At 40.8% G+C, this 106580-nt stretch overlaps 1 protein-coding gene and 1 non-coding gene across 2 annotated transcripts; both read left to right on the top strand.

The window, feature by feature from the left end:
• The first annotated feature begins 28985 nt into the window (after positions 1 to 28985).
• On the top strand, positions 28986 to 89794 carry STX7 (syntaxin 7). The gene is made up of 10 exons (XM_069598443.1): positions 28986 to 29140; positions 39255 to 39405; positions 72502 to 72571; positions 75278 to 75371; positions 76056 to 76193; positions 77179 to 77231; positions 77773 to 77869; positions 79253 to 79325; positions 83111 to 83193; positions 88450 to 89794. The coding sequence occupies exons 2-10, from the start codon at positions 39321 to 39323 to the stop codon at positions 88540 to 88542; spliced, it is 786 nt and encodes a 261-aa protein (XP_069454544.1). The 5' UTR covers positions 28986 to 29140; positions 39255 to 39320; the 3' UTR covers positions 88543 to 89794.
• On the top strand, positions 53255 to 53364 carry LOC138445481 (U6 spliceosomal RNA). Its single transcript, XR_011258911.1, has one exon. It is a non-coding gene; the product is annotated as a U6 spliceosomal RNA (small nuclear RNA).
• Positions 89795 to 106580: the final 16786 nt, after the last annotated feature.

Below are 106580 nucleotides of genomic sequence, written 5' to 3'. Positions count from 1 at the left end.
CACCATCTGCACTGATTTTGGAGCACAAAAAAATAAAGTCAGCCACTATTTCCACTGTTTCCCCATCTATTTCCCATGAAGTGATGGGACCAGATGCCATGATCTTCGTTTTCTGAATGTTAAGCTTAAGCCAACTTTATCACTCTCCTCTTTCACTTTCATCAAGAGGCTCTTTAGTTCTTCTTCACTTTCTGCCATAACGGTAGTGTCATCTGCATATCTGAGGTTATTGATATTTCTCCCGGCAATCTTGATTCCAGCTTGTGCTTCCTCTAGCCCAGCGTTTCTCATGATGTACTCTGCAGAGAAGTTAAATAAGCAAGGTGACAATATACAGCCTTGATGTACTCCTTTCCTGATTTGGAACCAGTCTGTTGTTCCATGTCCAGTTCTAACTGTTGCTTCCTGACCTGCATATAGGTTTCTCAAGAGGCAGGTCAGGTGTTCTGGTATGCCCATCTCTTTCAGTCTAAAATCAGTAAGATTGACTAAAATACACAATAACTCACCTAGCCCTTCACCTTTCATCCTTAAAACAGAGGCCTATGTAACTCCTGGAATGGTCTGGGCTAGGGTGGGGAGGTGGTTAGATTAGCTACCTCTCTGGTGGGAATGGATTCATTCAAAGGCATCCAAAAGTCAAGGAGATACAAAGTTTGTTTCTCCCAGTGTTTGTTTTTATTTGATTGTTTCTATGCTGAAGAATACACTCTTCAGACACTTTACAGAAGTCACCAAACAATTTAATTCAGTTCATTCTTTAAGTCATGTCCAACTCTTTGCAACCCCATGGACTGCAGCATGCCAAGCTTCCCTGTCCATCACCAACTCCCAGAGCTTGCTCAAACTCATGTCCATTGAGTTGGTGATGCCATCCAGCCATGTCATCTTTTGTTGTCCCCTCCTCCTCTTGCCTTCAATCTTTCCCAGAATCAGGGTCTTTTCCAACGAGTCAGTTCTTTGCATCAGGTGGTCAAAGTTTTGGCGCTTTAGCTTCAGCATCAGTCCTTCCCAAGAAGATTCCTTGGACTGATTTCCTTTAGGAGGAACTGGTTGGATCTCCTTGCAGTCCAAGGGACTCTCAAGAGTCTTCTCCAACACCACAGTTCAAAAGCATCAATTCTTCGGTGCTCAGCCTTCTTTATGGTCCAACTCTCATATCTATATGTGACTACTGGAAAAACCGTAGCCTTAACTAGATGGATATTTGTCCATAATGTCTCTGCTTTTTTAATATGCTATCTAGGTTTGTCATAGTTTTTCTTCCAAGAAGCAAGTGTCTTTTAATTTCATAGCTGCAGTCACCATCTGCAGTGATTTAGGAGCCCAAGAAAATACAGTCTGTCCCTGCTTCCATTGTCTCCCCATCTATTTGCCAGGATTGGTGGGACCATGATCTTCATTTTTCTAATGTTGAGTTTAAACCAGTTTTTCACTCTCCTCTTTCACACTCATCGAGGCTCTTTAGTTCCTCTTTGCTTTTTGCCATAAGGAAGGTGGCATCTGCATATCTGAGGTTATTGATATTTCTCCCAGCAATCTTGATTCCAGCTCACACTTCATCCAGTCCAGCATTTTGCAGGATGTACTCTGGATATAAGTTAAATAAGCAGGGTGATAATATACAGCCTTGGTGTATCCTTTCTCAGTTTGGAACCACTCCATTTTTCCATATCTGGTTCTAACTGTTACTCCTTCACCTACATGCAGATTTATCATGAGGCAGGTCAGGTGGTCTGGCATTCCCATCTCTTGAAAAATTTTCTACAGTTTGTTGTGATCCACACAGTCAAATGCTTCAGCGTACTCAATGAAGTAGAAGTAGATGTTTTTCTGGAATTCTGATGCTTTTTTATTACCCAATGGATGATGGCAATTTGATCTCTAGTTCCTCTGCATTTTTGAAATCCAGCTTGAACATCTGGAAGTTCACGGGTCATGAACTGTTGAAGCCCAGCTTGGAGAATTTTGTGCATTACTTTGCTAGTGTGTGAGATCAGTGCAATTGTGTGGTAGCTTGACCATTCTTTAACATTGCCTTTTTGGGGGATTGGAATGAAAACTGACCTTTTCCAGTCCTGTGGCCACTGCTGAGTTTTCCAAATTTGCTGGCCTATTGAGTGCAGCACTTTCACAGCATCATCTTTCAGGATTTGATATAGCTCAGCTGGAATTCCATCACCTCTACTAGCCTTGTTCGTAGTGATGCTTCCTAAGGCCCACTTTACCTCACATTCCAGGATGTCTGGCTCTAGGTGAGTGATCACACCATCATGGTTATCTGGGTTATGAAGATCTTTTTTGTATAGTTCTTCTGTGTATTCTTGCCCTCTCTTCTTCATATCGTCTGCTTCTGTTAGGTCCATACAGTTTCTGTCCTTTATTGTGCCTATCTTTGCATGAAATATTCCCTTGGTAGCTCTAATTTTCTTGAGAGCTCTAGTCGTTCCCCTTCTATTGTTTTCCTCTATTTCTTTGCATTGATCACTTTAGAAGGCTTTCTTATCTCTCCTTGCTATTCTTGGATATTCTTGGATATCCATTCAAATGGATATATCTTTCCTTTTCCCCTTTGCCTTTCGCTTCTCTTCTTTTCTCAACTATTTGTAAGGCCTCCTCAGACAACCATTTTGCCTTGTTTGTACTTCTTCTTCATAGGGATGGTTGTGATCACCATGTCCTGTACAATGTTATGAACCTCCATCCATAGTTCATCAAGCACTCTATCAGATCTAATCCTTTGAATCTATTTATCACTTCCACTGTGTAATCATAAGGGATTTGATTTAGGTCATACCTGAATGGTCTAGTGGTTTTTCCTACTTTCTTCAATTTCAGTCTGAATTTGGCAATAAGGAATTCATGATCTGAGCCACAGTCAGCTCCTGGTCTTGCTTTTGCTGACGGTGTAGAGCTTCTCCTTCTTCAGCTGTAAAGGATATAATCAATCTGATTTCGGTATTGACCATCTGGTGATGTCCATGTGTAGAGTCATCTCTTATGTTGTTGAAAGAGGGTATTCGCTATGACCAGTGCATTCTCTTGGCAAAACTCTGTTATCCTTTGCTGTGCTTCATTTTGTACTCCAAGGCCAAACTTGCCTGTTACTCCAGCTATCTCTTGACTTCCTACTTCTGCATTCTAGTCTCCTATGATGAAAAGGACATCTTTTTTTTTTTTTTTTGGGTGTTAGTTTTAGAAGGTCTCGTATGTTTTCTTAGAACCATTCAACTTCAGCTTCTTCTGCATTAGTGGTTGGGACATAGACTTGAATTACTACCTTGAGAATCCCATGAAGAACACCAAACAATAGTAACTATTTTTAACTTCATTTAACCATGAAAAGTTACAACCTTGAACCTGAATCTTAATTGAACTAGAGTCTAGATTACTTACTTTATTGCCATCATACCATGGGCTTTCCAGATGGCTCAGTGGTAAAGAATCTGCCTGCCAGTGCAGGAGACACAGGAGATGTGGGTTCGATCCCTGAGTTTGGAAGATTCCCTCAGGAAGAAAATGGCAACCCACTCCAGTATTCTTCCCTGGAAAACTCCATGGACAGAGGAGCCTGGCGTGATACAGTCCAAGGGACCACAAAGAGTTGGACACAACTGAGTGAATGAGCACACACAGCACACATATCTCATACCATAGATTTGGCCTCTGTTGAAAGTGCAGGTTCTTAAAAACAGCTGGGTGAACACACTTGTGTATATGTGTATCTTTTATCTACATGTCTATACTCTGTAGTTAGTAAGCTTTGCTAATCTATGAATTATAAACATATGTGTGGTGCTGCTGCTAAGTCACTTCAGTCGAGTCTGACTCTGTGAGACCCCATAGACGGCAGCCCACCAGGCTCCCCCATCCCTGGGATTCTCCAGGCAAGAACACTGCAGTGGGTTGCCATTTCCTTCTCCAATGCATGAAAGTGAAAAGTGAAAGTGAAGTTGCTCAGTTGTGTCCAACCCTCAGCCACCCCATGGACTGCAGCCTTCCAGGCTCCTCCATCCATGGGATTTTCCAGGCAAGAGTACTGGAGTGGGGTGCCATTGCCTTCTCCATATATGTGTGGTATGTGTGTATGTATGTCTGTGGCATTTTCAGGCCTTACTAGTCCTTGAGTTTTAAATCAATTCATTTTTACTTTGATTTCTCAAGTTTATACTTATTTAAGTTCTGGCTTATTGGCATAAATCTAAGTCTCCTCCTTAGAACAGATCTCATAGTTACTGCTCGGACTCCCAAGGTAGGTGCATGCATGTACTCATAAGCCAGTTTACCCAATAAAATGACCATTTCACACTTCCATGTTTCCATCTTCTGCCACATAATCGAGAAATCGTTTATTTAACAAAAGTATAAATTATGATGTTTGAAATCTAAATCCCTGAAATAGTAAAGGCATAAGGGATTGAGGCATCTTAACTCCGTATTTCTTGGCAGGTCTTTCTTACTGATCTATTTCGAGGGTAACGGCTCCCGTCTTTGACACTTTCATTTTTCCCTGTACTCTGCTGCCCCTTAGTGGTCACTGTCGGCAATACTGGGCTGACCAAACAAGATTAAGTTAAAGCCCAGAAAGTAAGTTTGTTCAAAAACGTCATCACCCAAACCCCTCCCCAAAATAAGCTCCACGTCAAACACTTTGAAAAGAGTCTCTGCCCTGACTCAGATGGTAAAGAATCCACCTGCAGTGCAGGAGACCCAGATTTGATCCCTGGGTTGGGAAGATCCCCTGGAGAAGGGAATGGCAACCTACACCAGTATTCTTGCCTGCAGAATTCCAGGTTCCAGAGGAACCTGGCTGACTGCAGTCCATGGTGCTGCAAAGAATCAGACACGATATAGCAACTGAACGACAAACACTTTGAAAGCATGACAGCTAGAGACTACCCATTTTCTCCCTTCCAAGCTACCCCTCAATACAAACAAGTCAAAGAAAGATTTTTGAACTTGTCTTCATGCTCAAAATCACATGAGGTGCTTAAGATTTCAGGCCTTGTACCTAGAAGTTCTAGGACTGTGGTGTAGTGTGTTTTTTTAAGTCATGCACCACAAATGATTCCGGCATTCCACAGAACATTTCTTGAGAAACTCTGCCCAAGGGGAAAGTAGCCCTAGTAGAATGGAAAATGCTCTCAACTCAATCAGAAAAATCAGGTCCATTCTTTCCACTCACACTTGCTAAGCACTTTCTAGAGCCAGGCATCCATGTTTGGTGCTAAGAATGCAGATAAAAGTCACAACCCCTAACCTGCTCATGGTCTAGCTGGGGAGAGGCCAAGCAAACAATTACAGAGCTCTGAGATAAGAACTCTGGAGAGAGGGAGGAGGAGCATTCCAGGAAACAAGGAAGGGGTAAGGGGAGGTCCCTGGGAGAGCCAGGCTGATGTTTTTATTGTAGAATGTTCTCCAGTCAGAGACTCTGAAATGAGTAAGGACAGATTGTATTCAAGTTCCTAATTTCTCTCACCCTGAACCCATCTTCAAACTCTCTGGGTTTCAATTTGTTATAAGAAAAAGACAGATTATACACATGTCGATTTATACATGTGGTTTTACATACATGTTTAGCTGTTCCTGGCACTTTTCACTTTTACTTGACAGTGTGCTTACAGTTTACACTAGTGACGGCGTTTCTAATAGGTACAGTGACCTCAAGATGTTATTCACTGTCTCCAAATACCTCCCACCCAATGTTTTACGATCCTATATATGTATGTGATCCAGATGCCTTAGGAAGAACAGTCGGCTGTTCTTTCGAATAAACCAAGGTCCTAACTGTTTTGTTGTTAAATTGTGTCTGACTCTTTTGCGACCCCATGGACTGTAGCCCACCAGGCTCCTCTGTCCAAGGGGTTTCGAGGGCAAGAATACTGGAGTGAGTTGCCATTTCCTTCTCCAGGGGATCCTCCTGACCCAGGGACTGAACCTGCACCTCTTGCATACATCTTGTGCACTGAAGGCAGATTCTTTACTACTGAGCCCCCAGGGAAGCCCAAGGTCCTAATGGCTCATTGTATTTCATTATTAATTCATAATAATCTACCAAATAGAAAGCTATAATGCATTTTTGTTTGATCTGATCATTGATCATGGCACTTCAGTGAATCCCAAGGAAGGTCCAAATGGAAAATAAAATGAGATAACGTGAGATGAGGGGAGATGAGATGAACAGAGAGCAAGAGGCAAATGATAGATAAACAAAGGAAAAGATGAAGGAAACAGAAAGAGAAGTGATTCCCTGTCCCCACTGTACATTTCAGTATCTCTTCCTCTTTCACATCCCAGTATCACAAAAACCTCCTCCTCCTGAGATCTTTCCTGAAGCAAGGTCAACATCTATGCACACTGTTTTAATCTTGGCCGTGACTCTTACAGTAGCAAGAACTAACATGTACAGAGTACATCCCTGTGCTAGGTGCTCTCACAAATGTTTTACATTGTTAACTCATTTAATCATTAAAACAACTGTATGAGGCAATATGATTTCTACTTGACATGTGAAAATAGAAGTACACAAACTTTGAGCAACTTATGCAAACTTAGGGAAAATGGGTGGCAAAACTAGAATTTCAACAAACCTGTGTCTTTGTCTTCAACTCTTTCTGTGACTGTCTGAAGACAGCTTTTTAGTCCCTTTCTCTACCTCTTTAATTCAGAGGCTAGTGAAAAAATGAGGCATCGAAATTATATTGATGACTTCAACAAGGAAAAAAGAACTTGGAGGGGAAATACGTTAGCAAGTTTTGAGGAGAATATCCATTGAAGGTCATAACTAACAATATTCAAAGCCACGGCTCAGCTGGATTATTTCCTAAACTGTAGACTGAGTAACTGTTATAAGAATTTCTTCAATGTTTTTAACATGTACACTTTTTCCTTTAACAGTCTTCAATAATCTTCCATTCTAATTAACACGAGATTTTTTAAATTGAGATATAATTGGTGTAATGGTATAACTGACGTATACCATTTTATTCGTTTTAAGCGTGCAACATAATGATTTGAGATAAGTACATACTGTGAGGTAACTACTAGAATAAGTTTAGTTAACAACCATCACCACACTTACTGAATAGTTACAATTATTTTACTGTGATGGGAACTTTTAAGATCTATTCCCTTAGGAACTTCCAAATATACATTACACTATTTTCAACTATAGTCACCATATTGTACATTATATTTCCAGGACTTTATTTTGTAGTTGGAAGTTTGTACCATTTGACAGGTAAGAAAACTGAGGCACAGAGAAGGTAAGTGAGTTGTCCAAGACTACACACATTTAAGTGCTAGAGCTGGGGCTTGAGCCCAGGCAGCCTGATTCCAAAGAGCATACTCTTAACCACCACATGATGGTCTTCCTTTCCCTTGCCTTTATTAAAGCTGCACTGTTGTCTGTGTGCAAACATCCTTAGGGAATTCCATTGACAGATATTTATTTTGTTCCCAAATGCTTGACACTTAAAATCATATTGTGATATGTTGTTTCAACACACTTGTCCAGGCATTTCCTCAGGATAGACTTCTAAAGGCGGTGTTGATGGGCTGAAGAGTTAGTACATTGCATTTAAAAGTTTGCAGAAAGGGTGTGTTGATTTATAAAGCTGCCGCACTGTAAGAGTGTCCATTTCCCCATATATCTACCTGTTTGCACTATGTAGTATCATTCCTATATGCCCAGTCTCTCATGTGTGACAGTGTAGAGCCCTTTTTTACACAGGTAAGACTCATAGATGCCCTCCTTGTTTATTTATGACAAGGTGGGACAGACTAGATCAAATTCCCATTCTTAGCCTCATAAATGATTGGCTGAACTTCTAGTCTCTACAAATCAGTCAGAACAAAATGCTTATTGAGTTCAAACATCGGTTAAGATTCCATCTTTCCCCCAGGTGCCTGAACTTTGGTCTATCCTCAGCCTTCCAACAAATGGCCAGCCCCTCCCTAACAGCCTCTCCTGAGAAAGGACAGGCTTCAGGAGAAAACACTTTCTAATCTTGTCACTCCCTTTCATTCCAAGTCCTGACACCTAGTTCTTCTTAGCCTGGTTTCCTCCTCTCTAGTAAAGAAACGGAGAAGGCAATGGCACCCCACTCTAGTACTCCTGCCTAGAAAATCCCATGGACAGAGGAGCCTGGTAGGCTGCAGTCCATGGGGTCACTACTAGTTGGACACTACTGAGCGACTTCACTTTCACTTTTCACTTTCATGCATTGGCGAAGGAAATGGCAACCCACTCCAGTGTTCTTGTCTGGAGAATCCCAGGGACGGGGGAGCCTGGTGGGCTGCCGTCTGTGGGGTCGCACAGAGTTGGACACGACTGAAGCAACTTAGCAGCAGTAGCAGCAGGAAAGAAACGGCCTATTACCTAACACCCGAGACCTTAGCGATCTTGTAATCTAAAGGCTCTCCTCACTGCAACAGCTCCTTTCTCTCCACTGCAATAACTTTCAAGGAAATTTCCTTTTCACTAAGTCCAGATTTGTTTTTTAACAGGTCAAAACAACAACCACAAAACTGCTTGATTCATTTTGCTTTTCCTTTTGTACTTTTGTTGGCTTTTCAAGTATGATTATTGGCTATTTTGATTTCTTCTCCTGCAGTTTAAAAACTTTTCCAGATTTGCTCAGTCCCAGGTAATTTCAGCCATTTGTTTCTAGGAGATCCAACCACCAGGAATAGTCCAACACAGCTGTGTCTCTTTGCCTTCCAACCATGAGTCTAGGTTTCTGCAGAGCTTCTAGTCTCTACATGCAAAGTTACTGAAATTTTGATTTGCTGATGTGGCTTCCTGGGCAGGAATGTCTCTATCTTGGCCTTAGAAATGCATCTCAACACTGCTAAGAGACTGGACCTCAATTATTCCCACCATAAAAAGAAATGGTGATCACATGACTTGACGGAGGTCTTAGCTAATGTCACAATGGCAATCATAGTGCCATACAAAAATGTATCAAGTCAACATGTTGTACACCTTAAACTTACACATTATGTGTCAAACATATTTTAATTATCAAAAAAAGCTTTAGTATATAAAATTTTGCCTTAGGCTCTCCTTTTTGGGAAGCTTGGACTAAGACTCTTCTGTGAGTTTTCTATTCTGAGCTTTTGCTACTTTTTCTAATGTGATGTCTTAGGTTGGGGTCTCTAGATGCAGAAACTGAACTGGGGTACAAGAGAAGGTGAGAAGAAAGTGTAGAAGAGAAAGGGAATAAGGAAAGGAGGATGAGCCAGGGGCAAAGCTAGGAATGTGGTCTCTGCTATAGACTAGCTTCAGTCCATCCCATAGGAGCACAGGTTGCATCAGAGAATCAGTTCTACCACAGCTCCAGGAGTTCAGTTCAGTCCGTCATTGACTGAGTCTATGGGATCAGGGCATGCGAGCTTCTGAATGGAGCAGCTCATCTTGAGTCAAGGGTAGCTCTCCAGAGAAGGCAGTCGTGATTTGTTCTAAGCCAATACAACCACTGTGGTTTGGTTCCAGTAGCAGTTAAAGGGAATTTGATTGGAGAATCAATAGCCTCCTCCATATGAGGTTTGTCTTTCTTATAAGTGATGAGGCTGTGAACCATTTGTGCTAGAATTTGCACATATTTTCTGTTCATTTGTCATTCTCTTTAATTGTGTTCATGATTTTAACAAAGAACTTATAAAATTTTCTGTGAAGATAATCAGCACCCCAAAATAGAGACTACTTTGGTGCAAAGAATATTTTAAGCTGAAAGCATTTGAGATTCAACAGATGCAAAGAAAGAAGAGGAAAAAGAAAGTTTTCTCAAAGCTTCTCTTATCTGTTTAAAAGTAGTAAATTCTGGGAAATTGGGCTGCTGTAAAATTCCTCTTCGGGGCATATCTACTCCAAGAATGGGGAACTCAACTACGTGCATGCATGCCGTGCGTGCTGAGTCACTTCAGTAGTGTCCCACTCTGTGCAACCTTACAGACTATATTGTTATTGTTCAATCATTAGGTCATGTCTGAGTCTTCTGTGACCCATGGACTGTAACCTGCCAGTCCTCTGCCATGGGATTTCCCAAGCAAAAATACTGGAGTTGCCATACCCTTCCCCAGGGGATCTTCCCAACCCAGGGATTGAACCCGCATCTCTCATATCTCCTGCATTGGCAGGTGAGTTCTTTTTCCACTGAGCCAATTGGGAAGCTTTATGGGCTGCAAACCTACCCCAAGTCCCTTCCTCAAAGGAGTTTTAGTTTTAAGACCATTTATGCCTATGTAGCGGCTTCCCTTGTGGCTCAGAGTTTAAAGCACATGCCTGCAATGAGGGAGACCCGGATTCCATCCTTGGGTCGGGAAGATCCCCTGGAGAAGGAAATGGCAACCCACTCCAGTATTCTTGCTTGAAGAAGCCCATGGAGGGAGGAGCCTGGTAGGCTACAGTCCACAGAGTTGCAAAGAGTCAGACAAGACTGAGCTACTTCACTTTCACTTTCATGCCTATGTAGACAAATATTAACCCAAACTTTTCTACCGCCAGTCTGTTCTCCTAAAAACCTATTTGTCTTTCCTAAAGAAATCTGGAAAAAGTCAGTTTTCATTCCAATCCCAAAGAAAGGCAATGAAAAGAATGCTCAAGTGAAGTAAAGTCGCTCAGTCATGTCCGACTCTTAGCAACCCCATGGACTGCAGCCTACCAGGCTCCTCCATCCATGGGATTTTCCAGGCAAGAGTACTGGAGTGGGGTGCCATTGCCTTCTCCAAAGATGGTTTCTTTCCTAAAGAAACCTGGAAAAGGTCAGTTTTCATTCCAATCTCAACGAAAGGCAATGAAAAGAATGCTCAAACTACTGCACAATTGTACTCATCTCACTTGCTGGGAGGGATTGGGGGCAGGAGGAGAAGGGGATAACAGAGGATGAGATGGCTGGATGACATCACTGACTCAATGGATGTGAGTCTGAGTGAACTCCGGGTGTTGGTGGTGGACAGGGAGGCCTGGCGTGCTGCGATTCATGGGGTCGCAGAGTTGGACACGACTGAGTGACTGAACTGAACTGAACTGACATATGTCATAAATACAGATCATCCCATACTGCTTTCCTTGCCTTTTTCACCCCAAGATAAAAGCAGTCATCAAGGTATATGGAATATAACATAAACCATAAACTTAGATCTACTCAAAGAAATGAAGAGATTCAGGAATGGAATATATGAAGGTAAAATAAATGTTTTTCTCATTTTAAATTGCTCTAAAATATGGATGACCATATTAAAACTGTAAAATACATTATGTTTTTATAGCATATGTAAAAGTGAAATGCGTGACAATAACAACACAAGGAAAGAGAGGGAGGATTTAGGAAAACACTACTATAATGTCCTTAGAAATATTACTTGAAGGTAGGCTCAAATTAATTTTTTTCTCTCTCTTTTTTTTAATTATGAAAGTATGACAACACATTTACAGGAGATTTGGAAAATACAGAAGAAAGTTACATATAGTTTCATTACATATTATAATTTTTTAAGTAGATAAATTAATATTTTTAGTTGGAGTTTCAATATCAAACTCTCAAAAATTAATAGAATGAATAGGCAGAAAAGTAGAAGGATATTACTAGACCTGAAAAGCACTATGAACCAATTCAATGTAAATAAGATTTATATAATTTTCACACAAAAGTAGGATATAAATTCTTTTCAATTTCCCATAGACTATAATCTAGGAGACACTGGAACATATCCAGGGACATAAAATAAGGTGCAAAAATTTCATGGTCTAAAGGTATTGAAATCATGCAGAATCTGTTCTCTTATCACTGTGGAATTATGTTAGAAATCAACATAAAAAGATATCTGAAAATAACCCACATATTTTCAAGTACAATGTGACATTTACCAAGGCTCAAATTAATTTTAAAAATGGAAAGAAATATATGTCAATAAAGGAAATAAAATTATTAAAAATTCTTAATTAAACCCAGGGAAGAAAGAAAAAGGTGAACAAAAAAGAATAAAAGGAACAAATAAGCAATTAACAGGATGGTAGACTTTAATTGAAACATCATAGATTTAACTCAAACATAGTTTAAATGTTAATGACCCATACATGTTGGTTTAAGATTAAGAGGAATTTGAAATAAAAAATACATTTATAACAGCATCCAAACAAATGAATACATTACATATGACTTACAAAATATGTTGAAGATTTGTATACTAAAAATGATAAAACACTTATTAAAAATAAATTTTAAAAAAAGCTATATAAATGTAGAGATACACTGTGTTCATGAATTGAAGAGTTTTGGTTTTGTTAAGGTGTTAATTCTCTTTAACTAAGAAAGCTTCCCTGGTGACTCAGATGGTAAAGAAACTGCTCGCAATACAGAAAACCAGGGTTCGATCCCTGGATCAGGAATATCTCCTGGAGTAGGAGATGGCAACTGACTCCAGTGTTCTTGCCTGGAGAATCCCATGGACAGAGGAGCCTGGCAGGCTACAGTCCACGGAATTGCAAAGAGTTGAACACGACTGAGCAACTAATTCTTTACTTTCACTTTCCTCTTCAATTGACTTTTGACTAGAGTGCTGTCTACTTAAGATTCACAACATGAGAGTTGCAAATTGAGTTTTACATGGGGCAAAATGAGGCCTGCTGCCCGGGAGACAGCACATCAGATAACTCTGAGAAACTGCTCCAAAGAGGCAGCAGGGGAGGACAGTATGTATGTGATTTTGTTAAAAGGAGAGTACATGCAATCAGGCCCATATTCTTCCAGAAGGCTTTTGCTGGTCTTATGAAACTTTCTGCTAGTCATGAGAAAGTCATCACCATGAAGGATTTTAATGCTTTTCTAGATATGAGGAGCTACAAGAATTGGGCTCATAAAATCACCTCCTGAGAATATCTATCTGAAAACCCGTCCTGCCAGTTTTTCCCGAAGCACAGAGTGCCTCATTTCTCCATTACCCTGAACTCCTTTCAGAGGGATGTTGAAGGTCAGCAGCTACAGCAGGACATGATTTAGTCTTCGTAGAGGTAGACAAGTACCCATAGCACATGCCAATTTCTAGCTGACAGTGCAAAGGCAACTCAATGGAGAAAAAAGTCTTCTACAACTGATCCTGAAACAATTAGACATCCATATTTTAAAAAAAAGAAACCGAAACTTTGATATACATCTCATACAAAAATAAAAATTAATATGTATTGTAGATCTAAATGTAAAAGGTAAAACTATAAAACTTTAAGAAAACAATTTAGAAGAAAATCTGTGTAGTTCTCGATTTGGTAATGAAAAGATTCAACAACAGTAGCATAATTTATAAAAAGAAAAATTTGGCAAATTGGATTTTACAGAAAATAAAATTTTTTGCTCTGTGAAAGACACCGGAAAGAAAATAAAAAAGACAATAGGAGGAATATTTGCAAATGACACATTTGTTACAGTCCCCCAAAATATAAAGAACTCTCAAAACCCTACAACAGGGAGACAATCTAACAAAAAAAAAAAAAAAAAATGGGCAAATGATTTGAACAGATACGTCAGTAAAGAAGACATATGGATTTTAAATAAGCATATAAAAATGTTCAATATCATTAAGAAAATGAAATTAAAGCCACAGTGAGATGCCACTACACACCTATTGGTTTGGCAGTTTAGTCGCTAAGTCGTGTCTAACTCTTGTGATCCCATGGGCTGTAGCTTGCCAGACTCCTCTGTCCATGGGATTTCCCAGGCAAGAATACTGGAGTGGGTTGCCATTTCCTTCTCCAGGGGATTTTCTTGACCTAGGAATCAAACCTGTATTTCCTATATTGAGGGTAGATTCTTCACTGCTGAGCAACCAGGGAAGCCTATACATCTATTAGAATAGACACAATTAAAAAAGAAAATCTAACAATATCAAAGGTTGACAAAGAATTAGAGCAAAAGAAATTCTCATTCATTGCTGGTGGGAATGCAAAATTATATGACCACTTTAGAAAACAATTCGGCAGTTTCTTATAAAATTAAACATATACAACGCAACAATACCACTTCTAGATATTTACCTAAGTGAACTGAGAACAAGTACTTTTATCTAAACCTGCACACATATATGAGTTTTATTTGTAATTGCCCCAAATTGGAAACAACCAATAGGTGACAGATAGTGTTACATAATGACAACAGAATGCTACTTAGCCATAGGAAAGACCAAACTATTGATTCATACAATAGTGTGCATGTATCTTAAAGGCATGCTGCTAAATGCAAGAAGGCAGACCCCTTCTATGATTCCTTCTCCCAACCTTACACAATCCCTCACCGCTGCCCATTCCAGGCACTTTTATTTCTAAGAAGCACATTTGAGGGCATGTGGCAATCATGGTGATGACATGAAGCCTGAAGTAATGTTTTCAGATTTGTGCTTCAAATATTCAGCGCTGGCTTTGAGAATAATGTCGTTGAGTGGAGTGGAGGGACAGATGCCGGTGGATTGGGACACAGACCATGAGAGACAGAGATAAGAGGCCACCTATTGACAATATCTAGGAGGTAAAATTAGAAGTGAACATACCACTTGTCATGCTGTCATGCTGTAATTGTCCGTGTAAGATTTCTCTGGGATGCCTATTAGCTCTATGTTGAAAAGTGAGAGCAAAATCTGCTCTGTCCTTGGCATTTAAGTAGGCACAGGGTGGTCTTAGAAAACAAAGAGACTGCAAAGGAAGGTGCTGCTAAGCTGCTAAGTCACTTCAGTCGTGTCCAACTCTGCGCAACCCCATAGACGGCAGCCCACCAGGCTCCCCCGTCCCTGGGATTCTCCAGGCAAGAACACTGGTGTGGGTTGCCATTTCCTTCTCCAATGCAGGAAAGTGAAAAGTGGAAGTGAAGTCGTTCAGTCATATCCGACCCTCAGCAACCCCATGGACTGCAGCCCTCCAGGCCCTGTCGTCCATGGGATTTCCAGGCAAAATTACTGGAGTGGGGTGCCATTGCCTTCTCCGGCCGAGGAAGGTGAGGGGTGCCTAAAAGCAAAGCACAATGAAGCAAACTTGTTTATTAGATATTAATTTCAGCTGCCTCTTAGTCTAGGACAGATTTCTTAAAACAGCGGTGGTTTTCCCACTAATAATCAAAACCAAACTTTCACAAGCACTCTTGTTCTCATTTATCAATAAATTCCTTGCCTTGCAGTATTTTTCTTTTTGTGTCTTTTATTTCTCTAGCTGTCCCACAAGATCACATGGTGGTCCTTCAAAAAATTTTTTAGTTCAGGGGCTGTCACATCAATAGGCAATTATCTCCTTCTGTTCACTAGAATTACTATTCTAAACACTGGAGATATAGCAGTGAAGAGTTCCCTAGCCTACATGGCAAAGGTTATTGAGGTAGTATTTATATTAATAAGGACACTAGTATGCAGATAGCAATTCCCACTCAAAAACTTATTTCTGATTGCCCTTCAAAATCTTTCCAAGAAGACCCAAATCCCAAAAATTGCCAACCCTGAAAAATCTAAGTTACAAGTCTTCAAACACAGGTTCAGTTCAGTTCAGTCGCTCAGTCGTGTCCGACTGTTTGTGACCCCATGAATCACAGCACGCCAGGCCCCTCTGTCCATCAAAACTCCCAGAATTCACTCAAACTCCTGTCTATCAAGTCGGTGATGCCATCCAGCCATCTCATTCTCTGTCGTCCCCTTATCCTCCTGCCCCTAATCCCTCCCAGCATCAGGGTCTTTTCTAATGAGTCAACTCTTTGCATGAGGCAGCCAAAATATTGGAATTTCAGCAGCAGCATCAGTCCTTCCAATGAACACCCAGGACTGATCTCCTTTAGGGTGGACTGGTTGGATCTCTCTGCAATCCAAGGGACTCTCAAGAGTCTTCTTCAACACCACAGTTCAAAAGCATCAATTCTTTGGCACTCAGCTTTCTTCACACTCCAACTCTCACATCCATACATGACCACAGGAAAAACCATAGCCTTGACTAAACAGACCTTTGTTGGCAAAGTAATGTCTCTGCTTTTCAATATGCTATCTAGGTTGGTCATAATTTTCCTTTCAAGGAGTAAGCGTCTATTAGTTTCATGGCTGCAATCACCATCTGCACTGATTTTGGAGCCCAAAAAAATAAAGTCTGACACTGTTTCCACTGTTTCCCCATCTATTTCCCATGAAGTGATGGGACCAGATGCCATGATCTTTGTGTTCTGAATGTTGAGCTTTAAGCCAGCTTTTTCACTCTCCTCTTTCACTTTCATCAAGAGGCTTTTTAGTTCCTCTTCACTTCCTGCCATAAGGGTGGTGCCATATGCATATCTGAAGTGATTGATATTTCTCCTGGCAATCTTGATTCCAGCTTGTGCTTCTTCTAGTCCAGCGTTTCTCATGATGTACTCTGCATGTAAGTTAAATAAGCAGGGTGACAATATACAGCCTTGATGTACTCCTTTTCCTATCTGGAACCAGTCTGTTGTTTCATGTCCAGTTCTAGCTGTTGCTTCCTGACCTGCATATAGGTTTCTCAAGAGGCAGGTCAGGTGATCTGGTATTCCCACGTCTTTCAGAATTTTCCACAGTTTATTGTGATCCGCACAGTCAAAGGCTTTGGCATAGTCAATAAAGCAGAAACAGATGTTTTTCGGGAACTCTTTTGCTTTTTTGATGATCCAGCAGATGTTGACAATTTGATCTCTGGTTCCTCTGCCTTTTCTAAAACCAGCTTGAACATATGGAAGTTCACGGTTCATGTACTGCTGAAGCCTGGCTTGGAGAATTTTGAGCATTACTTTACCAGCATGTGAGATGAGTGCAATTATGCAGTAGTTTGAGCATTCTTTGGCATTGCCTTTCTTTGGGATTGGAATGAAAACTGACCTTTTCCAGTCCTGTGGCCACTGCTGAGTTTTCCAAATTTACTGGCATATTGAGTACAGTACTTTCACAGCATCATCTGGTAATTTCTGCAAATATAAAGGATTTGTTTTGCGAGAAGTGAAATGATAACCTGTAAAATCGACAGAATTTTTGAGCACTACTGGATTCGAGGTACCTGGCTGAATTTTACTAGGGCCTTCCTTGGTGGCTCAGCAGGTAAAGAATCCACTAAGAAGCAGGCTGATGTTCAGATTTGCTGTTGTTGTTGTTTAGTCACTAAGTTGTGCTCAGATGGGATACCATAAATATCGGGAAGTCTTTTATTTATCTTTTGTATCTCTAAATTTTGCAAGGCTACCTAAACTATATCTATTTTTTCACTTGAATGCAAAAGATATACAAAGGTGTGAAATCTTATTCTTAGTTTTCAAAAGAGCTGGAAGAAATCCATTTATAATATGTTTTAAAATATGGGAAGTTGGAAGGAGCCCAGGAATCAGACAGTTGAGCTTTGGTTCCGACTCAGTCAGTAACTAACATGGGACCTGAAGAGACCACCAAACCTCCGCTTCCTCTGCAGTACTGTGTGCTTGCCCCTCCCATAGCCCAGGATTCTATCAAACATGATAGGATGTGGAAGGTATAGCAGATGTCACACAGATATAAATTCGCTGCAATGATAGATTCTTGAATTATTGAAATGCCTCTTCCTAAATTCCCAAGTCCAATCACTTCCTAAACCCCAAGTCCAATGCACAACTTTTGGTTCTTAATTTATTTGCACTTCCTATGACATGTGCCATCATTCCCTCTTTTTTAGAAGTGTTTTTCTTCATTCTTTACTACACCTTTTCCTGGTTTACTTCTTATCTCTCTGATTACTCCTTTTCAAGGGTTTTCTTTCTCTTCCCTTCCTTAGACACAGAAAATTCACACCTCATCTTTATAGTTAGTGACTTCATCTCCTCCCAGAGCTCCCGTCTGGAACACCAGCTCACATTCTCAAGTACCTAAAAGACACCACACATCTCAGATCCCCAGAATCTTCAATGTCCCAAGCTAAACATATCATCACTTTGCCCCCTTGTTTCCCCACCTCCCTGCTCAAACTGCAACTGCTTTATCAGCAGTCTTAGATCTCAGCTACATCATGTTCAGCTTAACAGTTACGTGTCTTAAAAAGAGAAGATCTCTTTCATTCTCCATATCTAACTGATTTTCAAGTCCTCTTAAATATTTCTCAAAGCAGTCCTCACCTCCTCTTCTCCAGTGTATTTGCCTTACTACAGTCCTTCAATATCTCTGATACTGGAGAGATCCTTAAATGGGGAGATACTACTATCGCAGCAACCTCCTAAGTAGCCGAACCTCTCTCTCTCTCATTCTTCCATGTGTGCGTGATAAGTCATGTCCCCATGGACAGCAGGCCACCAGGCTCCTCTGTCCATGGGATTTTCCAAGCAAGAATACTGGAGTGGGTTGTGATTTCCTTCTCCAGGGGATCTTCCTGACCCAGGGATCAATGCAAGGTCTCCTGAATCTCCTGCATTGGTTCAGTTCCGTTCAGTCATTCAGTTGTGTACAACACTACCCAACCCCATGGACAGCAGGCCGCCAGGCTCCTCTGTCCATGGGATTTTCCAAGCAAGAATACTGGAGTGGGTTGTGATTTCCTTCTCCAGGGGATCTTCCTGACCCAGGGATCAATGCAAGGTCTCCTGAATCTCCTGCATTGGTTCAGTTCCGTTCAGTCATTCAGTTGTGTACAACACTACCCAACCCCATGGACAGCAGGCCGCCAGGCTCCTCTGTCCATGGGATTTTCCAAGCAAGAATACTGGAGTGGGTTGTGATTTCCTTCTCCAGGGGATCTTCCTGACCCAGGGATCAATGCAAGGTCTCCTGAATCTCCTGCATTGGTTCAGTTCCGTTCAGTCATTCAGTTGTGTACAACACTACCCAACCCCATGGACTGCTGCCAGGGGCCAGCGTGAGGAATTCCGCCCATGGCAAAGGTCATGAGGAACGAGGCTTGGCATACGCAAAGGCGTGATCAAGCCTCAGGAAACCCCCTGTTCCCGAGCATCAACCCCAAAACCAGACTCTGTTTTATGCTCTCACCTACACCTCTGACTTTACGGGGGGCTCTCCCCCATAACCGTTTCTCTTGGAGAAGGAGTAAACACGCAGCTCCAAGGCAATAAAAATTCTTGGGCGTGACAAGAGTGTTTCAGCTTACGGACTCCTCTGAAGGTTATCTAGCCCACCTGTATAGGTTCGTCCGGCCACATGTGATTGTTTACAGCCTCCCAACCTGAGAGGCATGAGATGTTTTAGACTTACTAAAGGCAAATTCTTTTGGGGAGTTAGAAATTATTAGTATAGTGTGTTGGTTAGGAATTATATTGGTGAAGGGTTTTTCATTTGTTGTGTCAATAATTGCTGCTAATTCCCTGCTCTGGGTGGGACAAGGATGTCTCAGGTCAAACCTCTCTGCTGACAGACTAGCTTGTGTGACAGGATTATCCATACTCCTGCCACATGATTGTTTACTACCTCTCAACCATAAACAGCACAGAGTTTTGGAGTATTTTGAGAGTCTTAATTAGCATAGGACTTTTTCTTCTTGTTGAGTCAATGATTGCCGCCAGGCCTCCATATCCTTAGGCACTTGGGAATATATTAATCAATGTATTTGGAGTATAGCAAAGGAAATAGAGTAGTTTTTGATGTTAGCAATACTAGACTTTTTGAGTTAATGGATGTTCTCTTTTGTAATAGATCACTGTACTTTGTTATAAATCACTGTGTCCTTGCTATGTAAAAATGTAACTTTATCATATCTTAAGACTAAATAGATCTTAAGGGGAGCATTGGTGAAAGGATTTTCATTTGTTGGGCTGATGTTTGCTGCTAAATCTCCATGTTCCCTACCCTTATAATGAATATAACTAGCATATAGGAAGAAATAAGTATTAACCTTTAAGCATATAGGAGAAATAAGTATTAACCTTTAAGACTAATCATGTTAACCTTGGGTTAAATAAATTCCTTTCTTGATTGTAACTCACTACACCCTCACCCTATAGGAATGTAACTTTATTTGGAGGGTGGTGCCTGGTTTAAGAAAAAACACCCTTGGAAGAAATAAGTTTTTTGGTTATCAGAAAGAAAGGATCATAAAATGTCAGCAGGTCTCACTCATGGCCAGAAGATGATGTACCTTTTTTTAATACATTTATGTGAAGCACCTGATTTTGACAAAGGTCAGGACTGCTGACCCCCACGTGACTCTGTATTCATCCCTATGTGTAACAAAAGGTATATAAACAAACCCAAAAATAAAGAAATCGGATCAGTTTCCGGAAAGACTGATTCCCCCATGTCGCTTCTCTCTTGCTCCCGGTTTTTCTGGCTGAATTCCCATCTGGAGCATGGATGCTATTCCACGTAATTCAAGTTATTCAGCCTCCTTTTCTCCACTAATCTTCCTACTACACTATCCATTTCTAATCTCTCTATATCTGTGATTAAATATGTATTTTTCCAAAGACACCGACTCCGTCCCCCCACCTTCGAATCACCCTGGATCCACCGGGCTGGACCCCGGCAGACTGCAGCAGGCCAGGCCTCCCTGTCCATTACCAGCTCCCGGAGTTTACTCAAACTCATGTCCGTTGAGTTGGTGATGCCATCCAACCATCTCATCCTCTGTCATCCCCTTCTCCTTCCACCTTCAATCTTTCCCAGCATCAGAGTCTTTTCAAATGAGTCAGTTCTTTGCATGAGGTGGCCAAAGTACTGGAGTTTCAGCTTCAACATCAGTCCTTCCAATGAATATTCAAGAATGATTTCCTTTAGGATGGACTGGTTGGATCTCCTTGCAGTCCAACAGTCTCTCAAGAGTCTTCTCCAACACCACAGTTCAAAAGCATCAATTCTTTGGTGCTCAGCTTTCTTTATAGTCCCAACACTCACATCCATACATGACTACTGGAAAAACCATAGCCTTGAATAGAAAGACCTTTGCTGGCAAAGTAATGTCTTTGACTTTTAATATGCTATCTAGGTTGGTCATAAATTTCCTTCCAAGGAGTAAGTGTCTTTTAATTTCATGGCTGAAATCACCATCTGCACTGATTTTGGAGCCCAAAAAAATAAAGTCTGCTACTGTTTCCCCATCTATTTTCCATGAAGTGATGGGACCAGATGCCATGATCTTCGTTTTCTGAATGTTGAGCTTTAAGCCAACTTTTTCATTCTCATCTTTCACATTCATCAAGAGGCTCTTTAGTTCTTCTTCACTTTCTATCATAAGGGTGGTGTCATCTGCATATTTGAGGTGATTGATATTTCTCCCAGCAATCTTGTTTCCAGCTTATACTTCAGCCAGCCCAGCATTTCTCATGATGTACTCTGCAGAGAAGTTAAATAAGCAAGATAAAAATATACAGCCTTGACATACTCCTTTTCTTACTTGGAACCAGTCTGCTGTTCCATGTCCAGTTCTAACTGTTGCTTCCTGACCTGCATATAGGTTTCTCAAGAGGCAAGTCAGGTGGTCTGGTATGTCCATCTCTTTCAGAATTTTCCACAGTTTATTGTGATCCACACAGTCAAAAGCTTTGGTGTAGTCAATAAAGCAGAAATAGATGTTTTTCTGGAACTCTCTTGCTTTTTTGATGATCCAACAGATGTTGGCACTTTGATCTCTGGTTCCTCTGCCTTTTCTAAACCCAGCCTGAACATCTGGAAGTTCATGGGTCACACACTTTGAAGCCTGTCTTGGAGAATCTTGAGCATTACTTCAGTAGCATGTGAGATGAGTGCAATTGTGTGGTCGTTTGAGCATTCTTTGGCATTGCCTTTTTTGGGATTGGAATGAAAACTGACCTTTTCCAGTCCTGTGGCCACTGTTGAGTTTTACAAATTTGCTGGCATATTGAGTGCAGCACTTTCACAGCATCATCTTTTAGGATTTGCAATAGCTCAACTGGAATTCCATCACATCCAGTAACTTTGTTCATAATGATGCTTCCTAAGGCCCACTTGACTTCTCATTCCAGGATGTCTGGCTCTAGGTGAGTGATCACACCATCATGATTATCTGGGTCATGAAGCTCTTTTTTGTACAGTTCTCCTGTGTGTTCTTGCCACCTGTTCTTAATATCTTCTGCTTCTGTTAGGTCCTTAGCATTTCTGTCAGGTCCACACCATTTCTGTCCTTTATTGAGCCCATCTTTCCATGAAATGTTCCCTTGGTATCTTTCATTTTCTTGAAGAGATCTCTAGTCTTTCCCATTCTATTGTTTTCCTCTATTTCTTTGCACTGATCACTGAGGAAGGCTTTCTTATCTCTCCTTGCTGTTCTTTGGAACTCTGCATTCAAATTGGTATGTCTTTCCTTTTCTCCTTTGCTTTTCGCTTCTCTTCTTTTCACAGCTATTTGTAAGGCCTTCTCAGACAACCATTTTGCTTTTTTGCATTTCCTTTTCTTGGGAATGGTGTTGATCCCTATCTCCTGTACAATGTTGCAAACCTCCATCCATAGTTCATCAGGCACTGTCAATCAGATCTAGTCCCTTAAATCTATTTCTCACTTCCACTGTATGTATAATCATAAGGGATTTGAATTAGGTCATATCTGAATGGTCTAGTGATTTTCCCTGCTGCTGCTGCTGCTAATCCGCTTCAGTCATGTCCGACTCTTAGTGACCCCATGGACTGCAGCCCACCAGGCTCCTCCATCCATGGGATTTTCCAGGCAAGAGTACTGGAGTGGGATGGCATTGCCTTCTCCGAACGGTTTTCCCTTCATGTTCAAGGTCAGGAGGGGCGGCCATGAGGAGATACCCCTCGTCCAAGGCAAGGAGCAGTGGATGCGCTTTGCTGGAGCATCAGTGAAGAGATACCCCACGTCCAAGGTAAGAGAAATCCAAGTAAGACAGTAGATGTTGCAAGAGGGCATCAGAGGGCAGACACACTGAAACCATAATCACAGAAAACTAGTCCATCTGATCACACAGACCACAGCCTTGTCTAACTCAATGAAACTAAGCCATGCCATGTGTGGCCACCCAGGATGGGCGGGTCATGTTGGAGACGTCTGACAGAATGTGGTCCACTGGAGAAGGGAATGGCAAACCACTTCAGTATTCTTGCCTTGAGAACCCCATGAACAGTATGAAAAGGCAAAATGATAGGATACTGAAGGAGGAACTCCCCAGGTCGGTAGGCGCCCAGTATGTTACTGGAGATCAGTGGAGAAATAACTCCAGAAAGAATGAAGGGACGGAGCCAAAGCAAAAACAATACCCAGCTGTGGATGCGACTGATGATAGAAGCAAGGTCCAATGCTGTAAAGAGCAATATTGCATAGGAACCTGGAATGTTAGGTCCAATTGGAAGTGGTCAAACATGAGATGGCAAGAGTGAATGTCAACATTCTAAGAATCAGGGAACTAAAATGGACTGGAATGGGTGAATTTAACTCAGATGACCATTATATCTACTACTGCGGGCAGAAATGGAGTGAATGTAGAAGAAATGGAGTAGCCATCATGGTAAACAAATGAGTCCAAAATGCAGTACTTGGATGCAATCTCAAAAATGACAGAATGATCTCTGTTCATTTCCAAGGCAAGCCATTCAATATCACGGTAATCCAACCCTATGCCCCAGCCAGTAACACTAAAGAAGCTGAAGTTGAACGGTTCTATGAAGACCTACGAGACCTTTTAGAACTAACACCCAAAAAAGATGTCCTTTTCGTTATAGGGGACTGGAATGCAAAAGCAGGAAGTCAAGAAACACCTGGAGTAACAGGCAAATTTGGCCTTGGAGTACGGAATGAAGCAGGGCAAAGGCTAATGGAGTTTTGCCAAGAGAATGCACTGGTCATATCAAATACCCTCTTCCAACAACACAAGAGAAGACTCTACACATGGACATCACCAGATGGTCAACACCAAAATCAGAGTGATTATATTCTTTGCAGACAAAGATGGAGAAGCTCTACACAGTCAGCAAAAACAAGACCGGGAGCTGATGTGGCTCAGGTCATGAACTCCTTATTACCAAATTCAGACTCAAATTGAAGAAACTAGGGAAAACAATTAGACCATTCAGGTATGACCTAAATCAAATCCCTTATGATTATACAGAAGGAGTGAGAAATAGATTTGAGGGCCTAGATCTGATAGACAGAGTGCCTGATGAACTATGGACAGCGGTTCGTGACATTGTACAGGAGACAGGGATCAAGACCATCCCCATGGAAAAGAAATGGAAAAAAGCAAAACGGCTGTCTGAGGAGGCCTTACAAATAGCTGCGAAAAGAAGAGAAGTGAAAAGCAAAGGAGAAAAGGAAAGATATAAATATCTGAATGCAGAGTTCCAAAGAATAGCAAGGAGAGTTAAGAAAGACTTCCTCAGCGATCAATGCAAAGAAATAGAGAAAAACAAGAGAATGGGAAAGACTAGAGATCTCTTCAAGAAAATTAGAGATACCAAGGGAACATTTCATGCAAAGATGAGCTCAATAAAGGACAGAAATGGTAGGGACCTAAAAGAAGCAGAAGATATTAAGAAGAGGTGGCAAGAACACACAGGAGAACTGTACAAAAAAGAGCTTCATGACCCAGATAATCATGATGGTGTGATCACTCACCTAGAGCCAGACATCCTGGAATGTGAAGTCAAGTGGGCCTTAGAAAGTATCACTACGAACAAGCTAGTGGAGATGATGGAATTCCAGTTGAGCTGTTTCAAATCCTGAAAGATGATGCTGTGAAAGTGCTGCACTCAATATGTCAGTAAATTTGTAAAACTTAACAGTGGCCACAGGACTGGAAAAGGTCAGTTTTCATTCCAATCCCAAAGAAAGGCAATGCCAAGAATGCTCAAACTACCACACAATTGCACTCATCTCACATGCAATGGCACCCCACTCCAGTACTCTTGCCTGGAAAATCCCATGGACAGAGGAGCCTGGTAGGCTGCCGTCCATGGGGTCGCTAAGAGTCGGACATGACTGAGCGACTTCACTTTTACTTTTCACTTTCATGCATTGGAGAAGGAAATGGTAACCCACTTCAGTGTTCTTGCCTGGAGAATCCCAGGGACGAGGGAGCCTGGTGGGCTGCTGTCTATGGGGTTGCACATAGTCAGACACGACTGAAGTGACTTAGCAGTAGCAGTAGCACATGCTAGTAAAGTAATGCTCAAAATTCTCCAAGCCAGGCTTCAGCAATACGTGAACTGTGAACTTCCAGATGTTCAGGCTGGTCTTAGAAAAGGCAGAGGAACCAGAGATGAAATTGCCAACGTCCGCTGGATCATGGAAAAACCAAGAGAGTTCCAGAAAAACATCTATTTCTTCTTTATTGACTATGCCAAAGCCTTTGACTGTGTGGATCACAATAGACTGTGGAAAATTCTGAAAGAGATGGGAATACCAGATCACCTGACCTGCCTCTTGAGAAACCTGTATGCAGGTCAGGAAGCAACAATTAGAACTGGACATGGAAAAACAGACTGGTTCCAAATAGGGAAAGGAGTACATCAAGGCTGTATATTGTCACCCTGCTTATTTAACTTCTATGCAGAGTGCATCATGAGAAATGCTGGGCTGGAAGAAGCATAAGCTGGAATCAAGACTGTCGGGAGAAATATCAATCACCTCAGATATGCAGATGACACCACCCTTATGGCAGAAAGTGAAGAGGAGCTAAAAAGCCTCTTAATGGAAGTGAAAGTGGAGAGTGAAAAAGTTGGCTTAAAGCTCAACATTCAGAACACGAAGATCATGGCATCCGGTCTCATCAGTTCATGGGAAATAGATGGTGGAAGCAGTGGAAACAGTGTCAGACTTTATTTTTTGGGGCTCAAAAATCAGTGCAGATGGTGATTGCCCCCATGAAATTAAAAGATGCTTACTCCTTGAAAGAAAAGTTATTACCAACCTAGATAGCATATTAAAAAGCAGAGATATTGCTTTGCCAACAAAGGTCCGTCTAGTCAAGGCTATGGTTTTTCCAGTGGTCATGTATGGATGTGAGAGTTGGACTGTGAAGAAAGCTGAGGACGGAAGAATTGATGCTTTTGAACTGTGTTGTTGGGGAAGACTCTTGAGAGCCCCCTGGACTGCAAGCAGATCCAACCAGTCCATCCTAAAGGAGATCAGTCCTGGGTGTTCTTTGGAAGGAATGATGCTAAAGCTGAAACTCCAGTACTTTGGCCACCTCATGGGAATAGTTGGCTCATTGGAAAAGATACTGTTGCTGGGAGGGATTGGGGGCAGGAGGAGAAGGGGACGACAGAGGATGAGATGGCTGGATAGCATCACCGACTCGATGGACATGAGTTTGAGTGAACTCTGGGTGTTGCTGATGGACGAGCAGGCCTGGCGTGCTGTGATTCATGGGATTGCAAAGAGTCCGACACGACTAAGCTACTGAACTGAACTTCAATATAAGTCTGTATTTGGCAATATTAAATTCATGACCTAAGCCACAGTCAGCTCCCAGTCTTTTTTTGCTGACTTTGTAGAGCTTCTCCATCTTTGGCTGTAAAGAACATAATCAGTCTGATTTCGGTGTTGACCATCTGGTGACGTCCATGTGTAGAGTCCTCTCTTGTGTTGTTGGAAGAGGGTGTTTGATATGACCAGTGCGTTCTCTTGGCAAAACCCTATTAGGTTAGTGGATTCTTTACCACTGTGCCATCTGGGAAGCTCCTCTCACTCTTATTTCTCTTTGTTCTTCCCCATTCTCCAAAGTCTTCTTCATACAATGGAATTATGAGCACATCACACCTTTGCTTTCATCCTGTAACTCCTATTAGGTATTCATGTAACATGATATGCAGGTTTTCAATATGTAAATTCCATTTGACTTTCTAGTCTCATGTCCCTCCATTCCACCCACTTTGCTTTATCTAATGAAAGTCATAAGAGATCCCTGAGAGTTTACATTTGCCTATGTATTTATGTGTTCTTCCTTTCAAGTGGAATGTCCTTTCCCATCTTGTCTCCCCAGTAAACTCTTACACATTTTTCAAGATTCTAGTAACTCTTCCTTTTTTGAAATGGTCCCTGTCCCTGTAAGTGATCCTCATCTCTGGGCTCCCTCAGCGCTGTGTAGAAATCTTTATCATAGCATTTCTTGCAGTGTTCTGGGAGAGATCTCATTCATTAAGGGAAAATACTGTAATCTCATTTTGAGATTTGCATTGCCTCACACAGCACCTAGCACAGGGCAGAGCATCAGTGAGTATTTGCTTAATGAAATAAAGGAAGAAATCAAGATGTTGAATTAGGTCACCTGGACCTGTGCTTCTCATAATTATTTGTGTGATTTTGATGATGTTTCTTTGGGTTTCAGATTTTTTTTCATCTGTCAAATGGGGAAATAGAGCTAGCTTTTCTGTTAGGCTTTCTCCAGCTTTAATACTCGATGGCTGAAATTATCATCTATTACAAAGGCTGAAATACATATTTTATTTGATTACAGAATGTTTTATAAAAAGGTTAAGAATACTGGAAAAATTTCACTTAAAAATCAGAGTTTCCACTATATCTCAACAAAGCCGATAATTTGACTATATTGGGCCAACATTCCTAAAAGTCTACAATCGGCTGTAGCTGAATCATGCTAGCTCTTTAGATGCGAGTGTGTGCGTTTTGTCTGACAATCCTGCCCATCTTTTTCTATTGTCCCCTCTTAACAGAGAGAAAGTATATGTTGCTGCCTATTTTCACACTTATACCACAGTATTCTTCAGGAAAAATGAGAAACAGAAAATATTTCTTGGGGACTTTCCTGGTGGTCCAGTGGCTGAGAATCTGCCTTTCATTGCAGGGGATATGGGCTTGATGACTGGTCAGGGAACTAGGACCCCACATGCCATGGGGCAACGAGAGAAAGCCTGAGTGTTGCAACAAAGATGCAGCATAACCACAAAATTAAAAAAAAAAATTTCTTGTTCTCATTTCTCTGTTTAAAGGAGAAAAATGAAAAATAAATGGAGAGTCTCTTCTATTTCTTATCTTTGGGTGACCTCTCACTTAAGTACATTTGTATGCATAATTACAAACAACCTAAAATTTGCTCCTAAAGTGAAAGTATTAGTCCCTTAGTCATGTCCAGCTCCCTGCATTCCATGGACTGTAGCCTGCCAGGCTCCTCTGTCCTTGGAATTCTCAAGACAAGAATACGGGAGTAGGTTGCCCTTTCCTTCTCCAAAAATTTGCTTGGGTGGTACCAATTCAAAGTATTCTGGCTTTAGATTTGTTTTCCAGCTTAGCTCATCTGGATTTTGATGTCCTGATGATCCTCTCAGAAAATACTGTTGCCTTAATAAAGACAAATATATGCTTTGTGCTCAGTTGGGTCCAACTCTTTGTTGCCCCATGGACTGTAGCCCACCATGCTCCTCTGTTCATGGAATGTTCCAGGCAAGAATACTGGAGTGGGTTGCCACTTTCTATTCCAGGGGATCTTCCCAACGCAGGGATCGAACCTGCCTCTCTTGGGTCTCCCACATTGGCAGGCAGATTTTTTACTACTACAGCACCTGAGAAGCCCCAATAAAGACCTCATTAATTAATCTGGTATTTCTTTCACCTGAAGCAACTGATGCTTTTTATCTAACGATTACTTTATATTTGAATATCATAAGAACATTCTCTGCTCACTTCAAATCCTGGGAAAACTACTTCCTGCCTTTCAAGGATGCTATGAAAACTTGTCTAAGAAAGCACAAGGAAATTACTCTTCGTTTATTCCTTCATTGTTCCTGTTAGAACTGCAAGAACTGCATATTTATACGTTTGCATTTTTTTAATGGACCTGCGAATACTGTCTACTGTAGAGTTAAGTGTTGGGAAACAAGATAAGGCATGCGTTGATGATACGGCCTGAAGTCTAGGGAGGCCGAAATGACCCGATAAAGAAAACAGCAGCTCTCCATTCCCTCTTCTTGTTTTTTACACGCAAACCAGGGCGTTCGCCATCCGCACTTCAGACCTCAAAGAACGCCTCCTATGTACTGTGTAATTTTGCAGGAACCCCTATTCCTTAGCTTAGAACCAGAGGGGGCGGGGAAGGCAGCTGTTATTCAATTCCACTGGCCAATGAGAGGGGAGAAAGCCCCGCCTCCTTCCCTGGGTGCTATTGCGGGCATGCGCAATGAGCGTTCCAGCGCCACCACCCATCAGCTGAGAATCGTAGCTGGGGGCTCAGGGGCCCTTGGGTCCCCGCGGCCAAAGAAGGAGAAGGAAGCCGAGGAGGTCGGGGTAAGAGGAGCCTCGGGAGGGGGTGTCTCTGGCGGGGCGCCCCGAAAGCGCGTGTCCCCGTGGCTGCCGCGCCACCTCGCTTTTTGTGCGCGTTGTCAGGTGGCCGCCGCCCCTGCGCTTTGCTGCAGGCTCCCAGGAGTCGGAGGGCCGGCGCTAACCCTGCCCCGAGATCGCGCTGCTCCCCACGCCCCGCCGGCTGGCGCGGGTGCGCCGCCCGATCAGGCGGGTCCCGCCGGCCCTGCCAGCCCGGCCCGCCCAGCGCCGGCTGCGCTCTAGCCTCGCCTCCGCCCCCGGCCGCCCCGGCCGCGCTCGCTCAGGCGCACCGGCGGGCTACGCGCCCCGGGGCGGGGCTGGTGCCCGAGCCGCTCCGGCCCAGCTCTGGAATCCAGCTTCTGCCTCGGGCTGGACACCAGTTGACCTCTTCCTCTTTTTAACGCACGGATTTAGAAAACGCTCTTTGAAGTTCTCCTCTCGAATACAGATGGAGAAGGAAATGGCAACCCACTCCAGTATTCTTGCTGGAGAATCCCATGGACGGAGGAGCCTGGTGGGCTACAGTCCATGGGGTCGCAAAGAGTCGGACACGACTGAGCTACTTCACTTCACTTTGTAGTAAAGGAGCCGTCTGTTTATTTGAAGGCTCATCGTGGTTGGTTTTCGGTTTGGCAAGGAGAGTTTGACATGCAGCCTTTCTTTGATCTTTTCAGTGCAGGAAAGCGTTAGTCGCTCTTTCGTGTCTGACTCTTGTACGACCCCATGGACTCTAGCCCTCCAGGCTCCTCTGTCCGTGGAATTTTACAGGCAGGAATACTGTAGTGGGTTGCCATTCCCTTCTCCAGGAGATCTTCCCGACCCAGGGATCTAACCGACGTCTCCTGCATTGTAGGCAGATTCTTTACCATCTGAGTACCTGCCCTTAATTGGCTTGCAGAAAGCCCTTTGCAGGTACATAAAATATTCCAGGATACCTCCCGACCCCGCCCCTCTTGTTTTTTAGGTTGTTACTTTCCTTAAATTCAGACAAAAAGAAAAAAATGCCCTTCCAGTCAAATGCTGTATATTTCTTTCCTCTCAAGGTTCTTATATTTGCTTGGCTCTTGTAGACATATGTTAATTTTTGTTTAATTCAGATCAACATATTCTGACCATAATTATATATCATCAGCCCTGGGATTTCTTTGGAAGGAATCATGCTAAAGCTGAAACTCCAGTACTTTGGCCACCTCATGCGAAGAGTTGACTCATTGGAAAAGACTTTGATGTTGGGAGGGATTGGGGGCAGGAGGAGAAGGGGACAACAGAGGATGAGATGGCTGGATGGCATCACCGACTGGATGGACGTGAATCTGAGTGAACTCCGGGAGTTGGTGATGAACAGGGAGGCCTGGCGTGCTCCGATTCATGGGGTCGCAAAGAGTCGGACACGGCTGAGCGACTGAACTGAACTGAAAGCTTGCACAGCATCTGGAAGAAAAGAAAATGGTTAAATGCTGTGCTGTTCAGTGATACTGGAGGTGAACGTTTCTTCTGGGGTTGTCCTGATCACCGCCCCCACGCCCTCAGGGCAGAGACTTATAGCAGTGTTAAACTGTGTGCTGTGATGTGGACAGGGCTCTGCTTGGCAGGCTGCTTTGAGAAGTTTGTCCCAGACTTTTGACTGGTTAAGAATTAAACTCTAGTTCAGATTTTCTGAAGGAGTTAACATGATGATACCATGTTAACTCAGTAACATCTACATTTTTCTTCAGATATCTTACTTCTGCTGTTCCTGATCTTGAAATCAGTCTGAATTTTGATTATGATCTCAAACTTTAGCCAGGGGCTGCTGGTTAAAAAATAAATCGTATAGAACACCTGCAGTAAGTCTGAGTAAAGTTTGCTGTAATTTCATTTAATTTGAAAGCTTAGTGTGTGAAAGGGTAAAAAATAGTTCTTGGTATTGTGGACCAAACCGAGATAGTATGATAATTTAACGGATGGAGGAGGTGAGCTAACAAGTGCAGTTAGTGCAACTGATGTTGACAGTGCTCATGCTTGTAGTAGTGATCACACTGACATCTCTGGATCATCTTCTGTGGCCCCAGCACTTGTGAATTCCACAAGACTGGCAGACTTGTCTCTCTCATCTCTATATTCCGGAGGTAGGAATAGATAATAAATGATGTACTGACTAGATCATTTTAAATGATGATTAGCACTGTGATGCAGTAGGTTAAATCAGCAGAGTGGCAGAATGGTGACTCTGCACTTCAGATCAGAGTGACCATAGAATACTTCTCCAGCCATGTGACGTGACTTTCGGGGGGGAAAAAAGAGCAAGTCACCAAGGGAGGGGGCGGGGGTCATGGGTCGAACTCTCCAGGGAGAGGAAATAGCATGGAGCAGTGGCCCAAGTCAGCGATAAGTCTGGGACATCCTGGATCTGAAAGAAAGACCTCGAGTTCACTGTCTTAGCAGTGGTTATATTAACCCTCAGCCTGGGCGTGTGTTCTTAGGAAATAGGTACATTTGTTTTACAAATATTTATTAAGCACTTATTATATATTCAGATACTGAAAGTAGAGCAGTCTACGCAATAGACCAAAAAAAAAAAAACCACCACCGAAAACGAACAAAATAAACCTGCCCTTCTGGGAGCTCTTTTTTGGAGCACAAGTTGGAGGGAAGTACTGCTGATCCTCACCGTTAAGAAAGTGAAACTGACTATAAACTATTTCTATTGCTTTATCCGCACTGAATTTATAGAGCATGACCTTTATGTTAATTGGAATTTTAAGGATTCTGCACTGTGTCCATTAGTAACTAGGAGTAATGTTTGATGCTCAAGATTCCTTTTTAAAAATCCCCTTTGTTCTTTTATTTATGCTCTTTAGAAACAGTCTTAAGATTCTCAGTACAAGTATTGCACTGTGATCCTCTCTTCCCATCTTTCCCTTTGTAATGTTTATATATCCTCATAGAATGCTATTTTTTGAGATGTTTGGTGAACACTGTTCAATAGAACTTTGCTGAAATGGAAATGTTCCATCCGTGAGCTGTCCAAGCCAGTGGCCACACAGGTATAAACACTTGATAGTGCAAGTTTAGATAATGAGGTATAGTTATTCTGAGTCATAAAACTAGGAATTCTGAATGGCCTTTCAGAAATATACAGCGTGAGTGTTTTGGTGCATTTTAGCTCTAGGCTACGTGCTGGATGGAGAGTGACATGCAAAGCAGACATCAGAATAACTTGGTTGATGTAACCTGTGTGCAAAGATCATACACTTTTAAATCAGTTTATAGTTAGCTGTGTATCTGTTTCTGTGTATTTTACAGTATAATTGGTTGTTTGGATCCTTTATTTCTCATAGCTCATCATCAGGAGAGCCAATCACTGTTGTTTTTTAGATATCACTATGAGCAGAATAAGAGAAGATGAGGAAGCTATGCAGCCGTGTTACCTTGATTCATCATGAAGTCACTCCAGGCCTATTTCCCCATCTTCCTTGAGTTTAGCCAGATTTCATACAGGGTCTGCAGAAAGCTGGTAAATTTGGTGTTTCTGAATTGAGTGGGCTCACCTGTCCTTAATTTTGTTGTACAGGGCAACAACAACATGGTTTTGTGTTTTAAAATATAGCAACAACATGGTTTTGTGTTTTAAAAATATAGTAGGCTTTAAGATTTAGTTTCAATTTTTAGTTCTTTTCTTACATTAAGTGTGTTGCTTATTCTCATTGTACCTCAATTTCTTTGTGTAAAAAAATCATAATTATTATTGTACCTATCTCTGTAGGCTTGGTGGAAGAATCAACTGAGAAAATAAACATGGAAGTTGTAAACACAATGCTTAGGAAATAATGTTAGTGATAATCTTGTTGAGTTTTTCTTTCCCTTCCATCAATCACAGTTTCTTTTCATTCTTAGCTCAGCACTGAGCCAAGAGACTCACCACCGCACCCTTCCTCTAAGGAAATGCCAACCAATCCAACAGTGGCAGCCCTTTTGGGTGAATGACGCTTAGTTGTCTCACCAGCAGGAACTTCCTCAAATGTAGGCTCTTGAGTAAAGGGATGAGGGACAATGGTAGTTTGTAGCTATTTGGTTGATTCTCTGAAGAGCAGAAAAGGAGACCATAAAAGAAAACAGTGGGGAGGCTTATCCTAGGCTTGTTGAGTCTTGAGGGTTAAGGTTAATACTACAATATGAAGCGGCAGTCCATGGGACTCAGTGATCACACTCCCCACTCCGGGGGAGAAAGCAGGCCTCAGCTACTCCTGTGGTCAGGTGGTCCTGAGGCAGGGAAGGTGGTTGATGTTGCTCCTGCAGATGCAAGAGCGGAGCTTTCCTTTCTTCTGTGTAGAGTAGGAAAGCTCTTGGTCCCTGGATATGCATTATCTCATTTGGATCCTGGCTGCAGGCCCAAATGTTAAGTGTCTTCCTCAAAGTAGAGACTTCTCATTTTTGCCAGTTCCACTAGCAGCTGAAAAGGCAGTTGGTGAGTTCCTGCAGCTTCAAAGACATAAAGACACTACAGAGAGTGAAGAGTGTGACTTGGAGATAGGGATGTGAGACTCATTTGTGTGTGTGTGGACGGAAGAGCACCCCCAAGAGAGTACATAAAGAAGAAAGAGGAACACGTCCTCATCTAGTGTGTTTGTGTAGGCAGTGAGCCTTAGTTGATAGAGGGAAAGGAGAAAGAAAGGTATCAGTGAGCCAGGAGGATGTTGCCCCTGTCTGTACAGTAAAATATTATTTGGCAGTGAACAGGAAGGGAGAACGCAATGGCAACCCACTCCAGTGTTCTTGCCTGGAGATTCCCAGGGACAGGGAAGCCTGGTGGGCTGCCGTCTGTGGGGTAGCACAGAATCCAACACAACTGAAGCAACTTAGCAGCAGCAGCAGCAGTGAACAGGAAGGAAGAATCGATACATGCTGCAACATGAATGGGCCTTGAAAACGTGCTGAGAAAAATCAGTCACAAAAAGAACACATTGTATGGTTCCTTTAATATGAAATGTACAGAACTGGCAAGCCTATAAAGACATAAAATAGATGAGTGGTGGCCTGCAGCTTAGGTGCTTATTGAGAAATGGGGAGTCACTGTTAATGGGTATCAGCTTTATTTGGAGAGTAAGGAAACGTTCTAGCAGTGACGTCGTGGTTGCACAACTTTTTATTATGAGTATTTAAAAACACCATTGGATAGTGCACTTTAAATGGGTGAGTGTATGCTGTGTGCATTGTATCTGAGTAAAGCTGTTGTGCTCAATTTCCAGCTCTTTGGACTGCAGCCCACCAGTCTCCTCTGTTCATGGGGTTATTCAGGCAGCAATACTGGAGTGGGTTACCATTTCCTTCTCCAGGTGATCTTCCTGACCCAGGGATTAAACCTGGGTCTCCTGTGTCTCTTGCATTGGCAGGCAGAATCTTTACCCACTGAGCCATCAGGGAAGCCCTTCTCAACCCCCAAGCTCTTACTGGGGGAAAAAAGATGCAAAATTGAGAGATCTAGTTGGTGTTTTGTAGGCAGCTTGGGATAGTATTGATCTCGTTGAATCCCAGGTCCAGTGTAGTTTGGGTCCTCAGCTCTTCAGGTGGCTGCAAGCCCAAGTCCAAGGCTACCTGGGAGTAATCTTATTCCTGCTGCCCTGCTGCAGTGGTTCTACTGTTTGAGTAGAAGTTTGATTCACCCTTTTATGAAATTGGTTTTGGGTCTCTGACAATTACTTAGTGAAGTCCAAAGGGCTCAGAATAGATGAACTGGACCTGCCAATCAGGGAGAGAGAATGGAGAGCATCTAAAACTTCCCAGGGATTCCAGGGTGGCCTCGATACAGCAGAGCACAGGCATGGCCCCAGTACTGTTTTTTTCTGCCTCAGCCATTCCACTGTCGTACTTGTTACCAGCACCAACAATTAGATCAAAGACACATATTTCCTTGTGGTCTCTTCCCCCTGATTACCAGAAATCTCCAGTGGGTTCTTCTTGCAACATATTCAAACCAAACCTAGCATCCAGAGCCCACCCTCTTCTGTGACATCTGTTTTATGGGGCAGCAGGGACTGTTAGAACCAGAACCCTGGAATTGAATTCCACCTCTGCCTAGTGGGTCATTTGGGGTACCTTTCCAGTTACTTAATCTTCATATGCCACAATTTGCTGATTGTGGCACCCCACTCCAGTACTCTTGCCTGGAAAATCCCACGGACGGAGGAGCCTGATAGGCTGCAGTCCACAGGATCGCGAAGAGTCGGACACGACTGAGCGACTTCACTTTCGCTTTTCACTTTCATGCAGTCGAGAAGGAAATGGCAACCCACTCCATTGTTCTTGCCTAGAGAATCCCAGGGATGGGGGAGCCTGGTGGGCTGCCATCTATGGGGTCGCACAGAGTCGGACACAACTGAAGCGACTTAACAGCAGCAGAAAGCCAGGTTTATTTGTCACTACCTACTTTAAAGGGGAGAACTTGAAAATTAAATTAGACTGTCTATGTGAGATGCTTTTCATTTCACAGATGTGCAGTAAATGTTAGGCCATTGCACCTTTTCCTTCTCTGTGTCATCTCCTGCTTACCCAACCGTGAGGCATCGGATCCAGGATTGACCATAGATTTCCCCTTCCTTTGGTAACTGACACACTGCCTTCATACTGTCCACGTGGACTGGGTCTGTCTGCCTCAGCTTCATGTCTTTGCCTTTTTTGTTTTTCATATATTCATACTCAGGTATCCAAGTCTTACACCTGAGTTTCATAAATTCTTTTTAGAGAAGAGTGATAGTCATGTTTCCTTTTCCCCATCCCTATCACTTTTGCCTGGCACATGACTTTCTACTGATCCAACCCACCCACCAGCAGAGATGGGATTCAGTTCCAGGATTCTGGTTCTAAAGCTACCCATCCTTGCTGCCCCCTAAAACTAATGTCACAGAAGAGGGCAGGCTGGTATTGCTTTTATTGTTTTATATTATTACCTTTGTCATTCTCGTAAATGGAAGACTTGATTTGAGCATTCTTTGGCATTGCCTTTCTTTAGGATTGGAATAAAAACTGACTTTTTCCAGTCCTGTGGCCACTGCTGAGTTTTCCCACATTTGCTGGCATATTGAGTGCAGCACTTTCACAGCATCATCTTTTAGGATTTGCAATAGCTCAACTGGAATTCCATCACCTCCACTAGCTTTGTTTGTAGTGATGCTTTCTAAGGCCCACTTGACTTCACATTCCAGGATGTCTGGCTCTAGGTGAGTGATCACACCATCGTGATTATCTGGGTCGTGAAGATCTTTTTGTATAGTTCTTCTGTGTATTCTTACCATCTTCATTCCAATCCCAAAGAAAGGCAATGCCAAAGAATGCTCAAACTACTGCACAATTGCAGTCATCTCACATGCTTGTCCTAGAGAAGGGATAGCCTACTCACTCCAGTATTCTGGTCTGGAGAATTCCATGGACTGTATAGTCTATGGGGTCACAAAGAGTCTGACATGACTGAGTGACTTTCACTTCACTCACACACTAGTAAAGTAATGCTCAAAATTCTCCAAGCCAGGCTTCAACAGTACATGAACCGTGAACTTCCAGATGTTCAAGCTGGTTTTAGAAAAAGCAGAGGAACCAGAGATCAAATTGCCAACATCTGCTGGATCATCGAAAAAGCAAGAGAATTCCAGAAAAACATCTACTTCTGCTTTATTGACTATGCCAAAGCCTTTGACTGTGTGATCACAACAAACTGTGGAAAATTGTGAAAGAGATGGGAATACCAGACCACCTGACCTGCCTCTTGAGAAACCTGTATGCAGGTCAGGAAGCAACAGCTAGAACTGCGCATGGAACAACAGACTGGTTCCAAAACGGAAAAGGAGTACATCAAGGCTGTATATTGTCACCCTGCTTATTTAACTTCTATGCAGAGTACATCATGAGAAATGCTGGGCTGGATGAAGCACAAGCTGGAATCAAGATTGCTGGGAGAAATCTCAATAACCTCAGATATGCAGATGGCACCACCCTTATGGCAGAAAGTGAAGAGGAACTAAAAAGCCTCTTGATGAAAGTGAAAGTGGAGAGTGAAAAAGTTGGCTTAAAGCTCAACATTCAGAAAACAAAGATCATGGCATCCGGTCCCATCAGTTTATGGGAAATAGATGAAGAAACAGTGGAAACAGTGTCAGACCTTAATTTTGGGGGGCTCCAAAATCACTGCAGATGGTGATTGCAGCCATGAAATTAAAAGACGCTTACTCCTTGGAAGGACAGTTATGAGCAACCTAGATAGCGTATTGAAAAGCAGAGACATTACTTTGCTAACAAAGGTCCATCTAGTCAAGGCTTTGGTTTTCCCAGTAGTCATGTATGCATATGAGAGTTGGACTTTAAAGAAAGCTGAGCACTGAAGAATTGATGCTTTTGAACTGTGGTGTTGGAGAAGACTCTTGAGAGTCCCTTGGACTGCAAAGAGATCCAACCAGTCCATTCTAAAGGAAATCAGAAACTCCAATATTTTGGCCACCTGATGTGAAGAACTGACTCATTTGAAAAGACCCTGATGCTGGGAAAGATTGAAGGCGGGAAGAGAAGGGGACGACAGAGGATGAGATGGTTGGATGGCATCACCATCTCAGCAGACATGAGTTTGAGTAAACTCCAGGAGTTGGTGATGGACAGGGAGGCCTGGCCTGCTGCCAACCATGGGGTCCAAAGAGTCGAACACGACTGAGCGACTGAGCTGAACTGATTCAAGCAGATGCTTTCTCGTGATTGTTTTGTTTGCTTGTTCGCAGCTCCCCAGGGCCTAATGGAGTGTCGGGTGTGTAGCAGATTCAGTTGGCGTGCTGACTGCCCAAGCCTTTACAGTGTTCCGAGCACACTCGGTGAAAAGATAGTAGAGGAGTAGCTGAAATTCTTTGCTGTGCGCAGTTCTGTCCACAGGGACACTCCTTTTTATCCTTTTTCCCTAACTATGACTGATGTGTGGTATGAACTGAAGAAGAACAGATCTTCGTTTTACTCTCTTCTCTGTGGTAGCTGCACCACTTAGCTTCCTCTTCTAAGATACTGGCTTCCACAGCAGAATTCTCCTTCCTCTGTCAGGGGAAGTGTGCTTGTGATGGGCCTTTTACTGGGTATTTCCTTTTTTCTTAGCTTGTTGGCTCTGCTCCTTCAAATTGAACCTTTTTTCCCATTAAAATTAGAGACCCATTAGTGAGCTGTTCCTGTGTTAAGTTAAATGAGAGAAAATGAAATTTCTGGGGAAAGTCTGAAATCTCTGTGCCATATAATTCATAATTGAATGCCTTTTCTCTGCCAGGAATTATTTTATATGTTGGAGAAAGAAAGATAGATAGTATGTGGACCCTGGCCTATAGTTGCTCACAGTTTAATTAAGGAGAAAATATACAGATGGTTAAAAGGATACACAGAAAAGGCACTTATGGTTTTTCTGGTGGTCATGTATGGATGTGAGAGTTGGACTGTGAAGAAGGCTGAGTGCCGAAGAATTGATGCTTTTGAACTGTGGTGTTGGAGAAGACTCTTGAGAGTCCCTTGGACTGCAAGGAGATCCAACCAGTCCATTCTGAAGGAGATCAACCCTGGGATTTCTTTGGAAGGAATGATGCTAAAGCTGAAACTCCAGTACTTTGGCCACCTCATGAGAAGAGCTGATTCATTGGAAAAGACTCTGATGCTGGGAGGGATTGGGGGCAGGCGGAGCAGGGGACAACAGAGGATGAGATGGCTGGATGGCATCACTGACTCGATGGACATGAGTCTGAGTGAACTCCAGGAGTTGGTGATGGGCAGGGAGGACTGGCGTGCTGTGATTCATGGGGTCGCAAAGAGTCGGACACTACTGAGCGACTGAACTGAACTGAACTGAATTGAAATCATCCTTTGCGAGATCAAAGATGTTTCCAAAGGGAGTGGATAATTTGAACCTTATTTTCTTTAACATGTTTAATTCAGTTCTACTCTATAAAGTCCATTTTTAAAAATATCAACATGTGAGTTTTACTCTTTGACGGGTTCCTTTGGTAAATTTCAACCCTGTTAGGTTCATCAAATTTGTAAAATCTAAGGAGTAACTTTAAAATAGGTATAATTATGTGACTTTTATATTATTTAGGTAACTGCTGAGAAAACTGCACTGCTCACCAACAGCTGATGAAATTAGTGAACAAGCAAATCAACCATGTCTTACACTCCAGGCGTTGGTGGTGACCCCGCCCAGTTGGCCCAGCGTATCTCTTCCAACATCCAGAAGATCACACAATGCTGTGAGTTGAGTTTTAAATTGACTTTACTGTTTGTTTTCAATTCTTCATGGGAACTTGGTGGAGATTCAGAAATGGACAACCAGTGTTCCTCCAAGAAGATATTTTAAAAGGCTAGACCTCTTTAGAATGAATATAAGAAATAATTATGTTAGATGAGATAACACTTAACTGCATTTTTCTGTAGTGTGTTAGGCAGTTAATAAATGTTCATTAATGAAAGGTTAACAAACGTAGATACCAAGGTTTGCTTTAAAACTATGTGATTCTAGATGCGATCGAATGAAAACTCATAGCTTTGGAACTTGGAAGCACTTTCAAGTTTTAGGAACTTTTGTTTATTAAAAATAAAATCTGACTGGATATGATTTAGGTTAATTTTGTCCGGGTAAATGTGTAGTATATTATTAAAGACAAGGATGAACTAAAGTAGGGGTATTGTTCTCTCCTGAGGCAGATGTAGAAGATAACCATCTCGACTCCCCACAAATTATCCTTTGCTGTACTTGTCAAAGTCAGAATACTAGAAAACTAGTTTAATGTGGCATGTTGTTAGGAATTATTACTCCTCAGAGTATATATAATAATAATTTTTTTTAAAAAATCACAGATCTGAGCTATAGGTTTATTTGACTTTTTGTTTCTGAATCACAGCTAATCCTATACCTGGATTATTCTAGTCATTTTGCTAGCAGTATTTTGGTCGTCCGGACTTACCTAAACTTTTAGGATATGTTAATCTACATAGTTTTATTTTTCAGCCTACTTCATTAAGGCTACTCTGCCAGAGTGCTGACACACTGGAACATCTGAAATGTTTTCAGATGACCAACTGTGTTTCTGTAATCATTAACTTCCCAACAGTTATTACTCTACCTGAAAGATTGAAGTGAGATATCCGTGTGTTTTGGAGTCAAAGGGAGTAAATTAGATTACAGATGATCCTAAAAAAGTGCTGTTACGCTCAGCAGTGTAAGGTAACTCATATTCTGATTTGGGGTAACTCTAGTTTTCTTTGGCTGTTCTTGGAGGAGCAAGGAAGGGAATAGCGTGGAGGTCCCGCCTTATCCCTTGCAGAGTCCATAGGATTGGTGCACTGAGGGTTGTTCCAGTTTGTCTGGAGGCACCAGTGTTGGCTCCACCTTGCTCTTCTGGCTTCAGATCTGTTCTCATAGTTAACTAAAAGGGCCTCTCCTTTCTGTGGCTCCCTCACTGCTGATGAGAAATAACGCTAGTCTGCCTCAGGCTACCTGTGGGAAGATAAAGAGAGTTTATAATTTTAATTTGCCTATGTGGAAAATCAGGACCTGTATCCAAGAAAGGTGGCCAGGAGGTCTTTTTCCATAGGATAGGATTGGTATCTTACGTTGGGAAAGCTAAATGGCATCAGGAATTCTGGGAAGAAGATGGGAATGACTGTAGTGCCCAGAGATTACAGAAGCAGTGTGCACCTAGTGATATGAAGGATGCATGGATTGGAAATGGTGTGTGAGCTTGAACTGCAAGGAAGGTAGAGTTAACTTCAGTTTGGTCACGCTCCCTCAGAAAGAGATCGGTTCACAAGGCCAGCCAGATGATATGAGGTAAATTGGACCAGAGTTGCATACTCATGGCTGGGTTGATAGCTAAATATGTGACTACATTGTGGTTTGGGGCAGTCTTGGAGGATGTGGGAGGGTGAAGAGAAGACCCAAAACTCTTGTTTTTAATAGCCTTGTGAAAGTCAAGTCACTCAGTCGTGTCCAACTCTTTGTGACCCCATGGACTGCAGCTCACCAGGCTCCTCCGTCCATGGGATTTTCCAGGCAAGAGTACTGGAGTGGGTTGCCATTTCCTTTTCCAGGGGATCTTCCTGACCCAGGGATCGAACCCAGGTCTCCTGCATTGTAGGCAGACGCTTTTACCGTCTGAGCCACCAGGAAGTCCCAATAGCCTTGTGAAGAGCCGTTAAAGAGACTGGGACTGTTCAACCCTGGGAAGGTACAGTCACCACCTTCAGATGTTTGAAGCACTGTCTTGTCTGAAACACAAGGAATATACTCTGCTTGATCATAGCATCCTCCACAGATGAACAGAGCCACGGTAGTCAGTCCTCAGTTTACGAAGGAATAAGGGCATTTGAACAATCATAATTGTTTAGAGATAGAATTGTCTACCTCAGAAGCAGTGCAATTCTGAGCAGCATATGGTGGTAAGATATTTCTCAGGTCTGTTACTCAGAGTTTTAGATACCTGAATAATGGTTCAGACTGAGTGACTTTAAAGTTTTGATTTTAAGTATTTATTCATTCAGCAAATAATTTATTGCGCATCATCTGCTTGCTTGTCACTGTTTAAGACCCTGGGTATCCAGCAGTAAACAAGACCCAAAAGGTCCTGTTCTGTAGTTTCCAGTATGAGGAGAAATGAATTTTTTTGTTTTTGTTTTTAATCAATGAGCAACTTAATTTCCCATGAAGAAAAAAAAAAATAATGAGAGTGATGTGAGAGCAGGTGATTAGGGAGAAGCTGCCTTAGGTTAGAGAATCCTCTGAATGCAGAAGAAGAGGGGCTGATAGTGAGAAGATACTGGGGAAGAGCAATTAGTTGGAAGCCACAGCTGGTAGTTTTAAAAAGCAGTCCAGAGCTTGAGGCGTTCAGAAAGCAGGAAAAAAAGAAAAATCCAGTGTGGCTGATGTACAGCACTTGAGGCAAGAGTGGCAAGAGGCAGAACTGGGAGAGGAGGCCAGTCAGGTCACCTAGAGCCTTGGAGGCCATGTGAGGCCTTGTGGAGCTTAGATTTCAGTCCAGGAGGCAGGGAAGAGACACAGTCAGATCTGCACTTTGAAAAGATTACTTTGGCTGCTGCTTAGAAAATAGACTTTGAGGAAATAGAAGGAGGACACCCTGGCTATGGCAGGGTTTTGAAGAGAGAGCTGTTGCCTTGCCCCAGAGTGGTAGCTGGGGAGCTGGCGAGAAGTGCTGGATGTACCCTGGAGGCACCGCCAGCAGGACTTGTAATGCTTGGGGTGGGGCGGGGGCGAGAGGGAGAGAGGACGTCTGGGTGATGCCATGGTTTTTGCATTGAGCAGCCAAGTGGATGGTGGTGAGTACGTACTAAGATGGAAAGAACGACGGTTCAGGAGATGTGGGAGAGTTTTGTTTTGGCCAAGTAAATTTTGAGGCATCTTTTAAGCATCCAAGTGGAGATGTCAAACGTCTAGTTTAGATATATGAGTTTGGAGACCAGAGTGGCATCAGAATACAAATGATATTTAAAACTATAAATCTAAAATAATCACATAGAAGGGAGTAGAATTCAGAGGGCTAGAGCTTAAAAAAAAATGTAGACGTTGGGAAAGCAGGGAGAAAACAGCATAGGCAGGGAAGGAACGACCATTAAGGTAAGAAGAAAATCAGTCTCTGCTGGGGTTCCAGAGATTAAAAAGAGTGTTTTAAGGATGGGTGAGGCATCATGTATCTAATGTTGCCAAGACACTGAATAAGATGAAAACAGAGAATTGAATCTGGCAAACTGGTGACTTTGAAAGAGTGAATCCCTGGATATATTCCAGGGATGAAAAGCTGGTGCAGCCTCCGCAAATCAGACCATGTGATGCATACAATGCATTAACAAAATGAAGGATAAAAATCATATGATCATTTCAGTAAATAGAGAAAAAATGTTTGACAGAATTTAACATCCATTTATGATAAAAACTCTCAACAAAGATGGGTATGGCGGGAACTTACTTCAACATAGTAACATCCATAGTAACAAGCCTGCAGTTAACATCATACTCAGTGGTGAAAAGCTAAAAGCTTTCCCTCCAAGATCAGGAACAAGCATAAGGATACCCATTATTGCCACTTTCATTCAAAAGTATTGGAAGTCCTGGACAGAGCATTAGGCAAGAAAAATAAATAGAAGGGATCCAAATTGGAAAGAAAGAAGTAAAACTCACTATTTGCAGATGACATGATATATATATATAGAAAATCCTGAAGACTCCATCAAAAAACTAGTATAACTAATAAAATATAGAACTAATATAAACAAATTAGTGATGTTGCAGGTTACAAAATCACTACTCAAAATCTGTTGTGTTTCTATACACTAAAAACAAACTATCAGAAAGAGAAATTAAGAAAATCCCATTTACAGTTGTATCAGAAAGGAATAAATTTAACCAGGGATATATATTGAAAAATACCAGACATTAAGAAAAGAAATTGAAGGAGACACATGTAAATGGAGAGCTATTCCATGCTTATGGATAAGAACAATTAATATTATGTCCATATTACCCACTGTAATCTACAAATTCAGTGTAATCCCTATCAAAATTACAATGGTATTTTTCATAAAGTAAACAATCTTAACATTTATATGGAATTGTAAAACATCCTGAATAACCAAAACAATCTTGGGGGAAAAAAAAAAAGCTGGAGTAATCACACTCTCTGATTTCAAACTATTACAGAGCTATAGCAATTAAAACAGTATGGTATTGGCATTGAAAACAGACACATAGGTCAATTAAAAAATATGGAAGGTCCAGAAATAAACCCATGTATATATTATCAATTAATTTACAATAAAGCCAAAAATATACAGTAGAAAAAAAGAGTCTCTTCAATAAATTGTGATGGGAAAACTGGAGAGACACATGGAAAAGAAAGAAACAGGACTGCTATGTTACACTAATACACAAAAATTAACTCAGAATGGTATAGATGTGAACATAAGGCCTGAACTATACAACTCCTAGAAGAAAACATAGGTGGTGAGCTCTTTCATATAGGTCTCAGCAATGATTTTTTAAATTTGACAACAAAAGTGAAACCTACAAAGGCAAACATAAGCGGGACTACGTCAAACTAAACCACATAGCAAAGGAAACCAAAAAGACAAGAAATAACAGGTGTTGGTGAGGATGTGGAGAAAAGGGAACCCTTATTCACTGTCTGTGGGAGTGTAAATTGGTGCAACCACTGTATTGGAGGTTCCTCAAAAAATGAAAAGTAAAATTATCACTGTGCTGTTGTGTTAGTCATTCAGTCATATCCAATTCTTTGTAACCCCATGGGCTCCTGCCAGGCTCCTCTGTCCATGGGATTCTCCAGGCAATAATATCGGAGTTGGTTGCCATTTCCTCCTCCACGAGATCGTCCCAACCCAGAGATCAAACCCCAGCCTCCCGTATTGCAGGCAGATTCTTTACCATTCGATCCACCAGGGATTCCCATATGATCCAGCAGTTCTACATTTGGATTTTTATCCAAAGAAAACAGAAATGCTAGCTTGAAAGTGTATCTCACTCCCATGTTCATTACAGCTTTATTTACAGTAGCCAAGATATGGACGCAACCTGTGTCCATTGATGACTGAATGGATAAAGATGATGTGGTGGATAGATAGATATACACAGTGGAACATTATTCAGCCATTTAAAAACCCTGAAATCTTGCCATTTGTGACTGCATGGATAGACCTCAAGTGCACTGTATTAAGTCAGAGGAGGGGGCAATTACTATATGATCTTTCTTGCATGTGAAATAAAAATAAACAAAAACTCAAACCAAAAAACCCTTAAACTTCTGTATATGGAGAACAGATTGGTGAGATTGGTAGTTGTCAGGGGTGAGGGGTGGGAGAAATGAGTCAAGGGGGTCAAAAGGTATATATATATATATATATATATATATATATATATATATATATATATATATATATTTTAACTAAAAAGAAGACGGTTCACAGATTTGAAAAATTCAAAAAGAAGAAATCTGGTGTCCTATCCATGGTCCTTGTGTAGATGGAGAAAAAGGAGACTGAATGACTGACCTGTTCCACTTAAAGGGACTTCCCAACACCCTCTCACCTCTGCGTATATTACTGACCAGAATTTGGAGTTACATGGCTACTGCCAGGAAGGCTGAAAGCATCTTTTAGCTGGATTTCAGTGTGCTCACTAAAAATGAGGATTGCTCTACTTGAGAGAAAAGGGAGAAATCAATTATTTAGGAGACAACTAGTAGATTCTACCATAGAAATATAAAGATGATCAAAGAAAAGGTACATTTTTTTCCCACTACACAAGGGAAATTCTGGTGAGAGTATACTTGTGAAAGAATTGTCTTTGAAGGTGAGAGGCTATGGAGAATGGACCACTGATAAGTGGTTTGCCTTTTTATCCACTGTACAGATGTGTTGCAAAGTGTGGTGTGGACTCGAAATTTGATGGGTAAAGATGGAAAGTTTCTGAGTTCTGAACAAAATAGGAGACACAGGCATCAGATAGATAGTGGGAGAGAAGGCTGTTAGAAGTTTATGGAAAGAAGAGAAAGTAAACTACTTGAAGTTTTGACAGTTGAGAGAATGGGTGAACCAGGGAAGCAGAGGAAGGTTGTCTTTTTTAAATTCTAAGATTAAATGTTTAAATGTTGGGAAGTTTAGATTTCGGTAGAGCAAATTACTGCTAAAAATCTAACCTACCATCAAGTGTGTGTTACTGATAAGGGCTCTGCAGAAATCACATGGAAGTGAAAGGGAGAAGTGTGAAATTTCACTTCACTTTTTTCCCCATCTGGTAATGCTAATAATATTGAATGTGACTGAATAAGATGATACTTTGCAGCCCATTTAGGTGCTTCTCTTCACACTCCATTTGCATCTTTTGAATTTGTGTCAGTAAAATTATCTAATTTTACAGAAGAAATCAAAAGAGAAGATGCTGTAAGTAAGGAAACATCCTCATATTTAGAATATATACATCTATTCAACTGAAGCTAAAGTCTCCCTGAGTATTGCAGTGGGAAAATTTAATTTCATATTAATTTTGATTAAGATCAATGAAAATGTGTAAAATACTAAATTGTATGCTTTAATTTATACCAAAAAAAATACTGAGTTGTATGGTTTAATTTATACCAAAAATAGCAGTCAAAAGACTTAATTCTTGGAGGAACCCCAAAATAGCATTGAGTAAAGTTGGAATTTTGTGAGTTTTCAAAACATTATTCTGGCAGTTCTGTTTTGCAAAATGTAGGATAGAGGAAACAAAATGTTTTTAAACTTAAGTGGGTTTTTTTTTCCTCCCTATTAAGCTACTTTTTGTTACAAATAATCTCTAGTCTTGTTGATTTGCTTTACTCATGATGTATTTAAACCACATTCAGTTCAGTTCAGTTCAGTTCAGTTGCTGACTCTTTGCGACCCCGTGAATCGCAGCACACTAGGCCTCCCTGTCCATCACCAACTCCCGGAGTTCACTCAGACTCACGTCCATCGAGTCAGTGATGCCATCCAGCCATCTTATCCTCTGTCGTCCCCTTCTCCTCCTGCCCCCAATCCCTCCCAGCACTAAAGTCTTTTCCAATGAGTCAACTCTTCTCATGAGGTAGCCAGAGTACTGGAGTTTCAGCTTTGGCATCATTCCTTCCAAAGAAATCCCAGGGTTGATCTCCTTCAGAATGGACTGGTTGGATCTCCTTGTAGTCCAAGGGACTCTCAAGAGTCTTCTCCAACACCACAGTTCAAAAGCATCAATTCTTCGGCACTCAGCCTTCTTCACACTCCAACTCTCACATCCATACATGACTCCTGGAAAAACCATAGATGGACCTTAGTCGGCAAAGTAATGTCTCTGCTTTTGAATATACTATCTAAGTTGCTCATAACTTTTCTTCCAATGAGTAAGCGTCTTTTAATGTCATGGCTGCAATCACCATCTGCAGTGATTACTATAATATAATTTATATTAAGCATAAAATATTTAAATATTCTAAATATGTAAATGTAAAATATGTTAAAAATAAAATTATGTTAAAATAATATCACTTTCTAAGTATATGCAGTAAATAGATACAATAAACTAAAACTTTATTAGAGATTTCTCTGTGGAGCATTTAAAATGATTAAGAACCTGTTTTTATCCTAAGGGAGAAAGTGTTCTGTTGACAGAAAGTGTTCTGTGAGTCAGCAAGTTGTTTGTGCTCCATTTTGACAGTATTCTCCATCGCTGACCTTAACACGGAATTAAATCTTTCTTAGTGCAGTGTTCTAGGCAACCATTCCCAATAGACTGAAGTTGACGTACAAATAAAACTGATTGTTATCCAAAGACCAGAAGATCATAGTGCTTTAAAGACATGCTTAGATTTAGTTCTCAAACTTTAGATTTAGTTCCCAAGTTATTGTTTTAAACAGTACCGTTTTCATTAACAGTATGAGGAAAGGAGATATACACTCGTTTACCCTTTAACATCTGTATTTTATTTGAGACATCCTACGTGTGACATCCAGGACAAGGATAAGCAAGTCTCTGTGGGTTGAAAAGGCTTGAGCCTACTATATGAGGTGAACCAGAAGAGGGTGTTTCACAGGGCCCCTTCATCCTGGTGCAAACACACACAATTCAGAGAAGGACTCAGGACACATGAACACACACAAAGAATGCATGTTTTTGAAAGAAACAGATAAATATATTGACATCCCATCACATAATTAAAGACTTTTTTTAATTTTAAGAAATAGAAGTATTTTATACACACACACACACACATACACACACACGTATATAGAGAGAGTTGTATAGAAATTATTAACTTATATGCAGAGTACGTCATGAGAAACACTGGGCTGGAAGAAGCACAATCTGGAATTAAGATTGCCAGGAGAAATATCAATAACCTCAGATATGCAGATGACAGCACCCTATGGCAGAAAGTGAAGAGGAACTAAAAAGCCTCTTGATGAAAGTGAAAGAGGAGAGTGAAAATGTTGGCTAGAAGCTCAACATTCAGAAAACGAAGATCATGGCATTTGGTCCCATCTGCTGCTGCTACTGCTGCTAAATCACTTCAGTATGTCCGATTCTGTGCAACCCCATAGACGGCAGCCCGCCAGGCTCCCCCGTCCCTGGGATTCTCCAGGCAAGAATACTGGAGTGGATTGCCATTTCCTTCTCCAATGCATGAAGGTGAAAGGTGAAAGTGAAGTCACTCAGTTGTGTCCGACTCTTAGCAACCCCATGGACTACAGCCCACCAGGCTCCTCCATCCATGGGATTTTCCAGGCAAGAGTACTGGAGTGGGGTGCCATTGCCTTCTCCGCTGGTCCCATCGCCTCATGGCAAATAGATGGGGAAACAGTGGAAACAGTGGCTGACTTAATTTTGGGGGCTCCAAAATCACTGCAGATGGTAATTGCAGCCATGAAATTAAAAGACAGTTACTCCTTGGAAGGAAAGTTATGACTAACCTAGATAGCATATTGAAAAGCAGAGACATTACTTTGCCAACAAAGGTCCGTCTAGTCAAGGCTATGGTTTTTCCTGTGGTCATGTATGGATTTGAGAGTTGGACCGTGAAGAAGGCTGAGCACCGAAGAATTGATGCTTTTGAACTGTGGTGTTGGAGAAGACTCTTGAGAGTCCCTTGGACTGCGAGGAGATCCAACCAGTCCATCCTAAAGGAGACCAGTCCTGGGTGTTCATTGGAAGGACTGATGCTGAGGCTGAAACTCCAATATTTTGGCTGCCTCATGCGAAGAGTTGACTCATTGGAAAAGACTCTGATGCTGGGAGGGATTGGGGGCAGGAGGAGAAGGGGATGACCGAGGATGAGATGGCTGGATGGCATCACTGACTCGATGCACATGAGTTTGGGTGAACTCTGGGAGTTGGTGATGGACAGGGAGGCCTGGCATACTGTGATTCATGGGGTCACAAAGAGTCGGACACGACTGAGGAACTGAGCTGAACTGTATAGAAATTATTAGTGTAGCTCAGTGAATTATGTTACAATACCACACGTCAGGAAGTAGAACATTGCCAGCCTCTTGTAGACCTTCTCATGCTTAGAGCCCATTCATACTGTCCAGAGATCACCAGCGTCCTGACTTCTAATGTCACCGATTAACCTTCCTGTTCTCAACTTTATCTAATGGAATCAGGTAATTTATGTTAAATGTCTTTCTCCCATTAGGTTTGTGCACTTTCTAAGTATTGTTGCATCTGTGTTGTTGCAGGTAGCTGTCAGTCCTAGGTTTTCATTAGTGTGTTCAGACATATCTAGTTTTTCTTTCTACTGTTGCTGGACGTTTGGAGTGTTTCTGTGTTTTTACTTTGTTTGGTTTTGTTTTTTCCTTTTATGAACAATGCTGAGTGAGCACTCTTGTACATTGTTTTGTTTCGTGTGTGTGTCTGGAAATTGGGTTGCAGTGTTGTAGGATAATGTGTATGTTCAACTGTAGTAGATACAGCAAACCAGTTACCCAAGTAATGGCCCCACCAGCCACTGTATCAGTTTATGTTGCTCCAAATTCTTGCCAATATTTGACATCTGCAGTCTTTTAAATTTTACCCATTTTAGCCACGGTTGTGTCCCATTGTGATTTATATTGCAGTTCCCTGATTAGAACCAGACTTTTCAGAATTTTGCTGAGTGGGGAAAATCAGTGAGACAATAGAAAAGTTTCTAATTAGGCAAGCTCTGTGTGCGTGCATGCACATTTCCTGAAATCAGATCCAGAGAGCAGTGTGACCTGAGTAAGCTGTCTAGTCTTCCAGGGCATGATTTTCTTATATATTTTTTCTGTGGGCTGGATTATGGTCTGTTCTAACTTTAACAGGCTATAATTTTAACCAAGAGAAATTGGTTAAACCAAGTAAAAAAATAAAAGTCCTGAGAGCTCTTCTGACATATGTGAGATTATTCTCTTTGGTATTAAGAAACCAGTTGCCATATCTGGACCCTTCATGCATGCTTTTAAATTCCCATAATGGAAACAGTCATCCATAAGTTACAAGTAGAATTCCACTGAGAGCTATGTATTTTTTCTAAATATTAAGAGGTGGGAGAATTGCAGTTACAAGGGATTCTGGGGTGAATCACGTCAGAATTAACTAAGTTATGAGTTGAAGGAAATTGATAGAAATAACCACAGCTGACCACGAAACACATTCATTGAGGTAAAAGTTTACCATACGTATATATTACAGTAAGTCTTACCAGTGCTAATAAGAATTCTGGCATTTGAGTATTGGTTTAAAGGATAATCTAGAAGAGGAAGCTGGAGAGTGGATAAAGCTTGCCTTTGGAAAATGAACAAAAAAAAAGATCCATTGGTATCTTTATAAAATATGAATGTGTACATGTAGAAGTTTTCTTAGCAGAAAAAATATGCGTGGTATGTCATATGTGTTCCAGAAGACTTGAGAAGTCAGGACTTTGTAGGGGGGCCATAAAATGTGTGAACTGAAGCCCAAATTATAAAGGTTAAGGGAAGATGACTGAAAAAAGATTTGTGTTGAATCTTCATTATTTTTTTTTAATTATGTATCTCCTATAGATTAAAGCTGTTGATCCAACACAGGTTTGTTTAGATTTGAAGTAAATATTATTGGTTTCTCTGTTGTGATTTCTTTCCTTGTTTATTGAGAAGGATCAGTGCCTGGCTCTTATTCTCAGAAGGTCCTTAGGACTTTGAGATGAAACATAAAAATCTCTATAATGGTGTAAGCCCTTTTGTTTCTTTTACGAATGAATGCAGTTCTTTTAACTACAGTCTGGTGAAGGACACTCTTTTTGCACCTTAACACATGACTGCAGAAAAGGGAAGCTGGTATCATCAACTTCTCCTTTTTGGTTGCCAAAGCAGACTTTTCTTTAAAAAGGATCACCAGTCCTGAGAAGTTAATAAATTGACTGTAACAGTGTATTTCCCTAGGAAATGGAGCAGTTTCCTTCCTTTTCCTAGGGCGATTGGTTGGTGAGTGTTGGTGGAAGGGAAGGCAGTTTATAGAAGGAAATGAATAGAAAACATGTTCTCTCTCTCTCCCCCTCCCTCCCTCCTTTCCTTAAAATGCAGTATGTCATATCTACTTCTGATGTCACATGTCTGAAAATACCTGGTTGAATTTTTTTCCTCTTGAGGAGAGAAGCTTCAGTAGCTCTGAATTCACTGTTGTGATTTTCTTCGCCTACGGTGTTGACATGGAACAAAGGGAGGGGTAAAAATTCATCTTAATCCAAGGGAGTCTGAACAAATAGCAGCCACCCTTTCTTCTCTCTGATGATTTTGCCTACGTGACTGAACGCGAGTGTGGTTTACAACTGAATGTGAGTGAACGCTTTCTGTTTGTTTTAGGAACTAAAATTTATTTTATGAACTAAAATAAAGATACAGCTCCAGGGAGCTCTGTCCCTCACTGCCCGCGTAGGTAAACCATCTGTCCTGAATGTGAACATTCTTACCCTTGGTCCCAACCTCAGTCCCTAGTTCTGTGTAGTCTTTGCTCCCCGTTTGCAACCTAATGCACATCCTGTTGGTCCCACTTGCCAAATTTGTCCTTTCCCCTCTGCCTCTGCTGTCACCAGGCAGGGCCCAGCTCCTACTCTTTCTTCTCTGGGTGATAGCAGTCTCTGAATTATACCCCCGGCTCCCATTCCTGCTCCCCTGCAGTCTCTTCTCCATACTGTAGCCGAGGTGAAGGATGTCAGACCATGTCAGCCCGCCATGCACCACCATACCCTCCAAGTCTGATCCTGCCCTCACTCTCCAACTCCTGCCACTCTCCCCCTTTGTAGATTTCAACCACGTAGCTGCCTTACCCCTGACTGAACAGTTGAGCTCCTTCTTAACTCAGAGTAATTGCACTTGCTTTTCCTCTGCCTCAAACATTTTCTCAAATCTTCGCACAGTTGGCTCCTCCTTGGCATTCAGGTCTCAGCCCAAAGGTTCTGTCATTAGACACATCTTCCCTGACCTATCGTGAGCTTCCTCCACTCATTCTTTCTCATTAAACAGTTTTGTTTCTGTGATGCCTTTAATCAGTAAGTCTATTGTTCATTCACTCAGTCATGTCTGACTCTCTGCGACCCTGTGGACAGCAGCCTTCCAGGCCTCCCTGTCCATCACCAACTCCTGGAGCTTACTCAGACTCATGTCCATTGAGTCAGTGATGCCATCCAACCATCTCATCCTCTGTCATCCCCTTCTCCTCCTGCCTTCAATCTTTCCCAGCATCAGGGTCTTTTCCAATGAGTCAGCTCTTCGCATCAGGTGGCCAAAGTATTGGAGTTTCAGCTTCAGCATCAGTCCTTCCAATGAATATTCAGGACTGATCTCCTTTAGGATGGACTGGTTGGATCTCCTTGCAGTCCAAGGGACTCTCAAGAGTCTTCTTCAGCACCACAGTCTGAAAGCATCAGTTCTTTAGTGCTCAGCCATCTTTATGGTCCAACTCTCTTCTATTTGATTGGTATATTAAACTACTATAATTGTCCACTTATTTTCTGCATTCCCTACTAGGATGCCAGCTCCTAAAGAGAAAGGACTTCACATGCCCTGTTCATAGCTCTGTCTGTCCTATAAGAACAAATGAATAATCTCAAGTAGGTTACCCTTTAAGTATGCCTGGCATGTACTAGCCATTATAAATGTTTATTTCTTTTCTTACCTTTGACCTTATGGCAGGAATCTCTTCTCACTCATTTGGTAATGAGATGCTGGTTTGTGAATTCTTCTGTATTTCATCTTTATGATTTTTTTCTAGGTGCCAACATTTTTTCCTTTACTACGAGAGTCTCTAATCTCTTCTATGGCAGGGGATCATACTTTAATGCAGAATTATATCCCTCAAGAGCTTTGCATACAGAGGCTATTAAGAATCCATTGGATGACAAAGGATAGAACAGAAAGGCAAGAATAGAATACTTCAAAGAAGAGAATGTTATGATTTCAAGATGTGACCCTGGAGGGAAGGAACAGTTTGATAAGATGGGAAGCGCTGAGCAGTCCTGACTACAGTGCTACAATGTAAAATCAACTGAATGAGAACAAAACAAGGTTTATAAAGAAATCTTAGTGCTCACATTGGCAGCACATATATTAATACTAAAAATGGAATGATACAGAGATTAGCATGGCTCCTGTGCAAGGATGACATGGAAGGGAAAAAGCTATCTTAGAAATCTTAAAGGAAAGGCACAATACCTTTCTATGAGCCTGGTTCTGGGGCAGGGTGGGGGCTGGGGAACCAATGTTGAATGTGAATAGTGGAAAGGGAGAGGGGAATGAGAGGGTACAGAAATCACTCTGTGATGCATGGATTCATGCAGCATTTGGAAATACTAGGAACATTTCATCTAGAGGGGGATTGGATTGTTGCTTCAAATAGTTGAAGGGATGTCAAGAGGAACCAGAGCTCAAATTGCCAACATCCATTGGAAATCATGGAAAACGCAAGAATTCCAGAAAAAAATCTACTTCTGCTTTATTACACCAAAGCCTTTGACTGTGTGGATCACAACAAACTATAGAAAATTCTTCAAGAGATGGGAATACCAGACCACCTGAACTGCCACCTGGGAAATCGATATGCAGGTCAGGAAGCAACGGTTAGAACTGGACATGGAACAACAGACTGGTTCCAAATCGGGAAAGGAGTACATCAAGGCTGTATATTATCACCCTGCTTATTTAACTTCTGTGCAGAGTACATCATGTGAAATGGCAGTCTGGATGAAGCACAAGCTAGAATCAAGATTGCCGGGACAAATATCAATCACCTCAGATATGCAGATGACACCACCCTTACAGCAGAAAGCAAAGAAGAACTAAAAAGCCTCTTTATGAAAGTGAAAGAGGAGAGTGAAAAAGTTGGCTTGAAACTCAATATTTAGAAAACTAAGATCATGGCATCTGGTCCCATCACTTCATGGGAAATAGATGGATAAAGCAATGGGCTTTATCTTTTTGGGCTCCAAAATCAGTGCAGATGGTGACTGCAGCCACGAAATTAAAAGATGCTTACTCCTTGGAAGAAAATCTATGACCAACCTATACAGTATATTAAAAAGTAGAGATGTTACTTTGCCAACAAAGGTCCATCTAGTCAAAGCTGCGGTTTTTCCAGTAGTCATGTATGGATGTGAGAGTTGGAGTATAAAGAAAGCTGAGCACCAAAGAATTGATGCTTTTGAACTGTGGTGTTGGAGAAGACTATTGAGAGTCCCTTGAACAGCACGGAGATCCAACTAGTCAATCCTAAAGGAAATCAATCCTGAATATTCATTGGAAGGACTGATGCTAAAGCTCCAATATTTTGGCCACCTGATGCGAAGAACTGACTCATTAGATGCTGGAAACAATTGAAGGTGGGAGGAGAAGGGGATGACAGAGGATGCGATGGTTGGATGGCATCACTGGACTCGATGGACATGAGTTTGAGCAAGCTCTGGGAGTTGGTGATGAACAGGGAAGCTTGGCATGCTGCCATCCATGGGGTCGCAACGAGTTGGACGAGACTGAGTGACTGAACTGAAGTGTCAAGTGGAAGAGGATCTCCTTTCTTTTTGTATGATATTAAAGAGAGTAATTAAGAGTTGAGTCGAAGGAATTGCAATGATTATGAGTGGTACTTCCAACAAGTTTTCTGAGGTTGCTATGGACTGGTACAGGTTACTCTTTCATCCAGATGTTTGAGCGTACATCAAAGATTCTTGACAAGTATCTTAATTTATTCATTAATATATGTATTTTTTTTTACCTTCCCCTCTCGTAAGCTCTGTCAGGTTCCTTGTTATGGACTGAATTGTGTTCCCTTATTCATTTGTTGAAGTCTTAATCCACAGTGTGACTGAATTTGAAGATAGGGCCTTTGGAAAGGTGATTAAGGTTAAAATAGGTCATAAGGGTGGTGTCCTAATCCAGTGTGACTGGTGTCCATATGAGAAGGGGAGAAACACCAGGGATGCCCAGGCACAGAGAAAAGGCCACATGAGGATATAGCATGAAGAAGGCCATGTGCAAGCCAAGAAGAAGCATCAGGAAAAGCCCGCCCCACTGGCACCTTGACCTTAGGCTTCCAGCCTCCATCCAGAACTGTGAGAAAATAAAATCCTGTTGTTTAAGCCGCCAGTCTATGGTATTTGGTTATGGAAGCCCTCACAAACTAAACACAGCCCTGCATTCCTTGGCGTGTGGCACTGGGGTTTAAAGTGACAGGAAACCCAGATAATGCTGAAGTTGGCTTTTGAATCCCAAGATTCTACACTTTGTTGTAATGTATTGTATTTCAAAAGTAATGTGGGTTCGTGTGGTTTAGGCAGGTATTGATACAGAATGAGAGAAGAGATATTTATATTAGCTTCTTTGATTTTTATGAAAAACTCAAGATTCTGAAAGATGTTTTCATTTACTGAATAGCACATTAGGAAGAGTAATTCATGGATAATATAGAAATACCTTTATTAAATAGTCCTTTGTTATAAGATTTCTTCTGTTTGAAGTGATTACTGATAATGACCATAATGATAAGCCAAGACTGACAGTGTGACATTAGTTGATTTTTCAGCTCTTATCTACCAAAATCCCTAACTCAGGCTTTTACTCTGGGTAGAACTAGACTTTTGAACATGTAAATAAATGGAACTTGGATACACAGATAAGAGAATGTTCTCATCCAGGCATCATTACACTAAGTATTTTCTCTATATAGAACTTGGAAGGATTCATTTGTAAAAACAGCATGAATGGTAAGTTCCCCCCAGTGTTAAACTTATAATCTTAGGATAAAGTCTTCATGAACAGAGGTTTGGTAAGTGCTGTATGGCACAGTCATATACTAGAGGACGCACAGTGTTGGGCTCAACTAGAGTTTTGGATTTGTCGAATAGTTAAGATGAGGGAGGGACTCAAGGACACAAGCAGGGGAGTAGAAGATGATGATGTTTAGGCTGGCTGTGGAGTGCAAGTTGGGTCAGGAGGCCAGTGAACCAAGGGGGAGGGGGAGGTTGTGTGAGGGAAAGTGACAAAGAGGCAGGACCTAAGGGCTCTAGGTCCTGGGAGTTGTCAGAGGCTTGTTGGGATCAGGGTACCAGTCAGAGAGTGCTAGGCATACAGGAGGTGGTAATTTGTAAGTAGTGTCTATCAAACTAAGGTTATGGAACAGTTAACAGGTGTTGGTAATAAGAAGGCATTCGGTTAGCTCTTAGAGTGTGTGATTTTGAGAGGATGGAGGATAAGTTCATTTGGAAAGAAACATACAAAGAACTGGGGCTTCCCTGTGACTCAGCTGGTAAAGAATCTGCCTGCAGTGTGGGAGACCTGGGTTCAATGCCTGGGTTGGAAAGATTCCCTGGAGAAGGGAAAGGCTACCCACTCCAGTATTCTGGCCTAGAGAATTTCATGGACTATACAGTCCATAGGATTGCAAAGAGTCGGACACGACCGAGCAACTTTCATTTTCATAGAAAGAACTGAGGCCAGGATTGTTGTTCAGTCCCTCAGTCATGTCTGACTCTTTGCGACCCCATGGACTGCAGCCTGCCAGACCAGGATGGTGGCAGGGTTGTCAGCATGGGTATTGAGATCACCAGGAGCTGAGAGAGAGGAGTCGAGAGTGACGGTGAACCTGTAGCTAAAACCATCAGAAAGTCGGGAGCGTGACCTGAACAACCCAGAGTGACACCCACTATTCCTGGGGCTCTTGCTTTCTGTGCATCTAACCTGACCTGTCATTTTTTCTTCATTGCAGAAAAGAATTCTAAATTCTTTTTCTTCCCCAAGTTACTCTAGTTTCTGCTTCATTGGTGCTTATTATCTGGCCCTCTTGCCTGGGAGCTCTTTTGTGATCTTGCTTTAAAACTGCAATTGCTTCACTGAGTTAAAAAAAAAAAAAATTCAGTGCTATTTTGGGTTATAATTTTCACCTTATCCACTTCTGTGGTTACATTTTTTTTCCTGCTGCGTTTTCCTCATAGGGAGTTTTGCTGTTCTTTTCCACAGTTTTTTATAGTCTTCCGCATGGTTGCTATATCTGTTCTTTCTGTTGTTATTCAGTGGAGTGAGTGTGCTTTTCCTGGCTGTGAAGGGAGAGGGAGGAGCCAGACTCTACTCTAGGGCCCCTTCCTCTCGGTGCTGCCCTGAGGCACTGTTTCTTTCCCCCTCTGCCTCTCAGAACCTAGCCCGGTGTAGGAGGGCTTTCCCCTCCAGCCATGGTGTCCCCCCATCATGCCATCGACTCCCAGTGTTCAGCTGCTTCTTTCTAAGGTGTCCCTTTCCTCTTAGAGAAAGGTGACAGTTTAAGAGATGGGTAGCCAGAGGCCCGAGGGTGGTCTCAGCCTCCTGATGCCACTGCCCCCAGCAGAGCACCGCCATGTTCCTTCTCAGCGCTGCTCCTGGACCCCTCCTCAGGGTGCAGTCATCGTCTTCTGCTGGTGGATACTTGTGGGTGACATTTTGGAGCTCTGCCTCCCCTGTTCTCATCTGCAACACCTCCTTACTCCCTGTCCGCACACGTGGCTTCTCACCCAGGATCTGCTCTTTTCTGTTCCTTTGCCACATGTACATATTTTTGAGGATTTTTTCGTTGTCTAGGTTTCTCTGAAAATATAACTTCGGTTGGATTTCTCCCCCCACCCCCACTCTGTTCTTTATGGCTTGGGGAGGGAAGAAGAGGCAATAACATGTGAGCAGCAAGGTGTTGCGGCTAAAACTGATCAGGAATTCAGACTGAGGTTAACAGTTGAGAAAGCACTGTCATTTAAGCGGGAGGGGGATTCCTCACGTGGCTAATACTGCTGCTGCTTTTGGAGCAGGGGGAGACCATCAGCAGATGACAGGAAGGAAGCTCGTCCAAGAGGTGAGGTGGGCTGAGGAGGGGTCAGGAAGGCTGGAAAACCAGAAGGAGTAAGGCTTTCCCGCTGGCAAGCCCCCCTGTGTTAGCTGTGTACACAGACCACCCTCTCAAGGAGCCACGTCCTACTCTGGGCCCCTGTTAACTCCTGATTTTAGACTCCCTCCGACTAGGTCGGCTGGGCAGGCCCATGTGACCAGATGTTAGGTCTGAACGTCTTTGCTAAATCAGAGCTTGCAATGTTCTGGCTACCTTCGAATTCCAAAGTACTGTTTAGATACAGTTGGCAAATGACTCACTTTTGTACTTTGTTCATTTTTGAGAACCATGACTTCAGATTTAACGTTTTGTTAGTCTACAGAAGCTTTAAAATGCCCGAAATTGCAACTTTGTTCCACTGTGTGCCTTTCTTGAAATATCTGGGAAGAAAACCAATGAGGAATTTAAAATTAAATGTGTTCTAGATGAGAGACTGCTTCATGGAAGCAGGACTTGCCTGCGGGTGTTGGAGTACCAGGAGGGCAAGTGCAGTAAACCAGAGGGCTTGGCCCCGGCCGCACCAGCTTCACCTTCAGCTTCTCAGCTCAAGACTCATTCTTTAGAAGATCCTTCATCTTCCTCCCCACGATGCACATCAGTTTTTTCACTCTTGAAGAAGATAAGCTCCCTGTTCAGGTCACAAGACAACCTATTGGGAAAACAAGCCCATAATTATTTCAGTAGTTTTCTTTCAGATTTTCTAACGAGTTTTTCTACTTGCCGTGTGCTTTTTAGAATTACAGTATACTTTTCTTGGTTTTTCCTAATATAAGAAAATAAACCTAGGTCACTTGTTTTTGTTTTTTTTTTCTTCAAACCTTTTTGTGTTCAGACTTATTTTTAACCAGCTGATGCAGGTATTTTTTCATGGTGCATTATCTTATGCACCTTGTACTGAGTAATGATTAGCCCAACCTAACGATTCTAACTCTGATTATCGTAAAATTACCAGTAATAGCATCTTGTGTTCTTTCATTAGGTTGGTACAAAAGCAATGCAGTTTCAGACAGTGAATTTTAATCGTTATCTGTTCAGTTCAGTCACTTAGTCATGTCTGACTCTTTGCGACCCCATAGACTACAGCACACCAGGCTTTCCTGGCTATCACCAACTCCCGAAGCTTATTCAGACTCACGTCCATCGAGTCGGTGATGCCATCCAACCATCTCATCCTCTGTTGTCCCCTTCTCCTCCTGCCCTCAATCTTTCCCAGCATCAGGGTCTTTTTCCAGTGAGTCAGCTCTTTGCATCAGGTGGCCAAATGATTGGAGTTTCAGCCTCAGCTTCAGTCCTTCCAATGAATATTCAGGACTGATTTCCTTTAGGATTGACTGGTTGGATCTCCTTGCAGTTATAAATAAGCTCAAACACATCTGTATTAATCAGAATAGGAACCATTACAATCAACCCATTCTTGCTTATTTGAGAAATAAGTTTGTATATTCCTGTAGCATAAAAATTTGTGCTTCAAGTTTCAGCAAACTGTTGGAAAGCGTTTTCTGCTTCCTGCTAGTTGTGAAAGCATTTTCCCTGCAAAAAGTTGTTGAGACGCCTGAAGAATTGGTAGTCAGTTGACAAGAGAGGTCAAGTGAATGTCACGGATGAGGCAAAACCTCGTAGCCCAATTCGTTCAACTTTTGAGATGCTGGTTGTGCAATGTGTGGTCGGACATTGTTGTGGAGAAGAATTGGGACCTTTCTGTGGACCAGTACTGGCTGAAGGCGTTGCACCTTTCAGTGCATCTCATCCATCTGCTGAGAACGCTTCTCAGAGGTAATGGTTTCACTGGGATTCAGAACGCTATAGTGGATCAGCCTGGCAGCAGACCACCAATGACCATGACCTGTTTTTGGTGCAAGTTTGGCTTTGGGAGGTTTTTTTGGAGCTTCTTCTCAGTCCAGCCACTTAGCTGGTCATCGCTGGCTGTTGTGTAAAATCCATTCTTTTGCCACACCTCACAATCAGGTTGAGAAATGGTTCATTGTTGTTGAGTAGAATAAGAGAAGACGACACTTCAAAATGATGATGTCTTTGGTTTGCAGTCAGCTTATGAGGAACCCACTTACAGAGCTTTTTCACCTTTCAATTTGCTTTGAATGCCGAATGACTGGAATGTAGATGCTGAGTTCTTCTGCAGTTTCTCATGGAGTTGTAAGAACATCACCTTTGATGATTGCTCTTAATTGGTCATTGTCAACTTCAGTGGCTGGCCACTGTGCTCATATTCAAGGCTTTCTTGTCTCCTTTGCAAAACTTCCCTAACCACTATTGCACGGTACGTTCATTAGCAGTTCATGGGCCAGACTGTTGATGTCGCAAGTTGTCTCCACTGCTTTACGACCCATTTTGAACTTGAATTAAAAAAAAAATTGCTTGAATTTGCGCTTAGTCTTTGAGATGATTGAATGACATCACCGACTCAATGGACATGAGTTTGAGTAAACTCTTGGAGTTGGTGATGGACAGGGAGGCCTGGCGTGCTGCAGCCCATGGGGTTTCAAAGAGTCGGACGGGACTGAACTGAACTGAAAAATAAATATAAAGTAAACAGCAAGTAATGCATTAGCAAAAAAGCACAAAGCAAGAAATGTCCATTAAAATGATAATATAACATAACCACATTTATTTGAGAATGTATTCCAATATCAAACAGCAAAGTTCAACAGTGCAAAACCACAATTACTTTTGCACCAACCGAATAGAAATCTATGCCATTTTGCAGTGTTTTTATATATACCATCTTCTATAGTACTGATGCTTAAAAGCACCCTTTAAACTAGATGGTTTGATAGATGAGGAAAGCCTGGAGGCTAAAACAGAGTTTGTTTTTACTTAGAGTTTGTTTAATATTTAGTAGGGATTTTCCCCTATTAATAGTTTGGTTTCTCGCTTGTATGTAACTGCTAGACATGGTTGCTGTCAGGTAATAGCTGACTTCCTTCCCAATTGGGGGTTATTACTATCTGGTCTTGATTTGTATTTATCATTATCTCCACAATTCTCATAACTTTATCAGAGTTTATTAGATTTCAATACCTTCCTACAGCATGTTTCACATTAGTTAACATATGTTAATAAAAATATTCTTATTCTTCATTTTGCTGTAAGAACATCACCTTCAATGATTGCTCCTAGTTGGTCATTGTCAACTTCCAATGGCTGGCCACTGTGCTCATCTGTGACTTCCGGAAGAAAAACATTAAGTCTCTTCATGCTGTTCTCTCTCATTTAGTAAGCTCTTTCTGTTTGCAGTACAAAGCCCTGACGTACATTGCCCCGAGTTGGAGTTCCTGATGACTGAGGAAGAGGTGATTTTCCCTCCACTTGACCGTGAGGCAGTTATAGCTTGGAGAGATGAGATCGGTTGCCCAAGGTCAGCAGCCAGGAAGGAGTGAGGTCAGGCTTCCAAATCAAGCTGTCTGGCTCCCAGACTGCTTGCTGGTCAGTGTTAAACTCGACTTCCTCTGTGTGATGTGGGTGAGACTTGAGTCAGAATCTCTAAACCACTTGCCCACGTGTTTTAATAACCGTTATTTTTTTTTCCCATGATTGACAGTTTCAGCTGAGTTATTTTGGATTGAGCAACAGAGCTATTTTGTGCTGAAAGAGCAGGTGGTTGTATTCTGTTCTCCATTATTTGGAGACATTTCTTTGAAGGTGGTCTATGTGCCTTTTAGGGCTAACTCAGGGTGTCCCCAAAGCCTGGCCACTCTCACTGGTCAGACAGTGTCCTCCCTGCTCCCTTGGGAATTCTGACAGGTGGTAACAGTGCACAGCCTCTGATAGCATGCCTATGGTGGTACTGACAGAAAAAAAAACGAAAACAAAAAAAACCCTTTGCTATGAAGCAGTTGTTTCCTTAGGTCATCCGCTAGATGGCAGCAGACTCTCACGGAACACAGTGGGTGTTTGGTACAGAAAAGAATGAAGAGGCAGAAAGGGCATGGTTTGAGTTTTATATAAATAATAATGCACTTTTCCTGGATGTGTAGGAAATGGTGTTCTCCTTATGTTATGAAAAATGTAATATACTTTAATGTTACCTCTCTAGTAGAAATAGTGCAAAGAGTTGTAGATTGTGAATAATGCAAAAATAATTTGTTCGTTGTATTCTTGTAGTAGTGCATCTTGATTTAATCCTATCTCAGTGTATTAGGTGCGTTTTTCTTCAAGTAACTGTTTATGGTTATGGAAAGAATTAATTCCTTAATTTTCATGTTTCACAAGGGTTTTTTTTCTTTCAAATTAGACATTTGCCAGTAAAAATGAATATGACTACTTCAAAAATTCACAATACCCCAGGCAAGGTAATGAGACGAAATCTACTAGACACGACTTGGAAGAAGCTAGGAATGATTATCAGTTATTTTAGATCACTATCCTGTTTGTTACCTACCTAGAAACCTCTTTTTTGTCTGTCTGTCTCTAAACCAGTTTTTTTGTAAACATTTTTGAACATGTCAACATGAGTAAGGCAAAAGATCATACAAGCCACCATCCTAAAACTAGGAGATGGTCAGAAACTGGAGAGTAATAAAATAGATTGGTAATGATACATCAGTTACTCTGCAAAAATGTTCATCCAATGAAATGAAAAAGTAACCATAATTGTTTCTAAATTAATGTGAGAAGAGCAGCAGTTAAAAATAATAACTGACACAAACCAGCACCTTTAATGTACCGGTATCATTTTGTGGTTGTTCAGTCTCTCAGTCATGTCCAACTTTTTGCGACCCCATGGACTGCAGCTCACCAGGTTTCCCCATCCTTCACCATCTCCTGGAGCTTGCTCAAACTCATGTCCATTGAGTCAGTGATGCTGTCCAACCATCTCATCCTCTGCTGTCCCCTTTTTCTCCTGCCTTCAGTCTTTCCCAGCATCAGGGTCTTTTCCAGTGAGTCAGTTCTTCACATCAGGTGGCCAAAGTATTGGAGTTTCAGCGTCAGCATCAGTCCTTCCAGTGAATATTCAGGACTGATTTCCCTTGGGATTGACTGGTTGGATCTCCTTGCTGTCCAAGGGACTCTCAAGAGTCTTCTCCAACACTGCAGTTCAGAAACATCAGTTCTTCAGCATTTAATCTTCTTTATGGTGCAACTCTCACATCACGATTACTGGAAAAACCATAGTTTTGACTATATGGACCTTTGCTGGCAATGTCTCTGCTCTTTAATATGCTGTCCAGGTTTGTCATAGCTTTTCTTCCAAGGACCAAGCGTCTTTTAATTTCCTGGCTGCAGTCACCATCTGCAGTGATTTTGGAGCCCAAGAAGATAAAGTCCGTCACTGTTTCCACATCTGTTTGCATGAAGTGATGGGACCAGATGCCATGATCTTCGTTTTTTGAATGTTGAGTTTTAAGCTGGCTTTTTCACTCTCCTCTTTCACCTTCATCAAGAGGCTCTTTAGTTCCTCTTCACTTTCTGCCATAGGGGTGGCATATTCTTTCTGAAAATTGCAGAAATTCAACTCCTTATATATGCGTGCTCAGTGGAAGACTTGCAGCACTGCTCAAGTGTGAAATAGACTTAGTACCATAGTGTGTACTTAGTACACTCAAGTACCATACTGAACTCAGTTATGGTTACAAAGTTTTAGTAGTTTCTACTAATTTAGGACAAGGATCAGCCTATTTTTACTATAAGTGGCCAAATAATAAACATTTTAGGCTTTGCAACACACATATGGTCTCTTGTGTATTCATCATAGTTGTTTTGGGTTTTGTTAACCTTTTCAAAATGTAACAACCATTTTCACATTGTATACATTTTTACATTGTTTTATACATTGTATAAAATGAGTCTGAAAGCCCCCACAGGCCATATATGGCTGACACTGATGTAAGAGGGTGATGCTGGTCTTATGTAATGTGATGTCTATGGAATCTTGCCCATAGGGCCTGAAGAAAGGACAGGTGTTTATTTCCTCATCAGTTGCAGTAGGGCAGAAGGCTCCTTGTGGTCCATGGTAAGCCTTGAAATGTGCTTTGAACACCACTTGAAACACCAGAGCGTCTCAGCTCAACTCCTTCAATTTTGCACACTTATTTTTCCTTTCTTTGCTTTGGCAGCTATCGTACCTGGATTAGGAAATAATCTTTTTAAAAGTCTTTTACTCTTAGCCCTTTTAGCGCTCTGAAAAATACTGTTTTAGAAACTAAGAAGTCTACATTCTAATCCCAGCTCTTCTACTTAAAAATAGCCATAGTTTCTGGAACAAATCAGTTATTCTGTCTGATATTCAACTTCATGTGTATAATAAAATTGAACTAATACCATACAATATTTCTCCTGAATTTGATTCCGTAATTTCAGATGTGTGTTTCCATAGGCTCTTCATCACCTGATCAGATGATACCTTCACTTGTTCCTCAAGTTTGTGTGCTTAGTCACTCAGTTGTGTCTGACTGTTTGCAACCCCATAGACTATAGCTTGCCAGGCTCCTCTGTCCATGGAATTCTCCAGACAAGAACAGTGGAGCCTGCCTGTTGCTATTTTCTCCTCCAGGGGCTCTTCCCCACCCAGGGATCAAACCCGCATTTCATGCGTCTCCTGCATTGGCAGGTAGATTCTTCACCACTGTAGCACCTAGGAAGCCTGCTGCTCAAGTTTAGAGCCGTACAGATTAAAGAAACAGGAATGATTGTTGATGTCCAGAAATCCTGGTGGATAGTAGGTACCCAGGCCATGTTGAATGAATAAATAATAAAGGAACATACCTACCTGTCTTAACTTTCTTCTTATATATGCCTTGTGTTTGAGAAATACATATGGGGCTTCCCTGGTGGCTCAGAGGTTAAAGCGTCTGCCTGCAATGCGAGAGACCTGGGTTCGATCCCTGGGTCAGGAAGATCCCCTGGAGAAGGAAATGGCTACCCACTCCAGTATTCTTGCCTGGAGAATCCCATGGATGGAGGAGCCTGGTGGCCTACAGTCCACGGGGTTGCAAAGAGTCGGACACAGCTGAGCGAGTTAACTAACTAAGTCTTAATATATAAGATTCAGTCTTTCTGATGCTGTTTCGTGGCTCAGTTTAAAAATATTGATTGAGTGTCAACAATATGGTAGATGCAAAAGATCTGATAATGAACAGTGAATACCTAGTTCTTTCCTTTAGGAGTTTATTTACCCTTGTGGTTGGGGGAACCAGTTGATAATCTGAACATCAAGTTATGTCTTAAGTATGATACCGAGGTTCGAATCTCCAAAGTAAAGTGTCTAGTATCTTGCACTTCAAAAATAATACAAATGCCTCCTCCATTAGGCTCTTTGGATTGTCCTTCAGTAGAACACCTATACATAGGTCCTTGTTTGAAACATTATGAAAGCATTTATACTATGTATTGATACTTTTTCCCCTCCTTTTCTAGATTGCATACTGTTTGAGTGTAGGAGGCCTTGTTTTACATTTGCATTCATGAAAAACATCGAACACTTAGCTAATTAAATGCACTCTATTAGGCAAAGCTGAATGGTTGCCTTTCTAAGAAGCTTCATTTTATGAGGTACTGTGTTATTCAAATTATTGTTTTAGAGTGAAAAGAAAGTTGTCAGCTAAAGCATTTGACTTGTAAGCAACTTTAGTATTTATGGAACCTCAATAGCATTCAGTCAGTCTAGATTTTGATTATAAGTAGCTAAGCTAGTTTTATGAGTCTGGTCTTTCTTTTCTTGTGATTGTTGCTGGGACTCTGTCATTATTAATCACCTGCATTACTCATAATGGAGGCCAGCAAAGCTCAAGGACTCAGAATGGTTTTGTGACCATACTGTCCAGTTTGTTCCCCCTAAGGACTGGTTCTGTAATGATACTTCCCAGTGGTGCTATTATAAACCAGAAAGATCCAATGTCATAAGAATTTTGGGTATCAGATGGCCAAAAATACCCATTATAATTCATCTCTTTTGTTTTCTATAATGAATATATTTCTCCCTTTTTTCATATTTAAGCTTGAAAAAATTAAAAAGCCCCGTTTAGCATGGTGCTGCTATTGCTCATACAACCTGCACTCCTCTCCCATCTCCACTGACAGGTAGAACCAAGACATGTGTATTTCCTGCTTCCAGTGCCAGGTCTGTTTGGTGATTTCCAGTCTATGCCTCCTCTGATTCAGCAAGATGGGGGGTCACAGTATTTCCTTAATCTGTGGACCAGAGTTTAAGTGTAACTGCTAACAACATGCCCCTATAAAACAGTGGAGGATAGAGATAGGGAAGGAAACAAATAGTTAATTTAAGGATCCACATTACAGAGCAAGGAACAGAATATTGACATGTGCTGTAGTCTGCCACTTAATGGCTGGAAACAAGGCTGCAGTTTCTACTAATCCTTTTCTCCTGGATAGCTATTCCATGTTCCTCTTACCTTCTTTTTGTACCTCGACTGTGGAGTAACCCAGACTTTCAAACCCAGATCGTTGTTGCTCCTGCTCACGTGTTAGATCATACTAACTTTTCTGATTGAAGACGGCAGTATTAGCTAGTTCCCTCCCTCTCATTTCCCAAGGTTTGTTTAGACTTCTCCCTCTGACTTTGCCCTGGGCACACTTTTACTTCCCCTTGATAATGACCTCAGTGGACATTGTGCTACCCTGGCCCCAAGTGGCCCCATGTAGTCTCAGCTTCCACTCAGGTGGAGCCACGGTTACACTCCTTACTTGAATATTGTCTCTAAATCATTTCAAGGGATGGAAGAAAAGTTTGTAAATGGGTGAAAGTGAAAGTGAAGTCGCTCAGTTGTGTCCGACTCTTTGCAACCCCATGGACTGTAGCCGACCAGGCTCCTCTGTCCATGGGATTTTCCAAGCAAGAGTACTGGAGTGGGGTGCCATTGCAAATGGGTAGTTAGATGTAAATGTGAACTATTTATCTTCACTTTTCCACTTTAGGTCCTAAATCTGAGTTTTCTTTGTGGATATGGTTGAAGCAGCACCAGAGAGTGGTGGGTCTTTGTGAGCATAAAGGTCCCATGGGATTGCATTTCAGCTTCCCAAGATACTATCTCTCAGGTGACACCGTAATTGGGTCTTCAAAAGGCCATTAGACATTCTAGAAATCCAGCAGCTTCCAGATAAAGGAGTACTGGCAGACCAAGGAATTCTTGGTCTTTGGAAGCTCTGTTTTATATGTATATGTATATATATGTGTGTGTGTGTGTGTGTGTATGTGTGTATTTGTTTTTTCTCTCTGTTACATTGAGTATCTTGATCAGGAGCACTGGTGGGTAGAATGATTGTGATTGATACATGGATTCAGAAGCCGGTGGGATCATGGAGGGAGGGCAGCAGAAGAAGCAGTACAAAATCCATACTGCCGCTATTTCAGTCAATATAAAATTCCACCTTCACCAAGATGGAAGGGCTGTAATCATCTTGCCACTGGGTGACTGGCTCATAACCCCCAAGAATGGTGCCATATTGTATATTTACTTTTGATTGCTGTTGACTTCAAACTGGTACATGGCATTGTCAGTAATCATGTTAATCTGAAGAAGGGGAAGTCTGTGTTGGCAAGCCTGTATGTAGTTTTTAATTCTTAAACCATTCCTGGTTGTTTATTCCATTGAACAAGTACTGCAGAAGTTGGAGTGAGAGGCAGGTTGACTAACACACAAAATCTAGAAAGAGATACATCAACAAGACAGTGGAAATGTTTGTCACTCAGTCGTGCCTGACTCTTTGCAACCCCATAGACCGTAACCCACCAGGCTCCTCTGTCCTTGGAATTCTCTAGGCGAAAATACTGGAGTGGGTAGCCATGTCTTCCTCCAGGGGATCTTCCCTACCCAGGAGTCGAACGCAGGTCTCCTGCATTGCAGGCAGATTCTTTACTGTCTGAGCCACCTAGGAAGAACCTGTCAACAAGATAACATAACACCTAATATGTAGCAGGCAACTCAAGTCACTGGGTCACCCAGTATATCACTGTCTACTTTTTATCCAAGAATCAGTAGTAGGACTAGAACGATTCCTCAAAAGGGTAATATTGGCTTGACAAAGAGCATCATTTTGCTCAATGAATCTAAGGGACTTCTCTTGTTTTTTTTCCTAGTGGACCTTGCCACTAGTTTTATGCAGAACCCTGAAATTCCACAGGTTCTGGAGTTACCATTGGATCAAGCAGGTCATTGAAGCCAAGTTGTAGAACTGCTTATGCCACCGCTTGAACCAGCAGGATAGCATTTTCTGTTGGGGAGTTGAAGCCAAAGCCAGCAGCCTTTTAGGGCATTCAGTAAAATGGATTGGAGCCACATAAAAAGTCTCACTAAGCCGTATTTTCCCATTTGTATTTGAGACTGCAAAGAAAAGCAATTTGTCATTTACTCTGCAGGAGTATATCAATGATCCATACGGATCAATGGGCCAAGATTCTTCACTAAGGAAACAGGTTTCTGCATTAATTTATCTTCTGTCTGCTGGCATACTTCCATCCTTCCAAGGCACCTAAGAGAACATGTGGCTTCTCACTTTGCAGATTTTAAAAGCACATGAAAGCAATGTATTGGACTTGTGTAGTGTCCTGTAGGAGGAAAGGCTGAATAATCTTGACATCTGACTTGTACAGTGATAAAGAGGGTGTATAAACCGAAGATAAGACATTGAAGGCTTGCCTCCCACCCCATCCAGCTGAAAGCATACTCCTCTTGTTTTCTATTTTTTAGGATAGAGCAAAAAGTGTTTACCATATCAGAAGGTTTGTACAGGGTGCCAACAATTTTGACGATGTGTTCTAGCAAAGAGATCACATTTTGAGGAGCGTCGCAATCGGAGTCACCATTTAAAGAAGCCTCTGCTAGCCATCGTTACTACTACTGTTTGCTTTCCTCATCCTCTGCACAGGCCAGTCAGACGGGCATAGGAGAGGCTTCACAGCTCTCAGCTCTCGTCAGGTCTTCCTGACATTTCTGGGCAGTGAACAAGAAGAGGTGTGGCTGATCGTCTTCTATTTTGTTGAAGTGTAGAGCCCTGGGGCTCCCAGTTATGTCCTCCTTTGCATATGAGTCCTTTCTCAGGGAGAAAGGATGAAGACTGGGGTTGCTGAATGTATCTGTTTACAAAAACCAAGGAAATAACCATTTGGTGGACTTAGGCTCCCTCCCACTGGGTCTATCAGAAGCATATCTACTTAATTTCTTTTTAATGGCCAAACAATTTTATATAGCGTCCATGCATTAAAATTATTTATCCTTTCTAGGAATGACACCTTTTAGTCTTTTTTTCTTTTTTTTCTTGCTATTCATGTTTTCAGTGAATATTATTAAAGGTACTGTTCCTGGCCTACTTTTGTCCTGGCTAGTCTGACCTTTCCTTGGTTATTTCTGATTCTTTCTACATGATGAATATTACTCCTCCCTATGTCTTTACCTTTATGAAGACTTTTGCTTATGATTATATTATCATCTGCTTATTTTGCTTGACTTTTTCCAATCTGATATATGAAAAGTTGATTGCCAATGAAATTGAACTTCTCATATGTTTATTTGCTTGTCATTATTTTAAGATGATACCTTTTACCTTTTTTTCATTGGACTATTTTTATATTTCCAACTTATAGGAGTTTTTTTCTATATTAAGAATATTAACCCCTTTACTCATCATATGCTGCAGGCATTTTCTCCCATGTACACACACATATGTTACTTGTATGGATTTGTAATAAAGATACATATTTTTCATATAGCATTTAAACTTTTTGTGTATTTATTGCCAGTTTGATAATGTTTTCCTTCATAGTTCTTAGTTTTGTACTATACTTGGTTAATATTTTGTACCTGTTCAGTTCAGTTCAGTCGCTCAGTCGTGTCCGACTCTTTGCGACCCCATGAATCGCAGCACGCCAGGCCTCCCTGTCCATCACCAACTCCCGGAGTCCACTCAGACTCACATCCATCGAGTCAGTGATGCCATCCAGCCATCTCATCCTCAGTCGTCCCCTTCTCCTCCTGCTCCAATCCCTCCCAGCATCAGAGTCTTTTCCAATGAGTCAACTCTTCACATGAGGTGGCCAAAGTACTGGAGTTTCAGCTTTAGCATCATTCCTTCCAAAGAAATCCCAGGGTTGATCTCCTTTAGAATGGACTGGTTGGATCTCCTTGTAGTCCAAGGAACTCTCAAGAGTCTTCTTCAACACCACAGTTCAAAAGCATCAATTCTTGGGCACTCAGCCTTCTTCACAGTCCAACTCTCACATCCATACATGACCACAGGAAAATGTACCTGTGCCAAAATCGTAAATAAGATTGTGTAATAAGTACATTTTTATAGTTTTATGTAGCAGTTTAATAGTTTCCATTTTTAATGTTTAAATTATTAATTTTTTTACAGATTTATTTTGCTTCATGAGGTAACATTGAGTTCTCTGTTTTAACCCCCAAATGATTGGTCAGTTTCCTCATGTCATTTATTGAGCAGTCTATTTTTCACTTCAGTTCAGTTCAGTTGCTCAGTCGTGTCCGACTCTTTGCGACCCCATGAATTGCAGCACGCCAGGCCTCCCTGTCCATCACCAACTCCCGGAGTTCACTCAAACTCACGTCCATTGAGTCCTTGATGCCATCCAGCCATCTCATCCTCCCTCATCCCCTTCTCCTCCTGCCCCCAATCCCTCCCAGCATCAGGGTCTTTTCCAGTGAGTCAACTCTTCGCATGAGGTGGCCAAAGTACTATGGCCTTTTTAAAAGACAAGAATCCTCTTGAAATAACGATAAATGCCTGGATCAGTTTGTCTTGCCAGCATACTTTTTTTGAAAGTGAAAGCTTTAAACCCCTATAAGGTAGCCTAGGAGAATCTGCTGAGGTTGAGAAGGAAATATATAATTTATTGTACAAAGCAGCCATAAGTTTAAAACGGCAAACAAAGTTTCTCATCTCACAAAAGAAAAGGTCTATTACCAAAAAAAAAGAGCAAAAAAATTCCTTTGTAACTAGCTGAATGGTTAACAGTTGCTATATGTTTCCTCTCCACTATTTATATTTTCCATCTTTGACTTGAAAGCAATATTCATTACATCATCCTGAGTGAACAAAAGTAATCCTGTGTTTTGGAATACAATCATTCCCTTGATCCCATAAATAAACAATGACTTTTTAAAAGCATTTAAGCTATATAAATAAACGACGTCTTTTAAATGAAAAAGAATGGGTGACTTGGATCATTTTTCTCTAGTTCTTGGAAATGTGAAAGTTCTTTACTTTGAGATGGATTTTCAACTTATCTCTGCTTGCCATTTTATTTGTGTACAGAAATGCATAAAACTAGAACCTTCCCCTTTGTAAAGAGCCTTTTTTTTATTACTATTATTACAATGGTAGACTTTTGAATGGTGAACTTAGCATGAAATATTTAAAACCTACAGAAGAGCAGAAGTATAGTACAGTGGTCTTTTTATATACACTTTACCTGGGTTCACCAGTTGTTGACATTTTTCAACATTTGTCTAGTCTTTCTCTCTCCAGATTCAATTCAAGTTTCTCTAGTCGTCTCTACAAATTTTTAAAAATAGTTTTTATAGGTTGTTTCTTTTTTCCTGAATCAGAAGCCAGTCAAAAATTGTATACTGGGTGTCTTAGTATTTTGTGTTTTTGATTTAGAAAGCTTTCCTGCTTTTACATATTTTTTTCTTTTGTGACATTGATATTTTAAGAAGTACAGATCAGTTGTTGTGTAGATTATCACATAATCTAGATTGGTCTGATTTCTTTCTCATGATTGTGTGTGGTGTATGTTCAGTTGCTCATAGATTCCAGTTAAATATTTTGGCAAGAAAAATACATAGGTCATTTTGTGACTTTCTTGTTGCATCATGTCAGGAGGCTCATAATGCTAGTTTGTACAATTGGTGATACTAAATTTGGTCATTTAGGACCAAATTTAAGCAAGTTTTAACAAATTTTAAGCAACAGATTAATCTTCTATAAAGTTAGCCCAAGTTAATAACATGTATGTGATGATAATTTGAGGTCATGTGAGTATTCCCATGGTTTTAGCATCCTTTGATTCTTGCTTGAATTGCTTATTACATAGACAGTTGAAAAGTGGTTATTCTAATTTTGTTATTCCTCCTTCATTTATTAATTGTAATTCATTCACTTTATATCCCAGTGAATCATATTTTCCTCACAGTTTTTGTGCCAGTAGAATTTACATGACAGTCCATGTGCCATTGTACTAAATGTGCTGATGGATTAGGGAAGAAAATAATATTTTGGATCATAGTTACAGTTTCACATGTTAAGGTATCCACACAATACATTGTCACGAATTAGATTTGAATAAGCCATTGATTTTTTTTTCTCAACTAATATTTTCTATATTTATGTCTTTGTTTTTCCTGTCTTTTTCTAACTGTCCTATTGCTTGTGTTAATTTCTAACTTAATTTCTAATGGTCTAACATTTGTAATAATTACTGTACATTTACTTTCTATCATAATAGCCGCGGAAATACAGAGGACTCTGAATCAACTTGGAACACCTCAAGATTCACCTGAATTGAGGCAACAGCTGTAAGTATTTAGTTAAACATCAAAAAGAAAATAAATAAAGAGGGAAAACCACCTATTGTTATGTTTGTTCGCCTGGAAAATCCCATGGACGGAGGAGCCTGGTAGGCTGCAGTCCATGGGGTCGCTAAGAGTCGGACATGACTGAGTGACTTCACTTTCACTTTTCACCTTCATGCATTGGAGAAGGAAATTGCAACCCACTCCAGCATTCTTGCCTGGAGAATCTCAGGGATTGGGGAGCCTGGTGGGCTGCCGTCTATGGGGTTGCACAGAGTCAGACACGACTGAAGTGACTTAGCAGCAGCAGCAGTGTTATATTTATTGGAGAAAACAATGAAAAATTAATAAGGTTTTTCTGGTGCCTCATTTGTACTCAGATTTTGTGTAAGTTTTTCCCTGTCTAAAGTGGGCAGCTCTTTTTCTTTATTTTAAAGATCTGGCCTTCTCTATCAAAGCAGAACTTCTTGGTTACCTAGTACTTTTTAATAGGTTGTTTTTGATGGTTTTAGAAAAACAGTACTCTAAGCTTCCCCTGTGTGAGTCACTTCTCATAGCTAACAATCCCTGTGATGATTTTTATTTATTTCTCTTAGATTTCATTGCATATCCAGTATGAACTATGCCCCCCAAAAGTTTATCGTTACATCCTTGAATTTCAGAAAGCATTAGCCTCTGTTTAAAAAAATAAAAGATATAACCGAGTATGTACTTACCTATTTGAGTAAATTAGTATGTTATAGAACAACAGCAACAGTACTTTGTGGTATTACAGATTTTACAGTGTGTTTTTATACCTTTTCTTATCTGAACCTTACAAAACCGCAGTGAGCTAGATAGATCAAAAGAACTATTTCCATTTTACTTATAAGGAAAACATTTCTGTTTGGGCTTTGATGGTTTGCCCAACATTATTCTAAACCTGAGTAATTTTATATGTTAATTTAGCACTATCGCCAGCTACAAATTTCAAGTAGTATATATGTAATAAATGAAATGCCAGACATTAGCTACAGAGGGAAAAGTTCCAAAAAGAAGAGATTGGAAGATAGGTAATAATAATTCATATTTTTTCTGAAGTACAGTTTGAGGAATTTATAGTTGTCTTATAATTTATATTGCATTTTTCTGCAGTGGATAGATATCAGGGGGATAAACATGTCCCAAATCTAAATAACAAACCATCATTTATTAAAATAAAGTAGAACAGAAGCCATAATTCTTAATAGTTAACAATATTTTGCTAAGCTTAATAGTGGAGATTCTGAATATGTAGACATCATTAAAGTCTTCTTTTTATAATTTTAATTGTATTACTTTTCATAAAGATTTATAAAACATATATAAAGATAAGGCATTTGCTAAACATATATAAGTGTGGTATAATTCCTTGTCAGTCAAATATAGATATCTATATACTGAAAGATATAATCATATGCTGCTGCTGCTAAGTCGCTTCAGTCATGTCCAACTCTGTGTGACCCCCACAGATGGCAGCCCACCAGGCTCCGCCATCCACAGATGGCAGCCCACCAGGTTCTGCCGTCCCTGGGATTCTCCAGGCAAGAACACTGGAGTGGGTTGCCATTTCCCGCTCCAATGCATGAAAGTGAAAAGTGAAAGTGAAGTTGCTCAGTCGTGTCCAACTCTTAGTGAACCCATGGACTGCAGCCCGCCAGGCTCCTCCGTCCATGGGATTTTCCAGGCAAGGGTATTGGAGTGGGGTGCCATTGACTTTTCCGATATTATCATATAGTTTCTCATTATTTTAAAGCACCCAAAGTGTGAGCAATACACAGGAAACTCAAACAGGGGCTCTGTATCAACCTAGAGGGGTGGGATGGGGAGGGAGACAGGAGGGAGTTTCAAAAGGGAGGTGATATATGTATACCTATGGCTGATTCATGTTGAGATTTGACAGAAAACAGCAAAATTCTGTAAAGCAATTATTCTTCAATAAAAAATAAATTAATTTTTTTAAAGCAAAAAAAAAAGAAAAAAGGCAAAAACATAAATAAAATGAGAGATAATATATATGCGAGGTACTGATGTTGTGACCTGTAAAACATCACATGAATACAAGCTTTTTTTAAATGTCAACTTCCTTAGTTATATATCTTACTTTTCACTTTATAAGCTAGTTAGCAAGGTAGAAACAGATAACTATATAATTTACCTCTTTCACCTCTTTCACTGTGTTTGGTTTTTTTTACAGAGAAGTGCTATCATTTTTTTCCTATGGTTAACATGAATAATAGTAAATTTGTACTATTATTCATTTTGACTTCTGATCTTTTTTCTTTTTTTTAAATAAAGTATCTATAGGATATAAATACTCAGGTAGAGAAATAAGAGAGGCTGTCTGTAACCTGAGAACTGGACAGAGTTTTAAGGCTCCCACATCCCCCAGATCTCAAACATCAGACATTTTAGAATCTCGCATTGGCTTTAGTCATCTTTTCTAAATAGCTGCTGATATTTATTTCTCAAAGCTTGGTTATCTCCATATGTGAGTGAAGCACCTTCCACATAGTATTTACTCAATATTTATAGGACCTGATAACTTTGTTTTCATAGAGAAAATTTGAGCCAGTCTCTTAAAAAGTGATTTTTCTAAAACTGTTCATCAGGGTTGAATTGAGTGGCAGAGTTATAGCTTCAAGAAATACCTTAGTTCTTTAACTGTAATACATGTTGTTTTTACTTTAGCCAGCAAAAGCAGCAGTATACGAACCAGCTTGCCAAAGAAACAGATAAGTACATTAAAGAGTTTGGATCTCTGCCCACCACCCCCAGTGACCAGGTATGAAGCTTTAAGACACACTGTTGATGTACTGAATGTGAAAGGAATCAAATGCATTGTAGGATCTTTGAACTGTTGTACTAGAAAGGAAATCAAGGGGGAAAAATCTATTTGAGATTAGTTCAGAGAACACAAGAGTGTATTTAATTGCCCAGGTAGTATCCTGTGGTTCAGTAAAGCAAAAATTATTTCCATGCAGTTGTCCTGACCCATAATTAAGTAAGTGCTCAGAAAATGCTTCCTGGCTAATTGTTTCCTGGCCTTCCAGGACTGACTTCACCAACATGCATGCTCATTCAAGATGTGAGGTTTCCTAGGGGCACACGTTTTTATTACCCTGCTTACTTAGTGGAAGTTACTACTTAGGTGAATCAAAGGTTTTATTTCCATTAAAATAAAGAAGAGGAATTACTTTAAAAGGGTGGCCTAGTTTTTAGGATGAAAACTTGAGGTGAAAATCCAACATTATGGGCCTTTGCCTCAAGATAAATATGCACAGTGTTTGAACACATTATCAAATTGAGCAAAATGTTATTGAGTGTTAATCAGTAAGGGTCTGTAATATAGTGGATAAAATTTTCAAAATTAAATAAAGAGCCAGCTACTAGCAAAACACCTTTTGCAAATTCTATAGAACTTCACAGCTTGATTCTAGCAGGTTTCTTTTCCCCGCCTCTCCTCTAGCGTCAAAGGAAAATACAGAAGGATCGCTTAGTGGCTGAATTCACAGCATCGCTGACAAACTTTCAGAAGGTGCAGAGGCAGGCTGCCGAGAGAGAGAAAGAATTTGTTGCTCGAGTAAGAGCCAGCTCCAGAGTATCTGTAAGTATTTAAAGCAGCATTGTAAAAATGAACACAGTATTTCCCCAGGGATCCTGTGAAAAACTACAAGGCATGTTTTTTGAGCCTTAAAGTCCTGTGAATATCTTGGAAATCGGTGTTGAACATTTATTTTCAGGAGTTTTCTGCTCAGTTTTTAAAAGGATGATAATTGTGTATTATTGGTGGCTCAGATGGTAAGGCGTCTGCCTACAATGCGGGAGACCCGGGTTCAACCCCTGGGTCGGGGAGATCTCCTGGAGAAGGAAGTGGCAACCCACTCTAGTACTCTTGCCTGGGGGAAAATCCCATGGACAGAGGAGCCTGGTAGACTACAGTCCATGGGGTCTCAAAGAGTTGGACACAACTGAGCGATTTCACTTGTCGCTTGTGGTTATTCTGTCCATGTCATGGAACAAAAGATTACAGATTATGTAAAAATACGGAAACGTTCTGTCAGAGAAGATTAGGAATCAAATCCTGATTTGCACCTGAGGCGGTAACTTTGTATTCCTGCTGGAGTAGAAGACTCTTTACTCCTGGGTTATATGAAGATGATTTGAAATGAACAGAGTGAATATATTGTGTGAATAATTGAAAATGAACTTAGACCTGGAGAAGATAAATAGAAGGATAAGTTAGAGTGGAATTTTGATTTAATCTTATTTTAATCTCCCTGGAAACTATCATAAGTGTTTCATGTTCCTTAATGTAGAGGTTCCAAAGCTACATTCTTTTTTAATCAAATAATATTCATTATTTGGCTCTTGAGAATATTTAATGAATTGCTTCCATGTCAGCTTAGGTTATAATTTTATTATTGCTTGAAGTAATTGACTTAAATTAGTAGAACAAGAACTTTTCTCTTTTCTTATACCTATACTCCAGTGTGTACATAAATCAGTTTAAATTATTATAGAGGAAAATATGAGTGCTGTGTGCTTTTCCTTTGTGCCATCTCAATCCATTCTGTTACTAAATTATTCAGGGTGGTTTTCCTGAGGAGAGCTCAAAAGAAAGGAATCTTGTATCCTGGGAAAGGTAAGAAGTATAAAACAATATACAGAGGAAAAGATAATTTTTCATATTTGTTTTTCACATCATGGTCTTGGGCAAAATTAGTTTTCAATATATCATGATTCCTAAGTTATTTATAAATAGAAAACAATACATTTGAAAAAATTTTTTAATAATTATTATGAAATATATAAAAATAGTCCAGTATAGTAATAGTACTCTTTAGTTATTTATCCAGATAAATATTATTGACTTAATTTTTGATTAAGATTGTTTTTGATATAGATTATTCCCATGTGTGAGGTTTAAGTCAACCAAGAAGAAATACTCACTTGCTAGATGTAATAGCTTCCGATAATTAAATAATAACTCTAAAAAAGATCATTGAAATGAAAATGAATAAAATTTGGTTAACATTTCTGTTATACTTTTAGAATTTAAGTGAGCAATTCTGTGACTTTGAAGCAAAAATGTTCTATTTAATAAGTATTTCTGTAATAAGAAGGAAGTCCCCTTGTTTCCATACTGGTTTTTCTTTTTTTACATATTCCTTTCTTTTTAATAGCCAAACTCAGCCTCAAGCTCAGTTGCAGGATGAAGAAATTACAGAGGACGACCTGCGCCTTATTCAGGAGAGAGAGTCTTCTATCAGACAACTCGAAGTAAGCTTTAAATTGTAGAATTGAACTGCCTCACTTAGTGAGCTTGTTCTCAAGATGCTTAGGTGATACTGGGAGAAGGGTCAAGAAAGAAAACTAAATAAATATCAGTTCGGTGGCATTTCTCATATAAGTTAGAATCATTGCTTTTAAAAAGAGTAATCTCTTTAGAAATTGTGCTAGGATGAGAAAATATACTTCCCTCCACTCCAAATTTTCTTTCTTTTTTTTTTTAATTCTGTTAAGTCATCTCAAGGCACCTGAGCATTGAGAAAAATATCAGTCTAGTGATAAAGTTCTGTTCAGTAAGTCTGGATGGCTTCCATGGCACATAATACACATCACACCTGCATGAATAAGATTTCTTCCAGGGGCTTTAAATGTATTTTATTTCCCTTTGGTACATGTAGGATATTGAAAAGGGCTAAAAGGTTTATAGCCTTGGTTTATAGCCTTAGTTTATTGGGAACCTACCTGTTCCCTGGAAAGTGGCCTGATAATAGCTAATAGTAGCTACCATTTATTGATGGATTCCATCCACCAAGCACTATATGATAAATTGTTTCTGTTGTCTCATTTAGTTCTCATAAAAGTAACTTAACTGTGTCACTATCACTCCCCATTTTACAGATGAGAAAACTAAGTTCTAGGATGAATGTATAAATCGCCCCACTCTTCCTGAATAAAGTGTTTACATATTACTCTTTAATCAGGCAAAATAATAGTTATATATTAAAGAAAATTAAATTTATAACTTATTTACCCATCACTATTACATTGCATATTCAAGTTTATTAACTTGAGAATTTGAATTTACACCTCATGTTTTATTCTTTTAAAGTGTCAGATTGAGGGACTTCCCTGGTAGTCCAGTGGTTAAGAATCCACCTTCCAGTGCAGGGAACGTAGATTCAGTCTCTCGTCAGAGAACTAAGATCTCACATACTGTGAGGAAATTAAGCCCACTTGCCGCAACAAAGACCCAGCACAGTCTTAAGTGTCAAATTGACATATAAATTTTTACTGGAATATTTTCAGTGTTTTTGAGGAAATACTGCTTGTGATAACAAGACTAATCAGATTGAATGGTGTAAATTCAATAACGCACCACCCTTCTCTATTACATAGATCGTTCATTTCCATTCCAATGATATTTTTAACATTACAAATGTTTTAGAGAAATGGTTACTGTTATTCAGAGTCTACTTACTTGGGATTGCCTGTAGTCAAATAGTTTTCTCACATGCCCAAAATGCATGTTATTAAGTCCAGAGGCATGCTCACCTAGGTATGAGTAGTGGTTTGGGTTTTTTAAAAAAATTTCCCCCTTTGTGGATTGGGGACTGAATTTCCGATTACAGTAATATGTACTTTTTTTCCTCTTAGGCTGATATTATGGATATTAATGAAATATTTAAAGATTTGGGAATGATGATTCATGAGCAAGGAGATGTAATAGGTAAGCCCTAAGTGTGAAATGTCATGAGGCGGAAGCAGACCTCATGCGTTTCCCTGTGGTAACTTCTCAGCGTAACTGACCTCATTTTCTCGTTGGGTCCTCCTGGAGTCAAAACTACCGTGTCTGCAACAGACAAAGCACCACCCTTGGCATTATCTAAAACAGATCTCATTTTTGGCTCCTACTGGTTGAAATGACCAATTTCATGTATTTAAGAAGTCCCATATTTAATCAGGGTCTGCTGCTACTGAGATCATGGAAGGTTCCATGTAACATCATCCTAGCTCATTCCCAGGACCTCTGGTTTCTGTCTTATCCCAGTTTAATTCTCATCACACCAAGACTTTGGAGAAAATGTCTTTTCATAAAGTGCACACTGTCCTCTCTTCTCAAGTAGAGGGAATAAGTAGCCATTTGCCTAAACATTCATTCTCATAACTTTTTTAGCATATTAATATAGTAGTATTACTTAGTTACTGAGGATTTTTTAATTCTTTTTTAAAAACTCTGTAAGACTTCCTTTAAATTTTAAATGTAATCATAATTCATATTGGATATAATTAGCAGCATTGATCAAGATTCTGATCTTCTTTATCAGTTTTAAGTATGAAGATATTTGTGAGTATACTAAAGGTATATTTAATATGTTTTCTGAATTTGGTGTTTAAATTTAAATACAAGTTTAAATACTTGGACCTATAGTTTAATTTTTATTTTTCTATTCTTACCCTCTTCTGTAGTCCCAGTAGACCACAGGGTAAAACTTAAGAAACCATTCATTCATCCAATAAATATTTACTGAGTGCCAACTACTTTAAGGCATAAATCTAGGCATTGAGGATTCAGCTGAAATTAAACAACAAATTAAAGATATTATAATCTAATTGGAGGAGAGAGACAATTACAACAGAAAGAAAAGTGAGTGGTGATAAGTGTTTATGGGGAAAATAAGGCCAGATTGGGGTGGGACTGCAGGTTCTGGGGAAGGTGCTGCTTTTCAGTGTAGAGTCAGTAAGGGCAGGTGACATTTTAGTGGAGACTTCACAGAAGTAAGGAAGCCAGCGGGAGAAGAGGTTCCAGGCAGAGGGAATAGCAGGTGCCCTGGCCTTTGGGCAGAAGCATGCCTGACATTTTAAGTGAATGGAGTGAGCACAAGGAGGATGGAGACAGTGTCCGAAGTCACAAGGGACCAGATCACATAGGCCGCTGAGCTATCATAAGAACAGTCTTTGTATTAATAGAGGAGAAGCCACAGGAAGATGTGAGCAGAAGGGCATAATCATCTGACTTAGATTTTAAGAGACTCACTTGGACTATTAGGTTAAGAACAGAGGTTGAGAACATGAGGTAAAGGGGAGGTGAGAACAGAGGTTGTGAACGTGAGGTGAAGGAGAAGTGTCTGGACTGGGGTTTTAAATCTGGGTATCATCTGCACGTAGATGATATGTAAAGCCATGAGATTAGGTAAGATCACCTGGGAAATAAGTTTAGATAGAGAAGAGAGGGGCTTCCCTGGTGGTTCAGTAAAGAGTCTTCCTGCAATGTAGGAGACCTGGGTTTGATCCCTGGGTTGGGAAGATCCCCTGGAGAAGGGAATGAAAACCCACTCCAGTATTCTTGCCTAGAGAATTCCATGGACAAAGGAGCCTGGCAGGCTACAGTCCGTGGGGTCACAAAGAGTGTGACATGACTGAGCAAGAGGAGGTTCTAAGGACTTATAAATATTTAGAGCACAGTCAGCAAACTGCATCCATTCTTTTATGTATCTATAGCAGGTTTTGTACAACAGAGGCATAGTTGAGTATTTATGACAGAAACCGTAAGAATGAACTGCAAAGCTTAAAGTATTTATTATCTGGCACAAAGCAAAAGTTTGTCAATCTCTGATTTAGAGGCTAGAGAACCAAGGAGGAACCAACAAAAAATAACCAGTGATGCAGAAGAAAATCACGTGAGTGTACAGTTTTAGGGTGGTGTGGAGGAAGCATTTCAGGGTGATGACCCGTCTGCTCCCTCTGATGCTGCTGTTGGGCTAGGTAAGCTGAGGATTAAGAGTTGACTGCTGAATTCAACAACATGTAGGGCATAGATGACCTCCGATGAGAGCTGTGCTGGTGAAATAGTGCAGGTAGAAGCACGATAAAGTAGGTTCCAGAGAGGCTGGGAGGAGAGTGACCGGAGATAGCAAATGGAGATAGATAGCTTTTTCCATCAGTGAGGTCCTAACTGCCAGAGGATGTGGCATCAGTGAGAGGTTTGAGGGTTGATTTGTGTCTAAGATGGCAGCAATAGGATTGATGAGAAGGAAGCGCTAATAGTGAGAGGGAAGCAGTTGCTGGCCTGAGGTCGTTGAGCTAGGCAGCAGGAATTGGGATAAAATGCACACATGGAGGGGTTAGCTCTCACTGAGCACAGATGGGTCCCCCACAACCATGGGAGAGAAGTCTGAGCACAGAGATGGTTGCATGTGGTAGTGGGTAGGGTCAGAGGAGATTGTGGAAGTGTCTTCTGATTGTTCCTGTTGTCTCGGTGATCTGGAAATAAGGCCCCTGGTGGAGAATGACAGTGAGTGAGGAGGCATGGGAAGTTAGAGGAGAAAGTGTGACTTATCTTCCAGGAACTGGGCAGATGGGGCAAGAGTGCTCTGCGGTCAAGAATTTAAAGTGAAATAAGTCAGCCCCGATGACTTTTTTGTAGCCATATACAACTGCACAGGATAGGTTGGGGGCTATCCTGTCAGCTAAGTGTGACTGCAGTAGGGGGGAAGAGGGCTGACGATGAGTGCAAGAAAGTGGCAAATGACTGTCCGTGGAGTCAAAGGTAAGGAAGAGGGAAGGAAGGACATGAGGTATGCCATGAAGGCCATGACAAGGGGGTAGGATCACTGAAGTTGGGTCTCAGAAGGAGAGAACTCTCACGGTAGCAGGTGATCAGAGAGTGAGACCTGGAACGGAGATGACAGAGAAGCTGCAGTTGCTGGTAATGGCAGGTTTGGAAGGTGACCATGGAAATAGGTGGCTCAGAAAGCATCACAGGCAAAGTTAAGGAAAAAATGTGTGTTCAAAGAATTGAGAGGCCTGGGTATTAGAGGGTCAGCAGTTGGACATTGAGATCACCAATATGGATAATAGTAGAAGCGTTGAAGAGAACATCAGTGGAGCAGGAGCTAAAACATTCAAGGAAAAAGAAGAAAAACCATCTCGGGATGCCTGCTGCACTGCGGAGTGAAAGAGGTAGGCGTGAGCTCTGAAAGTCGGCAGGGAGGAGGAGGAGACAGCACTCATCCATCCTACAGATGTAGGACATTCTACCCCCAGTTCAGAGGAGGGGAGGAAGGAAACCTGTCACCACTTGAGAAGGCTATGGGGACTCTCAGGGAGCCTAGGTTTTCAGCACAGAAGGAGGTTGATGCTGGCCGCAGAGCAGATGACGGTTTTCAGGTCTCCCTGTTTCCCCTGAACCAAAGTTCAGAATGCTTTGCTTGGGTATTGAGTTGGCCATCACAGAATGCAAACTCAGTGACAGCATTTTTGGGGTTTACCAGGTAGAACTGGAGTACGCTGTAATGAAGATAATCAAGTTCATTTTCTTCACATTGTTTCTGTATTGTTTGAGGCACCTGAGAAATACAGTTGCTAAAAGAAAATTCAGCTGTACGCATATAAACCTTTGAATAATCAATGTATTTAATTTTAACCATGAATAAAATTAGGTGATTAGTGCAGCTCTATTACTAGCACATCAGCACCTGTTTAACATTTTTGTGTCTGTGTTTTATTTTAAAGATAGCATAGAAGCCAACGTGGAAAATGCCGAGGTGCACGTCCAGCAAGCAAACCAGCAGCTGTCAAGGGCAGCAGACTATCAGGTAATATCAACTGTGCTAAACTGTCCTATAACTTAGGCTCTTAAGTGTGTGTGTATATGTGTGTGTGTGAGAGAGTGTGAGTGTAATCATGTGGATGGAGATGTTAAAATTTAAAATCCCATGGAAGACAGGCCAGAAATATGCCAGTCCATTAAAAGTGGGTTTAGCCTGTTTGTTCTCAGGATTGAACAAGTGCTGTGCCCACAGGAACAGGCAGTTTAGCATTTAGAGTCTTGAGAGGAGCAGTAGACAACTCTACTCTTTTCTGGCAGCTTCTGGTCTCCAAGGTCATTTTCACATTTCAAACCAGAAACCTGTTTGACAGCGATTTCCCTACCTTTCTTGCAGTTCCTTTCTGCCTTTCTTTTTGGTCTGTGATACTTTGGACTAAAGAGGCTAAGATCCTTGTCCCAGAAAGATGTCTCAGATTCTGTGGAAATTTTATTAGCTTGGACTGTCCTTGACCGGTGGGTATTTGGTCAGCATTCAGCAGACCCTTCACCAGGAATGAAGTGATCCCTAAAGTGAATCAGGTTAGTATAGGAAATCCATACATATGAGTCAAATATAAATACATACAGAAGACTACAAATATTAGTACCATGAACTATATCATTTAGTATATAAATCTTTGATGTTTAACAGAGATAAGTTCTCTTTGCTGCTACTGCTGCTAAGTTCTCTTTCAGTTCAGTTCAGTTCAGTCAGTCAGTCGTGTCCGACTCCTTGCGACCCCGTGAATCCCAGCACGCCAGGCCTCCCTGTCCATCACCATCTCCCGGAGTTCACTCAGACTCAAGTCCATCGAGTCAGTGATACCATCCAGCCATCTCATCCTCTGTCGTCCCCTTCTCCTCCTGCCACCAATCCCTCTCAGCATCAGAGTCTTTTCCAATGAGCCAGCTCTTCTCATGAGGTGGCCAAAGTACTGGAGTTTCAGCTTTAGCATCATTCCTTCCAAAGAAATCCCAGGGTTGATCTCCTTCAGAATGGACTGGTTGGATCTCCTTGCAATCCAAGGGACTCTCAAGAGTCTTCTCCAACACCACAGTGCAAAAGCATCAATTCTTCTTTGGGAACCCCTAAATACCACCCTAGCATTTTATTTCCCTTTTAAAGCTTCATTATTTGTTGATGTAGTTGTTCATAATTATTTTCTCAGAAATTGTCACCTTCCTATAAAATTTCTAAGATATTGTCACTATCCTAGGCCTTTTTAATCACTTTTCACTTTTGTCACTGATCTTAGAAGTTGCCTTTAGTTTTAGTGCAGTTTTCTCACTGGACAAATCAGTACGCATTCAGTAGCATGTCAGGAACAATGAAGTTGGATAGAGCATGCTGAGTTATACAGCCAGTTCTGCTCACCAGCAGAATAACTCATGTTTACTGTCTTTGTGTATGAGATTCAGACATGCAGCTCAGTTCAGCTCAGTCGCCCAGTTGTGTCCGATTCCTTGCGACCCCATGAATTGCAGCACACCAGGCCTCCCTGTCCATCACCAACTCCCAGAGTTTACTCAGACTCACGTCCATCGAGTTGATGATGCCATCCAGCTATCACATCCTCTGTCGTCCCCTTCTCCTCCTGCCCCCAATCCCTCCCAGCATCAGAGTCTTTTCCAATGAGTCAACTCTTTGCATGAGGTGGCCAAAGTATTAGAGTTTCAGCTTCAGCATCATTCCTTCCAAAGAAATCCCAGGGCTGATCTTCAGAATGGACTGGTTGGATCTCCTTGCAGTCCAAGGGACTCTCAAGAGTCTTCTCCAACATCACAGTTCAAAAGCATCAATTCTTCGGTGCTCAGCCTTCTTCACACTCCAACTCTCACATCCATACATGACTACTGCAAAAACCATAGCCTTGACTAGACGGACCTTTGTTGGCAAAGTAATGTCTCTGCTTTTGAATATGCTATCTAGGTTGGTCATAACTTTCCTTCCAAAGAGTAAGCGTCTTTTAATTTCATGGCTGCAGTCACCATCTGCAGTGATTTTGGAGCCCCCCAAAATAAAGTCTGACACTGTTTCCACTGTTTCCCCATCTATTTCCCATGAAGTGATGGGACCAGATGCTATGATCTTCGTTTTCTGAATGTTGAGCTTTAAGCCAACTTTTTCACTCTCCTCTTTCACTTTCATCAAGAGGCTGTTTAGTTCCTCTTCACTTTCTGCCATAAGGGTGGTGTCATCTGCATATCTGAGGTGATTGATATTTCTCCCGACAATCTTGATTCCAGCTTGTGCTTCTTCCAGTCCAGCGTTTCTCATGATGTACTCTGCATATAAGTTAAATAAGCAGGCTGACAATATACAGCCTTGACGGACTCCTTTTCCCATTTGGAACCAGTCTGTTCTTCCATGTCCAGTTCTAACTGTTGCTTCCTAACCTGCATACAGATTTCTCAAGAGGCAGGTCAGGTGGTCTGGTATTCCCATCTCTTTCAGAATTTTCCACAGTTTATTGTGATCCACACAGTCAAAGGCTTTGGCATAGTCAATAAAGCAGAAATAGATGTTTTTCTGGAACTCTCTTACTTTTTCAATGATCCAGCGGATGTTGGCAATTTGATCTCTCGTTCCACTGCCTTTTCTAAATCCAGCTTGAACATCTGGAAGCTCACAGTTCACGTATTGCTGAAGCCTGGCTTGGAGAATTTTGAGCATTTCTTTACTAGCATGTGAGATGAGTGCGATTGTGTGGTAGTTTGAGCACTCTTTGACATTGCCTTTCTTTGTGATTGGAATGAAAACTGACCTTTCCCAGTCCTGTGGCCACTGCTGAGTTTTCCAAATTTACTGGCATATTGAGTGTAGCACTTTCACAGCATCATCTTTTAGGATTTGAAATAGCTCAGCTGGAATTCCATCACCTCCACTAGCTTTGTTGTAGTGATGCTTCCTAAGGCCCAGTTGACTTCACATTCCAGGATGCCTGGCTCTAGGTGAGTGATCACACCATCGTGATTATCTTGGTCGTGAAGATCTCTTTTGTACAGTTCTTCTGTGTATTCTTGCCACCTTTTCTTAATATCTTCTGCTTCTGTTAGGTCCATACCATTTCTGTTCTTTATTGAGCCCATCTTTGCATGAAATGTTCCCTTGGTATCTCTAATTTTCTGGAAGAGATCTCTGGTCTTTCCCATTCTGTTGTTTTCCTCTATTTGTTTGCATTGATCACTGAGGAAGGCTTTCTTATCTCTTCCTGCTATTCTTTGGAACTCTGCATTCAGATGCTTATATCTTTCCTTTTCTCCTTTGCTTTTCTCTTCTCTTCTTTTCACAGCTATTTGTAAGCCCTCCCCAGACCTCCCTAGCAATTTTGCTTTTTTGCATTTCTTTTCCATGGTGATGGTCTTGATCCCTGTCTCCTGTACAATGTCACAAACCTTCGTCCATAGTTCATCAGGCACTCTATCAGATCTAGTCCCTTAAATCTATTTCTCACTTCCACTGTACATGCAGCTCAGCAGTTAATGTCACCGCATCGCAGACTGAAGGTATCATTCCTGAATAGTTGAACACACACACACACACCCCTAGATTAATCTGTGACTGCCAGCTGTTAAATCTGCTCAGATACAGAGTTCAGCAAGATTCATCAGTGACTAGGATCCATGTCATTTCATTTTGCTTTTGAATTTTAGGGAGATGTAGATATATCCCCAGCTTTTACTTTTCCTCTTCCTTGTGGAAGGAAAACCTGCAGCTGCTCTGGGGAAAAAAGCACACATCTTCCCAAGCTAAACCTTCAGAGCTAGAACTGGCCCCCCTCCTTAATCCCATAGGACCTGGTTGTTATTGTTGTTCAGTCGCTCAGTTGTGTCTGACTCTTTGAGACCCCGTGGACTGCACACACCAAGCTTCCCTGTCTTTCACCATCTCCCAGAGTGTGCTTGAATCAATGATGCCATGCATCCATTTCATTCTCTGTCACCCCTTTCTCCTGCCCTCAATCTTTGCCACCATCAGGGTCTTCTGCAGTAAGTTGGTTCTTTGCATCAAGTGGCCAAAGTATTGGAGCTTCAGCATCAGTCCCAGTGAATATTCAGGGTTGATTCCCCTTAGAATTCACTGGTTTGATCTCCTTACTGTCTAAGGGGCTCACACAGGACCTGGAGGGATGAGAACAGAGTCACACAGCACAGGGGCTGGGAAGAGAGCAGTTTCCCAGTCGTCCTACTTGGCAGCCTTGATATTAAATGATGCCTCTGCAAGATACAGTGTGGTGCCTCTAAATAGTTCGGATGGATTAAGAACATAAAACAAGGTGGAAAATGCTTTCATCACCATAGCACCCCAGAGTCTTGCCTCCCCTGGAGATGGTGCCCCAGGGAAAATAAAATTCTCTAGTGGAATAGTTGTCATTGTTGATGAAGGCACATTACACATGAGTCTGCGGTAACCAGGTAGAGTCTGGGGAAAATACATGGGCATGATGAAATTGAAATGAACTGTGTTTAATTAGTATTTTGTTGAAAAATTAGATGGCCACATGGAATACTAATCAGTATTAATAGTTTTTAAGAAAAATTGAGTCAGAAACATATCTTTTTGGTAAATTTTACATTACTTCTGGTTGACCCAAGGCAAATTTACAGACTTTTCTGCTTTGTAAGAAAAAAGATTCCTGGATGTTGTCATGAGATGGACAAGCCATTAGAGAAATACAGAAATCTACAGCTGGGCCAGGAATGAGGAATGGAGCAATGCTCAACCTTTATAATTTAAATGAGTGTTTTTTAATTTTTTTTAGCTTTTTTTAAAAATTTATTTGCATGTTGAAATTCTGAATGCAGTTTCCATTCATATTTAGGGATGAGAACGATTTGGGAAACTTAATTAAACTTTAGGAAACATTATAAATATTTGCTGATATGGTCGGAGAACTCACTTTGAAGAGCAGTTTTTTGATAAAAGTTTAAAAATTGATGTCTTTAAGCTGTTTTTTTGTTTTCACATATAGGTAAACTCTATGTCTTAATTTTTATTCCTCTGTATCTTTCCCAACCACACATCTAGAAAAAGCACCAACAAAAGTTGAATAATTACCCCCTGAATTAATACCGTTAATTCAAGAATATATTTTGAAAGCATACTACTATATGTATTGAAAAGCAAAAAAAATATAGCCCCGAATTTGAGGGCGAGAAAATACCATTGATTTTACTCTAGAAATGAACCAAATGATTTTCACTTGCCATCGAGATGCTCCGCTACATCTGTAAACATGTTTTTTGTTTTTTGCATCTGCAGCGCAAATCCAGAAAAACCCTCTGCATCATCATTTTTATCCTTGTTATTGGAGTTGTAATTATCGGTCTCATCATATGGGGAGTGAAAGGCTAAGATAATAAAGGAGCACACTACTGCACTACATTATGTAAATTATGTAGGAAGATTCCTTTAATCATGGTGGGTTTTTTTTATTATATTCTTTTAAAGCAGTTGCCTAAAGGATGGTTCCCATACTCTGTTATTTTTATTTGGAAGAAAGTTTTCTTTGGATTAAATCTTATATTTTCTAATGCTGAAAGTTTTCCTGTATATCACTGCTGGCATGCTTTTCAATCTAATAACTATTCTGCCCACATTGTATTTGCCTTTCATCTATAATTTATTTATCCTGTTGACTTAGCTTTTGGAAATTAGTAAATTTAAAGGTGTGTGTGTGTGTTTTCTGTGTGCACCTTCCCATTCACAATGTAACATGCACCCGTGCTTGTGTCACTTTGATTACAGATCTTCAATTTAATTTTGATTTGTGCCAGCAGAGGAAACATTGTCAGTAACTTTCAAAAGTAACATATATGTCTGTGTTTGGTATTTTGTTGTTTTCCTGGTTCACAGCAGCATAAGTTGTCTATTTAACTTTTATCTTTGTTTTTCTCTTAAGACCCTTGTTGATTCTCAGTGAAGTCAGTGAATAACTTCCTAGTATATCTTTCACTCCTGATGTATAGATAGTAAGCATTTGTTGTAGATTGCCTAGTAAAATGCTAAGGATAGGTTGTTTTTATATAGGTTCTGTTGAGCCTGACGTTCCTTTACAAGGAACTGTGTTGTCAGTATAAATGTTTAATGTGATCTGGAGGAAGAGTATGACAAATCGGTACCTATTGTGTTAAAATTCTAAAGACCCCAAACTTATTCTGCTGTGTATCTCCACAGCTGTTATGATGGAAAATTAATTACCTTCCCTTTTGTCCTATAGAATAATGATTACATTTGTGTCCTTGGGTCAAGATTACTTTGGGGAAATAACTTTCCCACAGTTATTGTTTTTGGGCACCTGACACTTAAAATTCTGGGTTTCCTTTGCATATAATTTTGTACCATCCTACATTAGCAAATGAATTGGATGTTTGCCAGTTAACTCACTTGCCTTTTTAAATCAATGTTGTTTTAATGCACTAATCTGTATACTATAAAGAAGATCATCTTTATAGTTTGTATTTTATAATGTTCTTACATAGCAGTTTGATAGTGAAGGCAATGTTTTACATGGCAAGCTATGAGACTTCAGATGGGAACAAATAAAATATTAAGTAACTAAGTAAATTGTATCTTTGCAAGCAAAATAAAGATGATTTTAAAAGTGCCTGAAGAGTTTTATTTCAAGAGAATTCCACTTCTGCAGGACTTGATACTTAACTCACACTTTTGCCACTGAACTTACCTGAAATCTCAGCAGAAGAAGTGTAACCACATGGCTACCATTTTTGCATCTTGCTGGAGTACCAACTCACTCAGAGTTTTTATTTTGGCCCTCTTTTGCTGCTAATAGGTAGAAGCTGTTTTGCTTATTACCAAAACACAAGAAGAGCATGTAGAAAACTGTTTTGTGAGTGAATGATTAGGAATATCAAGACTGTGTTCACCTACATGACACTGCTGTATTGAACAGGTTGGGTGATGGAGGCAAGAGAATTCTTACAAATTCTGCCTATTCTGAAGGCAGTGCAAGCCCATCAGGCCTGCTGGAATGTGATCCTTCTCTGTAAGTGCACAGAGAAGTGTAATAGCCAGTCTCTTAGGACTGTTTATGGCTGCCACAAATCAGCTCAATTTTCTGCCGTGATTATACTGGATAAAGTGTTTATTCTCATACAGGCAAATGCATCTACTTCTGTTTATTTCTTGCTGAGTTCCCAATAACAGCAAAAGCACTTACTTTGGGAGACATGAGTTTAAGCACCTTAATTTAAAATATACTATTTTATAAATTATTTTGACTGGGACACAGATCATTGAAAGCAGGAGCCTGGGTGATTTGTACTCTTTTTAAGAAATTTATTAACTTAAGAGAAAATTTTACACAAAATATTTGGAATACAAAGAGAGAAAAAATAAAATAAAAAATGGTACAGTATTCAAATATTTAAAATTCTTAACAAAGTTTTCCTTTAGGTGAATTTTAGAATCTGTTTGAAAGGCAATGCTTACTTTCATGACTGTCAACATATCTGAATCTGTTTGAGTCGAACCAAGTCTCAAGCTGAAGAAGTTTCCTTATCAAATGACACATCATTCCTTTTAGTGTGCTTTGAAGACATACTTGCATGATGCTGACTGTAATTAACCAGCCTCTTTGCTTAAATTGAACGACGGTGTCGCAGGAAGGGTTTGACCACTGTATCAGTCATTAAATATTATGGAAATGTTTTAGTTTTGTACAGTGATTAGTGGTAGAGGACTGTCTGGTGCCATTCCAACACAATGCAGCTTGTTTTTAGTAGGCATGGGATCAGCCCTAAAAAATACAGATGTGGACACAGATGGAGCTTGATCTCAGACAGCAAACGGTAGAGACAGCCTCTGGAGTCAGGCCCCCTGAGCACACTGGGTGCCCAGCAGTTGTGTTTGTCTTGTCCACTGAGAGCACTGCACCTTGAAGAGGCTGAAATGGAGTCTTCTTCGGTGTCATCACTGCTTTTGTTAAAAAAATAGTAAATTCAAGGTGTGTGGGGGGGGATTCTGTGTATACCTATGGCTGATTCATGTTGGATGTTGGTGGAAACCAGCACAATTCTGTAAAGCAATTACATGTTTCAATTAAAAAACTTAAAATTTAAAAAAGTAAAATCTTACACACACAAAAATTTGAGTACTGATTTAGACAGATTTACAATGAAAAAAGACTTTTTTATTTTGAAGGTTTCTCGTTCTGCACTTTGTTCTGGTTAGGAAAATGGACTTGTTTACCAATAGAGAAACAGAACTGCTTTTTTTTCTCCCGCCAACTCTAACAGAAGAGAAGAAAAATCCAAGGCTCTCTCCTTGACATAGTTGACTCTTTCCATCTGTCAGCATTTCACCACTTCGCTGGGTTGTGTCACCACGGTATCACCGTCTCCTCTGTGTAGTGTCCTTTGCAGTGCAGAGAAGCCAGAAGGTACATTTTTCTAGAACCAGAACCCCCTTTGTTTTCTGGTTCTAAGAATGGTCCAGTGAAAGGCATTTCCAGGCAACTGAGGAGGCAGAGAAGGGCAAGTTCACCCGCCCTCAGACATCATCCAGGCAGAAGTGTGTGCAGGCTCTGGACATGGGCGTCACAGCACCTTTGAGATTTCTCACAGGTCATCTGTTCTGGCGCTGTCAACAGCCAAGACAGTCACTGACAGCTCCTTGAGACTCAGCTGGCGTCAGTGGTGCAGGCTGGGGTGACAGGAGTCTCAGGAAGCCTTCCAGATTGACAGGGTCTCAGGGATGAGCTCCTGAGACCCGCCCGGGGCGGAGCCGCAGACACACCTTCCCTATCCTCCCTTCTGATATTTCTAATTCACCACACTGAAACCCTTTGGGCTTACATCATCATGTGATGGTTCTAACTGAACCAAGGTATAGAGGTGGAAATAGCTTAATTCAGCATGAAGGGAAAACAGGTTTTCTACATGTCTTGTCATAGTGAAAGACATGCTGCTTCACTGAGCCTATTGACTTTGTTAAATCCAGCTGAAATGAAGAAAGATGAACCTGCAGGCTTATATGCAGGCAGTTTCTTTATTTCTCATGTGATAGTATTTTTAAAAACACAGATTCCTAAAAGAGGAGAAAATGGTTTTATCTTCACTGATTGTGGGTGCCAATCTTGTTAAGTATAATTTCTCGCTAAGAAATAACAAGCTGCTCAGATCTTATGGTGTTGCTGAAGAGGTCTGGGAGCCAGAGGACTGAGCAGTTTCTTCCCTCCCTTGCTGTCTTGTTGCTCAATAAATATTTGAGTGCTTAATTTGGCATTTATTTTGTGTCAGGCTGCTACATGCCTGAGCACAGAGGCTATTAGAGTGAACCAAAAGAATGTGGCCCCTGCCTTTAAGGAGCTTACGTTTAGCACTTGATGTTAGGGGGAAGACGGTGGGTGGGAGAGGGAAGAGGTAAGGGAATGGGAATGGATTTGTCATTCTTTGGACCACCTATACTCAGGGACCACTCTTTCTTGAGGACTGGCTTCCTGTGTTTTGTGTTCCTTCATTACCAAGTATCTGAATTTCATTCATTTTTCTTAGTTAACAGACTACTAGAAAAGTGTCTGTAGAGTAACTACTAGTTTGAAAATTGATCTGTATGTATTGTGTCTAGTAAAAGAAGCTTCCATCTTTTGATGGCAGCATCTGAATTTAAAGCTAGTGCATCCTGATAGTCAGGACTGACATTTATAGGGGTTCTGCAAAATTATTGCTCCCAATATTGGAAAGGAAGGAAAATAAAAAGGATTTTGGAATCTATATTTCTTCAGAATACATTCAAAGCCAATGCATTATGCATGCTCCTTGTAAAATTTCCCTTAAAATATTTTTAATTTAACCCTGCCATATCCCTTGACATTTTTGGCTGGAGGGAGGGTGGGAGGGGAATGGGAACAAAGAACAGCCTCAGTGGCTCAAGTTTAACCCATTTTCTTCTAAATTAAACACAGTTTCAATTTGTCAGTTTTAATCCTTTGTCTTGGCAATCCTTTGGTTAACAGTAAAATCATGAATGTTGGACAAGACTTGGCAACTGAACAACAAAATTATGAAATTTTATTTTTCTCCAAATCTAATTTTAAATGCAGAAATAGAGCTAAATAACTGACACACTAAATAGATTTTTATAGACCCTGTTGCTTCTGGCAGGTTTTTAAGAGGTTGGTCACTTAATTACTCAGAGTGGGATTCCTGTAGGTTTTGTGTAGTGATGGCATTCCTGCTTAAAATGTGAGTGGTAGAAGGCAAAACCAGATTTCCTGTGCAGTCGTTACATGCACAACACCCTTACTTGTTTTAGAGGGAATCTGCTAGAACTCAACTGAGTCTTTAAATAAACTTGAAAGGGCATTAATTCCCACTTTGGCAAACCCAAAGTACAAATTTTTAAGTGTTTACTGTAAGTACTGTTAGACAGTAGTTACTGACTCCAATATCTCTTAGAATTGGTGGAAACTTAGAAATGCAGTATTTAGCCTCAACAAAGATTTACTGATACTAGTTTCAGTTTCTAGTGCCTTCTGGAAGTTCCGTGTCAATGTTGAATGGTACATCTGAAATACTGAAATCAGACCAGGATAAAAGGAACCAAATTTACATCTTCAGAAACTAGAGATTTAGCCCAAGAGTAAGGGTAACTTGCATAGCTGAAGACCTAATCATGAAAAGCTTTCATGAGTAGCTAACTGAAAAGTAAGGCGTAACTGTAGAAAGGACAGACAAGGAGATAGAAAATATGCATGACAGGTGATGAGACCCGAAGGATTAAAGGAGAAGATCTAATATGTGTCTAATCAGAGTCTGAAAGGTAGAGAATAGAAAAACATGAAAGAGATGATTGCTGAGAAATTGCCAGAATTAGTAAAAAACATGACTCCTCAAATACAAGAAAAAAAAATGTATATCAAACAGGATAAGTAAAAGGAAACCAATGTAGTTTCCTTACAAGGAAGCTTAAGAACAACAAAGACAAAGCGATCGTAAAAGCAGCCAGAATAAATAAATGTCACATACAAAGGAATGATAAATTGACAGCCAACTTTTCAGTGCCAAAAACTGAAGCCAAAAGACAGTAGAATAACATCTTCCAGGTACAAAGTGAAAATAACTGTCAATCTAAAATGAATGCCCAATGAAATTATCTTTCAAGAACAAGGGTAAAACAAAGACAGTTTTGTTTTTTTTTAAAAAGGAGAATTTATGACCAATAAATATTCATTTAAAGAATAAGGATGAATTTAGGGGAAAATGAAGAAAGGTCTGAGATGCAGGAAGGAGTGATGTACTAAGAAGGAAAATATTAAAGAATGTTTCTATGACCTCTAATTAGGGAAATTTTTCTTAGAAACCAATTTTTGTTTGAAACCTCTTTGTAAATAGCACTGTTAACTGTTTAAGAAATCCCCAAGACCAGTCACCTAAACAGTGTCTAGTTAAAAAAATCTCAGTCCTCTACTCAGTGTATGGCATCCCTATCTTAGCATCCCTTCCCTAGGAAAAAGACCATAGTGTCCAATGGAACTAAAAAAATTTTTCCCAACCAATCTAAAGCAGGTTTTCCTTAACTCTTAAGAGAGAAAGAATGATTTCTAACACATATGTTATATTTATCAGTTTTTCATTGAGTCATACTGAAAGTAGAAATTACATTGTTGGTATGCCTTAGTTGCCTACCCAGAATCCATGCAACTCTTGCCCATTCTGAATGGTCTCAGACTTTCCTTTGGAATATTCTTTTTCCTCTGTTGGGTAGCAGCCACATGCTTTGGATGGAATTGACTCCAACCTGACTTCAGAGGTGGTGGGCACTACTTTAGATAAATTGGTCAGCCTGTCCCATTCTTTTTGCCTTGGCAGTTGGTTCAAGGATGAGCAGAAACACAATCCAAACAAGCAGCTCCAGGATTACTCTCCTGCAAACTGTAATCATATCTGGGCAACTTGTGGGCTCTGGTGCACCAGACGTGAAGTTGGACAGCGACACAACATTTTAATACTATGAGGGATGACATAGCTTCAAGAAAAAGACATGAAGTTGGGTAGAATCATTCATTTATTTATTCAGTAAGAATTTGCTGAATGCTTAATAAATACTGGGCTCTAAGAAAAAGCAAAATCTTAATTAGCAAATTCTGGCACTGGGGACAATGAAATGGTTCATAGCTTCCACAGTTCATTAGAAACATCTCTTAAAACTTCATCCTTGTATCTAGGAAGACTTTCGCTTTTCCAATCAGGAATTTTAGTTCCAGAAGGAAAGAAAAAAAAAAAGACAATGAAAATGTTGTATGAAAGGTTTCTTTCAAACTTTCCTCAATCAACAGTTTTTACCCCAGTCATGATGCTGAGAGACTTCAGAAACACAAGTGACTCTGTGTTCAGACCAAGTACTTTGGCTTCAGGAAGATGAATGATCGGACCTACTCACCATATGATTATAAGGGTCAGGTAGTTTAAAAAGAAATTACAATCTGAATTGAACCAAAGATGAACAGTGTTGCTATTGAGTTTCAAATCCCAGCTAATAAGCATAACCTTGTAAAGAGAGGTTAGTGTTTGGGAAACTGCATGTTCTTGCAGAAAGGCAAAGCTTTTGCAATATAAATAGTTGTGAGTGTACTAGCTTTCATCTTTGATGCCGTAACCCTCTGTGTTTAGAGTTTTGTTTGTTTGTTTTTTTAAATCCGGGGCCTGGAATGAGAATTTTAGAAGCTCCAGATACTAAAAAGACTGTGATGGCAACCCCAGATGTAATTTTTTTTAATTTATTTTTTTAAAAGATCATAAAGCTCACCTAAATACTGAAATTAAAATGGCTTTTTCTAGATTTCCTTACTTTGAAATGCTGCCTAAGTTCATCACATTTAAACTTTGCTAGTAATTTCTGGTTCATCTGCTTTTTTAGCATCTTAAGCACTTACTTAGCCTGTTGGGTAATAATTCAGCATCAATTGCATTATAAATGTCATAATTTTCTGTACTTTAAAAAATATAGACAAAGGGGAAGAGTTATTTCAGGGAGGGATTTGATCACTCACGGCAAACAATATGCTTTGATTTGGGGTACTCCGTTGTTTTAGATGCTAAGTTGTATCTGACTATTTTGCAACTCCATGGACTGCTGCCTGGCTCCCCTGTCCATGGGATTCCCCAGGCAAGAATACTAGAGTGCCATTTACTTCTCCAGGGGATCTTCCCCACCCAGGGATTGAACCTGGGTCTCCTGCATTGCAGGCAGATTCTTAACCACTGAGCCATCAGGGAAGCCCTTGGGGGTACTCTAGACTTGACTTTTTTCCTAAATAGTTCTAGTAATAAACAAACTTTAATCCCCAGTATATCACACACTGACAAAACAAAAATCCTACTTTTTCTTTTTTCTTAAGATAAAGCAGGTCTTATTTTGGTGCTGTGCAAAGTTTGGTTTAAATTAAACACGGTTGGAGGAGACACTTAGGTGTGTAAGGGTCACTGAGATGAATGGGTCAGGCTTTTTGCTGATTTGCTTTTCTAGGACTTGGTGGTAACGTATCTCAGAGAACTACGGTAAGGTTAGCCAGTAATTTTTAACTAAAAAATGCTCAAAGGTCTACTTTTTCTTAATTCCCCAAAGCTATTTATGATTTGTAAAGTAGTATGTTTTAACCTTTTATTAAAAAGAACATTGTATTAAGAGAACATGAAGAGACCAAATCTCCCATTTAATAATTTCAATATGACATTTGTGTTCTTTTTTTCTTTTTTTTCATCTAAAAGCCTCCTCAAGCTCTATGAAAGAGAGCAAAGAGATATTGATTCCTTCTTTGGGGGGAGGGGGGTGAATCATTCACTGGAAAACATTCGTCATATCAGGATCTTAAAGCAAGAATCAATATTGCCCTCAAAGCTTACTATAAATGAGTAGTAATCAAGACAATGAGATATTGGCACAAGAAGGAACATATAGATCAGTGGAAGAAACTTGAGAGTCCTCATATAAATGATTACATCTGTGGTTAATTGATTTAGTTAAACTGCATCAAAATTAAAAACACTTCTTTCTTTCGCATCTGTCCCTGTATGGTTAGTCCTTGCTAAGTCACAGCCCAAATGGGAACCAGGCTACAGTGTGTGTTGGACAGACTAGTGCCAGGTGGGTGGGCCTTCTTTAAGAACAAGAACACAAATTGTTCTTGTGTATTCATAATTGAACAAATTGCGAATACAAAAATAAGCTATGAAAGTATTTAGAATGAGAAAATGAATCACAGAAATACTATTTTTAAAACAGACGAATAGTACCAATACCACAGAATTTTTTTAAAAGATGATAATATGTCTAACAGTCCTGTAACAATTTTCTTCCTACATTTTTGGGCTGCATACACTGTATCTCTTCATATGAAAGTTTTTTGCAATGTTTTCTCTAGAAAAAATGGAAATTCAGTCTTTCATCTCTCATGATTAATGGAGATTGAGTGATCAGAAAGCTTTCTTGCAATTTCTTCATTCATTATTGGTAATGCCTCATCAGAATTTCTTTCTCAAGCAGCGGTCAGGAAAATGATAAGAAAACACCAGCCTGTTGATGTCACTGGGTATGGATCCTGATAACCTCCTGCCACAGTGGATGGTCCACTTTGATTAGGTCTTTTCTGCTCCCTCTTCTGAGTGGGTGGTACCCAAGGTGATCAACAGAAGATATTCCTGAATGCTGGTCATAGTTGCCCATAAGAAGGGAGACATCTCCTTAACCCTTCTCACAGATGTGATCTGGAGGCCTGAGGTTATATTTGGAGTCCCAGTACCCCCATCAGGTTGCAGAAGGTGACTACCAAGCTGGGCACTGCTCCCTGCTTCCTGCTCATGGCTAGCTAGGGCGACTCCTCCTCCAGTTAACCAGAGAACACGAGAGACCTTAGAACCAGTCCAATGGGAGGCCCAAACACTAAGATTCATTAACAACTTGGTAAATCTATAAATCTACCTCTGACCACAGCTGACATCTCTCTGGAGGGTGTGTTTGTACATTTCCAAACAGACACTCAAAGCGTCTCTGTCACAGCATGCTAGAAGGCAATTAGCCACATGCTTTCATTAGCATAACATCCCTACCAAAGACCTTGAAATTAGTTCAGAGTTTGAGTTTAGCTGAGTGGAGATATGCCAGTGGACAGACAGCGTCGGGTGAGAGGGACGATGAGTGTGGAAGTGAGGACAGATAGCAGGAAGGCACAAGAGAAGCCTTTGGGGAGGAATACCCAGTAGTAAACTGTCTGTCAGTTAGACTCAGTACTTGAGTGGTTTATTTTACGATTTAAACTTTAAAAAAAAAATCATCATATTAACAGATTCTACAGGCTCCAGTAGGGACGAAAAAAGAACAGAATGAATTGCCACTGGGGCTATTTTTCAACTGTGAAAACTTGTCTTTGAAAGAGCTGGACACAAGGAGAGAAAGCAGTCAGCATGGGAATCAAAAGGCATGCTGCAGGGAGTGAGGACCTCAGAGAGAAGACAGAAGAAATGGGAGCATGAATGGTGTCTCGGAATAGCAGAGACCAGGTCCTCATCTGCACAGCCGGGGACATCCCTTAGCTGAGGCAGCCAGCACCATTGAAAGTCCACGGCCCAAGAGGCGGAAAGGAAGAGCTCTTGCATCTGGAGGAGAAAGTGTACCCCCAGGAGCTCACACTGGAATCATTAGCACCTGTGTGTCTCCTAGCTTGACTGTGTATATGGGTGGAAGGGGTGGATGACTTTCCTGAAGGCTGAGTACCTGCAGGTATAAAGTGACTGATGAGTTTGCTCTGACTGCAAGCAACGCACTTTTCTGCTTCCTGGAAAATTCCAGACAGACACAAGAAGGAAAGACTGTCATTTGGTAAACTGAAGCTCTTAATCCATTTATCAAATTTAAGGTTAAAAATAACCACACATAAGATACCATTGGTAGGTCTTAAGGGAATTATTGTTGTTTTTTAGTTGCTAAGTTGTGTCCAACTCTTTGTGCAAACCCCATGGACTATAGTCCACCAGGCTCCTCTGTCCATTGGATTTAATAGGCAAGAATACTAGAGTGGGTTGCCATTTCCCTGTCCAGGGCATCTTCCTGGCCCAGAGATTGAACCCACACCTCCTGATTAGCAGGAAAATTCTTTACCACTGAGCCACCAAGGAAGCCCCTTTTTAAAGGGTGACAGATTCTGAGTGCTTTCACACTAAGAATTCTTCAAGAAGAACCATCTTTTCTGAGAGTCACCTGACTCCCTCCAGCCCGAGAAACTACCAGCCATATGGTCCTGCCTCTGCAACTGAGAGTTTCTAAAGAAGAGGTGCTACTGTTCTGCTCCCCATCAGAGTCTCCTAGAATAGGTGGCCGGGAGGAAGGTTCCTTCATTGGTCCTGTTGACCAGCCAGCAGAGGGAGTAAGAACGACAAAGTTTATACCTTCTGAATAACACTATCAGCTGAATTTTTCACTGTGGTATAACTTTAAACCAATACATAAAAATAATGATTGTGAAAGCATCTTTACTGATTTTCATGTTTATAAAGATGATTCATGTTTATTTTTAAATGATGTTAAAATATAGAAGGTAAAAGACTTACGGCTTCCAGTTATCCCTCTTTCCAATAAAAAGTGTTTAATCGTTTGGTTTACATCCTTCCAGAAAGTTTTCTGAATAGTTTGAGTCCCCATCCTCAGTAGTGTGGGGAAATCTAGCATTTCCTTCAGCGGTTTCATCAATTCCTGAGAAAGATACTAATATAGTGGTTGTTGATTCCTCTAGCTCTGGATTCTAGGCTCAACTTAATTTCACGTTGCTTTGTTGCCACCTCTTCATGCCTGCCGATAGCTCCAGCTTTTGTTTTCTTTTCTTGGCTTCAAAGCTTCAAAACTGGAGTTTCTTCCATGGACTGTGCTTTCCCCAGTGTGTTCAGCCTAGAAAGGGATTGCTTTCTCTTCTTAGCTTCAGTGAAGGATTTCTCAGGAATTCAACAGGTGCTTGTTTCAATGGAAAACTTTAGTGAGTACAATGACTCACCTTTCAGTCCAAAATACTACCTGATTAAGTCAGTTCAACAGCCTATGTGTCATGGTGGCCTGCCTTCATTTTTTTTAATATGCTTTTAAAATTTATTTTTAATTGAAGGATAATTGCTTTATAATATTGTGTTGGTTTCTACAGTACATCAACATGAATCAGCCATAGGTACAGATATGTCCCCTCCCTCTAGAACCTCCCTCCCAAGTCTCACCCCATCCCACCCCTCTAGGCTGTCACAGAACACTGGTTTGAGCTCCCTGAGTCATACAGCAAGTTCTTGCTGACTGTCTTACATATGGTAGTGTATACATTTCCAGATACTGCTTTACAGTGTGGTGGTCTCTGCCGTACATCAACGTGGATCGGTCATAATTATATATATCCCCTCCCTCTTGAACCTCTCTCCCCACCATTCCACCCCTGGCCTTCATTTTAAATCCCTTTGAGGTATGCTTTTTGGCTTCTGTAGAGGTATATGTCTGTGGGTACATTTGGCCATGCTTACAGAGATTCATTTAAATCTTTGAGCACTGATAGATTGAAAAACTTGTTTTAAGTTTATAATTTTGAGGATATTTGTTGATATTATTGCTCTTATACATATTCATGTTTAAAAATCAAACTTACATAGGATGAATGGAGTAAGCCTAACACAGAATGAATACATATTTTAGTTTCAAATAATATGCTATTCCTCTAAAGCAGAATTTCAAACATTAAATGAAGTGCTTGTTTGTTTATCCCTAGGAAAAGTAATACTCAGACTTATATGTCTTTTTTAAATTTTGCAGGCCATGTTGTTTAATACCTAATTTGACTCAGTTGATGATACATAAGAGATTTCACAGAAAAAAGTCAATTAACTAGTCCAAGAAATAATAAATCCAAATATTGGAAAGCATACTTTAAACCAATAAATGACAGAGTTAAGAGTTGTTTAAAGAAATAGAAATAATAAGACATTTTCTGTTTGCAGCCTTAGATTTTGTTTAAAATAATATTACATGGTGTTGATTACTACACCATTTGTCTCCATTTGAAGAAAGCACATGATTGAATGAGCAACTTTTGACGTTTGAAAATCAACACTGTTTACATTTGAAAAAATTCACTGTAGCTTGTTTTTAATAAATTTAAAGAGATTCACAAACACTCATATAAGCTTTATGTTCATATTACTTCCCTTCAATTATATTTTTCCTAAAGTTTAATAACTATAAACCCTCTAATCCATGTGTCCAGAGCAGTTGCCAATTATCATTATTTTACATTATACTTGAGTTCAAAACATATCCCCAATTAAAACTGGTTTAAAAACTAGGGCTTCCCTGGCTTCCCTGGTGGTGGGGTGGTAAAGAATCTGCCTGCCAGTGCAGGAGACAGATTTAATCCCTGGTCTGAAAAGATCCCACATGCCTTGGAGCAACTAAACCTGGGTGCCACAACTATGAAGCCTGTGCTCTAGCGCCTGAGACCACAACTATTGAGCCCATGCACTGCAACTAATAAAGCCTGCATGCTGCAGAGCCCATGTTCCACAGGAGAAGCTGCCACGATGAGAAGCCTCTGCATTGCATCTGGAGCGTACCCCCCGTTTGCTGCAGCTAGAGAAAAGCCCGTGCAGCAACAAAGACCCAGCACAACCAAGAATAAATAAATAAATAATTGTTTTATTTAAAAATAAGTAAAAATAAAAAGCTAACAAAAGTTGAAAGAGTTGGTAGGTTCATAATTGGGAAGCAAGTTATGAATAAAGAAACTAGGAGAATGGGAGAATGGGAATTCTAACATGTATACTATCATGTAAGAATTGAATCGCCAGTCCATGTCTGACGTAGGGTGCAGCATGCTTGGGGCTGGTGCATGGGGATGACCCAGAGAGATGTTGTGGGGAGGGAGGTGGGAGGGGGGGTCAGGTTTGGGAACGCATGTAAGAATTAAAGATTTTAAAATTAAAAAAAAATAAAAAAAATAAACAGCATATTAAAAAGCAAAAAAAAAAAAGAAACTAATTATTGTGAATTTGTGTCCAGAATATACAAAAGAAGAAACATAAAAATATTTTTAGCCAGTTAATCTATTGGCTTTCTAGTACGGAATATGATATTAAATCTTGTACACAACAGAATACATTATGGCTTTAGATGTTTTACCAGTTGACCATAGAATTAAAAAACAAAATGAAGTTGTTCAGTTAGGAATTGAGTTTTATGTTTGTATTTTTATCCTTTACTCTTTACCCCCAAAACCTTTATTGAGTGACCAATGTGTGTCAGTTGATACGTATTTCTCATTTTCAGTTTGGAGATACCAGTCGAGTGAGTATGCTTAATGAAGAAGCATTTCCAACACTCATGTTCCAGGACTCCCAGTTTAGAAGAACAGACAGAGCTAGGAGTAAGACTTATGGGGCACAAGTATGAGTAGGAGTAACAGACTATAGCCTTTGGGTCAGTAAATTAATTCCTTTCTCTTGCATTTCAAAAGATAGCCCAAGAAAAAACACGATGAGCTTCTCTCAGACTTGGAGGCAGGAGCCCAGAGACCTAAATGTTCAGATATCTCAGTGAAAAGGCTTGCAGTCTTATTTTGTCTCTGACCTTGTCTTCAGCCTTTTCCCTTTTCAGTTGCAATATTCCATTCCTTAAAGAACCTTGCTATCTCTAATTATATGCTATATAAGGTACATATATATTAAATGAGCAAGTAAAGAGAACCAACCCAAGTTCATCTTCCTCCTTCAAGTTTAGAGATTCTCTAAAGATCAACTTCTATTGAGACCTGAGTCTCTTGTCTTTTCAGTGGCCGTTAACCTTTCATTGTTGTTTAGTCACCAAGTTGTGTTCAACTCTTCATGACCCTGTGGACTGTAGCACGACAGGCTTCCCTGTCCTGGAATCTGCCCAAGTTCAGTTCAGTTCAGTCGTTTAGTCGTGTCCGACTCTTTGCAACCCCATGAATCGCAGCACGCCAGGCCTCCCTGTCCATCACCAACTCCCGGAGTTCACTCAGACTCATGTCCGTCGAGTCAGTGATGCCATCCAGCCATCTCACCCTCTGTTGTCCCCTTTTCCTCCTGCCCCCAATCCCTCCCAGCATCACAGTCGTTTCCAATGAGTCAACTCTTCGCCTGAGGTGGCCAAAGTACTGGAGCTTCAGCTTCAGCATCATTCCTTCCAAAGAAATCCCAGGGCTGATCTCCTTCAAAATGGACTGGTTAGATCTCCTTGCAGTCCAAGGGACTCTCAAGAGTCTTCCCCAACACCACAGTTCAAAAGCATCAATTCTTCGGTGCTCAGCCTTCTTCACAGTCCAACTCTCACATCCATACATGACTGCAGGAAAAACCATAGCCTTGACTAGACAGACCTTAGTCGGCAAAGTAATGTCTCTGCTTTTTAATATGCTATCTAGGTTGTCATAACTGTCCTTCCAAGGAGTAAGTGTCTTTTAATTTCATGGCTGCAATCACCATCTGCAGTGATTTGGGAGCCCCAAAAATAAAGTCTGACACTGTTTCCACTGTTTCCCCATCTATTTCCCATGAAGTGATGGGACCGGATGCCATGATCTTCATTTTCTGAATGTTGAGCTTTAAGCCAACTTTTTCACTCTCCACTTTCACTTTTATCAAGAAGCTTTTTAGTTCCTCTTCACTTTCTGCCATAAGGGTGGTGTCATCTGCATATCTGAGGTGATTGATATTTCTCCCGGCAATCTTAATTCCAGCTTGTGTTTCTTCCAGTCCAGCGTTTCTCATGATGTACTCTGCATAGAAGTTAAATAATCAGGGTGACAATATACAGCCTTGATGTACTCCTTTTCCTATTTGAAACCAGTCTGTTCTGCCGGGAGCCAGCACGAGAGATCCCATCCATGACAAGGTCATGCAGAGGAGACCTGACAGGCAAGGTGGATCAGGACACGAGGAACTCCCTGGACCTGCTCGAGCATCTACCCCAAACCAAAATCTGTCTGTCTACTGTATACTATATTATGCCTTTCACCAACTCTGCTGACATTAACAGGGGGCTATCCCTGACCACCTTTCTCTGGAGAAAATCAACTTAGAGCTCTAGTTGTTAAGTCTCTTGGGCATGAAAGGAGCATTTCAATTCAACCCCTCCTGTTAGCATTCTAGCTTTCTTGGCAGGTTTATCCAGACTCTTGCAACTACGCATATGATTGTTCACAAACCATGACATGGGTAGCCTAAATACTCTAAAAATATAGAGCCCTTCGAGGGGTGAAAAAGTTTCATTAAAATAATACTGGTGAAGAGTTTCATTGTTGACCCAATGCTTGCTGCCAAGTTCCCATATCCTTTATCCATTGTGTGCCTGGGAATGCATTAGTTAATATAGTTGGAATGTAAGAAAAACAAGTAGTAGCCTTGGTATTAACCACATCAGACCTTTGAGCTAATAAGTTCTTTTTTGTAACCCACTGCACCTTTGTTCCATGAGAATGTAACTCTGTTTAGTACTGTGTGAGGCTGACACAGATTAGAGGTATAAAGAAAAAACACTTCAAGGGAAAACAAGTTTTCTGGTTGATCAACCTTTATCAAAAAAGGGTCATAAAATGTCAACAGGCCTCCAAGGCCAGAAGATAATGTACACAACATAAGACCCTTATTTATGGGAAGGGTATGCAGAAAAAATCCTGGTTTCGATAAGGGCAAAACTGCTGGAATGTTTGAGCTGACTTTGCATGACTTTGCATCACTTTGCATCTTTCATTTTCCTCTATCTACAAGTCAGGGTATAAAAGCTTCTTTTGAAAATAAAGTTACGGGCCTCGCTCACCAAAGCTTGGTCTCCCCATATCATTCTTTCGTTCACCAACACCGTTTATCCTGAGGTTATCCCTGGACTCTGCTGAGGCTGGACCCTAGCATTGTTCCATGTCCAGTTCTAACTGTTGCTTCCTGACCTGCATTCAGATTTCTCAAGAGGCAGGTCAGGTGGTCTGGTATTCCCATCTCTTGAAGAATTTTCCACAGTTTATTATGATTCACACAGTCAGAGGCTTTGGCATAGTCTATAAAGCAGAAATAGATATTTTTCTGGAACTCTCTTGCTTTTTCCATGATCCAGCATATGTTGGCAATTTGATCTCTGGTTCCTCTGCCTTTTCTAAAACCAGCTTGAACATCTGGAAATTCACAGTTCACGTATTGCTGAAGCCTGGCTTGGAGAATTTTGAGCATTACTTTACTAGCATGTGAGATGAGTGCAATTGTGCCGTAGTTTGAGTGTTCTTTGGCATTGCCTTTCTTTGTGATTGGAATGAAAACTGACCTTTCCCAGTCCTGTAGCCATGGCTGAGTTTTCCAAATTTGCTGGTATATTGAGTGCAGCACTTTCACAGCATCATCTTTCAGGATTTGAAACAGCTCAACTGGAATTCCATCACCTTCACTAGCTTTATTCGTAGTGATGCTTTCTAAGGCACACTTGACTTCACATGCCAGGATGCCTGGCTCTAGGTGCGTGATCACACCATCATGATTATCTTGGTCTTGAAGCTCTTTTTTGTACAGTTCTTCTGTGTATTCTTGCCACCTCTTCTTAATATCTTCTGCTTCTGTTAGGTCCAGACCATTTCTGTCCTTTATCGAGCCCATCTTTGCATGAAATGTTCCCTTTGTATCTCTAATTTTCTTGAAGAGATCTCTAGTCTTTCCCATTCTGTTCTTTTCCTCCATTTCTTTGCATTGATCGCTGAAGAAGGCTTTCTTATCTCTTCTTGCTATTCTTTGGAACTCTGCATTCAGATGCCTATATCTTTCCTTTTCTCCTTTGTTTTTCACCTCTCTTCTTTTCACAGCTATTTGTAAGCCCTCCCCAGACAGCCATTTTGCTTTTTTGCATTTCTTTTCCATGGGGATGGTCTTGATCCCTGTCTTCTGTACAATGTCACTAACCTCATAAGTTCACTTCCATTGAATCGGTGATTCCAACCAACCATCCTCCTTCTGCTTTCAATCTTTCCCAGCATCAGGGTCTTTTCTAATGAGTCAGCTGTTTGCATCAGGTGGCCAAAGTACTGGAGCTTCTGTTTCAGCATCAGTCCTTCCAAAGATAATCAAGATTGATATACTTTAAGATTGACTGGTTTGATCTCCTTGCTTTCCAAGGGACTCTCAAGAGTCTTCTCCAGCACCACAGTTTGAAAACATCAATTCTTCGGTACTCTGCCTTCTTCATGGTCCAACTCTCACAACTGTACGTGACTACTTGAAAGACCATAGCCTTGACTAGATGGGCCTTTGTCAGCAAAGTGATATCTTTCCTTGGAAATAATTGTCTTCTAATTTCATGGCTGAAGTCACTCTCCACAGTGATTTTAGAGCCCAAGAAGAGGAAATCTGACTGCTTCCATC

This window comes from Ovis canadensis, chromosome 8 (assembly GCF_042477335.2).
Source record: "Ovis canadensis isolate MfBH-ARS-UI-01 breed Bighorn chromosome 8, ARS-UI_OviCan_v2, whole genome shotgun sequence".
Classification (NCBI taxonomy): Eukaryota; Metazoa; Chordata; class Mammalia; order Artiodactyla; family Bovidae; genus Ovis; species Ovis canadensis.
Note: the sequence above shows the minus strand (reverse complement) of the source record. Positions and strands in the feature narration are given on the sequence as shown.

What these genes read in the sequence shown, in the direction of transcription:
- STX7 (XM_069598443.1), top strand. Translation starts at nt 39,321, where the DNA reads ATGTCTTACACTCCAGGCGTTGGTGGTGACCCCGCCCAGTTGGCCCAG. An exon ending in GAGCCAGCTCCAGAGTATCT is followed by an intron (nt 76,194 to 77,178) that starts GTAAGTATTTAA and finishes TAAATTATTCAG; the next exon opens with GGTGGTTTTCCTGAGGAGAG. An exon ending in TGAGCAAGGAGATGTAATAG is followed by an intron (nt 79,326 to 83,110) that starts GTAAGCCCTAAG and finishes TTTATTTTAAAG; the next exon opens with ATAGCATAGAAGCCAACGTG.